Source organism: Plecotus auritus (genome assembly GCF_963455305.1).
Source record: "Plecotus auritus genome assembly, chromosome: 2".
Classification (NCBI taxonomy): Eukaryota; Metazoa; Chordata; class Mammalia; order Chiroptera; family Vespertilionidae; genus Plecotus; species Plecotus auritus.
This window is the reverse complement of record NC_137771.1, coordinates 230,113,776-230,245,523: the sequence shown is the minus strand read 5'-3', so window position 1 is coordinate 230,245,523 and position 131,748 is coordinate 230,113,776. Positions and strand designations below refer to the sequence as shown.

General features: G+C 47.4%; 3 protein-coding genes across 3 annotated transcripts; 1 reads left to right on the top strand and 2 right to left on the bottom strand.

Moving 5' to 3' along the window:
- Positions 1 to 40,972: 40,972 nt before the first annotated feature.
- Positions 40,973 to 44,752, bottom strand: LOC308241355 (beta-defensin 12-like; the record flags this gene model as incomplete). The annotated part of the gene is made up of 3 exons (XM_080654735.1): positions 40,973 to 41,100; positions 44,298 to 44,339; positions 44,683 to 44,752. 3 exons carry the CDS (start codon positions 44,750 to 44,752, stop codon positions 40,973 to 40,975), a joined length of 240 nt encoding a protein of 79 aa, XP_080510861.1.
- Positions 44,753 to 65,924: 21,172 nt separating this feature from the next.
- Positions 65,925 to 73,129, top strand: HEMK2 (HemK methyltransferase 2, ETF1 glutamine and histone H4 lysine). Its single transcript, XM_080655627.1, has 6 exons — positions 65,925 to 66,084; positions 67,864 to 67,950; positions 69,079 to 69,169; positions 70,050 to 70,133; positions 71,778 to 71,919; positions 72,758 to 73,129. Exons 1-6 carry the CDS (start codon positions 65,951 to 65,953, stop codon positions 72,886 to 72,888), a joined length of 669 nt encoding a protein of 222 aa, XP_080511753.1. The 5' UTR covers positions 65,925 to 65,950; the 3' UTR covers positions 72,889 to 73,129.
- Positions 73,130 to 76,855: 3,726 nt separating this feature from the next.
- LTN1 (listerin E3 ubiquitin protein ligase 1) lies at positions 76,856 to 129,644 on the bottom strand. Its single transcript, XM_080657685.1, has 30 exons — positions 129,588 to 129,644; positions 124,830 to 125,033; positions 124,266 to 124,364; positions 122,858 to 123,088; positions 116,667 to 116,719; positions 115,357 to 115,537; positions 113,626 to 113,799; positions 112,912 to 113,102; positions 112,180 to 112,315; positions 109,829 to 110,638; positions 109,487 to 109,528; positions 105,929 to 106,118; positions 105,026 to 105,265; positions 103,649 to 103,802; positions 102,778 to 102,922; positions 102,217 to 102,403; positions 100,500 to 100,659; positions 99,639 to 99,743; positions 96,179 to 96,321; positions 92,565 to 92,700; positions 92,204 to 92,348; positions 91,181 to 91,394; positions 90,284 to 90,521; positions 89,875 to 89,949; positions 88,420 to 88,606; positions 84,005 to 84,176; positions 82,493 to 82,713; positions 80,730 to 80,924; positions 79,730 to 79,897; positions 76,856 to 79,006 (listed from the first exon to the last, which is right to left on the bottom strand). Exons 1-30 carry the CDS (start codon positions 129,627 to 129,629, stop codon positions 78,944 to 78,946), a joined length of 5,301 nt encoding a protein of 1,766 aa, XP_080513811.1. The 5' UTR covers positions 129,630 to 129,644; the 3' UTR covers positions 76,856 to 78,943.
- Between the last annotated feature and the right edge of the window lie 2,104 nt (positions 129,645 to 131,748).

Below are 131,748 nucleotides of genomic sequence, written 5' to 3'. Positions count from 1 at the left end.
GCAGCATAAGCCTCTCCCACCTCCACAGCAGCGCGCTACAAAGTGGCTGCAGCAGTGGCAGGCGCAGCGGGGCCGGAATGAGCGGGAGTGGCACCCGGCTCCAGCTAGGGCTCATCCCCAGCCGCCTGCCACTTCACACACTGCTACATCCCTCAGGGGATGTCAGACTGCCGGTTTAGGCCCAATCCCCACAGGCCAGCAATCCGACATCCCCTGAGGGGTCCCGGATTGCGAGGGGGTGCAGGCCAGGCTGAGGGACCCCAACGGTGCACGAATCCGTGCACCGGGCCTCTGATTCTTAATAATACTTGTAGGTGTACAGGCCTTGTCAGTGCCTCAGGATGGCTGGCTATTTTTGATATCTGTCCTTTTTCTCCTTGAAAAGCCTTTGATTTCCACTGTAGATGGCGGTGTCACAGACAGGGCAGATGTCCATTAGCGGTTAGGAGCCTGATAAGGTTCATTGCAACACTGTTGGAGAGTCTTTAATTAATGTTTCTTTAAATGCACAAAAATGTCCGGGTTAAGTCGTGGTCATTGACCTCTTTGTCTCTGGGAGAATATTGTGACATTAATGTTGTAAATTTATCAGCCCCTATACCCTGGTTAATGAGCCCTTGATAATAATGTGGAATGTCTCCTTTTGTTTTTTCTTAGATTTGAAAATTAATAAGATATAACAATTAAAATGTTTAAAACAGTAATAAGAATAATCATTTTTATTTTATTCAGCCTATAATCAATTTTTATTGATTTTGATTTGCCAGCATTTTTATGAATTCAGGTATTTCTTAGAGTGTTATAAATATTTACTTAAATATATGGCTTGTTTAGAAATTTGTAATTTAAAGAAACCACTCCTTCTCATGAATTTTATAAAAGATGTAATTTATTTGAAACTGTACTAGAGTAAAACAATGATTCTATAAATGACAAAAAGTACAGTAGCATGGTTATAGATTTGTTAATAAAGTAACTGATAAAAACTTTGCTTTCTAATGATTATTGTACAATGACGTTGAGAATAATATAAAGTCCATATATTTTTTCAGATTTAATATATAACTTCAATCAATATCTACGATTTTAAAACATTGCCCATGGCCTATCAGAAGTGCATGTTGAGCCTTAGAAACAATTCATAACCTGCCAGTGTGTGGACCACAGAGACCTGGAGTGTTACTGCCGAGTGGCCTCACAGGGAGCCCTTGCTCTTGGCTGCCCAGGGTCACTGGCAGGACACGAGCTACCCTGGGAGTTCCCTGTTTAAATCTGGCTTTCAAATTCTGCAATGCTTTTCTTAGTGCAGGATGAAATTTTCACATCCATTTTAATAAAAAATAAATGTATATAAATAGAACATAGATTTTACTATTTTTATTATTAATACTAAAGGCCCAATGCATGAAATTCATGCAAAGGCCTTGGCCCCGGCCCCTGCCCAACGCCGCCACAGCCAGGGGCCTCTGCTGGCTTTGTCCGAATGAAGGACGTCTGGTCTAATTAGCATATTACACCTTTATTTTTATAGATTATTATGACTTTATTATGTTATTTTAAGTATGTTAAACATGTTTAATTACTTTGTTTTTGTTGTTAATCCTCACCTGAGGATATTTTTCCATTAATTTTTAGAGGAGCAGAAGAGATGGGGAGAGAGAGGAGAGAAACATCGATGTGACAGACACACATTGATTGGTTGCCTCCTGCATGCTCCCCAACCAAGGCTTGGGGCTTGGGATCGAGACTGCAACCCAGGTAACAAATGCCCTTGACTGGAATTGAGCCTGCAACCCAGATCTATGCCTTTCACTGGAATCGAAGTTGGGACCCTTCATTTGGCTGGCTGAAGCTCTAGCCACTGGGCCACACCGACTAGGGCTAGTCCTAATGACTTTTAAAAGTTTTTTCATAAAGACAGGGATTACATTGTTGAGGTATTTCAGGCCTCATTGGAATAAATTAGTCATTTTTTGGTCAATAATAACGTTTCTTACAATTTAAACTTTGGAAAGATTGTAAATTAAGGATAATTCAATATTAAGACATAAATTTTGTAAAAACTGGGTAAGTCTGGGTAAAAATAGTGTTAGTATTAAATATTTTGTCCAGACTACAAGATTTTGTTTAATTTACAAGTATTTAATTTTTTAGGCCCATAAAAGATTATATCCTAGTAATGCCATATGGAGGGAGAAAATGCACAGCACATAACACAAAGATGTATATGTATCATACAAATGCCATATACTTACAGATCATATACATAATTCAAGAATAACTCAACTTTTTTTCATAAATATGTATTTTCACATTTTTTTAATCCTCACCAGGAGAGAGAATATTTTTTGCATTGATTTTTAGAGTGGAAGGGAGGAGGGAGAGAGGGAGGGGGGAGAGAGAGAGAAAGAGGCAGGAGAGAGGGAAACATTGATGTGACAGAGACAGATCTGTTGGTTGCCTCCCACATGTGCACTGACTGGGGATGGGATCAGACCTGCAGCCTAGGTAAGTGCCCTTGACTGTGAATCAAACCCACAACCCTCTGGTGCATAGGACTATGCTCTAACCACTAAGCAATGCCGGCCAGGGATGTATATCCATATTTTATATTTTTTTATTTAAAGTAATTTAGCGTATGAGAATCTTCAGTGTTTGGAAACCTGAATTTTCAATGATAATGTAAAATTAAGCAACCATTATTGCCTACATGGACTTGTATTAATATATTTTATGTTAATTTTAGGCACCCAAAGACCCCTGCACTATGGCCATTTGAAGATGAGATTTCCAGTGAAATCATCTTATTTCTGTACAGCACTTGCCAGTAATTGGATTCCTATCAGGAGTATTATTGAGGTCTGGGGTCTGGGAGTTTCCGGCCTTGGAGGCACAATTTCCCATGTAAATTGTAGTGGGGCTTTCTGAACATTGGCAGTCTGAGCAAATTCTCTAGGGAGGCTATGTAGTGGGTCGAAGTGTGCTGCTTATGGGTTGAGCTCTTCGAGGCTCTCAGCCATTGAGTGGCATTCAACCCTCTTACATGCCTCGGTTTCTCTCCTCAGCTGTCCAATACAGCCGAGAGGACTGGGAGCGCTAGGTGACCAACCTTTATATGTGCGTCCCTGGATGAATCAATTCCTTAATTACAGTTGAGTTGGAGGTTCCCTGTGGGGTCCTGACAGGTCATGAGGAATGACCTCTGACACCTCCACAAAGATTTTTAGTCGCCTAAGAGCACCTGAGACTTGGATTGGAGGGAGGACATGCCCCTTATCTTCGGAGATGAACTAGTTCAGCTCTCATTTATTTGCTCAAACTCTCAGAAAACAATTCAAATTGAAAAGCCAAATTTAAAAACCAGCCACCCATTTTCCTCCTGTCTCACCTTATAGCCTGGGTTCTGTCAACCCTTAACCTGGTCAGGTTAGCATGTGGCCGGTTTTCATCCACAGAGTGAAACAAACGAAGGGATTACACAGAAGAGACAAGATCAAGGAGGCCCCTGGAGACAGGTTCAGGGGGTTAGCCTGGACGAACTGCCACTGCCCACTGCTCCCCTGGTCGCAAGTCTCGCGGGGACCTTTAGAGTTTAGGAGAAACAAAGTAAAAATAGGAAATGACAGAAGGGAAGACACAGGAGTGAGGAACAACACACACCTTTGTCTTAAGGGTTTCACCTGTTTTATTTATTTGTGTTTTTAAATACATTTTTATTGATTTCAGAGAGAGAGGAAAACAGAGGGAAAAAGAGAGAAACATCGATGTGAGAAGTATATCAATCACTTGCCTCTTGTTGAACCTGCAACCTGGGCATGTGTCCAGACCTGGAACTGAACAGGTGACCTTTTGATGCATGGGACAACACTCAACCAAGTTAGTCACAATGGGTAAGGCAAAGGTTTTACCTGTTTTTTGTTTGTTTGTTTGTTTGTTTGTTTGTTTGTTTGTTTAATCCTCACCAGAGGATATTTTTTCATTGCTTTTTAGAGAGAATGGAAGAGAGAAGAGAAGACAGAGAGAAATATCAATGTGAGAGAAACACATTGATTGGTTGCCTCCTGCACAAGCCCCAACAAGGGCCGGGGACAGGGAGCAGCCTGCAACTAAAGTACATGCCTTTGACCGGAATTGAACCCAGGTCCCTTCAGTTCACAGGCTGATGCTCTATCCACTGAGCCAAACAGGCTAGGGCTTACCTGGTATTTAAAGGTGGCACTTTTTGCCCTAACTGGTTTGGCTCAGTGGATAGAGCGTCGGCCTGCAGACTCAAGGGTCCCAGGTTCGATTCCGGTCAGGGGCATGTACCTTGGTTGCGGGCACATACCCAGTAGGGAGTGTGCAGGAGGCAGCTGATCGATGTTTCTCTCTCATCGATGTTTCTAGCTTTCTATCCCTCTCCCTTCCTCTCTGTAAAAAATCAATAAAATATGTTAAAAAAAAAAATAAATAAAGGTGGCACTTTTAGGAGAGGTGTCAATGGAATATATCGATAGAATATTCATCAACTCTCCAGGTGTGTGCTTTGATATGCTGATGCATTACAAAGAGCATAAAGAGTGATCAGGGTCATTCTCTGATCAGTTTCACATTTTTAAAAAAATGTCACTGGAAAGGGATTTGAACCAAGGTGGATCTGCCAGGAGAATGGTCTGGAATGTGTAACCCATTTGCTCCCAAGCACCCTAGGTTAGGGAAGATACGTTCTTGTGATTTGTTAGTTGTGCCTGTAAATCACTAGGCCCTGATAGAGTCTCAGATTTCCCACTCCACTTGCCAAGGACTTTCCTAGCTTTTTCATAACCTACCACAACTCTATACACTTGGGGACTCTTATTAGTGTTGAATTCAACGCAATGACCATCCGTGGACAGACACCAGATGCCAGAGCCATAATCAGGACCCCAGACACATACGCTGGACTCCAGAACCTGGACCCTACAGCGGACCACAGACCAAAACCTGGACCCCGGCCCTGGGACTCAAACTCAAAGTGATTCCCCTAACTCAAGCATACTATGCAGCACAAAAGCCAGAAACCGGATGCCAGAGACTGACAGCTGAATCCTAAAACCAGATTCCACACACGGAATCTGAATCTATAGCTGCACTTGGACCCCACACAGAACCAGGACACAAAGCCACACCCAAAGAGACCCAAGACCTCAGGCACACACCCGAATAGATATTTGACCCGAAACCACAGACCATGGACATATAGCAGGGATCTATGACTAAGATGCCACAGCCACAATCTGGAGTTGGAGACAGACACCAGACCTCAGGTGCCAGATCCCAGATGAATGAACTGAACCAGATCCTCATGTTGCATACAAACCCGTGATTCAATAAAGAGAACCCATGTCACTCTAAGTCCAAGCAACTAGTTTCACAAATACTTTTTTTCATGCCAATGTCAATGTATGAGAGAAAAAAATAATTCCAGAACTTCAAAATTCTACCAAACCCTGCAGTGTCACACACATAAGACTGACAGAATGAAAGAGTAATGACAATGCTTACCTTTGCTGGCAGGTGTCCATGATCTCTCGGCTGCAGCAGTGTGAGAAGTTAGCCGTGTCCCAGCCAGATAATTTCACAAGGCTGGCTCTTCACAGCTGTGGGAGATTTTAAAAGTAATTATTTGCTGTAGGAGCGGCTATAGGGTTAAGCCTTGGACTGACCTGTGGCAGGGCCACAAACAAATCCCAGCTTGGAGGGCAGAGCTCTCTTAGCAGAATTAAGCTGGACCTTATAGCCCTCCCTAGTTCCTTCCTGGGTAGCTAATGGGCTGTGGGCAGTGCAGCAAGTGCTGCCAAAACAAAGTGAAACTCACAAGAACATTGTGACTATGTGACCACCACCTTGTTTTTCTCTGACTATGAAATAAAGCCTCAGCTTGCGGCTGGATCTCTTTTTGTGTCATCATCCAGGCATGGGAGATCCACCGAGCCCCGGCTATATTCTCTTGTCTGTCTTTTGTTTAATCCTTCACTGCCCCTCCTCGGGCTCACCGAACCCTTGGCTGTGCTGGCAAGGCATAATTTGCCTCATACCTTGTAAATTCTAACAGCTGGGCTAATAAACAAATTAACATGATCAAATTAACAAGAGATGTACCACATTTAATACATGCACAAGGAAAACTCACATACAAATGAATGCCAAAGACAATCCTATATAATAAAAGCCTAATATGCAAATTATCCCCTCGACCAGGAGTTCAACCGGGAGTTTGACCATGGGACGGGGCCGCCAGTGGCAGCCGGCCGGGAGAAGGGAGGCCCCCCCAGCCGGTGGCGGCGGTAGGTGGCTGACCAGATATAAAAATGTATTGTCTTATAAAGCTATAGTAATTTAAAAATTTGGGTAATGTATTGTGAATAGAAAATTGGTGGAATGGAATACAAAGTCCAGTAATAGACTAAAACACATATGGAAGTTTGGTATAATAAAAATATCTCCTTAGACCAGTGGAAAATGGTACTGGAACAACTGAATGAGAAAAAAATATTGAAACAAAATCAATTCATTTCACTCATAACTAGTATAAAAAACTGAAAGCTACCTAAAACATAAGGGTACAAAGAGATCAAAAGTGAAAGAATGGAAACAGATACATGAAGCAAACATAAACCAAATAAAATTATATTATAACACACAAATCTTGAAGGCAAAAAGCATGAATATAAATAAAGAAGAGGACTTCAGATCAATAACTTCATTTTACCAGGAAGATGCACATTCACAAGCACTTCATCACATGAAATCAAAGTACACAGAACAGTGCTACAAGGGAAACTAGACAAATTTATAACCATAATACATTTATCCCACCTCTCTCACTCAGAGACAGAGCACCTCTTTCAGAGCCAATAGCCTCCCACCAAGACCTCAGTGAAGATGTAAAAAACTTCAACAACCTGAGCAGCAAATTATTCAACGTTCAGAGAACCCACTGTACCCACCAACCTTTCCTGCTGAAAGACACGAAGGTGTTATTCCCAAGTTGCACACGAGGTGGCAGCAGAGGAGCACACTTCAATTATAGTTTATGAGAACACGCAGTACCATGAAGCAAGTTTCAACAAACTGCCAAGAATCGAAATTATATACAGCATGTTTCTTGTTGTCATTTCAGTTAATCTAGAAGTCAGGACCAGAAGGCACCTAGAAACTCCTAATATTTAAAAGTTATGAAATACACTTCTAAATAACCCCAAAATACATCACAATTCGAGTTAGAAAATAATTTGAAATGAATGATAGTAGCACATACCAAAACTTATGATGAAAACATGTGCACTCATATATGCACATATTAGGAATAAAAGCTGAAATTTACATGCTTTGTATCCGTATCAGGAACCTAGCCTGTCCAGTGTAGCTCAGTGGTTGAGCATTGACCTGTGAACCAGGAGGTCACAGTTTGATCCCAGGGCACATGCCAGGGTTGTGGGCTCCATCCCCAGTGGGGGGCATGCAGGAGGCAGCCGATCCATCATTCTCTCTCATCATTGATGTTCCTATCTCTCTCTCTTTCTCCCTTCTTATCTGAAGTCAATATATGTATATCCCTTAAACAGTAAAATACTATGGAGAGAAAACAGAACAAAGGAAATGTGTGCATGTATAGATGTCTGAAGGGGGATATACTTAAAACCATAGCAGGTGTGTTTTTTTACTCTTGGGATAGAATTTTGAATTAATTTTATTTTTTCTGCATTATTTAAATAAACTGCAACAAACAATCCATTTTCATTTTAGGGAAATATGTTCTAGAGGAAAACATGGAATAATCTATAATAATAAAAGCATAATATGCAAATCTACCGAACGACAGAACAGCAGAACGACCATCCGGACGACCTTCCGGATAACCACTCTATGACATGCTCTGGCGCCAGGCCAGGCAAGGCGGGTGCGATGTGATTCATGGGGGAGCCCCATCATCGCCCCATGATCGCCATGCAGAGGGAGGCCCAGGCCACAGACCAGCAGGGTGATTGATGGGACGGGGGGGTGGGGGGGAAGGGGGGGCTCCATAATCGCCCCAAAGAGGGAGGCCTAGGCTACCCGGTGGGAGGCGACACTGTGGCAGGTGGGCGGGGCCTCCAACTGCACAGCAATCAATCTGGGCCCACCCCCCCACACACACCCCACAATCCATTGCCCCACAGAGGGAACCCCAGGCCACCGGCCAGCGACTCTGTGGCAGGTGTGCGGGCCCGGCCAGTGATGGCCCCTCAGAGGGAGGCCCAGGCCAGCCAAGCCACCGCATCCCACGCCTGTCGCCTGCAGAGAGTGGCGACCAGTGGGGGGCGGCGGGGTGGGCAGTGCCACACAGATGGTAAGCAGTGGCAGCGGCAGGGGGCAGGGCCAGCTGACGGCAACTGGGAGAAGGAAAGCCCTAATCCCTGGCCAGGCCTAGGGACCCTACCCAAGGGGTCCCAGATTGCAAGAGGGCGTGGACTGGGCTGAGGGACACCCCCCACCCCCCACCCCCATGCAAGAATTTCGTGCACCAGGCCTCTAGTTTATAAAGAATAAGCTAGACTGTTGTGGTGACAACACAAGTCTTCCCTTTGCTCCCCAAGCCTGGCCTCTTAGTCCAAAGAGAACAGAAGCTCTTCCTAATTGTTTAGCCCAAAGTGGCTCCTTTCATAATTTGCACTTTTTCGTGTGCAACCCCAGCAGGTCTGAGAGGAATGGCTAAGCTTTGGGTCCCTGGAATTCACCTGAGCCTGGTTCTAACATTTACAAGCGATGTTCTTTTGACCACTGAACAGACCTCTCGGGGTCTCCATTCTGTAAATTCTAAAAGTCACACACACACCCCTTTTTTTCTTAATACTCAACCAAGGATATTTTCCTCATTGATCTTTCAGAGAGGGAGACAGGGAGAGAAAGAGGGAGACAGGGAGAGAAAGAGGGAGGGAGGGAGGGAGGGAGGGAGGGAGGCGGAGAGAGAAACATCCATGTGAGGGAGACACATCGATGGGTTGCCTCCTGTACTCGCAGGGAATCAAACCTGCAGCCCAGACACATGCCCTTGACTGGGAATCAAACCCGGGACCCTTCGGGGTGCGGGCCAACGCTCTAACCACTGACCTACACCAGCCAGGCCGAACCCCCGTTTTATAGCTTTAACATTCGTTGCTGACAGACGGAGCCTCAGCGCCTGGGCTCTGCCTCCGGACAGACTGCAGGGTGGACCGCGCAGCTCATAGACCGACGGGAGGCGGCGCTCCAGAAGCTGGTGTTCAGCTGCAGGACGTACCGGTGAAAAGTGGTCCCACAGGAAAGGCTCCCTGACGTCCACCCGCCTCTGAGTCAGGAAAAACCCTGATGGTCGTCTTTTATCTGCGACCCACTGTTTGCCCCGTGACCCACTGTTTGCCCCGTGACCCACTGTTTGCCCCGTGTCCCACTGTTTGCCCCGTGACCCACTGTTTGCCCCGTGTCCCACTGTTTGCCCCGTGACCCACTGTTTGTCCCGTGTCCCACTGTTTGTCCCGTGACCCACTGTCTGTCCCGTGTCCCCAAACCAGTGATTTTACGAGGCATGTTGACACAACTGATCTAAGGAGACATCTGTATCGTACACAATTTATTGGTGGTTTGGGGTCATTTACTAACTTTTCTGTGCTGCTCCATTAATTTACATACACGTTAATGCGGAAAGCAATGAGGTAATACTTGGAATACAAAGGTTTTGGGAAATGGTGAGGGTTAGGGTGATATTTAGGAAAAGCGCAGCGCACTGGGCAGGTTACGTTTGTAAGAAAACCCCAACCAATGGGGCGTGGACGGAGGGGTGGCCGCAGGCTCCTGTTTGCACCTTAAGGTCTGAAGCGGAGCCATAACGTTCCCTCCTGACCCCAGGCATCGCCATGGAAACCGCTGAGGAAGAAATGGGGACCACAGGTTCTTTCCTACCTTCCTGCCAGTCTAACACCAACCCGCACAGCCACCGCCGTGTCCTCTGCTCCCCCTCCGGACGGTGAGTGACAGCTCCACACCCAGAAGCTAAACCGCAGTCTGTGCGACCTTCCGAGCTCACACCGTCTGCGTGTTCCCCCGTGACCGTCACTGACCTCGGAGGACGCGGGGAGATGGGGAAACCGGACACCACGGACCTGGGGTCAAAGCCCAACATGGTTGGCTACGGGCCAACCGGTCACGGGGCCATGTTGTTGCGGCTGAAACACAACTCCGTTCCTCAGAGAACGTCCATCACAGCTGCGGGCAGGGACACGCAGGAGCAGCGGTCGGCAAACTCCTTAGTCACAGAGCCCAACACCAACAGGACAACGACTGACATTTCTCTGAGCCGAACACCGACTGCCGCGCACGGACCACGAAGTCTCAGTCGCACTGTACGTGGGCGCCCGCACGTGGTGTTTTGTGGGAGAGCCGCACTCAAGGGGCCAAAGAGCCGCATGTGGCTCGCGAGCCGCAGTTTGCCGACCGCTGCACAAGAGGCAGCCACAGGAGAGCCTGAGCGGGGACTGTGGCTCCTGAGAAATAAAAGTCACAGCGACAACGGGGAGCCGAGCCCGAGCAGCCTCACCTGTGGGCCCGGCCCCTGCGCCACCTCCCGCCTCACACCCCTCTGCACCCCTCACCTCGCACCTCACACCTCACACCCCTCGGCCCCCCTCACCTCACGCCTCACACCCCTCTGCCCCCCTCACCTCACACCTCACACCTGGCAGCCTCTCCTCACCTCACACCTCACACCCCTGGCCTCTCCTCACGGCCTCCACGCAGCTCACCTCAGCCTCAGCCTCAGCCTGGCGCCCGCCGGCCTCTCCTTGGGCCGCGCCTCACACCTCAGGCCCCGGCCACCCTGCTCCCAGGCCACCACTCCCTCAGGCCCGCCTGTGCCCGCCTCGTACCTGAACCCCGTGTGGCTCCACTTGGGACACCGTCCTCTCCTCAGGTCCACACTCCGCTCCCTCAGGCTCAGCAGCCTCTCGCCTCAGTTCCCGCTCTGCCCGCACGTCACCGCAGCTCCATGCACAGCAAGGCCCCGCCCCTAAGCCCCAGACCAGCTCCCGCCTCCAGTCCGCCCCGCCCCCATTCCAACCTGGCCCCGCCCCTAAGCCCCAGACCAGCTCCCGCCTCCAGTCCGCCCCGCCCCCATTCCGACCTGGCCCCGCCCCTCCATCAGGAAAAAGCTTGGTGGCTTAGCCGTTTTTCAGTTGTTAATCCTCACGGGAGGATATTTGTATTGATTTTTTTAAAAATAGTGGGAGGGAGAGGAGACAAGCACATCCATGGGTGCCTCCCACCTGCAGCCCACCAGGCGGGGAATGGCGCCCTTGAACAGAACTGAACCAGCGACCCTTCAGTCCCGGGGCCGACGCTCTAACCACTGAGCAAAACGCTAGGGCTGCAGCTGGACTTGTGTCTGTGACCTGCTGCTGGCCTCAGGTCCCAACACCATTTATTATGTAACGCACATTTTTCCTATTGACCTGAGGAGACATGTTTATCATACAAAATGTATCTTTGTATTTAAGTCTATTACTACACCTTCTCTTCTGTTTCATTAATTTGTCTATTTAGTCCAGCTGGTGTGGCTCAGTGGTTGAGCATCGCCCTATGAACCAGGAGGTCACCATTCGATTCCCGGTCAGGGCACGAGCCCAGGTTGCGGGCTCAATCCCCAGTAGGGGTTGTGCATGAGGCAGCTGATCGATGACCCTCTCTCATTGATGCTTCTGTCTCTCTATCCCTCTCCCTTCCTCTCTCCCTAGAAATCAATAACTCATACATATTTTGAAATGTGTCTGTTGGGAAGCAGTGCACTCCTGAACCCTGTCTGGAGGAGGTGGACCAGGAAGGCCTCTCCCCAGGAAACTGGTCCTGAGGAAGCGCTGACTTGGAAACAGCGGGAGAAACTGCTCACAGACTCCAGCTGGCTGCAGGGCACCCCACCCCAGGCACCCCCTCTGGTTCTCAAACACTCGCTGGAACTCGACCCTTATCTCAGGCACCCCCTCTACCCCCCACACTGCCTGCACCAGGACGGAGACATCGCATCCAGGTCTCTCCTCGCCCGTTTCTGCAGGTGCCAGCTGCCCATTAGAGCTGGGCTGGAGTCGGGACACATAATTCATCTCAAGGTCTCTACTGGCCCTCATGTCCCCTGGCCCCTTTCCTCATGTCCTCTTTCCCGTCACATCCTGGCGAAAGCAGGGATGGAAATTCAGCTCCAGGTCTTTCTCCTTTTGTCAGCCAAGCGCTGTGACCACACAGGATGGCTAGAGCCGTGATACAGAGTTCTGCTCAAGGTCTTTCCGGGCCGCGTACCCAACAACCACTGTGCTCTTCACAGAGGGCTGAAGCAGGGAGGGAGAATGTGCCTGCAGGTCTCTCCTTGCCCCCTGACCCATGACCCCCTTAAAGGTGTGTGGAAAGGGGATAAATAATTCGTCTCCTGTTCTATCCTCACCCCTTAGCCAAACACCTGCTCTGACCCTCACATGCTGCACCTCAAGGCAGAATGGAAATGTTGTCCCAGGTCTACCACATTCTTCCCCAGACCCCTCATCTCCTTCATAGCTGGTTGGAGCCAGGATAGAAAATCTGCCTCCAGCTCGCTCCTCGTCCCTTACCCCAGGACTCTCTGTGCAACTCACACAGCAGACGACAGATATATGGATGGATGATAAGAATAAAGATCCCACTATAAAGGGCTCCTGATGAATAACTGAGCTCAAATTTAGCAACAATAATAAAAAAACAAAACAGCCTCGTGTTCATTTCTACACGGGGCTTCTCATACAAACCTCAATTCAGGGGGTGACTGCATATGTCCTACCACATTACACTGACTGATAAAGTCATCTGAACAGAGCGAAGAGATGCCAGGACCAGAGCAGATCACACAGACTGGAGCAGAGCAGAGCTGAATTGTATAGTTTGAAAGGGAATTCACTAGGGGCAGCCTGACCCCAGGGCTCCTCAGGGCATGACAAGGACTCCAGTTGGCGTTGAGCTAAAGACAAGGACCATCATTAACAGACACCAGACAGCACAACCAGGCTCGGGGCCCCAGAAACAGACCCCAGTCCCCACAGCTGACCACGAACCAAACGCTAAACCTCAGACATAAAGCCAGACCTTGAACCATGAATGCCAGACACCAGATGGCAGAGAATGACACAGGACACCTTCCATCAGGCCCTGATGTCATAGCTGCACGTGGACCCCACACAGGAACGCAGGAAACCAGCCACACCCAAACAGAACCCAGACAAAGAGCTACACACAACGCACCCCGAGACCACAGACACTGCAGTCGGAACTCAGATCTGTGTTTAGGAACCCAGGCCCCTAAGCAGGCACTGGACACCAGACACCAGTTACCGGATGCCAGACACAGGAGCTGAACCACAGGCCCCAGGCCTCACACTGTCAGCAGGGATCCAGAACAGGGGCCCAAGGGTTAGGAAATAATTAGAACTTGAGGACAAAAGGGGCCACATGCTGACCTGACAGCTCAGGGGAGGCCTGCATGGCAGTATTACAAATTCAGAGACCTAAAGGAACCACAAAGGATGGTCTGAAATTAAACTTTAACTAAATGCAGTGATGGTGAGCAGTTACATCCTAGGCCGGTATCTTCCCTGACAAGGTCAATCTTTACCCTAACTGAGCCTATCTGTCTTTTTGCATCTATGGTAACACACTCTTGAAATGTCTGGGTAACTTGTAACTTCCCTTTTTCTGGAGCCCCTGGGGCACAACCAAATGTGGTGGGCACCAGGACAGATGCCACAAATTCCTTCATTATCATGTTAATTGTTCCTGCACCCACCTAAGTATGTGTCCATCATTTTACTTTTTATCCAATCCCAGGGGTTTCCTCAGCTTTGCTTTATCCCACCTCCTTAATCCATCACCAATGAATTTCATGTAACCCACCTACGTCCCTCCTTTAATGGCAATGTATAAATCAGGTGTCCTCAAACTTTTTAAACAGGGGGCCAGTTCACTGTCCCTCAGATCGTTGGAGGGCTGGACTATAGTTTAAAAAAAAAAAAAAAAAAAAACTATGAACAAATTCCTATGCGCACTGCAGGCCCGGGACGAGTCGCTAAGCAAGACAGGCAGCAGCACCCGGGGGGCCGGATAAATGTCCTCAGGGGACCGCATGTGGTCCGTGGGCCGTAGTTTGAGGACCCCTGGTATAAATACTCCGGAGTATTATCTTAATTCGTTGAGGTTCTGCTTCCCAGCATATGTTGACAGTTTGGCTCAAATAAACTCACAAAAATTCTTTACAGGTTTCAATGGTTTTTTTATGTTAACAAACTGAACGATAATAAAAATACTACAAGACTTACAAAAAATTGTGCAGTCTTATGTGCACATATTAGAAAAAGAGACAAGCTGAATATTTACAAGTTTTACCCCCTTCTTAGAACCTAGAATAGTAAATTAAATCCACAGAAAGTAGAAGAAAGGAACTGTGCGCATGTAGAGTTGTCTGGAAAGGCATGCACTTAAAAATAAAGCAGTTTTTTACTCTCTTGGTAGGATTTTGAATTAACTATTATTCTGAATAGTTTAAGTAAGCTGCAACAAACAAAGCCATTTTATGTGTGTGTGTGTGTGTGTGTGTGTTTATTGATGTCAGAGAGGAAGGAAGAGGGAGAGAGAGATAGAAACATCCATGATGAGAGAGAATAATGGATTGGCTGCCTCCTCCAAGTGCCCCACTGGGGATCAAGCCCACAACCAGGGCATGTGCCCTTGACTGGAATCAAACCTGGGACCTTTCAGTTCACAGGCCGACGCTCTAGCCAAGGATGTGCTCACGGAAAGGTAGTCCCACAGGAATTCCTCACTGAAATTGGCCACCTGAGACTTGTACCCCAGAAACAGTCCAGGCACACACTCTGGTCCTCACAGACTGGCTGTACGTGCTCCCCCGCCCCAGCTCACCTCATGTTTGGTCTCACAATCAGGCCCCTCTATTTGCATGGACGCACTTCACCTTATGTCCACCTCATTGCTCTCCTGATGTGTGGACTGAGGACTGTGCGTCCTGGCCCAGCTTCTCATCTCAGGTCCCGGTTGCTGTTGGTGACAATTGGCAAGAAGCAGAATCTCAATGAATTGATAGAGAATGGCGGTTTTCCACCAAGTTCTATAAATTACGAATGAGGGAGTAGATAAAAGTGGGTTACATGAAATCCATTGGTGATAGATTAGGAAAGGGGGAGAAAGCAAAGAGGGGAAATCTCTGGGATTGGGTAAAAGTAAAATGATAGACACATGCTCTTTTACTTAGGTGGTGCAGGAGAGTTAACAGCCAACAATTAACATGATAACAATAACAATGAGGGAAATTGTGGTCTCCGCCCTGATGCATTGGTTGTGCCCTGAGGGGTCTGGAAAAGGGGAAGTTACAAGTTACCCTGATGAGCCAAAGGTATGTTATCAGATGCAAAATAGACAATAGGCTCAGTTAAGACCAAAGTTGATCTCTGTCAGGGAATATACCGGCCTAGGACGTGTATACCCACCATAGACTGCTTTTTAATATAAAAAGCTTAATTTCAGACCATCCTTGTGGTTACTTTATTTCTCTGAAATTGCAAGGCCCCCACACAGACCTTCCCTCATTAGTCAGGTTAGCATGTGGCCCCTTTTCATCACAACTCGAATGTGTCATGTGATGACAAGTCGTTTGGCCCAAAGGAAATAGCCCGGAGAAGCCGGCTAGTTCTCACATCAGCACCGTGTCGTCCAGTGTGAACTGTCTTGTGGTTGAGGTCGGCTTGGGTGGCTTCCAGGGGAAGTGCAAGTGGCTCTGGCTCAGGAGATGCGCTCAGGCCTCTGTGCGTGTGCACCTGCGCACGTGTGGTGTGAACATGTGTGTGCGTTGCTCTTTATGTCTCAGAATAAAGGACAGGTTCTGACTCCACTGCCCTCACCAACATGGGCCTGCCGTTCCCATTAGAATAGCAGTGCCTGCCTGTCTTCACGTTGATGCCCTCACCTGCGTGTCCCAACCCCCAGGAGGTGGGCACTGTGACAGGTTCATAGAGGAGCAAACAGCAGCTCACAGAGGCACAGGGTCCCTCCAGGGCACAGTCTGGGCCGTGGTGGCCAGGACTTGTATGCAGCCTCTAGGGTCCGAGCCCTCTGCTCTTTCCTCCACATGCTGCAGGGACGTCCTGCCAGGCGCTCCGCTCAGAAATAAGAGGGTACCTGTGCGAGAAGAAAAGAGGATGCATGAGCTACAATTTAGCTTTGTAGGGAATACTGGTACACAGACCGAAGCATGGAAAGGACATGGGATGGAACATACAGAGAAAGAACATTAGAGAAATGGGAGGCACTGTGTAAATGTGTAACATATGTAAGATTACGGTCTTAGGAGGAGAGGATAAAGCAGAAGTGATACCTGAAGAAATCATGGCTGAGAATTTCCAAAACACATCAAGCCACAGACAGATTCAAGGAGCTCTAAGAACCCCTGAGTGCTCACTACCAAACTGATGAAAAATGAAGTTAAAGAGAAGTTTTTAAAAGTAGCCAGCAGGAAAGACACAATTATGTTAAATGGAGCAAGAAGCACTAGGCTACAAGATCCTTCAGAAGGGAACAGGAAATAAAGATGTTTTTGGATCACTAAGCGGTTGTCAGGGTTTCTCACCAGCTTACCCACACTCAAAATAAACATTAAATGTTCACCAGGCAGAGGGAAAATGATCCCAGATGAAGGGAGTAAATAAAGTAAAAAGAGTGCCAAAGTAAAATAAAACTAAATAAATATTGACTGTTTTAAATACTCTCTTGTGGGATTTAAAACATATATAGGGCCCCGGCAGTTTTGGTTCAGTGGATAGAGCGTCGGCCTGCGGACTGAAAGTCCCAGGTTCGATTCCAGTCAAGGGCCTGGGTCGCACGCTCGATCCCCACTATGGGGCGTGCAGAAGGCAGCTGATCCATGATTCTCATCAATGATGTTTCTATCTCTCCCTCTCCCTCTCTGAAATCAATAAAAATATATTTTAAAAAAACAAGTGTATATCAAAAATAAAATAAAATAAAACATACATATGATATACATAATTAACAAAACAAAAATGTTGTCAATGAAAATTACAAATCTGGAATCCAAAGTCTTATCTGAGACCTGGGGGGCGGAAGGCGGGGGTGGGAGGGAAGCACCTCCCAAAATACTGCTGTGCCTACTGCCACCTAGTGGCAGCATACCATAATTGCAGGGAAACCTAGGAGAAAATATTTACAAGGTGTATTAACCAAAAACCTACAGTTATCAGTAAGTATGGCAATCTGGCACCAAGTTGTTCAATAAATATTTGCTGAATGAATAGGTCATTGCTATATTTTCTTCCTCTGTTTCTTTTTAAGGAAAAATTCAGACCAAAATAAAAACTTGCATCTGTGCATTATAAAGAATTCAGTCAAACATGCTGACATCCCAAAAATGGAAGTGAAAACACAACCCCAGTCCCACCAGCCACAATAACCAATCACATTAGGTGAACATCATTTTGGACAACTTCATATGCAAATACAAAAAGAGAAACCTGGGTAAGAAACAGATGGGTAGACATACTTTTATAAAACCATAACAATCACATTTCAGATAAATCTTAAATTTAATTTTACTTTAATTTCACAAAAGAAAAAAAAAGAGAAGTTGATGGAATTGCTGAATTCATATAAATATTTCCTCTCTAGACAAGAGACACTTCCCCTAAAATATCCTTTCAAGATTAAAAAAAAAAAAAAGAAACTGTGAGAACGTTAAAGGTTGAAGTCATTATGATTTTCTCCAAGGACATATTTTCATTTGTGTGTGTATAGACTGACTTCTTGCTGTGAAAGATGAGTTCGTTGGCCCAGCCACCCAGGCATGAACACACAGTTCTGAGGATACTGAAGCCCTTCTGTACCAGTGAGTAAATATCAGCCCTGGACTCTCCCCAGGGCTCCACCTCTCTCCTGGCTGCCCCCTCCCACCACCAGGACCAACCCCAACCCCCATCTCCCAAGACCCAGAGCTACAGGCGAAAGGGGACTCTGGTCCCGTCTCCCAGCGCCTTCAACACCCACCCCTTCATCCCAAGCAGCTTAGCTTCCACCTGTTTTATCTAATGGCTTTCAGTAAGGCTTTGTTTGCAGAAAGTATTCAGTGGGAAAACCGTTTGAAAACCCTCAAGCCCTTGCAGAGTCTGGGATTTCAGGATTTCTGAGAATGGAGGCCTTTCTCCCTAACACTAGCTTCTTATGAAGTCAAGTGCCCGTATGCCTCCTGGTGTCATTACCTCACATCCAAATGGGCAACAGACACAGGCCTGCAGATATGGAGACGACCCCTGAGCCAGCACCAAATCGGATGAGGCAGAAGGTGCTGGAGCCCAGGCTCCTGTGGAGGCGGCGGGAAGGGAGTGGGCTTGCTTCGTCCCCATCCCTGTGCCAGGTGCTCCCGATCCAGATCCACTCCAAACCCATGAGAGGTGTTTCATTGCTCCCTCCCCTCCCTCCTTCCCTTCTGTCCGGATTTACTGACCACCTGTCTGTGCCAGGGGCTGGGGCACAAAGGCAAAGATCACACCCTAAGACCTCACCTCCTGTGAGAGCAACATCCAGAAAATGGCTGTGACTGTGGGGGGGGGGGGGGGGTGCAGGATGCGGGGGAGCCCCGAGGGACACAGGGAGGTTCTCCAGCAGAGTTAAAGCCGAGCTGGGCCCTGAAGGATGAGGAAAGGCATTCGAAGTGCAGGGAACTGCATGTGTGAAGGCAGGGAGGCAGGAAACAGCCCAACTGATCTGGGAACTGTGGGAGGGCCATGGAGCCCAGGCCCAGAAAATCTGCTGGGTGAGGTTGGGGTGCCAGAACCCACCACCCAGACCCTCTGCCTCTTTGACCTCCTTTGCTCCCAGCTGCCTGGCCAGGAAGAGACCTCACCTACCTGCACAAAAAGAGGCTTTGAAACTGGAGAGGGATGAGGAAGGAGGGCCAGCTGGTATGTATTTTTGGATGGTTTCTCAGAAATCTCCCCCTCCTCCTCCTCCTCCTCCTCCTCCTCCTCCTCCTCCTTCTCCTCCTCCTCCTCCTCCTCCTCCTCTTCCTCTTCTGACACCACGCAACCAGGCGGCAGCTACCTGTGAGCTGGGCTGCGTTGAGGTGGGAGGTGGGCTGGGGGTAGGGCCCTCTGCTCCCCTCTCTGAGCCTCAGTTTTGGCATCTAGAATATAGGCACCACAACCCAGTTGCTGGCTCCTGTCAACCCAGATGCTCCAGGAAACGGAGGCCCAGGCTGGACTCATGAGGGGGAAGGCCGGGAGGTGAGGGCGGGGCTGGGGGGGGGGGGGCCTGCACCATCCTGCAGCTAGGGGCTCAGCCAGGCAGCGGGAGTCCCTGAGCCACGTGGCCTGCGCTTCCCACCAAGCAGCCTGCCTCCCGCACCCACTGCACTGTCACTGCCCAGGAGCCCAGGGAGTGGGAGACAGGGCTCAGGCACAGACACAGGGATGAATCTCCCTGTGAGCCCTGCAGTGAGAGGTCTCGGGGGTCCCCCTGCAGGGCACAGGGCTCAGCTGTTCCCAGAACCCAGTCAAAGCCCCAGAAGGAGGGGACCATTTCCTGGGGCTGCTGCTCCCATGTCGACAGCCTGGCCTCAACCAACAGGAACATGTGCTCTCCCCGTTCTGGGGCCAGAACCTGAAATCAGGGTGTCTGGGGTTCCCATGGAGGGCTCCAGGGGAGGGTCCTTCCGGCCTCTTCAGCTTCTGGGGGCTCCTGACTGCACCCCTTCAATCTTCACATGGCCCCGCCCCCATGTTGACATGCCCAATTCTGGTTGATTACATGGACCCGCCCCCTTGTTCACGTGCCCACTATCATGTGATCACGTGGCCCCTACACCCTTATTCACCTGCCCACTCTCCCGTGTTCACGTGGCCCCACCCCCTTGAGACCTGGATGGTCTCTGTTTTCAGGCGCCACCTCCCTGGTTGGCTGTCTGCCCCTGCTCTCACACCTGTCAACAGTCCCTTTGCCAAAGTCCTTCCATCTCTTTCCTGCTGGGACTGTGACAATGGGATTAAAGAGGAGACAGGAGAGCAGTGCCCCATCCAGAGTCCATGCAAGAGGTCCAGGCTGCGGGAGGGAAGGTGAGGGAAGGTGGTGCGGCAGGGGTGCTGATTAGGGAGCAGCAAGCCCTCAGGGCAAGTGGGGCACACACACAATCACCCCACACTCCCCTGTGAGGAGCAGCTGTGGCCCACTGTACAGGTGAGGCTACTGCAGCACAGAGAGGGCAAGTGACTTTCTCGAGGGCACACAGCAGTAAAAGGGTAGAGCTAAAATATCCTTGGGTGAGGAGTAACAAAAAGGTAATAATCATGATGATGAGCAACAGCAGCAGGGGTAGGGTGATGACAATGACTTGAACCCTAACAGCCAATGTAGAGATAAAAGACTAGAGTACAGGCTCCCCCAAGCAAGAACAGGGCACCCATGCCACCCTCATAGGCTGTTCCTAACTTAGAGCCCTAGATTTTCACAAAGAAAATGTTCCCATAAAGCAAAAACCAGCAGCCTGATCACCTGAAAGGCACCCAGGTCAAGGTCTGGGGTGACCTTGGGAACTCCTGTGCACCTCCCAGGACGGTGGCCTAAGGAACAGGGGTGGAGGGACCTGGCCTGTGGGCTGCCAACCACATGACAACTATCCAGTTTCAGGAGTTTGGCCTGCAGGCTCTCGGCATAGGTGCCTTGGGAAGAAGGCAGGTGTGGATCCACACGTCGCGTCCAGCAGCTGTGCCTGCGGCTTACACTAAGCCCCCAGCATTTTCTCAACTGTTGTCATCCAGTTGCCTTCTGCCTTCTCTCCCATCAGAACCTGGGGGCCAGATAGCTTCATTTGCATATCAAGGCTTAAGGCTGTTGAAGCATGACATCCTCTCTGTCTGCCAGACATGCAGTGGCCTTTTGGGAGGACCCAGAAGATGCTGAGGTTGCTGGTCCTGGCCAACCCTTGCCATCTGTCTTCCAGTGCAGCCCAACCTTTCCTGGAATATGGAGAGGACTTTTCACATTTCCAGGGACGCAGACCGGCTGCAAACCCCCAATGGTGATTCCCAGTTCTGAGTGAGGGAGAAAATTCTAAGGATAAGTCTAAGGAGCTGTTCCCTGGATCCCTAGTCGACTTGGAAAATATTTTGGTGACTCTCGCCATCCAAGGAAACACTCCCTGTGTCTTCCAGGGGTCGTGAGATTTCTCTAGATCTTGGAAGGAAATTGAAAATTTGCCTGGCAGCTGTCGCTTAGTGGTTGGAGCATAAGACCATGAACTGAAGGGTCTCAGGTTCAGTTCCTGGTCAAGGGCATGTACCTGGTTGCAGGTTCCATCCCTGGCCCCGGCTGGGGTGCGTGCTGGAGGCATCAGATTGAAGTTTCTCTTTCACATCCATGTTTCTCTCTCCCTCTCTCTCCCTCCCTTCCTCCCACTCTCCCTAAAAAGAAATCAATGGAAAAATATCAGGTGAGGATTAACAAAACAAAACAAAACAAAACAAAAATTTATTAGAAGCTCGGTCAGATCACAGGAATTCTGGTTGTGTCTCCATTTTTGTCAAAGTTGGTTCTCAGGTTGTGAGCTGAGGTGGGAAATTCTCCATCACTTCCAGGGAGTCTAGAGGGTCCCTAGGCTCCCAAGGACACATGGGAAGCTTTGTAGTGGTTCTGGTCAACCAAGGTTGCCTTGGAATTGCCCAGCTTGCTATCCAGAGAATGTTGCTAGGATGGGGTTCAGAGAGGGGAAAATTAGGTGGAGCCCATGAAACTCCTAGAATTGAGGAGAGGGAGTCTGGGTAGAGCAGATTCCCAGGGCACATAGAGCTGGGTGGAGAAAGAACTAGAGATTTGGGCATAGGGCCCCCTGACCCTAGCTCTCAGGGTACATATACAAGGACCCCTCCCATTCTCACCCCTCAATCTCTGAGCACAGGTCAGTCTTCAGAGCTGACATTATAATGACTATGATACTGTTCAGAGCTGTGCCTCATAGTTCCTTTCCTATCCAACTTCATCTTCTCCCTGGGGTTAATTATTTTCTTGTGTCCTTTCTTTCTTTCTTTCTTTCTTTCTTTCTTTCTTTCTTTCTTTCTTCCTTCCTTCCTTCCTTCCTTCCTTCCTTCCTTCCTTCCTTCCTTCTTTCTTTCTTTCTTTCTTTCTTTCTTTCTTTCTTTCTTTCTTTCTTTCTTTCTTTCTTCCTTTCTTTCTTTCTTTCTTTCTTTCGTCCCAGAGGTAGAAGTGAGTTGTGGAAGAAGTGAGCCACTGGGGCTGTTTGGGCTCAGGAAACAAGGTACAGAGGCAGAAAAAAAAGGGGGGGGGCAGGGAGCTTGGGAAAAAGAAAGGTGTAGAAAATGCACCTGGAGGGAGAGAAGGCAAGGTGTGGGTGTGCCTGAGAGAGAGAGAGTGTGGGCCCTGGGGAGAGAAGGGGTGGGTAAAGGCATGGACAAGGAAGGGAGGATGGAATGTGTGTGTGTGTGTGTGTGTGTGTGTGTCTCTGTGTGTGTGTATGTGTGTGTGTGTGTGGAGAGAGAGAGAGAATCTATTTTCTTGTTTGTAATATACCTGATTGTATATGTCCTTATTTCTAGTTCAACCCTACACACCCTGCCCAGTGTCTGAATCTCCTAACAGCACATTCTCAGCAGGTGTATCCATCCATTTCATCTCCTCACAAAACTAGTTCCTGGAGGTTTCTGAGTGTCACACCCATAACTGCCATCTCTGGGTGTTCTCCACTGTCACATTGGGATGTCACTTCACTCTCAGCCTGGGATCCTGTGGCTCCTGATCTCCTGTCCCCACATTGTATAGTTTCCTATGGCTGCTGTGACCGCTGACCATACACTCTCTTCAAACAGCAGAATTCTGTTTTATGGTTTTTAAGGCCAGAAGTCCACATCGAGTCCTATGGGGCTAACGTCCAGGTGTCAGCAGGGACCAGCTCCTCCTGGGCACTCCAGCTCCTCCTGGGCGCTCCAGGATCACCTGTTTTCTTGCCGTTAAAAAGTGTCTACATTCCCTCCCCTGGAATCATCTATTGTTTCTTAAGGTTTTTGTCTTACGTGATGGCAGTACTTTCCCGCAGTTTTCACAACTGACCCAAGTTCTTCTGTCCTTTATAAACCCAATAATTTTGATGAGTAAAATAATATGTGGATAAAATGTAGATGAAATTTCTACAGAATTGTCTGAGTCGTCTTCTTCAGAACAGGGACTGACTGGTTTATCTGTATGTCTGCAGACTCACTATTATCATCATCACCACCATTCTCATTCTCCTCTCCTTTTAATTGACTGCCATGAATAATTAGTTACTAGTGCCCTGGCCAGTGTAACTCAGTGGTTGGAACATCAGTCTGAGCACTGAAGGGTCTCGTGTTCAATTCTCTGTCAAGAGCATGTACTTGGGTTGCAGGTTCCATCCCTGGCCCCAGTCAGGGTGCATGTGGGAAGTAACCAATTGCTGTGTCTCTCTCAAATTGATGTTTCTCTCTCTCTCCCCCCCTCCCTTCCACTCTCTCTAAATATCAATGGGAAACATCTTCAGGTGAGGATTAACAAAATACTGCTACTACTACTACTACTACTAATAATAATAATAATAATAATGCACTATTGTTACCTCTATGTCCACTACCTACATTTTACTAAACCCTAAGGCCCTGCTCATGGGGAAAACAAACAGGTACAGTGATATTATTTCCAGATAGTACCACTGCTTATTCCCCCTTGAACACACTTGGCCAGAAGTTTTAGATATTGACCTGTTCTCTTGTTTGGGCAGGATGGTCCTTGCTTCTACCTTGCATGTAAAGGGCACACTTGGTGTCACACAGCTTGAAATGTCTGTGTAGGTTCTATGTGGGAAGCCCAAGGGTTGAAAGGCAGCACAGAGAGCCAAATGCCAAAATAAACCCACAGGGACAGAGTCAAGCTCTGGAAGATCAGCAACCTTGGCAGAGTTTTCTTAACTCAGAATGATCCTGACGACTAGGTCCCTGCCATTTCCATTTGAGTGCAGGAGCTTGCTCATGCCTCTCTCTTATCAGATCTTGGCATCACTAACTCTTGGAGAACATAAGCAGAGGAGTTTTAGAGATAAAGAATTATTAGGAAAATGCCCCATTTTCCAATACCTGGATCCTGTTCAGGTTCAGAGGTGAAGCGGAGATGGTTGCAGGCACCTGGAAAGCCTCTGACTGCATCTTAGCTTAGTCGGTGTCTCCCTGGTTTAGTGTGTGGTTCACACACCAGAGAGATCGTTCAGGGATCAGGCGACGGCCGCTTCCGTCACTGACTTTGCCACGGGGCCCTTCTTGGCATGTAGGTCCTGGGCATCGTGTCTTGTGTGTAGAATTCTCTCAAGCTCTCACATTTTCTGAACTTACCAAGGCTGATATAAACTTGTTTTTGTCACCTGAGACTTGGTTCAAAAAGAAGAAAGTGGCAAAGGAGAGAGACTGTTGTGGAGCAAACGCGAGTGAACGACCACTGGAGTCCAGACCAAATTAAAATTTAGGGAGCCTTTATTAGCCAGCCGGCCAGCCAGCCAGCTGGCCAGTGCCTGCTCTGCCTTTCTCCACGCAGGGAGGTCAGAGAGCAGCCCCGACCCTTTGTGCAGGACCACTTTTAAGCACATGAACCACATCCTGTTTTTGCAGAGCAAGCAACCCAAGACAAAACAGTTTTTCCTAAGCAACATCAGGATCATGCCATTGACAACCATGTTATTCACAAGGTCATCCTGTTCTTCAGAAAGCTGACAGTGATCTATGAAAGAAGGCCTACATGCGGGGAAGGGGCCATGAGACCGTATCTCAAGGCCTGGCCTGGTGTCAGCACTGACAACTCTGTCTGGGGCATAGTCCATGGTCTCTCTGGAATGGGCAAAAATTCCCACTCTCCAACAAGACAACAGTTCTCATGGGCGATGGTGCCCATAGAGATAGGCAACCGTGGGCACCTCCTACGGCCTGTGGGATGCCTTTGTTGCTTAATGAGGACATCTTAGTACCTCATTCGGGACATCCAGGGACAGAGGGTCCCAAAGGACCAGAATGGCCTTCCAGGGAGGACAGAGTCCTCATTGTCTTAGAAGTTCAATTCTCTAGAATCATGGAAGCGGCCGTTTTAAATGAAAATAATGTCAAGTGGGAACATAAGCTACCGATATATCAGCAGTAAAGTGGACATTTATCAGTGACAACCCTTTGGTTTCACTTACCATGATTCAGGGTGGGTTGATAGAGCAATTGGCTTAAACAAGAACAGAACATTGTGTCTGTGCACTCTCTGCATGCTCCAATAACGCCAGTCAAAATCCATCACCCCCACACCTGCTCTGAATTCCACAGTTCTCTCAGCACGTTCTAAAACTTGCCAGATTGGCCAGTAGGCGTGGCTCGGTGGTTGAGCGTGGACCTATGAACCAGGAGGTCACGGTTCGGTTCCTGTTGGAGCATAAGCCCAGGTTGGGGACTCAGTCCCCATTGTGGGGCACGCAGGAGGCAGCCAATCAATGATTCTCCATCATCGTTGATATTTCTCTCTCTCTCTCATTCCTTTCCTCTCTGAAATCAATAATATATATATATTTAAAACTTGCCACATTGTATATTGCTGGACACACATCTGTCTTTCCCACGAAACTCTGAGTTTCTGTACCTGGAGCAAGAAGGTGAGCCATTTTGTTCATTTCCCCTCAACGTGTCCTTCTCAAACGGACAAGTGAACACAGTGAAGCACCACTGGCCGCAGAAGGCAGAAGGGCTGGTTTGGAGTTCTACATCGCCACCTCTGCTCCTCACTGGAAAGGTGCGTCATCTTTGAGTCTCAGATGCACCTCTGTTCAGTGGTCGAGAGTTCTCAAACATGGCTGCATAAGTTGTTTCAAAAATCAGGATTCTTAGTTTAAGAGTTCCCATAAAGCAAGTGCTAGAGTGTAGCCCAGGCCAGTTTGGGTCAGTGGATAGAGGGTCAGCCCTTGAACTGAAGGGTTGCAAGTTTGATTGTGGTCAAGGACACATACCTCGGTTGCAGGCTCAATCACCATGCAGGAGGCAACCAATCTGTGTGTCTCTCTCACATCCATGTGTCTCTCTGTCTCTCCCCCTCCCTTCCACTCTCACTAAAAATGAATGGAAAAATATGCTCAGGTGATGATTAACAACAACAAAAAACAGGCACTCAGAGCACAGATTTGTAGAAAATTCTGTCAGTACAATCCACTTTGTTCTGGAAACATTGACTTGGAGTAACTCCACGGCTATTTCTCGCTCTGACATTTCAGAGTTCTAGATATTCTTATACATCTGAGTACGAATCTGATATTTAGTTGTTATGGTTGAAATGCTGACATGGTGAGTGTGTAGGGGGGTGTATGCATGTGTTCACGCATACACACACGTGAAACATGAGAAGGTGGAAACATTCCTTATTCCTTGTAATATCCAATCCCAGAATCCTAAGTAAAGCTTGCAGTGAGTAAAGGGCAATGAGGATGAACTACTTTAACAGAGCGACCAGCAGTGGGGGCTGCAGCTGCTGAGCTAGAACAATGTCAGTGAGGACGGAGGGGGAGGGGAACATTACCACACAATTTGCGAATATTGATAAAGCACTTTCGTAGATTTATTTATTGAGTGAATTGTGTGATTTAGGAGGGAATGTGAGCATCCCTGAGTAAGCCATTTTTAACCCGTGTCTGAGTAAAGACAACACTATTTACTAAGACCTAGAATGTTAAATGAAGATCGTTTGAGAAAGAAAGTGATGGATTGCAATGAATGCGCCTAATAAGCTTCAGCAGAAAGTTAGAGTTAGAAGCGAGTGTGAAATTTTTATCAGACCAGTGCCCTTCCAGTACACAGAAGCCACGCTGCGTATTTGAAACGGAGGGGATTTCATGCAAGGAACTGCTCACACGGAGCCTGGACGGCTGAAAGGGCACAGAGTTTAACAAGCATCGACACAGTCCCCACTGTAGGCCTGGGGAGAGAATGGGAATGCCTCTTGGAGGCTGGTGTTCAAGGTGCTGCAGGTGGTGGGTGCAGCTGGGCTGCTGCTGTGAGCCTGGGGCACCATGCAGGGGGCTCAGACCTCAGAGCAGGGGGATCAGACCTCGGAGTTGGGGGCTCAGACCTCGGAGCTGGGGGCTCAGACCTCGGAGCTGGGGGACCCGTGAGCGGAAGGGGTGCTCCATGACCAGAGCCCAGACAGAGGAGTGGGGCACCTGCGGCCAGCACTCAGCCTGCAGAGGAGACCTGGGCCAGGAGGGCAGGGGTGCAAAGCCAGTGCACAGCAAAGCAGGGCCCAGCTTGGAGGCCCCTTGTTGCCCAGGGGGTAGAGCGTGGGGCTGCCAGTCCCTCTGAGGGTCCTGGGGGTTCACTGAGAATGCAGAGAGAGCAGGAGCCTAGAGCCAACCCCCACTGCCCTGGGAGCACAGCCCACCAGAATTGGAAATAGAAACAGCTGCCCAGCCCTGGCTGGTGTGGCTCAGTGACTAGAACACCAGCCTGAGGACTGAAGGGTCCTAGGTTTGATTCAGCTCCAGGGCACATGCCTGGGTTGCCGGCTTGATCCCCAGTAGGGGGCGTGCAGGAGGCAGCCGATCCATGATTCTCTCTCATCATTGATGTCTCTATCTCTCTCCCCCTCTCCCTTCCTCTCTCTGAAATCCTATATAATAAAAGGCTAATATGCAAATTGTCCCCACGGGCAGGAGTTCAACCAACCAGGAGTTAGACATGCGCTAACGACCAGGGGCCGGTGCAGAACATGGCGGGCGTCGGCAACACGGGGCTGGCAGTGGCTGGCAGTGGAGGCACTGCCGGCCCTGATGGGCCCTGACAAGAGTGGGACCGTGGCAGGATGGTGGAGCAGATGAGCAGGTGGCACCAGGCCCCACCGGTAGCCCCACAGATCAGCCCGATTGCCAGCCAGGCCTAGGGACCCTATCTGTGCATGAATTTTGTGCACCGGGCCTCTAGTATATAAGTATATATATGTGAAACAGCCGCCCTCCGGACTGCAAATGCCTGGCATGCAGGGCACTGCAGGCACTAGCAGGCCAGGGAGGGAGTTTGGCAGAGGCAGGCGGGAGGCTGCACAACACACAACGTGGGGTAGGAAGGGGGCTTGGAGCCAGAGAAGTGGGGAGTTGGATCACTGGGTGAGACTGAAGCCATGGGAGTGGGAGAAGGCACACAGGAGTCTGAGGAGTGACGAGAAGGAAGATGAGGATGACGAGGAGGAAGAGAATATCCAGAAGACAGTCCTCAAGGCAAAGGGGGAATGAGGCGATGGATGACACCGTAACGAGGTTCAGAAACAGCCAGAGGTGAATGCTGCCCAGGTCGGGGCTGGTCCTGGGATCGCTATTAAGAGATCAGGGCTGAGAGCTCGGCGCTGGCATCCGAGAGGCTCTCGCCACAGGGGCCGTAACGGAGGTGCTGTCCGTCTGGGGGCAGGTGAGTGGTGACAGGACCCGTTTTCTTGTGGAAGGTGACACTCTACGCCAGTGGGGAGGGGAAGGCATTCTGGGCACTGCTGCCGAGGAAGGAGAGGAGGAGGAGGAGGAGGAGGCCTGGCAGCACAAGGCTGAGGCCGCCAAACCATGTCCAGAGGGTGGTCCACTCACCATGCAGTCTCCTCAGTTACAGGAGCCAGAACCTTGGGAGAGAAGGTCGAGCTCACACCAGCATTCGAAGCCGGGACGGTCACTACAACTCAGTTCATGTGGGTCTCAGCCCAACATCTCCAACTTACCTATTTAGTCTGTTAATTCACTAACGCACCCAATCAATCAGTCAAATAAGCCATAGGCCCCATACCAGAACTGTGGATGCACAGGTGAGCTGGGCGCAGCGTCACCCCTCCAGAAGCTCATGGCCTAGAAACGGTATTTCCTTGCAGCATCGGGCACTGGACAGACTGCTTCAGCGAATCCAAAATGTGCAAAGATCCAGAGAGCACCGGGGCACTGAGCTCACAGCCGCCAGTGTCTCCACCGTTTTCATTTCTGTAGCTGCTGCTTAGTGTTCAATTCCTTTTCCTCCTTTTGCAGCAAAATGGAGTTAGTTCAGCTCTACAGGCCCCAATCTTATCTTCAAAGGAAAGGCACTCGATCTCACAGCGACCAGCCATCTTTGCACAACGGATATGCCTTCGAGATCCTCCCCTGGCTAGGTGAAGACAGAAATTGGTCTGCAGTTACCCAGTAATTAATTCCTGGAAGACAAACTTACATCACCCGGGCCAAGTACAGAATTCCGCATTAGGAACCTCCTGGAGTCAGAGCAGAAATCTCTGACAGACCATGTCACCGAGAGCTGTGTCTGAGCTCAGGTCCCTGAAAGTCGGTGCAGAGTCCTGACTTGATCTTCATTTAGGAAAACCAACCAACAAACAAGAGTTCCCTCTGTCCTAATCACGTCTGGGGAATAAGCAACAGAATTTTTGTTCCTGGGAGGGAAACAATAGATTTTCTAGTTTCAATAAACAGTTCTTTCCAATAAATGATTTTTTCATGTCTCCAAATTAATAGTCTCTGATATGTAGCAAACAGTGAAGTCTGTGCTATTTACATTACAAGCAGGTGGGCACAGGATTGTGGAGTTTCACCGCTTGGGATTCAAGCATAAAAGGGTCGTGGTAGCGGCCGGCTCTGTAAAGAGGGGCAGCAGAGTGGTGTCTTTAGCCCAGCAAGCAAGTTTAGAGCAACATAAGCAACGTGTACTCATCCAGAAGGAAGAGACGAGGCTGAAGAGAATGAAAACATTTCAAGGAGGAGTGACGCGGGGAAATGGGGATTATGTGTCCTCAGGAGAAAGAGTCAGAACACTGGAAGTTACCCTCCAAAGGAGCCATGCTTCTTCTTGGAAAGAGCAGCTCTGGGAGGACAAGGGTGCGTTTTAGCTGTGACACAAACGAGATATTAGGCTTGTTCATGCCCAAGTGAGGGCTCAAGCCAACGGGAAGAAACTGCAAAGACTTAGATGTCTGCTCAAAGTAAGGGGAAATGTGTAAACAGTCCAAAGTTGAACTGGGGACCTGGGAGCTGTAGATCACTGAAGTCTATCAGGCATCTAACTGGCAGACCCTGAGCAACGGATGAACAGATGCTCTGACACACGTTTCTGTGAAAGAGAGGCTAAGGCACTGCTTGGCTATCGCCACCAAGTACCCTGTTCGCCTGCCTCGCTGGCTTTTCTTGTCATAACAGCTTGAACTAAAATTAGCCTCTAGATACAATCAGCAGGTGAGCATCCTTGAGAAAGTGTATGCTTCTACAAGGTCAGGTCTTTAAAGACTAAACATAGAGACTCCAGCAAAACACCCCGGGGGTCGGACTTGTTTGGAAAAGTTGAGGTAGGGGCTGCCGCCTTCTGCAAGGTCCCCTCAGAGGCCCCGGACCTTTCAGAGAATCTTCCTCACAGAGGTTCCAACCAAGTCCCGTGCTTCCCCACTTCGCCCGACATGAAACATGCATAACGTGTTTACATAGTGAATTGGGGCAGATAATTAGAACAAGAATGACAGCACAATGAAAAGAAGACAATAATAACAGGTGACCCTATCAGAGCACAGAGTGTGAAAGCAGTTTACGGAAACACACAGGATGTGAGTTATTTCCCTTTCAGACTTTCAGTAACAGGACCCCTGGGTTTTAGGACAAGTGGAAACATAGCTAAAGACATCAGTTCCTGTATGGATCAATGATACAGAAGTGGACAGATGTTTCTAGGTCATCTTTTTCATCGTGTTCTTGACTTACCTTTTAGCTTTTCCTGATAGGGCATCTTTAAAACCAGATACAATAGTCACAGGTTTAGGATGGCGAGTTGACCTTCCTCTCTAGTGCCAATTTGACTTAATGGGCGAGAGCCTTCTACCCAGCCTAGTCAGCTTATTTGTTTTTAGACTTTGACATGAAAGGGAAAATAACTGTTTTTTTTTAGTCACTCTATTTTAAATTTTCTTTAGTAAAACAAGTTGGCCTTAAGCAGGTGCCTTCGTCTTATAAACAGCCTTGTTGTCATTACTATTTATAGAAAGGAAATGGAAGCACAGAGTTCATACAGCTCGTGAGGACTGCAGTGAGGTCAACCTCCAACATCTTGGCATAATCGTCGGTGTCTATTGCCTCTTGTATTGATCATCAAGCTCCCTTCTGACTCTGAGATTCTCCGGGGCGGTGGTCCTAATTTGTGCCCGCTCTGTGCTTATTGGGAATTCAAATGTGCCTGAGCTGAGTGAGGGGTAGGGAGCACTTGAGGAATTGGAGTCCTGATGAAAGGAGGTGGAGAGGACAGCTTAAAATTTGATTCCCTGGCCTGGGTGCACAGTGTGAGCCCCAGGGCAAGAGCTAAGTAACTTGACTCTGCAAGCGAGACTGTGAAATATGAGGGCATTAGTCTTGGCTCTGGTCTTTACTTTTAGTCCTGGCTGCTTTCAAAGAGCAATGGAAATACCACCTCCCAGGAAGCCCTTCCTATCCCGGAGCGAGGACCAAGCTCCCACATCTATTACAGTATTTTGTGCATCTTCCTATCTTGGACATTTACTTCACCCATTTTAAATTTATCAAATGCTATTTACTGTTACAGGCAACCTATTTTTGACCAACACAGAAACAATAAGCCAATAAAACATCAAGCAAATTAAGGGCAAAGGCCATGCTCTAATTATATTTTTACTTCCATTCTACCTGTCTTTATTATAGTTCTCAGAAGAATCTCTCATGAGCGGTGAACGCACATTCAGTATCTCTTGGTTCATTAGGCCTACCAAGGCCCAACTGTGTGATAAACAAGTGCAGGAATTCAGGACCCATGCATGGAGCGGCGTCATAACAGGGGTGATAGACAGTTGTGGAGTCGGGGGCGGGGGGGGGGGGGATGGACAAAAAGGGTTCTTAGGGTGTTGAGCAAATAGAGGCCATTTCAAAGGACTCAGAACTTAAAAGTGAACTAATCAAGATATCAGTGGTTTAAATGATGTAATTTCCATGGGTGTGTGAGAGCTAGAAAGAAAGTCCAAAATAATCCAAGATTAGGAGATTTAGACAATTTAGGGAGACATGGAAAAATAGACTGTTAAGAACCTGTTGCCATATGTTCGGTTCCATCGAGGCAACAAAGGCTGTACTTCCCTAAAAGAACAAGCATGTCTGGAATTTGCCTCTGAGATTTTCCTCTCATTTCCCAGCAGTCACTTTAATATAACCTGAGGCTGGTGGGAGATTGCGGAGGAGAAAATGGCTTTAAAAGGAAAGAAGTCTGGACCCCCTGTAGAGCTTTTAGGACAATTAACTGCATGCTCTCCGGTTAGAGACTCTGGGTCCGTGGGGCCCCATTGTCCTGTGTCTGAGCTCAGGTAAGGATTTCCAGTAACTCGTTCATCTTGGGTTCTTTTTAAACTATGGGTGAGTTGTGCACTTTCCTAAAAGCCCGGCTTTCTTCTCAAAAGACAGATCCTGAACAGACTGCCATCCTTCCATCTGTAAGGCTTTCCCTCTTACCTGAGAAGATCTGAGCAAGAACGAGGACAGCAACAATTAAGAGAAAGACTCTCATGGCCCCAGGCATCTGTGGAGAGAGGGTGAACCCAACTCTTCTAACAGGAAAGTTAGAACGAGTGCTAAGGCTCTGAAAGGGCGAGGAGTCAACTTGGGTTTGCAATGTTCATTGAGAATCGACTGTTCTCCATGCCTCATTAAACAAGGTGTGGGCTGACAAGTCAGACTTTACCTACGTCACGTTTATGGGAGAGGAAGGCCGGGAACCCTGTCTTCCTGCCTGGAATGCTCGCCTACATCTCTGCCTAGGCATCTCCTGCTTCTCCTTCAAGCCACATTTCAAGGTCCACCACCTCCATGAGATCTACAGCCACCATTGCCTTTCTTCTTACCTAAGAATTTACAAGCACCGTACCCTCTCTGCTTTAAGGGCAAACATACAGCATGGGTTAAACTAAAGTCAGGCTGGGGCAAGGAGACATTTAACACTGTTACTAGAGATGACCAGTCTGGAAATAGGTTCTTCCCTGGTGTCACAGAAAAGGAATTTCAGGGACACACACATAGGAGGGTTTTAAGCAATAGTGGCAGGATTTACTAGAGTACCCTTGAAAATCTACTCAGCAGGTAGATTGTGTTTACTGCCCCAGGTGCCCACGCTTGATGCCTCTTCCACCGCCAGGTGGCTTAGCTCCCTCTTGCTACAGAAGAAGTCCAGCTGCCGGGGAAGCAGCCCCCACGTGGGGCCACCAGGCCCAGGAGGGTCAACAGGGCCCAGAGCTGCTCACCCTGGCACAGGGTGACCGTGGGCATTACTTCACTTCCCGGGGCCTCATTCCCTATTTGCACAGACACCGCCAGGGCTCAGCAGTGCCCGGGCCCCTCGGCATTGCCCTCGGGCCCTGCTGCTAAAGAGACCTTGGTGTTTCCTGTTTCCTTGGGCTTAGGAGAGGCAGGCTTTCTCTTACACGATCCAGTTTCTTTCCTGGCTTTTCCTGGGCTTGCACCCTTATCGTATCCAATCTCTCCTTCCAGAGTTTTTCCAGGTTTGTCTCCTCCCCTTTTTGATCGCCATCTGGCTTCCACTGCACATGCACACGGTGAAGGAATTTCCCTCTCACTGTTTCTCCTTCCCCCACTATTTGGGGGAACTGACTGGTTGTTCCTGGGGTGATAGGAAAGCCTGTCTTTCCTGCCCACTAAAACTTGACCCATTTGGCAGAGCTATTCCCTGCAATGTCTGTGAATTTGTGGTTTACTGACAGGCTCGGGCAGTTTTCTCCCTTCTCTTTTGTTAATAACTATCTACCTCCTGTAACAAAACCACAATAACGACAACACTTCTATCCTTGGAAAAGAAAGTCATTCATAGAGGGGCCTAGTAGCCACTGGGCATGGGGAAGATCACTGAGAAGAAGTGAAGCAAACGTCTGGTCTAAAAAAAAATATGCAAGCCAGAAGAAAACGGAGTGTCATTTTTAGAATTCACCAGAAAAGCCATCAGGTCTGGGTTTTACTGGTACTCGGTGAGCTTTTTCTTATTGCCAGTTCATTCTCTTCACGTGTTAAAGGTCTTTCCAGATTTTCGATTTACTTTTCAGTCCGTTTTGGCATTTATGTTGAAGGGTCCCACATTCTGCCATCCTGAAGTTGCCTTTTTGGAATATTGGTTTTAAGCTGTTTCTCAAGAAACCGTCTCATAAGGAACCGTTGACCCTCCCCACTTCCCTGCCCAAGAAGTTCAGACAGAAACACCTGCTTTCGAAAGAGAACCTTCAGACTTCCTACCTAAGTCGGGGATTAAGTGTGGAAACAGGGCTGTGGGCCAGAGGTGCTGGCTAGATACCCAGATCCCTGTTTCTGGGTCACCCAGGGGGGATTTCCTGCCGTGTGTTCAGCTCTTCCTCAGACGCCTGTAAATCATCATTCTCACTTCTGAAATCCAACACTCTGTTTCCCCGCTTTTCTCCTTTGTCCAAAATGTCTTACACTCAGTGGGGCCTCACTGTCTTTGGAATTTTCATGCTTATAGGAATTCTCCATGTGCATGTATGAAAACTTCGATTTTCTCCTGTTACTCCTTCTCTTTAATTTCATTATTGGCCCAGCTAGAAGAACTTAGAAGGCTGGAGGAACAGTATTAATATTTTTTTAGTCCCCACAATGTCTTCCTAGAAATATATGCATTTCATTCACGTTACCTGAAATGTCATCATACAATTGTCTGTAGTATTCCCTGATAATACGTTGTGGGTGTTTTTAGGATTTAAAAAAAATTTCATTAATGTACAATTGGCATATAATAGTATATATGTTTCAAGTGTATAACACTGTGATTCAGCATTTATCTGATACCTTACGATGTGATTACCACACTAAGTCTAGTAATCATCTGTCACTATGAAAGTTGTCACAAGATTACTGACTATATTGATTTATTCTTGCATAGATTCAAGCGCTGTGTTTTATTCTTGCATAGATTCAAGCGCTTCTTTTCATTCTTTTCCATATATAATATATTTGTGATCTAAATCTATATTTATAAGTATATAATATATAAATATAGGAATAACATATTTAGAATATAAAATAACATAAATTATATAACATATGCATTTTCAAGAAAACTACAAACTTTCTTCAGATTTCACTAGTTTTCCCACTCAGGTCCTCATTCTGTTCCTGGATCCCACTTTCCATGGTTTTCACATCTCCTGAATCTCCTCAGGTCTGTGACAGTTTCTCAGAAGTTTTTCTTTAAATATGTATGTATGTATTTATTTATTTATTTATTTATTTATTTTTGAGAGAGAGAAAGAGGAAGGGAGGGGAGAAGGAGAGACATCAATGTGAGAGAGAAACATCAACTACTTGCCTCCTGTATGCACCCCAACCAGGGATCAAACCCACGACCTGGGAATGTGCCCTGACCGGGAATCAAATCAACAACCTTCTGGCAACGTTGCTCAACCAATTGAGTCACACCAGCCAGAGCGACTTTCTTCATTTTGCATGACCTTAATAATTTCAAGGAGTACTGGTCAGGTATTTTGCAGGCTCTCTAGCCCTCCGTTGGGTTTGTCTGATGTTTTTCTCAGGTGAGACTGGTATTATGAGTTTTTAAGATCAAAGTGGTGGCCTTCTCATCATATCCTGACCATACTTTTTATTTTGGTAAGGACAGTAGCCATGTTCTCTCTCTCTTTCATTTCTGATTTTAGCAATTTCGGTATTCACACTTCTTTTTTCTTGGTCAGCTAGCTATAAGCTTGCCTATCTTGTTGGTCATTTCAAAAAAACACACCGACTTTTGGTTTTGTTCACTTTTGTTTGGTTTTATCATTTTCTTAGTCTCTAGTTCATTAATTTCTACTCTAGTCTTTATTATTTCCTTTCTTCTGCTTGCTTGTGGTTTGTTTATTTATTTATTTATTTATTTATTTATTTATTTATTTATTTTGCTTTGGGTTTAGTTGGCTCTTAAATTTGTAGCCTCTAAAGTTTATTGATTTGAGATTTTTTTTCATACAGGCATTTGCAACTATAAATTTCCCCTGAGCATTTGGTTTAGTTGCATCCCATAAGTTTTGGGATTTACTTTTTTGTTCTCATTCACCTTGAACTATTTTCTACGTCTCTTGTGATTTCTCCTTTGACTCATTATTTATTGCGGGGGGGGGGGGGTGTTTAATCACCACACATTTGTGACTTTCCCAAATTCCCTTCTTTTACTCCTTTGTGGTTAGAGAACAAATTTTCAATTCTTTTAAATTTATTGTGGCCTAACATATGGCCCATCCTGGAAAATATTTTATGTAAACTTGATTGAGAAGAATATGTACTTTGCTATTGTGTGGAGTATGCTGCAGATGTCTCTGAGGCCTAATCAGTTTACAGTGTTGTTCAAATTTTATTATTCCTTACTGATCTTCTTTCTAGTTGTTCTATCCATTATTGAAAGTGGGAGATTGAAGTCTCCTACTGTTGTTGTTGAATGATCTATTTTTCCCTTCAGTTCTGTCAGTTTTCACTTCACATATGTTAAGGTTCTGTTGTTAGGTGCATATCTATATACTAGAGGCCCAGTGCACAAAATTTGTGCATGAGTAGGGTCCCTAGCGGCTGCTGGCTGCTGGCCGAGACCTCCCTTCCCTGGCTGCCAGCTGCCAACTGGGACCTTCCTTCATTCCATGCCGCCCACTGGTGGTCAGCACATATCATAGCAAGCGATCAAACTCCCAGTTGGTCAAACTCCTGAGGGAACACTTTGCATATTAGGCTTTTATATATCCTATATAATAAAAACCTACTATGCAAATCAACCGAACAGTGGAATGACCGGTCGCTATGATGTGCACTGACCACCAGGGGGCAAACACTCAATGCAGGAGCTTCCCCGTGCTGGTCAGTGCACTCCCACAGGGGGAGTGCCGCTCAGCCAGAAGTGGGGAGTGGGCCTAAACCAGCAGGCAGACATCCCCCAAGGTGTCCTGGACTGCAAGAGGGCACAGGCTGGGCTGAGAGACCTCCCCCCCAGTGCACAAATGCAGTGCACTGGGCCTCTAGTATGGATATAAAAGCCTAAGCGACCGAATGACTGGTCACTATGATGTGCACTGACCACCAGGGGGCTAACCCCTGGTGGTCAGTGCATCCCACAGCGGGAGCATCGCTCAGCTGACTGACCCATCCCGGTGGCCCACCAGCCCAGAGGCAGCCACTCACTCCACAGTAGTCCTGCAGGTTCAGTCTCTGGAGAATGGGCCAGGCACTGATGGACCGATGCCGCCGGTACGATCCCGACAGTGCTGCTGGCCTCCTGGAAGTCGGCCTCGGGCACCACGGCTACTTCCCCTTCCTAGATGCTCTGCAAAGAAGAAACTATATAAAACTGACTGCCAGTGGCTCCCTACAACCGGCGCGAACATCAGTGGGATGGATCCAGATCCCAGGCCCACAAGGGCGTCCCACCGCCTACCCAGAGGGCCAATCGCGTCCCGCCGCACACACCCCCCCCCCCCTTCGGGATGGGCACCAGATGCAGGACTCAGGGCTGGAGAGCGCTGCTGTGAGCCTCTCCAATTGGGACTGACTGGGCGTGAGCCTGCGGCAGGCACAGAGGGGCCGGGATGAGCGGGAGCGGCAGGCAGGAGCAGCAGGTGGTGTTGGACTGCCGGTTTTGGCCAGGTCCCCACAGGCCACCCCGAGGAACCCAACCCATGCGTGAATTCGTGTACCAGGCCTCTAATATCTTTATAATTACTGTTTTCTTGATGGATTTATTACTGTTTTCTTGATGGATTCAATCATTATTATAAAAAGTTCCTCTTGTCTCTGGTAATGATTTTCTCTTAGAGCTGTGGTCGGCAAACTCATTAGTCAACAGAGCCAAATATCAACAGTAAAACGATTGAAATTTCTTTTGAGAGCCAAATTTTTTAAACTTAAACTTCTTCTAACGCCACTTCTTCAAAATAGACTCTCCCAGGCCGTGGTATTTTGTGGAAGAGCCACCCTCAAGGGGCCAAAGAGCCACAGTTTGCCGACCACTGTCTTAGAGTATATTTTGTTTGTTATTAGTAAAGCCACCAAATCAAAAGTGTGCCTCTGTGCACAGCATATAGTTGGATATTTTTTTAAAGATTTTTTTCTGACAGTTGCTAATTGGAGAGTTTAACTACTTTTGCATTTAATGTCATAATTGATAAGGTGGGGTTTACATCTGCTTTGCTCTTTGTTTTCTAAATATCATATCTTTTGGGTTCTTTTGTTACTCCGTTATTGCCTTCTTTTGTGTTTAATAGATGCTGTCTGGTTTACCATTTAATTCCTTTGTTTTTTTATTTTTTATTAATCCTCACCCGAGGATATTTTTTCTATTGATTTTTTTAGACAGAATTGTAGGGAGGGGGAGAGACAGAGAAAGAAAAATCCATGTGAGGGAGACACATCAATTGGTTGCCTCCCACACACATCCCAACCCGGCAATTGAGCCTGCAATGGAAGTATGTGCCCTTGACTGGAATCGAACCCTCAAACCTGGGACCATTCAGTTCACAGACCAACTTTGTCACCCCCCCCCCCCGACCCCACATTTGTGCTGTTAAAAAAAAGTTGAATCGTTTTGAAGTCTGAGAGTGATGATCTGGCCTTGGCCTAGAAGGAGAAACGCTGCCACTTTATGGAGCAAGAGCCACAGGGCCTGGCGTCCTGCTCTCGGTGGTGGTGGCTGCGGCAGACGGCAAGGAGCAGTCACCTGCATGCGACTGAGTCTCCCAACGGCCACAGGGGCTCAGAAAAGGGTCTCTTGCCTCCGATGACATCAATGTCCCAGCAAAGACCGCAATTTTAGCCTTGAGACCCTGAGCTGCACAGGCCCAGGCCTCTGACACACAGAGTGTGAGGTGCATGTGCTGCTTTCCTTTGCTGACTTGGTGGTGCTCTGCAGCCCAGTGAGAGAAAGGCAAGTAGTGTTTGGCTGGGGAAGCACACGTGTGTGTTCGTTCGAGGACCCTGTATGATGCATGACATTGCTCAGTTCCTGAAGAATGAGAACTCTTGCTGGTTGATCTCTTATGAAGTTACTTCCACTCCTCTCTCCCAGGACTACATCCTACAATCACTTCCTGCTGGGTCCCTTTGCCTAGTGAGTCACATTCCTGGGGATTGTCCGCTTAGGAAGGTTTCAGTCCAGTGACCCTGAATAGCATTCACTTGGTCCACGGGAATCACACCCTTGCCCTGCCTAATAGACTCTGTTGTTGATTTTCTTTTTCTTGTTCTGCCAACCTCAGACAGACCTCCTGGCCTGCTTATACTTTCAGGTGTGAGTCAGGCATGAACACCAGAGGGCGTCGAGTTCCCCAAGTAGCCTCCTTGAAGCCCATCTCGTCAGGATTGGTGTAAAACTGCTAGTTTTCACACCCTTGAGGGGCAGTGAAGTCACAATCACAGGGCACCAGCACATTTTCCAGAGAAACCCTGAGCCTGCCTTCTTTTGCTCTCTGTCGTGCCCTGAGGTGTGTGCACAAGATTGTGTGCTCCAAACACAGCTCCTCTGCTGTTCTTACATTTGTGGTCCAGTACCTCGATCGGGCACGTGGGTTAGTGATGCCTAATGTTTTATCTGCTGCCTCTTGAGAACTCAGCCTGACCTGATCAATCCTGCTTTATAGGCACCTTCATTCCCTTCCAGTTATTGAGAGGGGCTTGGAAACGCAACCCAGAACCGAGAGGGGTAACAGGGATTAGCATAATAAGATCATTGACACGATTTCAGCATTCTGGTACATTCCACGCTGAATATTGTAAATTGATCTCTAACATTGTCATTCACTGGCAAGAAGTGAAAAGGCCAAGTTGGGGCATGGTCATTAACTGAGTTGGTTTGAGTTGTTTTATAGATACACCGTAAGCACTACAATCAAGAAAGGACAATATGTTGGCCGACCAGGAGCTGGTGTGGGTAAAATGCATTTATTGGATTCTGCAGAACTGGAACTCCACAGATGTTTTCCTGTTCTGTGAGAATTAGTGCACGTAGGCAGATGCGCAGAACGTGCAGTGGTGTGCACGTCCTCCCCCGGTCTGGCTATCACCCTGAGGAAAGGACCACCTCTCTGGGCCTCCATTTCTTCCAATATAAATGGAGATGATGAAATACACCTCATGTAGTGATCTTGAGTCATAGGAGGAAGAGCTTCATCCGTTATTAGACACTCTACTAATATATAGTGGTGGTATCTGATTGAAATCCGGAGCCACTTATGTCTTCAAGCTATCAGGTACCCACTTTTTTCAAGATTATCTTTAAAAATAAGTGAAGATGTGGTGCATTTACACAATGGAATACTATGCAGCTATAAAAAGAGATCTCTTGCCCTTTGAGACAGCATGTAAGGACCTGGAGAGTATTATGCTAAGTGAAGTAAGTCAGTCAGAGAAAGACAGGTATCACATGATCTCACTCATATGTGGAATCTAAGGAACAAAATAAACTGATGAGCAAAATAGATCCAGAGACAGAAGCATGGAACAGAGTGACAAATCTCAAAGGGAAGGTGGGAGGTGCGGGTGAGATGAAAGTAACTAAAGAACTTGTATTCGTCGATGCACAACCCACAGACACAGACAATAGTGTGGGGAAGGCCGGCGGAGGGATGGGTGCAGGGCGGACAAGGGTCCGTGGGGGAAATGAGGACACTTGTAATACTTTCAACAGCAAAGGTAAATTTAAAACAAAAGCAAAGAAACAAAACAAGGAGGAAATACACGCTAAGGGCCCTGACACGCGCTGCATGACTGTTACCATATCACTTCCTGCCCGTCTCTGAGCAGCCAGGGCAGCTGCAGAGGTCGGGTGAGCGCCGGTCTGCCTTACTGGACCCTCCGTCGGCAGCAGAAGAAGTTCAGCTTGCAGCTCCCGACCACCTTCTCATCCTCAGTGCACATCCGCCTGCACTTGCCCCGCCCCAGCTTGCATGGCTCACAAGCAGCAAACTCACCTGCACAGAGAAGGAGCTGCTCACGTCCCTCTCCCGGACCCTGGAGGAGGAGAGGTCCGAGGCTACAAAAGGGGAGGCTTGTGTTTACGACGATAAAGGGTGTTTTCAAGAACCAGTGGAGGTTTTCCTAAGAGCTCTGCTTTTTCCAAGATGGAGTTGGAGAGAGTTCATTTCTAAGCCACAGGGAGGTGCTATCCTGGTCCTCCCCATGTTTCTGACCTGCCTGGTCAAAAGGGAGCACCATCAACGCGTGCATGTCTCAGGACTATCCCCATGCACGCCTGGCACTGCCATGCAGGCTGCGTGACGATAATGGGAGGGACACCATGGAGTTTTAAAGATTCTCGGTGGAGGAGTTAAAGACGTAGGTTCAGTTCTACTTTGGGTCTTGTAATGGTCATGTGTCCTCAGGGAACTGCTGAACCTCACTCAGCCTTCTCAGTTGTCAAGTGGACGTGCTACAAATACCGGTCTACGTCTTCATTGTTTAAGTGGTGAAATGGAACAAGTTATGTGAGAATATTTTGCCAGCACTATTCGCTCAATTAGCTCTTTTTGTTGGTACTTTAAGCAGGTTTCTTTTTTTTCTTAATCTTCACCTGAGGATATTTTTCCCATTGATTTTTAGAGAGAGTTGGAGGGAGGGAGAGAGAGAGAGAGACATTGACTGGTTGCCCCCCATGTGCCCCAACCAGGGCTGAAGATTGAACCTGCAACCCAGGTATATGCCCTTGACCAGGAACCAAACCCGAGACCCTCTGGTCCATGGGCTGATGCCTAACCACTGGGCACACTGGCCAGAGCTAAGCAGAAGGTCCCTTCCATAAACGGTCAGGCTGCCTCGCATGGCCCAGGGAAGCCGTGTCTTTGCCACAGAAGGGACATTCCTGTGCTCATCTGGCTCTCAGGGGCCCCATTGTGCTGTGACCCCTTGTTTTCTTTCCTAATCGCCACCCGCCTCCCAGTAACCTCAGAGCACCGAGCCTCACGGGTCAACGTCACTGCTACAGTGCCTCCCCCTGCTCCTACACAGCTCCGTTTCCACCCTCAGGCTCTTCCACCTCCACGCCCCTCGTGACCCTGCCTCATCGCCTGCTCCTCACTCGAGGACTGCTCAGCAGCACACCAGCTAGCGTGGCTCCATGCCTGGGGCTGCGGCCTATTCCTTTCCCTCTGGGTCTCCTGAACACTAAGCCAGCGGTTATATTCGTGCTACGTGTCCCTTACGCGTACCGCAACTCTCTGTGCTCACTGGCGAAGACCTCATCTGTCCACTTGTGGGTCCACAGTCAAATGCCCAGCCTTTGCTCCGGCAAGCCCAGACTCACCTCCCCACGCTTCGCCCTGAGGTGCACTCATCACACCGGTGATAAGAACTCCAGTCGCCTCTAAAACCAAGTCCCTGTCACTCGGCTTCTAACCTCCTCCGACTGGAAGTGAGGGAAGACAAACACCAAAGTTCTACAGGAGAGGCCGTCTGCCACGAGCAGGTGCCACCGAAAGCCTCCTGAGAACAAGTGAAGAAAGGACCAGTGTCTTCCTTCCCTGCATGGACCTGCTCCATGCCACTCTGGCTCCGAGGGCCCTCCACTCAACAGCTGGATCTCAGCTCTCAATTCCTGGCTCACTTCTAGATCCTGATGGCATTATTTCCTCCTCCTAAATCTCCTTCCTCACTGCGGTCTCTTGGATTAGCTGCTGTCGTCCGTCCCGCGGTCTCTTGGATTAGCTGCTGTCGTCCGTCCCGCTTCTGGACGCCCCCTCTCTCCCCCCGGATTGGCTGATGGCTGTGTGTTGGTCCTCCACCTGTTCTACTTCCCAAGGCAGGAAAGAAGCAGCACCCTCAGCCTTGGAATCAGAAGAGACAGGAGACGAGGTGGCTTTCCTCATCTGACCTGCTCTTTGCCGGGATTCTCTCCAGGAGCCCGTTCGCTGCAGAGCTAGAGGCCCCTTCTTCGCCATCACCTGGGAGCCCTCTCTGGGTGTTTGCAGGCAGAGCTTGGATGCCCTCGGTACCCACAGGCACCAGCACAGATTCTAGACAACAGCCTCTGCGCTTCTCAGGCAACAGGTGGTCTGATTGCCTGAGCTGCGGCGCCACCCCTGCGTAACAGTACGTTGGGCGCTTTCTACCTGGTTGAGAATCACAGAGTTAAAACTCGACTTTGGTGTCCTCCACCGGAAGCCTAACTTAGCGCTTGTGACCCTCCCCCGCTCCCCGGGGGCAGAGTTACGTAACATCCCATCGCTGTCTCTGCTCCGTTATCTGTAAAATGGTGCTTGTAATAGTACCTACCATCTAGGGATGTTTCTATTTAATGTGTTTTTATTGATTTTTAGAGAGAGAGGAAGGGAGAGGGAGAGAGATAGAAACACCGATGAGAGAGAAACATTGTCAATCGGCTGCCTCCTGCACCCCTCCCCCCCCCCCCCCCCGGGGATCATCCCCCCTACTGAGCCTGCAAACCCAGGCATGTGCCCTGACTGGAAATGGAACCGGTGACCTCTTGGTAGCTGGATTGGAGCTCAACTCCTGTTTTGAAGATGAAATGAGATAATCCACAGAGATTACGTAATAGACTGCCCAGTGCACAGTGAGTACTCAATGACTAGAATCCACCTTAATGTCCTCACTCTGACATTCTGTCTAAACACTTTTAAGTTCTGTTTGCAATTACCCAAGAACGTTTCTTTCTGCTCTGTGTATAATATGCTGTCTTCCTGTAAAGTACACACACACACACACACACACACACATCAGTGGGCTATTTGTTAAGAAGAGCTCTCTGTCATGGGTGTTCACGGAACGATCCTCGCTCCCTCTTAGACCAGTGACATGCATTTGGGACACGCTTTACTGAATTCAGGAAAGAGCCTTGAAGTGAGGGATAAGCATGTCCCCAGAGCAATGCTCATCGGCGGGTTCCAGCTTAATCCTGTGACCTTGGTTTAGGGGTCACCGCGAGTGTAGCCCCCAGGTCCAAACCAAAAGTATGACCCAGTCACAGAGATCTCTCTGAAATAGAAAGTCCAAATACGGTGCTGGGACCGAGAGGAAGAAAAGAGAAGAGTGAGTGGGAGTTCAGGCAATTCTGTTTTTACTGCTCTCTCCTTCCCCCCCTTGTGTCCAGGAGTCAGAGATAGCGGACAGGCCAGTGTTCCTCCAAGTAAAACTACACACAAAGGGTTTAACTCACCTCCAGGGAAGGGCTGGGAATACTCGAGTCCTGCCCGGGACCCTAAATTCAAAGCAAAGCACATTTTGGTCATTAAAATCAATGCAGGGAACAGGGCTGTAGGAAGCAGTACTCCAACCCCACAGATCTCCTGTCAGGGACAGAGGTCACAGGGATGCAGATTTATTCTACTTCTGAAGCCTAGCCCTCCTGGTAACCAGGAAGAAGTTAAAAAAAAAAAAAAAGACTAGCTGTTCCCTCTTACACAATTCCACAGAAAGTTCAAGAAATTCCTGTGAGACGCACAGTGGGGAGCTGGCCATTACTCTCAATTTTAGGGTGGTGCATAGAAGAATCATCCCATTTTATGCTCTGCCCCATCGAAACCCCACCCATTCTCCTTTACCTGATGGACACTGAGCCAAAATGAAGAAAAAGACAAAGACAAAATACAGCATCTTCCTGCTCGGGGCCATTGCTGGCAGAAGACGTGTCTCCGCATCTCTGAGGGGACAGGAGGCTCACTTATATTTGAGAACCATGCGCCCTGCTCTTGGGCAGTGAGGTGAATCAACAAAGAGAGCACATGGACATGCTCCATTTCCCAGGTTCAAGAGCAGACAGGACGGGGGACAGCCCTCAGCCTCCGTCAAGCAGTCACTCGGGGGACCTTCCTCAGGTCATGGAAAGAACAGCAGGCGGGAGTTGAAGCCCAGGGCCTCACACAGCTGTGCCCAGGAAGGGGGAGTCAGTTCCTCCTCCATCAAATGGGAACCGGCCACGTTAGGAGCGAGAACATGGGTCTCCCACCGGCCTCTCCAGGTGCTGTGAGGCTCTGTGTGGTGATGTCTGGACACCGGGGTGCTCAGAGGAGGCCTGGTCCGAGCTCAGCAAGGTGGGCCACCACAGCCCTGGCTCCCATGGTATTGTCTGCAAATGACCCAGGAGGAAGGATCAGGCCAGCACCCAACCCCTGAGCCTGTAACAATGTCACCCAGCAGGTCCGAGTCATGTCACCACGTCCTGGGAATTCATGAAGGAGGTGGGAGTCAGAAGTCATCTTCATGTCGCTGCAGCCAAGTCCGCCCACCCTGTTGCCTCTGCCCACGCGATGCTCTGTCCTCCGTTTCTGGAACAGACAACAGGACCACCCGCCAGTGCAGACTCTGAGGACAGACAGACTGAGTTTTTAAGGAGATGACCTTGAACAGGTCACTTAATTATTTTGAACTTCACATTCCTTATCCTTAACATGAGGATGTAGTTGTGGTGGGTCCTCACAGGACACGGGAGAGAGTGACCTGAAAGAAGGGATGGAAAGTCTGACCTGAGTGCCTGGCTGTGGTGACTGGTACGACCTTCACTCTTCGCTCCATCCAGCTCGAAACCAGCTTCTCCGGAAGCGCTTTTTCAGGGCCACCGTTCATGAGGGACTGCCCTGGCTGGAGAACACGCCGGCACTGATGGCTACATGCTTGTCCCATGCCTTGGTAGGTCACCTTCAGGAACACAAGCTCATGTGTGTGGGGACAGAGCTTAATTTTTTTAAGTGACGTTTGGAAGAGAATAGAGAAAATTTGCATTTTCAATCTATCATTCTTAACTGGGTTATTCATAATTTATAATGAACATGCACAAAAAAATACCTAAAAATGTCATAGTGACCAACGCTGAGAATGGATGGGACATCCCCTAATAGTCTTTTTAAGTAAGAATCTTCAGTTACTGAAAAGTTTCAAAGATAGTACAGTACCCTTCCCACCCACCCCTAATGTAATATCCACGTTAGTAATTACTAATGTTAATAACCATGGCACCTGTTCTTACATAAGATTTGGAAGGCTATTTATATACATCCTAGAGGCCTGGTGCATGAAATTCGTGCATGGGTGGGGCGTGTCCCTCAGCCCAGCCTGCACCCTCTCCAATCTGGGACCCCTCGAGAGATGTCCAACTGCCCGTTTAGGCCCGATCCCTGCTGGCTCCCAACTGCTCGCCTGCTTGCCTTCCTGATTGCCCCTAACCGCTTCTGCCTGCCAGCCTGATCACCCCCTAACCACTCCCCTGCCAGCCTGATTGATGTCTAACTGCTCCCCTGCCAGCCTGTTTGCCGCTACCTGCCTTCCCCTGCAGGCCTGGTCACCCCTAACTGCCCTCCCTTGCAAGCCTGGTCACCCCTAACTGCCGTCCCCTGCAGGCCTGGTACCCCCTAACTGCTCTCCCCTAAAGGCCTGGGTTCCCCCTGCAACTGCCCTTCCCTGAAGGCCTGGTCACCCCCAACTTCCTTCCTCTGTGCCCGGGTCACCCCTAACTTCCCTCCCCAGCAGGCTTGGTCACCCCCAACTGCCCTCCCTTGCAGGCCTGGTTCCTCCCAACTGCCCTCCCCTGCTGGCCATCTTGTGGTGGCCATCTTGTGTCCACATGGGGGCAGGATCTTTGACCACATGGGGGCAGCCATCTTGTGTGTTGAAGTGATGGTCATTTTGCATATTATCTTTTTATTAGATAGGATAGAGGCCTGGTGCACAGGTGGGGGCCAGCTGGTTTTCCCTGAAGGGTGTCCCGGATCAGGGTGGGGGTTCCCTTGGGGAGTGGGGCAGCCTGGGCAAGGGGCCTGTGGTGGTTTTCAGGCTGGCCATGCCCCCCGGCGACCCAAGCAGAGGCCCTGGTATCTGGGATTTATTTATCTTCTACAATTGAAACTTTGTAGCCTGGAGTGGAGCCAAGCCTTCTGTTCGCTCTGTGGTGGCAGCCATTTCTGTTGGGATTTATGTATCTTCTATAATTGAAACTTTGTAGCCTTAAGCAGAGGCCAAAGCAGGCCAGGGCTGCAGAAGCTTGGCTTCCTCCATCGCCGGGGGCAACCCTAGCCTCCTGCTCTCTCCAGCTCCGTGGCTGCCGCCATTTCTGTTTGGTTTTATGTATCTTCTATCATTGAAACTTTGTAGCATTGAGTGGAGGCCTGGGCCGGCAAGGGCAGGCGGAAAGCTTGGCTTCCTCCATTGCCGGGGAAACCCAAGCCTCCCTCCTGCTCTCTGTGGCTGTAGCCATCTTGGTTGGGTTTATTTGCATATTCCCTCCTGATTGGATGGTGGGTGTGGCTTGTGGGTGTAGTGGAGGTACAGTCAATTTGCATATTACTCTTTTATTTATTAGGTAGGATTTAACCATTAAATTACTGCACGCGCGCACGCACACGCACACACACACACACACACACACACACACACGAAATGTCAATCAAGCACCCTATAAGCTCACAACTATCCAGGGAGCTGTTTGAGAATTTACTCTGATGCATGTGGCACTTAAAGTGTGCGGCATACAGGAAGAGTCGCATTTTTTTTTTATTGATTTCAGAGAGGAAAGAAGAGGGAGAGAGAGAAACATCGATGATAACAGAATCATTGATTAGCTGCCTCTTGCATGCCCCAAACTGAGAATTGAGCCCACAACCCAAGCATGTGTCCTGACCAGGAATCAAACCATGACCTCCTAGTTCATAGGTTGATGCTCAACCACTGAGCCACCCAACCAGGCAGGAAGAGAGAGTCATGTCCTATCTCATAAAAGAGTAATATGCAAATTGACAGTCACTCCACACAAGATGGCCGCCCCCGTGTGGTCAAAGATGGCCACCCCCATGTGGACACAAGATGGCTGCCACAAGATGGCCAGCAGGGGAGGGCAGTTGGGAGCAACAAGGCCTGCAGGGGAGGACAGTTGGGGGGGACCAGGCCTGCAGGGAAGGGCAGTTGGGCGCAATCAAGCCTGCTGGGGAGGGCAGTTAGGGGTGACCTGGCCGGCAGAGGAGGGAAGTTGGGGGTGACTGGTCTGCAGGGAAGGGCAGTTGGGGGGGACCCAGGCCTGTAGGGGAGAGCAGTTGGGGGGAACCAGGCCTGTAGGGGAGGGCAGTTGGGGGGGACCAGGCCTGCAGGGGAGAGCAGTTGGGGGGAACCAGGCCTGTAGGGGAGGGCAGTTGTGGGGGACCAGGCCTGTAGGGGAGGGCAGTTGTGGGGGACCAGGCCTGTAGGGGAGGGCAGTTGTGGGGGACCAAGCCTGCAGGGGAGAGCAGTTGGGGGGAACCAGGCCTGTAGGGGAGGGCTATTGGGTGTGACCAGGCAGGCAGGGGAGGGAAGTTAGGGGTTACTGGGCCAGCAGGGGAGGGCAGTTGGGGGCAACCAGGCCTATAGGGGAGGGCAGTTAAGGGTGACCAAGCTGGCAGGGGAGGGAAGTTAGGGGCAATTGGGCTGGCAGGGGAGTGGTTAGGGGGTGATCAGCCTGGCAGGCAGAAGAGGTTAGGGGCAATCAGGCAGGCAAGCAGGCGAGTGGTTGGGAGCCAGCAGTCCTGGATTGTGAGAGGGATGTCCGACTGCCCGTTTAGGCCCGGGCCTAAATGGGCAGTTGGACATCCCTTGAGGGGTCCCAGATTGGAGAGGGTGCAGGCTGGGCTGAGGGACACACACACACACACACACACCATACACGAATTTCGTGCACCGGGCCTTTAGTTTTAAAATAAATGGTGAGACCAGGGGTTGAGCACCAACCTATGAATCACGAGGCCACGATTCAATGCCTGGGTTTCAGGCTCAATCCCCACTGTGGGGCATGCAGGAGGCAGCCGATCAATGATTCACATCATTGATGTTTCTCTCTCTCTCTCTCTCTCTCTCTGAAGTCAATAAAAATGTACTTAAAAAGATAAATGGTGATGGGTGTGCCCCGTGAAGCAATGTGCCGAGTGTGTGCGGCTCATAGATACGGAGCGGGAACACAGTCGCCCCTGGGCTTGACACATTGGGACATCACCCAGGTCCTGTCGGTGTGCGGGGAGTGGACCCAGGCTGTCAGGGAGCATCAGCAGGGTTAGAAATCTCAGCTGCCAGACCGTAGCTCTTTCGTCCCTGCTGACACGTATGTCTGTGCTGGGTCCTCAGTGCACACCTGCTCTCTCCTCCCGACATCCCCACGTTCTTTCTTGGGAACTTTCCAGAATAAAAACAACACCCGGACGAGCTGCAGGCTGACACCCACTGAGGTATGTGGGCTCGGTGCAGCGAGTGCAGAGACAGTTCTGCATGCCTCAGCGATCAAGATGGGGTTGGGTCTGGGAAAACGCATAAATGCGGTATTTGCTTCAATTTTCATGGACACCGAGCTGGTCTCTCCAGACCCCGCAAGTCATGAAGACGATCCTCTTTCTCCTCGCTGTTTTCCTCCTTCTAGCCCCAGGTAACATGAGCCCCTTTGCAGGATGGGCATCTTGGGTGGTGGACTGGAGACAGGGCCTGCCTCGGGGAGGAGGTGGCCAAGGTCAACTCCAGAATACAAGGGTGCCCTGGGCCCCGTGGCCCTGCAGGGGACCACTGGCTCCAGGATGTGACATTCCCCTCGTGCCTCTTCTACAGTGCTTTGGGTTTTCCATTATTATCCGGGACGGGTGTCTCAGGTTTGCAGAAACACAGATAAGCCAGGAAAGGTGCCCCTGGACCCCTAGTTTCATGCTCACTAGCCAAAAGAAAAATTTGCAAGAAGAAAGAAAAGCAAGGGTAACCATCTCTGGGTCTTTTAAAACATAGTTGTGATAGAGAGGAAAACAGGTGAGAAAGGGAGAGCTGGAAATCCAAAAGACTGGAGCTTAGAGATGCCATTCGTGCCAGTGGGTGACAGTAAAACCCGCCGCCATGCCCGGAACACAGCTGTGCAGCTGGAGAGTGTGACAGCAGCACCACATGCTGACATGCATATTTAGCTCTGCGATGCCATTGCCTTCTGGGAAGTCTGCCTGCCCTAACTCAGGGACATTCCGGGCATCTCTTTGGTTGGGAAGGAACATTTGACATCCTTTGGCAGGTGCGGACAGTGAAGTTCAGGGCGGCTAAGCAGGTGCTGAGTCCTGCAGGTGCACAGGGGTGAGCCAGGCTCCGAGACCAGCTCTGTCTGTCCACAGTGAGAGGACTTTTCCTTCACAACCAGAACTCTCGGCACTTTTTCCTGCTCCTGGAACCTCCAGTGGCTCTAGTCCGATCCTCCCCAAAATTCAAGTCCAAGATTAGACTCACCGCGGGTTCCAGAGACCAAAGGAGGGGCTTTGCAGAATTCACAGTGAGCGCAGGTACACCCCAGATGCCAGTGAGCTCTGTGCTGGGCTCACAGTGTCCATGCCCATCATGCACGCCCCTGTGCCAGGAGATTTGCAATAAGCCTGGGGAAATAGATTCTGGGTCAAGGACATGGGGATCGGGGCCTCCAATGAGCCGTTCATTCCACTGGCTTTGACGCACACATCAGACACAGACCAAGGTATCATTTTCAGATCACTCGTGAAGATTTGTGATATAATTTGATCTGAGTACATGAACGTTTGCTATAGATGTGTATTGGGTGCTCACACCTGCACAGACCCTCAGGGCACTAGTTGGTGAAGATTCTGTCCGAGTCGGCCTGGTGCCTCTCCTGCCACGAGGGGGCAGGGGAAATGGTTTCCATCTGGTCTCAGAACAGGAAGGACACATGTGGCTCCCAGTGCTCGGGGGGCTTTGGGAAACAGACACTATTGTTCTCTTATCAAAATCTGTGGGGTTTTTTTAAGTTTTTTAAGAATATATTTTTATTGATTTCAGAGAGGAAGGGAGAGGGAGGCCCTGAGCCTCTAGATGGGCGTCTCTGAATTCACAGGAGCCTGTGGGCACCAACGCTCTTCCTCTTCCCAGAAGCCTCTCTTCCTAGACCATCACTGGGAGTTGAACCCAATGCAAGAGCTGTTGTCAGAGTGGGGTCCTAGTCTGAGCACCCTAGTCTGAGACGTTTTACAAATTAGGAGGACAGAGAGTACAGACTCATTCTGTGGGAGCCACAGTTCCCTGGTCCTTCAAATGTGGGGTGTTTATCCATATGAGCTGATATGCTGAGAGGCAGGACCAGAGCACATGGAGCACCCATTCCTCTGGGTTAGTGCATGTCCATGCTGTATGCTGACATTAATTGCAATCTGTGTCCATCTGACTCTTTCATTGCAAATATCCAAATGAGGCAACTCTACAATGTGGATTCTGATGTGCTGTCTGTCCTTAACGTGAAGCTGGCTGCTCTTATGGTTGCTACTGATGCAGGCTTCAGGCCAGGACCGGACCCCTGTGCAGACTAGTGAAGAGAAGGTGTGGGGCACCCCACCCAGCTCCCCTTCCTGCTCTCGAACGCAGGGGTGGACGTGGAGAAGAAATCAGACTGACTCTTTCTAATCAGTCTCTTCACCTCAGCACACTTCTTTCTTCTACATATTTATTCGGTTTTCACCCCAGTCTCGGCCATCCACCAAACTCAGGCTGGGCTCTCCTCTCTCCTCTCCTAGCCCTTTGAGTGTGTGTGAGAAGTTACTGACTGCAGGTGTTTATAAGAACAAGCTGATAATGGCTGGCGTGGCTCAGTGAGGTCACTATTCGAAACCTGGTCAGGGCACATGCCCGGGTTGCGGGCTCAATCTCCAGTGTGGGGCGTGCAGGAGGCAGCTGATCTATGATTCACTCTCATCACTGATGTTTCTTTCTTTTTTTTTTTTTTTTATAATATATTTTATTGATATTTTACAGAGAGGAAGGGAGAGGGATAGAGAGCCAGAAACATCGATGAGAGAGAAACATCGATCAGCTGCCTCCTGCACACCTCCCACCGGGGATGTGCCCGCAACCAAGGTACATGCCCTTGACCAGAATCGAACCCGGGACCCTTCAGTCCACAGGCCGACGCTCTATCCACTGAGCCAAACCGGTTTTCGGCATCACTGATGTTTCTATCTCTCTCTCCCTCTCCCTTCCTCTCTGAAATCAATAAAAATATATTCTTAAAAAACTTAAAAAAAAAACCCACAGATTTTGATAAGAGAACAATAGTGTCTGTTTCCCAAAAGCCCCCCCGAACACTGGGAGCCACATGTGTCCTTCCTGTTCTGAGACCAGATGGAAACCATTTCCCCTGCCCCCTCGTGGCAGGAGAGGCACCAGGCCGACTCGGACAGAATCTTCACCAACTAGTGCCCTCCCTGGCTGTGTCTGGTAACCAGACGTGGCTGAGACGAGAACTAATCCCGGTGGCCCTTCCCTTGTGTAGCCAGGAATGCGTTTTTTGATGAGAAATGCTTCAAGCTGAAAGGGAGATGTGTGAAATCTTGTCAGAAAAATGAAGAGCTCGTTGCTCTCTGCCAGAGGGCTCTGAAATGCTGCCTCGCCCTCCAGCCCTGTTCCAACAGTGACAAGAAGGAGTACATCAAGAAGAAGCCTCCCAGGACCACCGTGCCGGGCCTAACCACACCTTTTTTCACGTCTTCCTCGCCTTTGCCACCTTTCCCACCGCCTCTCCCACCTCTCCCATCGCCTCTCCCTTGAGACGCTGCAATAAACATGAGTGGCTGGCTTTCAGCAACGTGTCACGTGCTTCGCCTGGATGGGGAACATGCGTCGCTAACCTTGACTGTCCCTGGATTCTTTTCTGGGGTTTTGTTGCTGTTGTTGTTGTTTTGTTTTGGTGAGGGAACTGTCCCGAAGCCATCTGATATTTCTTTTAGAGGGGGACTCCTGGAGTCTATAAATCAACAGACCTCTAGCTTCCTCTCAGGCAGTCAGCCCCAAGCAACCTGCTGAGATAGATAGACTATGATGATAGAGAGACAAAGATAGATATAGAGACAGAGAGAAGTAGAGATAGAGATAGAGAGAGATGTAGATGTAGACATAGTCATAGAGGTAGACAAAGACATAGACATAGACATAAATACAGACATAGATGGATAGTTAAAAAAAATAAATACACACCAGCATGGATAGTTATAATAATAATAAATAGATGGATAGATTACCTACTTACCAAAAGCTCTCATGTGTCACTCACCCGTGGAGATTAATTTCTTGACTCCATGCCTTTAATTGGAGGCATTGAATTACTGCCTAGGCATTTGTTCTGTATCCATACATCTGGATTCAAATTTGCTGATGGGCAAATAGCTAAAATAAAACACTTTATTTTTTTTCTCCCTGTCTTATCCTTCCAGAATTAGGAAACTATTATTTATTCTTATTTTTATGTCAACATAATTATTTGGGTAAGATCAATAAGAATGCTATCCTTGTAACAAGACACAATTGGGAACACTGGTTCTATCACCAAGGCTGTGATTGGAATGTCATCCTTGCACCTAGAATTAGGTGCCTAGAATTCAGCTTAAGGAACTGAGCTGACTTTATGGAGCCCAGTTCCTGGCTAGCAGGTTTCCCAGCCTTCCCTTCCTGGCAAGCCAGGCACCCAGGGGTATCATGGGGACCTCAAACATTCTCTATGTCATTTCAGTCTTTCCCCACAAAAACCTGCTGCCAATGTCTTGCCTCTTATCCTCGGGTGCAATTGATCACACTGACTTACTTTGTTATTTCAGTGAGAGGTGACCTTGATGCAGACAAGATATGTGGCTATGGGACTGCTCGCTGCCGGAGGAATTGTAAGAGACAGGAATTCAAAATTGGAGTCTGCCCCAACACTAACCCGTGCGGTTTGAAAGGACGCATGGCACCTCATTGAATTCTGTGAAATACCCAAGCCCAGTGGGGCCTGGTCCCTAGACACACCGACAGCTGGACCTCAGAGCCTCCCCTTTTTGAGAGCTGACAGCCAGAAAGTCCAGGTGCAGCCCCTGAGCTGGGTATGAAAGGAGGGTTTGCTGAGAGGCAGAGCGGGGGCGGCAGAGTTGGGGCAGCAGAGCAGCAGATGGCAGGGCCTGGGCCTCCGGGCCCCCGACAGCCCATCTCTCTGTGAAAGGAAGTGTAGCGGTGCAGGTTAACTGAGTCTCAGCACTGTAAAGCCTAACTAACATACATCCAATCAGCCACAGCCTCAGTGAGCATCCTGTGTTTTTGGCCTGAGTTATAGCAAATGATCTTGATAACATTGTTGTTGTTTTTCTGATCAGCACTTCTGCTCAACAGTCATGTATGACTTTTGTTCTTTAATTTAGAAAACAACTCAATATTAAGGGCAATTTGTTTGGTATACACTGTAATGCAAAACATCAACTCCCGGGGAGGAAAACAGTGTATGATGAGAAGGGTGCAAACTAAGGGGTTGACCCACGTGGATGTCTGTAAGCATCACAGCCAAAAGGTGGCAGCAGAGAGCACGTGCCCTGGGCAGTGTTAGGGGGTTGCATCCACTCACTGTCTCTAAGGAAAGGGAGTAATAGAACCTTTCTCCTGGCTGATGAATGAAGTAAGGATAGAATGAGAATGTCACTATTTTGCAGACACCCAGGGGACTAATGATTTAGCCCGTAAATGTCAGCGGCCACTACAGTGAACAAGAACCATGACTGGTACTGCGTGCCTCCTAGTAGACGCTACCACCTGTTAAGCCCACCTGCGCTCTCCCTGGAGCCACCTCACCCACCCAGCTTCATCCCTGGACAAGCCCCCTCCTAAATTATTTCCAAGAACTAGCACTCGCTTCTTAATATAACTCAACAGCCAGCGAGTGTTCCAAATGCCCTCGGATTTCGTAAGCGCTCTCATCAGTCGGGTTCTGAGAATCAGGACCCTAAAGGCCCGGAGAACGAATGCCGTTGGCCGTGTGTCTGAAAGAGCCCCTCCCCCTCAGGTATAATTTACATAGCCATGTTCATTATGACCGCTCCCCTTGGCCCAGACAAAGTCACGCTATTTTACAAAGTTGCACTCTTTTAATTTTCGTGGCTTAATAGCAAAAGAACAAAGGCAGATTGTTCTAGTTTATTGTTTCCAGAATTAGCAAGACATAGTTGACACGCTGCGTACACATTCGGGAACTCGACAGCATTGCGACGTCTCTTCTTTCTCCGAAGGGTGGGCTGGATCTGAAGGCTGCAGTTCGAAATGGAAGGCCAATAAGCCTTTGAAATTAGCCTCATGGAAATCGACAGAAAGAAGAATGGAGTTTGGACATGCTCCACTTTTGTATTATTTGAAGGAGAGAGAGAAAGAGAGAGAGAGAGAGAGAGAGAGAGAGAGAGAGAGAGAGAGAGAGAGAGAAGCAGACTTACACCATGGTCCTTCCTGGGAAGAGGAACCAGGCAGGGGCGAGAAAGTCAGCACCTCCTCTTCCTGGCCTCCAGGTGGAGCTCATCACCTCCCGGAAAACGCGAGTGTGAGATGCAGGGACACCACCTCAAGCATCCTCCTTGGCCGCACAGCCTCTGCAGTCTTACTCCCCCTCTCCTTGGTTCAAATGACCTGAGATCTCACACCCTGAGAGGTTAGAGGAGAACCATGCTATGCATTAGGTGCATGAACAACATCCTTTTAGGAAGAGCTAGAAGCAAGGATGAGCTATTCTGCAAGGGTCCTGCTGCCCTCCCCATCAGGATGGAGGTGGCTTTCCGCAGGCAAAGGGCTTGATCGTTTTTCTGGGACACAGAGTGTTGGCGGACGAGAACCGGAGCTCAGAACATCGTTCCTTTAGGGCAGGTGTGACGCCAGCTGCCTCCTAACAATCTCCTGGGCTTTGCCCATCAAAGCACAGAACCAGCTCCTTGTGGGCAAATCGTTCTTTTCAGAAATGCCGGGGAAGTTTGTTTTCCCTTCAGATCCAGACAGGATGTGAGAGGTGACTATTCGGGGCTCAGTGTCTTCATCTCATTGGAGCAAATGATGTTAATGAATCAGAACAACCCTTTAGCTGAGGGGTGGTCATGGAAACACTGCTATATTTTGATTCATAATTCATCACTATTGATACCTGAGTATTTCCCCTTTCTGAGATGCTTCTCTTACCCTGCTCTTCCTTCTTCACAGCCCACACAGGCGTTCCGGCAGGTACTTACTTCCTGAGAAGACGGCTTCGTGTTCCTCCAGCCAGCAGGGGAGGACAACGTGTCCCCGTGAGCCCTCTGTGACCGGGACATTACTCCGGAACGCAGCCCTTCCTGGGTACAGGCCACTCCCCTGGCTCAACAATAAAGGGCGCCTCTGCCTGCCAGCCCACCAGGCCCTGGGGCTCACTGTCCCACTGCCACTTGGAGCGACTCCTCTGGCCACGGGCTCTACTCCAGGTGGCCCTGCTGTTTCCAGGTAAACTGGAGCTGTGACCTGGACCAGGGGGCCAGGGTCTCCCCCCCTGGTCATTCAGGGATGGGCGTCCAGGCTGAGTGGAGAGACCCCAAGCCCTGGGAGCCCATTTTCTGGTGGGGATTTTAGGTGAGAGTCTCCTGGCTGGCGTCCCAGTGGCACTGGCTGTACCGATGGCCCAGGCTTCCCAGGAGGGAGGCTTCAACCCCGACTCCTCTGTCTTCCTTCTCCCATGTCCTCCTCTCACAGAGGAGGACTATCTCTCTTCTGTATCTGGGAGAACCTTACACTCTAGGGGTCGGCTGCACAGAGACCAAACACCCTCTGCTGTGTCCACACAGGGCTGTGGGGGGCCAGGTATGTGAGCCAGGGAGGCGCCGAGGGCCCCAGGGCACCCAGGGATGAGGTTCAGACCAGGAACCAACGACTCTCCAGGGCTTCACCACCCAGGAAAGCGCTACCTTGTGTCACTCACCCTCCCGGTGGCGGGTAACAAGCCGCCTGCACCCAGTTCACCCGCCCTCCTTGTGTCTCCTGAGTCACTGGGACAACCCCAGGACCTCCCCTGAGTCATGATGATGTCCATGCACAGCTCTTCACGCTGGCTGCTCTAAATGTTTGGGTATGGACTTCAGCAATGCAAGATGAATAGATTCCAGAGTTCGGCTTACAGCACAGGCCTCCAAGTTAACAATGCGGTGTTTCCCGTTTATAAAAATTGGTTAAGATGGTAGGTCTTATGTTGAATGCTCTGATCACAAGGGGCAGGGGGGGTGGAGCGGGAAGCAAAGGACACAAGGAAACTTTGGGAGGTGATGTTCGTGTATCACCTGGATTGTGGGTATCACGGAGGAATGGTTATGTCCACACCCATCACATTGTGTATATTCAACAGTACAGGGTTTTGTATTAAAAAAAAAAAAAAAAAAAAAAAGACTGCTGGTAAGAAAATGAAGTGATAAGAAAATAGTTTTGATTGACCAATTGATTCATTGGTCTAGCCAAATAATTATACTGCATCTGGCAAAAGAAGTTAGAACAGGAAGAGGGTAACTCCCCTTCACCTTGGATGGGAGTGAGGGTCAAATCCCAAATCGGTGGCGGAGCCTCTGATGAGATGGGGGCACCATTAGGGTACAGTCTTCCCCGCGGACATGTACCCTGATCTCTGGTCCTGGGCCTCTGCTTTCATTGCATTCTATTTTTTTAACACTCACCCCTTGCTCTTGCCTATCAGTTATCCTCAAAATATGCCATTGATGAGAAAAACTAACGTTTAATCATTTCAATCCTTGAACTCTGGAGTGAAATATCAAGTCCACATTACTCAAGTCACTCGGCACATGTTCGAGGGACCAAGTAGTCACCCAGGCACTCCCTCATAATGAGGGGAAATTTTTTCCAATTTTTTAAAACTCTACCCGCTGTCTCCCCTTTTCACCTGGCCTGGCCTAGATGGCCCACCTCCCGCACATGGGGGGCTCAATCTCCCTCCCAGGGGACCACTGCATCTGTACACGTTTGATGGGGCCGTACCACTTCCCAGTTTGCCTCAGAGAGTCCTTATCTGTCCCCTTGCACAACCTTCTAAGTCAAGGAGTCATATTTGCTCTGTAACACATCCACCACCATTAGCCTTCCCAGTTGCCTCTGATTTGGCCATTCATTTTCCAGGGATCAGGAAGGTGACATATAAGCCCAAATCAAGGATCTGCTTTTCTACTCTCAGAATGGTTGCATGGAAATGTGCGAGAGCATATGCAAAGACATCTCTTTCCTATCCGTCACCATCCTCCCCGCAGCCCTTGGGGCTAATGTTATTTTTGAGATGGTCTTAAGAGACTAATGTTGGCTATTTCTTTGTACAGACTATGTAACAGGTTTCAAAGTTGTCAACTGCAGGAAAAGCGAAGGCTGCTGTCAAGAATATTGTAATTATACTAGAGACCTGGTGCATGAAATTCATGCATGGGGGTGGGGGGGGCGTGTCCCTCAGCCCAGCCTGCACCCTCTCCAATCCGGGACCCCTCATATATCCCTCTTGCAATCTGGGACTGCTGGCCCCTAACCACTCACCTGCCTGCCTGCCTGATCACCCCTAACCACTCTATCTGCCTCCCTCATTGCCCCTAACCACTCACCTGCCTGCCTCATTGCCCCTGCCTCTGCTTGCTGGCCTGATCACCCCCTAACTGGTCCCATGCTGGCCTGGTTGCCTCCTAACTGCCCCCCTGCTGGCCTGGTTGCCCCCTAACTGCCCCCCTACTGGCCTGGAAGATGTCTGGTCGACCGGTCTAATTAGCATATTACCCTCTTATTAGTATAGATCAGGGGTGGGCAAACTTTTTGACTCGAGGGCCACAATGGATTCTTAAACTGGACTGGAGGGCCGGAACAAAAGCATGGATGGAGTGTTTGTGTGAACTAATATAAATTCAAAGTAAAGGAGCGGAGGGGAGAGCAAGAGAACCGGATAGAACAGCCAGATCCAGCCCGTGGGCCGTAGTTTGCCCAAGGCTGGTATAGATGGAGTACAAGTGGGCTACTGCTCTGAAAGAAGGGATGCCTGCTGTTTACCTCAGAACTGAGGCTGCTGACCCAGAAGCCGGAGGGTCGTCCACCTGCTGTCCTCCTGGGCTGTGGCACAGACCCAGGTGCAGGTCGACCTGAGCAGAGAGGAGTGAGCTTGTCACCTGGGCCAGGAAGTCTAAACATATTGTAGAAAAATAAAGATAAAAATGGGCTGCACATAATCTTATAGACATGATCTTAGAGAAAGTGACTTGGCTAGAGATGAACAAAATCTTCAAAATCACACAATTTTTGCTGGTGATGTGGATGTAATAAACTTTAAAAGCAAGCATTCAAGGAATTCCTTCTTTTATGTTAAAAATATGTTTTTAGGGCTCTTAACGTAAAAAAACAACAACATTAAAACCTGTAAAGAATTTTTATGAGTTTATTTGAGCCAAACTATCGACATATGCCAGGAAGCAGAACCTCAACAAATTGAGATAATGCTCTGGAGAATGGCAGATTACATCTGTATTTATATATTACAAGCAAAGGAAAGGGACGTGGGTGGGTTACATGAAATCCATTGGTGATAGACTAGAGAGGCAGGAGAAAGCAAAGCAGGGGTGGGGGTGGGGGTGGGGGGGCTGGGATTGGATAAAAAGTAAAATGATAGACACATACTTAGGTGGAACAATTAATATAACAATGAAGGAATTTGTGGTATCTGTCCTGGCTCCCAGGCACATTAGGCTGTGCTCCAAGGGGTACAAGTTACCCAGATATTTCAAGGGTATGTTACCATAGCTGCAAAAAGACAGATAGGCTCAGTTAAGGTAAAGGTTGACTTTGTCAGTGAAGATACCGGCCTAGGACATAACTGCCCACCATCACTGCTTTTAAAGTTTAATTTCAGACCATCCTTTGTGGTGACTTTAGATCTCTGAGTTTGTAAGACTGCCATGCAGGCCTCCCCTGAGCTGTCAGGTCAGCATGTGGCCCCTTTCGTCCACAGGGTCTACCTTTGTTCTAGTCACTGACAAATATAATGAATTGAGAACATGGATATGTGGGGAGAAAAGCACTAACTAAATAGAAACAATGAAATGTTACATATTCCACCATGTGGATCTATCCCACGTGATGTGTGGAGAAGATCAGTCGAAAAGCATTAAGAAGGTTCTTGGAGAAATGTGAGTGGGGTTTTGGAAGATGATCAGGAGTTTGTTGAGTGAAGAGAGAGGCTGGTGTTTCCAGGCAACAGGTAGAGCTTGTAGGAAGGTGTGGAGACATGGAGCATGGTTTGCTAAGGAAATGCAAAAGGAGGGACTAATCACAAGGATCACATGAGGCTGGTGTAGGAATGCTGTGTGAAGTTCTCAAAGAAAAGTATTATGCTGAAGACCTTAGAATATTAAACAAGAAGGTTGTCAGGTGCTCTGAGGCAGTGACATCCACATAGTCTCCAGTTTAGAATGTTTATCCTGACAAAAGAAGGGGTGTGGACTGGAAATGTGTGAGACTAGAGGCAGGAACAGGGCAAGAGATGAGGGCAATGGGTGGAGCTCCCACTTGCTGGCTCAGAGGACACAGTGGCTGTGAAGAGGGAACAGTGGGGGGGAGGGATAACTGAAGAGACTGACTCCCAGGTTTTGTGACAGAGGAAAAAGGACATCGGGTGGGGAAGAGTTGTGTTAACCGAGGCAGCACACAGAGGAGGGGAGCGGGAGGAGCAGGGGAGATGAGATTGGCTCTGGACACATTGAATTTGAAGCCCTGAGACATTCACCCGTGGATCCCAGGAGAGAGGAGGAGACAAGACATAAAAGAGTTAGTCTTTTACTTAGCCCGGTGGCTCAGTGGTTGACCACTGACCTAGGAACCAGGAGGTCACGGTTCGATTCCCAGTCAGGGCACATACCAGGGTTGAAGGCTGGATATCCAGTAGGGGGCGTGCAGGAGGCAGCTGATCCATGATTCTCTCTCAACATTGATGTTTCCATCTCTCTCTCCACCTCTGAAATCAATTAAAATATAGCTATTTTAAAATGTCATTTACTTATAGTTGGAAATGGATATCTTGAAAAAGTTTTAGAATGTATCTATCACCCAGGGATAGGTTTCTGGGGGCAGAGGGACAATGGTGAAGAACACTAAGTCTAAGGGAGGCACAGGAATGAGGAGTCGCTGAGGGACATGAAGAGGGCTCTGAAAGGGGAGGCGGGAGAAAGTTCAGTGGAATGGAAGGTGGTCCAGGAAAGAAAGTGGTGTCTGAGACAACAGGGGAGATCTGGAGAAAAGTGAAGGATGCCATTGAAAAGGGAAATGGGGGGCTTGCAACCTAGTTCAGGATCTGGTTAAAACTGTAGTCTTCCTTCCCCACTCTGACTGACTTGGCCGGAGCTGCAGAGCCTAACCCCAGGGCCCCACCACAGCTGACTTGGCCGGAGCTGCAGGGACCCTCAGGGCCGCCACAGGAGGAGATATATAGGTCAGAGCCTCCCCACAAGTTCAGTTCAGGTTTTGGACCCGGAATCCCCTGGACTAGCAGGTCTGCGAAATAAAGGTCACACTTTCTTCCCTCAAAGCTGGCTGATCCTGCTCCCGTGCATTCTGCCACACCACCATCTCTCTCCACGTTTTCCTGGCTGCACCTGGTTGCGAGATTGGGCATCAGGGCACCCTGGTCCTAGGTCAAGGTCCATCAGCAATGCAGCCTTGGATAGTAAGCCTGAGGATGTCAGTATCTCCTTCTAAGTGACAAGAACAAAAATGTACTAAAGGGAGTTTCTGTTTATTTGTGTGTGTTTTTTTTGTGTGTAAGGGTTAAAATAGTGATTAAGTATAGCTCCAAAGTGGGGATTAGTGTGTATGGGAGGGGAACTTTGAAAGAAAGCATAAAGCTGAGATGATTGAGAAAGAGATGGAGAAAACTAGAGTCCTCTCTGCAGAAGTGTATCTAAGTACGTCCTTCTCCTCCCAGGTCTCTCTAGTTCTGCCTGTTATCACTCCCTCCCTCACTCATTCTTTCAACAAACATGCAGTAAGCATGCACAATGCTCCAGGTACTGTTCTAGATTCAGGAGGTCCAGTAATGAACAAAACCCCCCACACTCATGTAGCTCACATTCAAATTGGGCAGAGATGATAAGCAATATGTCAGTAAAAATACGATACTGTATATTAGAAAGTGAGCAATGATACGGAAAAAAATATTGGGCGGGGAATACAAACTGTCAGGCAGGTGGCGGCATTCTGGAGGCAGGAGGGAGAGGTCTCACCAAGAGGTAGGCTGGAGTGAAGACCTAAAGGAGGTGAGGGAGGGTCCTCTGTGGTCTGTGATTGGTGGGCGTGGGCATCCCAGCAAGAACCCACAGGCCAGTGCCCAGGAGGAGCAGGTGGGGTACTTGAGGAACGGCAAGAGGGGCCAGTGTGGCTGCAGCAGAGGGAACCGGGGCGGGGGGCGGTGAAGACATTCCACCCAGATTTAAGTCGCATCAGGAAAGTCATACATTTAACAGAAGAAAGAACTTCCTGGCATTAAGTTTACAAAACAGGAACGCCTGTTACCCAGAGAGATTCCGGGTCCTGCTTCAGGCTTCCCAAGAAGTAAAATCTGGTTTCCCATCGTTCCGAGTAATTTCTGCCTGGACGGCCTCAGGGCTCTCCGTCCGGGCCAGTGACTCAGCTGGTTGCACTGCGGGGTTCTCTGCAAGAGCGCAGGGCGCAGGGCAAGCGGCAGGCTTGATGGCACCAGCTGGGCCCCTGGTGGGAAGAGAGCCTTCAGCCGGCAGGTGGCTTTCCCCTCATCACAGAGCCAGTCCCAGCAGCCAGGCTGCCCGCTCTCCAGGCCCACCATCCTCACTCAGTGTGCTGCCTCCCACGGCACCTGGAGCCTTCGGGTGCGTTGATCCCTCTGACCCATCCACCCCCGAGCCCTACTCCCTCCTCGGTGCCCAAGACCTGCTGGGGGCCGGCTCAGTCACTCATACCCAACTTGGCTCCTGTGGCTTCAATGGCCACACCTGACCTTTCCTCCCTGTGCACATGGGTGGTGGTCCCTACGACCCTGCAGGCGTGGCTTGCTCTGGCTCACTCTTGCCTCTCAGGTCATAGGAAGAGACCTTGCTGGACCCCAGGTTGCCTTGGCAACAAGAACAAAAATAAAAGGAGTCTGTCCAAACGAAGAGACTGTATTTATTAACACACTGTATGCGTGTTTCTTGGTAGATCCTGGAGTGAGAAGAGTAACGTTAGGATGTCAGGGACGGGATCGGGCCTGGCTGGGGGGCACCAAGCCCAGCCCTGTTGTGAGGCCGGGTCTGATTTCTGGTGAATGCACGGTGGGTGCTGCGGTGAAGCACGTGCCAGTCTCACGCTTTCGGGAGCAGGCACCGGCCAGAGCTCCGTGCTCGCTCCTCCATCTGCCTCCTGTGGTCTCCTCTTCCTAACTGTTTAGCCCAAAGGGGCTCCTTTCATAATCTGCACTTCTTCATGTGCAATCCCAGCGGTTCGGAGAGAGGGGACCCCTAAGCTGCGCTCCCTGGAATTTCCCTGAGCCTGGTTCTAACGTTTACAACGTGTGTTCGATTGAACACAGAACAAATTCTTTTCTAGAAATAAACTTTCTCAAAGTACAATTTTTTAATGTCCCACAGGACATGTTTGCTAATAGTCCCAAATGTCTTTAGCTCCTCTATAAGATGAAGCAAAGCATGAATACATAAATCTATGTTCAGTAACCCTAATCCTCACCCAAACTCTCACTACATTACAACACACAAACTAAAACACACACCGTTTCCCACACCAGCCATCCCCTGCTGGTCCTCTGTAGGCGGACACTCTCTCTGCCTCATCTTCCTCAGGGTTTGTGGAGACGCCCCGGTCTGTGGGATGCCCCTAAGTGTCTGCGGGGTACATGGGCCGGCCTCAGCAACATGGTGCCACCTTGTTGAGCAGCGGGAAGTGTCTTGGGCTCGCTTCCTGGCGGGCTGAGCTGCGGGGCAGTCACTGGACGCCAGCACCACAGGCTGACGGCACAAGCGCCACGTGGGTCAGAGAGGAGGCTCAGGCGCTCCCTGCAAAGAAAACGACCCCCTGGGAGACTGAATCCCGTGATGAACCTCCGCAGGCGCGTGATACCGTTGTTTGTCTTTTCATTGCTCATACATCACTCTTTAAAAACTGTTCCACGCTGTAACTAAGACTCAATCATCTTGACCTTCTGGTTTCCAGGATTCACCTTGTACAGTTTCCTCTTTGAAATGGTAACAGTTGTCAGACAGTCCCTCCAGGGACACACTTCACGTACATGACACTTCTGATTCTAGGACACCACGTGTCCACACCCTCAGCTCACTGTAAATGCTAGGAATGCTGTTACTATTTCACTTTAATCATCAATAAACTTAGAACTCACACAAATATTTTTCTACCCCCTCACATTACATTTCTTCACGTTTTTTCAAGTTTAATCTATAAACATGTTTTTTCCCCTTTCATCTTCACTGACGTTAGAGAGGATGGGGAAGAGATGGAGAAACCCCAGACACGCTCTGACCTAGGACCAAAGCCACAACATTGATGATGCTCCAATCAACTGAGCCGCACGGCCAAGTTCTATGCACGTTTTATAGCTAAACACCTCATCCTTTCTTAGAAAACGTGCATTAAAGCTGGGGACAGAGAAACAAAAACAGGGTCAGCACAGAAGCCACAGGAGAGCCTGCGGGGGGCTGAGGCTCCTGAGGAAGAAGTCTCAGCGACAAGGGGAGCCGCATGGGAGTTGCCTCACCTGTGGCTCCGCCACTGCCCACACCTCGCACCTGGCGGCCTCTCTCGCCACCGCTGGCCTCACACGTCCGGACCTGCTGCACTGCTCCCAGGCCACCACTCGCCTCAAGTCCACCAACCACCTGCCTCGTATGCTGAACCCCATGTGGCTCCAGTTGGGCCACCTTCCTCCCCTCAGGTCCCCACCTCCCTCCGCTCAGGTTCAAGGGCCTCTCGCCTCCATTTCCCACTCTGCCTGCACATCTGGCTGGTCTTGGGGCTCCGGGTGCACAGCAAGGCCACGCCCCTAAGTTCCAGCCCAGCTCCAGCCTCAAGCCTGGCTCGCCACCCCCCCCAACCTGACCCCACCCCTCCACTCTGGGGGAAAAGCCTGTCGCTGGCCTTTTTTTGTTGTTGTTAATCCTCACCCAAGTTTTTTTCCCCATTGATATTTGTTAGAGAGAGTGGAAGGGAGGAGAAGAGACAGGGAGACAGATGCATCAATGTGAGAGACACACGTCACAACCTGTGTGCCCTTGACTGGAACTGAGCCCTCCAATCCCAGGGCTGGTACTCTGCTCCACCACCGTCTCCGATGGGTCCCTATGCTGAGACCGTACCACTGAGCCAAACGCGCTAGGGCTGCAGCTAGACTTCTATCTGTGACCTGCTGCTGGCCTCATACACACCACCATTTATTATTTAATGCGCTTTTTTTCCTATTGACCTGAAGAGACATGTTTATCGGACAAAATTTATCTTTGGATTTGGGTCTATTACTACACCTTCTATTCTGTTCCATTAATTTATCTATTTGGCCTGGACAGTGTGGGTCAGTGGTTGAGTGTCGACCTCTGAACCAGGAGGTCACAGTTCAATTGCTAGTCGGGGCACAGGCCGGGGTTGCAGGCGCAGGAGGCAGCTGATCAGTGACTCTCAACATTGATGCTTCTATCCCTCTCTTACTCTCCCTCTCTGAAATCAACGAAAACATTTTTTTAAAAAGTAAAATTTTGTAACCACGTATTTTTCAATACTTTTGCTAACTAGGAATAGGAAATTTGTAAATGTACAATAAACATTCCGCTTAGTCAAAAACGATTAAGGATGACTGTCAGGTGATCATCTACAAAATGAAATAAACTTACATGTTCAAAGAATAAAGCAAATGTCAGGAATTGCAGATTAAGCAACTGTTCACTTGGAAGTTCCAAGAGCATTTTTTACTCAGTTATCAGCCCGGCGTCACCTGCCCGCCCCAACACCCGCTTTGCGCCTGCGCCGGGGACGCTCTGGAGAAAGATGGCGGCGCCCAGCCTCCCCACTCCTGAGCACGGGCACGTGGGCCGGGGCGCCTTCCGCGACGTGTACGCGCCCGCGGAGGACACCTTCCTGCTCCTGGACGCTCTGGAGGCGGCGGCGGCCGAGCTCAGGCGGTGCGAGTAGGCGAGAGTCCCCCTGGGACCGCGGTCGGGCGTCCTGGAGGCGGCGGCACAGGGCCCAGAAAGGGACCGGAGGCGAGGTCCACCCGGGCAGGTCGACACCGGAAGCCGTCACCAGGTTCCCCCCAGAAGCAGTAGCGAGGGCGCGGGGGTTCCCTCGGTGTCGGTGTCGGTGTGGGTGTCGGAGCTACGAGCGCTCCGGCGGCCTTTCCGCACCTTCCCAGCCACACCCGCCCCCGCGCGGCTCTTTAACGCGAACAAGGAGGGCGGGGCCCGGCGCCGCTGAGTTTACACGGAAGCCCCGCGGGGCACAAACAGGAAGTGAGGTTGAGATCCCGGATGGGAAGTGTTTGTGTTCATTCTCACGGGAGGATGTTTTTCTAGTTGATTTTTAGAGAGAGAGAGAGAGAGATTGTAAAAACTTAGTTACCTGCAGCCTCCATGTTAGCACCTTACAAATAACAACACTGACCTGTTGAAATGCTCACTATAAACTTTAAATTTAATGACCGAAAAGAATGAATACCTACATTGTCAATTTTTTAAATGAAAGGAATTTGGGTATTTAGATGTATTTAAAAATTAAGCCTTGAAGTGGCTTTTCTCAGGATGAAACAACTATGTGTTCATTCCTCTTAAACTTGGTTGGGTTTTTCCATGTATAAAATGGCACAACTATTATTATAAACTAGTTTTCATTGTAAACGATGGAACTTTCGGATTCACTGAAATCTAGACTAAAACGGTGCTGTTTTCTAAGTCATGGCATATCAATGATTTATAAGCACAAATTGGGACCCGCAGTATGCTGTGCAAGGATCTAATTTTGTTTTAAAGTTTTGGATATTTCTGGTCTTGGAATTTTAATTGTTTATGAGACCATGACAGTTTATTTCCAATACAAGCTGCCTGGTGAGACCCAGTAGACCTTCCCATAGCATCATAAAGGTTTGCCAGCTATGGGGCTGGTTCCTAAAGTTAGGAACCCCGAGTTTTGTTGTTGGGTAATTGGGGAGTTGGGTATTAGTGAGACCCCCTAAATCCCGCCAAACCTATTTCTGAAGTGGGGATACTTGGTGCTTTTGACGCCAGATATGTATGTAGTTATAGGTAAGGAAATAAATTTAATTGAAGGACAAAATACAGTAGATATTCAGTGGCAGCCTTAAGATTATTATTAATATTCTAAGATCAAATACTTCAGTATTTTCCCAATTTAGTATAGAGTACAAATATGGGATTTCTTTGCTGCTCTAAATCTGTTATCTGTAGAATGGGTAACTTTCCTCCCCTAGGATATGCTGACGGATTTATGAATGTTAAATACGTTTAAATGATAGAGAAATGTCTTTCAGAAATAAATATTATAATAATCTAACTATCATTTCAGGAAATACTAAACTAGGAACTTCTCCTGGAAAGAATTGATGTCTTTCATATTAAAATGTCTAACCCTAAATTAACATTATTTTATAGTTTTTATGTAATGTGCTGTAGAAATGAATTGAAAGCCACCTATTACTATTTTATGGACTTAGAATTAACTACATACCCAGAATTTTAACAATTTTGAGCTATACAATATTAAATGAGGACAAAGCAGTTGTCAGAAATTAACTCATTTATAAATTTATTTTATATTTGTATATTTTTGTGACACCCTGTACCTCAGGTGGGTGGTAATAGGGGAGAAATGGATTAAAAGTAGCGTGAGGGTTCTTTTCTGTGATGTGTGTTTACTGCAGCTGTAGTAACGGACTTCGTTTTGTTTAGAGTGGAGCTATGCCTGGAAGTAGGATCGGGGTCTGGAGTGGTATCCACATTCCTAGCCTCCATGATAGGCCCTCAGGCTCTGTACATGTAAGTGTAAGGATGTCAAAGGCATCCACATCTTCCACTAAGAGATTCTTTGTAAATACTATTGTGTTGCTTGAATGAAATCATTTTTGTAATTAGATAATATGTATCTGATGGTGTCTGTTTAAGTAAGGACTCAGATTTCACATGAACTTCCCTAAAAATTATAACTGCGTGTTTTATTCCATCAGAATGGATAATTATAGAAGCTGCATAAGAATTTTAGGTCATCTCTAAATTTGAAGTTTTTGAGATAGTTTATCACAAATGAATTGAAAGTTACCAGAATTTCTTTTGAGGAAATTTCAGAATATAGAAATTATAAAGATAAAAATCACCTATATATGTTACCACATGGTTGCTTCAGTTTTTTTTTCCTGTTTCCTGTTTTTCAGTTAATATGGTATCATGATCATTTTCCTTCCAAAAATTCTTTAACACGTTAAGCGCCTAGTCAGTCACTGGTGACTGACACTATACTTTCCGTCCGGAAGACGAAACAGGCTGGGCGTTTAATGGGTTAAATTTCATTTTTGATGGCTGTATAGTATTCCTTCATTGGATTCATAATTTAATAAATTCCTTCAGATGTGCGTGTGGTTATGTGTATTCTACTTTTGCACATTATCCTATATGATAAAAGGCTAATATGCAAATCAACCGAACAGTGATGTGCACTGACCCCCTGGGGGCAGACGCTCAATGCAGGAGCTGCCCCCCGTTGGTCAGTGCGCCAGAAGCTGGGGTCACAGCTGGCGAGTGCAGCGGCGGTGGCAGGAGCCTCTCCTGCCTCCACAGCAGCGCTAAGGCCCACCGGGGAGCGGGCCTAAGCCATCAGTTGGACATTTCCTGAGGGCTCCCAGACTGCACTGCAAGAGGGCACAGGCTGGGCTGAGAGACCCCCCCACCCCCCAAAGTGCACGAATTTTGTGTACTGGGCCTCTAGTATCAATATAATAGCCTTTTTAAAAAAAAATCAATGTAATAAATCTTTATTCTTTTCCTACCATTATTAAAGTATTCAATTTTTTAAAAATCTGCTTCACGAAAAAGGAATGGAATTCCTTGACTTTTTCAGAAACCGATCTGTCCCCTGGGCATAGGATATCGTTCTTCCTTTTCTGTTTGCAGGTGCACTGACATCAACCCCAAAGCAGCAGCTTGTACCCTGGAGACCGCACGCTGTAACCAAGTCCATGTGCATCCCGTCATTACCGATTTGGTGAGATGTTACTCCTTGCCCAATAATAATTAATTTCCTTTTCAGATAAGTTAAGGTCAACAGGATTTAAGTCAAAGATACTTGAGTGATTAATTTTTAACCCACTAAGCAATATATCTCACAGTTTATAAATTCCTGACTGATACAATAAATACTCTTTGTCCACAGTTCACGGGGGATTTCTATTGACTGTGTACATCAGGCTCTGTCACAACGACAGAATCCAGTTCAAACTGGCTTCGCTCGAGTGGGTGGCTTCAGGCACAGCTGACTCCAGGAACTCAACTGCCGCTACAGGCATCCTTTTCTTGGGTCTGAACTTCTCTCTAGCGGCTCTGTTCCTAGGAAGTCCTCCTTGATGGTAGCAGGATACTTACCTGTCTGCATCTTATTCTCCAGCAACCCCCATAGAAAGAAACCCTGTCTCCCAGCAAAAGCCCCAGAAGGAGTCTAGCTTGGATCGGTTGGGGTCATGCGTCTTTCTCTCAATCTGAGGTCCTCATAAAACAGTTCTCCTGGTTGTAGACAGTGAATGCTTAGCTCAGAGGCTACAGTTTGAAGCTGTGCAGTCTGTACAGGACAAATGTACCGATTAGACCTTTCTCCTCACTTCTCTTAAACGTGCAACCACGTGTCAACACGTGGGCTGAAGGGCTGAGACTCCTGAACATCATCTTCCTTCTGATAAAGTCTTATTTCCTTATTTTTAGGGAAATTCATATAATCTTTATCCAAGTAAAAATGTAAAAACATTCATCTCCATTTCTGTTAATTAGTGTGGCTTGACACATTTTTTTTTTCTAAAAATATGAGATATTTTTAAAGATGGTTGATTTAATTTATACTCTGGTTTAAAGTCTGACAGTTGTTGAACATTTAGGTCAAAGGCTTGCTACCAAGACTGAAGGAGAAGGTTGATCTTCTGGTGTTTAATCCCCCATATGTAGTGACTCCGCCTGAGGAGGTAAGACATAACAGAATTTAATCGTTAATGCTGTCTGCTGCTTCCTTTCTAAACGCTAGCGAATTTCATCATTTGATGTCAGCTGTGGATTAACACAAACTGCTCTGATTAAACCGACCCATCTCCATCCTTTAAAATTCCATTCAAATCGGGCCATGGTATTTAAATTCGTGTGTGTGTGTGTGTGTGTGTGTGTGTGTGTGTGTGTGCCTGTGTGTGTGCGCGCCTATGTGTGTGCCTGTGTGTGTGCCTGTGTGTGTGTGCCCTTTAATCCCCCTTAAACTCTCATAGGAATTCTTTCTGAAAGTTTCCGGTTTCCTTCTCTCAAGGGTATTATGAGGCAGTGGGGGCGGGAAAAGAAGGAAATTATGAAGGTAAAAGGTAACTTAGAGGTTAGGTCCAGGAGAGATAATATACAGGTAATAGATGTGCATACAGAAAGTTGTGGCTGTACTTACTAGTGTATCTGACACACACATGGGAGCTGTTGGCTGTGCCCCTGATCTGTACAGGATCAAGGTCTGGTCCAGCTCAGAGGTGGGCCCAGGCTGCAGGCTTGACTCCTCCCTCCTGAGGGACACCTCCCTCCTCTGGGTGTAAGAATGTGGTTGGTGCCAGCTGGTCTTCCCAAGGGGCCCCTCCAGTGCAGCCACCGACACCTGGCTGAGCATCCCTGGGGGGCAGATCAACAGGGTCCAGCCCAGAGGGCACCTGTCCGCAGACGCCGTACTTGGTGCAACATCCAGAAAGGGGTCCCACCGAAATCGGGGAGGAAGGCATTAACCCGGAAAAGGAAGGAACCCTAGGAATGCCAAAATGGACGTCTCTAGGAGGAAAGGCGGAACAAAAAACAGAGGAATGCATGAATTTCCTCATATGATTAACTTTGTGGAAAGTTGTATATTGAGGTAGATATGGGAATAACTTAAATACCAATGAAATTAAGCAAGTGGACACGTTGAATGTTCATCAATAACTATATATGATTATTTTCATCATAAAATGTTATCCAGTCATTAAAAGCAAGTTAGAACTCGACTAGATCACATGAAGAGATTTCATAAGGAATTGCGTAAGAAAAGAAAAATATACATAAAATAGATGGCTGGACTATTGCCTCATTTTTCCCCCAACAGCGGGAAAATTAATTTTTTATCATTATTTTCTAACTTTATAATTGGAAACTATTGTTTTCCTAATTTTACAGATAAGGGAGGAAATGAATTCACAAAGACTACAAATTTATACAAGGTCACAAAGGCTAAGAAATGGTGGGGCTCAGATTAAATTTCACTGCCTTTTGTATGGCAGTAAAATACAAAATACATACTTGTTTGATGACTGTTACTTGTCAAAAAGATTAAGTTTGAGCCTAGCTGGTGTGGATCAGTGGTTGAGCGTCGACCTATGAACCAGGAAGTCATGGTTCGGTTCCCGGTCAGGGCATGTGCATGGGTTTCGGGCTTGATCCCCAGAAGGGGGTGTGCAGGTGGCAGCCAATCCATGATTCTCTCTCATCATTGATATTTCTATCTCTCCCTCTCCCCTCGTCTCTGAAATAAATATATATATATATTAAAAAAAAGATTAAGTTTGTGATTCTAAACGTAACTTGAGTCAAAACAATCTTTCCACTGGTCACAGGTAGGAAGTCACGGAATAGAAGCAGCTTGGGCTGGTGGCAGAAACGGTCGCGAAGTCATGGACAGGTTCTTCCCACTGGTTCCAGATCTCCTTTCACCAAGAGGGGTATTCTATTTAGTCACCATTAAGGAGAACAATCCAGGTATGCAGACCACTGTCAAAGACTTTGCTCTATAAAGTCACCTGGAATGTTAGTATAATCGTTAGTATAATTCAGTGAAAAAAAACAAGTTACAGAACAGTATTGTCCTGCATGTATATTTTTTAAAAATCTACAGAGAGGGTAGATTTGTGCATATAGTCTTCATGCCCTTGAAAATTCTGCTGTGCACATTTAGCTCATCTGAAGTTTTATCCTGAAAGCTAGCTCCTGGTATGGGTGTTTATGCCTTAGCTTTCGGATTACTTTGTAACTAAATTGACCAGGTACACCTCAGAGTTTGATTTTTATGGTATACCTTGTATCCTCAGCCCTTCAAATCACATTGATTACTAGGTTTTTGTTTCTTGTAACTCCATTTTCTGTTCAGTCTTCAGTGTTGTTTGTGAAAGGGAAGGCTTTGCTTTTTCCAGTGCGCCTAAAAGAAATAAGCTATTTTATTTACTACCATTGTCCCATGTTACTGTACACTTGGCCCAAATCTTCATTGATACTTTTTATCTGAAGGGAAGGATTTGAGCAGAGAATGGCGCTAAACAACTAAAACTCTAATTATTGCTGTGATAACAAGCAGGCTCCACTGCTGCACAGCCCATTCAGTCTGGTCAGAACGCTCAGGATCACCTGGAGGGTACGAGGGCTCCCACCTGTGTCAAGTCCAAGTTCACTGTAGTAGACTCCTGCTTGGGGTGCACTGTTTTCTCAGATGAATATAATTTGTGAATAGTCTGTATATTGTTTATTAAACCGTTTAGCAATCATACACACGTCACCAAATGATTCAGTTGAATTTTACCTTTTGTTTCACTTTCCATTTCAGAAGACATCGTGGAAACGATGAAGGGGAGAGGTCTGCAGGGGACCACCGCACTGTCCAGGCGGGCGGGCCAGGAAACCCTTTCAGTCCTGAGGTTCACCAGGTCCTCACACAGTGTCTGCTCCCCGTTATAGTGAACTGGTAGCCCACTGCCCGATACCGCGCGCAGTAGGCCGCCCCCCGCCCCCCCACTTCCGCGGGAGCCGGGAGGGAGCTGCGCTGCTTCCGCGTGAGGCGGGCCACCGTCTCCTCTCTGGGCCTGCGCTCGGCTGTGGGCCAGCCACCCTGTCCCTGTCCGTGTCCGCTCTGGCTCCGGGGGACCGGCCCCCCCCGTCTCTGTCTCCATCTCCGTTATGGGCCTCACCTGCGTGCACAACCTCCTCCTGTCTGGTTGTGACCCAATACGGCGTCCTGGCCTAATTTGCATATTTCTTTATATATATATATATATATATATATATATATATATATATGTAGATAGATAGAATGTATTACATTGAATATACATATGGATATACTAGTATATACTGTGTGTGTGTGTGTATATAGATAGGCTGAATGTATTCACCATATTTTGAAACTGAAGTCATTTTTTTGGTTAACAAGTAAAACTGTCAGAAATTTGTCAAATAGAAAGGTGAGAGGGCTGGGCATTATCTTTTACCTATGAATCGAGCCTACAGACATACTTGCAGGAAGTGCAAGGAAATATGTACGTTATGTATAATTTGTATTTATATATAAAAGATAGTTATATTATGTATATTTGAAAGGACATTCATTTCAGCATTGCCTAAAATAGCAAAGCAAGGAAGTCAACCATTGTGTCATCATAAAAGGGGTTGGTGCCCTGACTGGTTTGGCTCAGTGGATAGAGCGTCGGCCTGCGGACTGAAGGATCCCAGGTTCGATTCCGGTCAAGGGCATGTACCTTGGTTGCTGGCACATCCCCAGTAGGGAGTGTGCAGGAGGCAGCTGATCGATGTTTCTCTCTCATCAATGTTTCCAACTCTCTATCCCTTTCCCTTCCTCTCTGTAAAAAATCAATAAAATATATTTAAAAAAAAAAAAAGGGGGGGGTTGGTAAAGGAAGTTACAATATGCCCAGGACCCTGAATATGAGTGACATTGGGCCATCAAACGACTCGGATCTGTATGGCCTGAACCAGAAGGGGTTCATGATGTACTATTAGTGAAAAAAAACAAGTTACAGAACAGTATTGTCCTGCATGTATATTTTTTAAAGACCCACAGAGAGGGTAGATTTGTGCATATGAGAGTCTCAGAAGACATCAGGTGGGAATGGAGGAACTTTTGCTTTTTTGTAGTAGCATTTGTACAAGGATAATTATATAATTTTTTTAACTTTTTAATTAAAAATTTTTAAAATTTACTTTCACTTGTGTATTGTCTTCATTCTATTATTTATAACTAGTGGCCCAGTGCACGAAATTCATGCACATTAAAAGGGAATTAGAGGAAATATATTGCTATTTGCCCTTTATAATAGAAGTGTCAGAGATGAAAGAAAATTAGTAAAACGTATATGAAAATCTTCCTCTTGTCAGAGTCTGGGGCGTGCCGCGGGACCCAGAGTCAAGTCCCCAACCACCAGCACGTGCCTCGAAATCGCGAGACCCAGACCTGGCTGGACCTGCCCCTATTGGACGAGATCCAGACCCAGCCAGCCCCACCCCTGTCAAGCTCCACAGCGGGGGGGGGGGGTGGGGGGGGCGCAGCCTCAGGTCCCCTGGCCTGGCACTGGGCAGGGGGCACAGCCTCGGGCCCCATCAAGCTCTGCCAGGCGGGGGGTGCAGCCTCAGGTCTCCCGGTGAACACTGGGACAGGGGGCGCAGCCTGAGGTCCCCCAGCCTGGCGCCGGGGTGGGGGGCGCACCTTGAGGTCCCATCAAGCCTCATAGGGTGGGAGACACAGCCTGAGGTACCCCATCAAGTCCCGCTGGGTGGGGGGGTGCACCCTGAGGTCCCCTGTCAAGCCCTGCTGGGCTGGAGACATGGCCTGAGGTCCCCCAGCCTGGTGCCAGGACGGGGGCGTGGGGTGCAGCCTGCAGTCCCATCAAGCCCTGCCGGGGCGGGGGCGCTGCCTGAAGTCTACTAGCCCAGCACCGGGGCGGGGAGCGCGCCTTGAAGTCCCTCGTCAAGCCCTGCCGGGTGGGGGGCACAGCCTGAGTTCCCTGCTGATTGCTTGTTATGGGAACCTCGCCTCTGCTGTGGGTGCAGCCATCTTGTGTTATGGGAACCCCCCCCCCTCCTCTGTGGGTGCAGCCATCTTGTGATGGTGTGAGGGTTTATTTGCATATTATAGCTTTATTATATAGGATGCCTTGCTTTCATTCTCCTCCCTGGCAAGATTTTCCCTATCTTTTATCCTTTACCATGTATTTGTTTTCTTATTGCATATATATTGCAAATTGCTATACATTTTTTCTTAGACCAAGGAGAATTATATGTAAACTAGAGGCCCGATGCACGAAGATTCATATAAGAATAGGCCTTCCTTCCCATGGCTGCCGGCACTGCCTTTGCTCTGGCTGGAGCCGCCTTTCCGCCTTCCCACGCTGCCCAGAGGCTTGGAGCGGTTGGGGCGGTGCGGAACGCCTGCTGGGTTAATTAACCCTGTTGGGTTAATTTGCATACTCACTCCTGATTGCCTGGTGGGCGTTGCGAAGGTATGGTCAATTTGCATCTTTTTTATTAGTGTAGATAAACCGACCACTCAAGTGCAGTGGAGGAGATGCCTACCCAAGGAAAGTCAGAAGAACAAGGGTTGAGGACTCTACTCTTCAAGATTAATTACAAACCTTTTTTAAAGAAAAATAAAACGTGTAGAATTAACACAGATAGCAACGGGCTACTCGTTCAATATAAGGCGGAGCACAGAGTTCAATATAACGTGGAGCAGATAGATAAGTGGAACAGAACACACCCGGGGATCTGGTGGCACGGGAAGGTGCAGGAACCTGGGGATGAGATACCGCTTCATACGTGATGCTGTGAGAACTAGCTATCAATATGGCTCAGGAGTTCCATGGTCCAGCAATCACAACATTTAATTCCAGGTGAATTAGGCATAAAGGTTTTTTTTAAGCTCCGGGGAATGAACAAAACTTTAAAGATTGACAAATCTGACTAAATCTAACTGGAAAATTCTGTACAATTAAAGACAGCCACAGACCACATTCTAGCCAAGCCCTACAGCCCCGGCCAGTGTGGCTCAGTTGGCTGAGCCTTGTCCCATGCACCAAGTCACCTGTTCAATGCCAGTCAGAACGCATGCCCTGGCTGTGGGCTCAATCTCTGGTAGGGGGTGTGCCGGAGGCAGCTGATCGATGTCTCTCTCTCTCCCTCTCCCTTCTCTCTCTGAAAATCAATGAAAATCTTTTAAAAGTCAAGCCCTGTACTTGAAGAAGCCCTGTAATAGATAAACATTATGACCAATAAGATAATAAACACAAAATAATGACCAACAAATACATGAAATGAAGTTAAGACTCTTGGCAGCCAGGTAAATAGAAGTGAAAACAAAGACATCTCACAGCTGATCAGAGGAGGAAGCGTCTTGTGAGACTGAGTGCTGGAGAGGAGGAGGGAGAGCACAGGCCCGTGTTCACACCCCCTGGGAGAGCAGTCTGACCCCATCGGAAGCCACAGAGCAGGCAGCCACCAGCTGCCGGTCCATTCGGGGCATTTACCCAGAACATGCAGCACATTCGCACGAGAAAACACATCAGGAACGCACACAGGCAGCTCTGTTAAAAATGGCAACCAATACCAATCGGAATGACCGGTAGTGGGGGAACTGGTGAGTGAACTAATGTAATCTGACCCTAAAACGTAGTTATATTGTTAAAAAGCAAGTTACAAACGATAACGTACAAAAGGATATCACAAATAGGAATTTTTAAAAAACCACTGTATATTATTTATGAACTCAAACACGTGATAAAGTATAAACTCTCATATAGGAAGGAGTCCCACCAATTTCAGTTTAGCTCCGGGGAAGAAGAGAGGAGAGGCCTCAGGAGTACAAGAGAGTAACATTTTATTTCTTTAAAAATTAGAAGCAAATGTGGCAAAATAGTCTGTGAAGAGCACAAGGGCTTTATATTATTACTCTGTATATTGGACATACTTTGTAATTAAAAAGAATTTTAATGGGCACATATGGCATAACAATGAAATAATAAATTAATTATTCACAGCACAAACTAATTTACTACTAACATTAATTATTTAAGCTACGGAAACTTATGTACATACAGTAGAGCATGTGCTACAAAGAGTTAAAAATAAATCCTAAAATTTGCAATTTACATTAGGGTTTTAAGTTAATAATTTTGCTAATGGACTTTGAATCTCATGCAAGTTAAAATGTCCTTATGCTATAATGTAAGTGGTGTTCTCTAGTTGCCAAAGCTATAGAAATAGAACTTTAATTAGCGTGGTGCTCTGAATGCCAGTCTTCTTTGGAAAGCGCTCTCCTCAGCAGGGAACGGGAACAGCACTGGTTACCGGTGTTTACAGCTCTTGGAGACGTGAGGCGTCTGTGTGAGGAGGGGGCCCACTGGTCCAGGCTTCACAGCAGCAGGGCCCGAGTCCCGCTGGGAACACTGCTCCCCCTCCCTCCACTTCCTGCCTGGGGTTTGGGCCAGAGGCCGAGAAGTACCAATACTGGAAAAGTCGTGAACAAACTCTCATTGTAAAACCATCTTTAAAGGAAAAGTGTATCTTTGAAAGAGAAGTAACACAGTCCTTGGGGAATACCATGTCAGAGAGCGGCCTGGGAAGAAAGGGGTTAAGAAGAGGTAGTAGGGCTTTGCTATCTGCACTTCACTTACTGACTCGGAGCCTCAAGGCGGCAGGATAATAAACACTAAGAAGAAATTCAGGAGACAGACAGAACTGGGTAGAACTCTGCACCTACAAACACAACTCCAGAGATCTGAAATGCACGTAATACGTCATTCTCGACTACAATACTCTGATCACATTCATACTATTTCAACAATAACCATTTTACCCATTTGATGGTGAGCAGTTGTTTTATTATCATGAATTGCTTTTGCCAATTAAACATTTGCAAGAGATGATTAGCTGATCTTTCAAGTGACCTGGCTGCTAGATATGCTAAGATTCCCCAGGGATGAAAGATTGCAAAGAAATTATTCCAAGTTCCAATCCTCACACTTTCTGTTTCGGGCACAATTTTTAGGGTAATACTGCTGTGACAAAGGCAGGTTTCACCTACTCCACGTCAGCCTGTCATAGTCCATTGTACTTGGTACTAAAATCCTTAACTTGACTGGAAAATTTAGCTTCCTCAAATCTAATTTAATGTAACTTTGGCAGATGATTAGCAAAATTCGCTTACAAAATTGAAAGCCATCTACAGCATTTAATTTTTTTTTAATTTCCCCCATCACCAATCTTAAGTTTCAGAACCACTCATTAATTTCCTTCCTCCCTCTCACAGAGGGCTAAATGCCACTCTGCTTCATGAATAAAGTAATCTGATTCCTGTTCTCTCAAATTCTCACGTAACTGAGTAATAATTCACAGACAAGTCTACAGTTTGAATGTCACTGGCACACAGAACATCTTCCACAGCAAAGCTCCGTGTCATGAGTTCATCCTCTGGATTTCATAGGCCCTAACAATGAAGGCCGTGAAGGCCCGCTGCAGAGCATGCTTCAAACAGCTCAAGATAAACTATATTGGTAGCTTAGTCATTTTTATCATTAAATTAATCTACAAATAGCAGAATGCTAATTAATTTTGTCATAACTAATAAATAAGTCTTAAAATATTGCTAGGTATAAATCATCCCTCTCAATTCATTTGCCTCACTGGACTGTTCTAGAACATAGATCAATGCAATGCTTTCACAAATTCCAAATCTGTAATTTAGGGGTTTTCCATATTTACTTTTAAATATACAAAGAGATTAAACTGTTTTATAAATATTTTCTCTCAAAGATGTAACATTCGTGTGTAAAAGAAACTGTTACAAACCAACGTAAAGGTAAGTAGACCCGACTGCAGGGCCATCACATTAGCAAGGGCCCCCGAGCAGGTCCGTCTAAGAGCGCTCACGGCCTCCGCACCAGCGCTTCCGGCGGCCCGGGCCACTGCCTTTGCTTTCCTTCAGGGTCGCTTCCAGGGGAAAATCTCAGAAAAAGGTCTCACGACAGAGTGGACAAGTGGATTTGTTGCTAGATGTAAACCATTTGTACTGAAAAAGAAAAGGTTTTAAATGTTCAAAGAACTTTTCAGAGTTGTCATTTTACATCTACATCTAAAGTCACCTTGAAATGATTCAGTGAAAAAGGGAGACCACAGGTTCACGCACACACCGCTGAGACCGGCCAGGAAGACCTCCAAGCGGCTAAATGTCCACGTGACCTTTAGAGAGAGCCAAGAGTGCCCGGCCGGGTGGCTCAGGGGTTGAGCATCAACCTATGAACCAGGAGGTCACGGTTCAATTCCCGGTCAGGGCACATACCCCGGTTCTGGGCTCGATCCCCAGTGTGGGGCGTGCAGGAGGCAGTCAATGATTCTCTCTCATCACTGATGTCGCTGTCTCTCTCTCCATCTCCCTTCCTCTCTGAAATCAATGAAAATATATTTTTTTTAAAAATAAAAAGAGCCAAGTGCTCTGACGCCAGACGGCCCTCAGTTCCAAATTCCTCAGTCTACTTTATGGTCTAGATCTTAAAAGACCACCTGTTTTTTAGTACTGAGACCTGTATTAGAAACACCCAATGGTTAAAACGCTTTCATGCTACCGTTCTCACTAATTTACTATTTACTTTGTACAGATTTTGAAAAACCGTCTTCGTATGTCTCCCATTAACTACAATTAAGAGTTTATTTTTCATTGTTTCCTTTTCCAAAGTTAGATAGCATATATATTATACATAAAGTAGTAAATAAGTTAATTTCTTTTTAGACTCACCAAACAGGCTGAGTGGAACTTCTTTTTGCATGTTCTACAGGCTTTTTTGGGAAGAGAATAGTTGAACCCATGGATGACTGAAAAGCAGATCATGCAATCTTCAACACCCTCAAAGCGTTTGTCTACATTATTTTTCCATAACGCTAAGCCTTCCATAATACTTCCATTCTGTTAACAAGAAGAAAAAAAACAGGAATATACAATGAAGACAACCAATCAGTTATTCAACTTCAAAAATTTTAAAGTTGAGTTTTAACTTGGAGAGAAGAAAATCTGTTTTGCCATATTCACTTCTTTTAAGTTTTATGAATATTGGTTTTCAAAATGACCACCGAAATTTTGGAACAGATAAATCTTTCTCCAGTAAAGACAGGATTTAAAAAAACGTTTTGCACCAATACTTCAAGGCTCAGTCTCAGCTTGTTGCTTTATGAAACTCTTAATAAGTCAATCATTTAGATTTTTTCCGAATTTTAAACTAAAACAATTAATCACTTTATCTTCCCAGCTGCTGCTTTGTTCCAGCTCTAAAAATTGATGAGTATATTTATTTTTTAAAAAGTTTTCTTTACTGTGCAATGTTCACAATGTGTAAACAAAGCTGAAAGACTTACAGGTGTTTAAAGGTCAAAGGTCTTTAAAAGTGCTGGGATTTCTATAACCACAGGAGAGTTGAAATGTTAGACTAAGAGTAGCTTGGACGACATTCATCTGTCTGGCATCTTACAAAACAATTCCATCTCTAGCCATTTCCTTAATTACCACGTATTGTTCTGGGTCGTTAATAACGTCAATGAAGCCCAATCCATTCCTCTCGACCACCAGAGATCACCGTGAAACCTTGGCAGGTGCAAGTCACTCAGGCACATATCTGTGCCCACCCGAGGAGCCAGGCGGCCCATTTCCACCTCAAGCAGGAGATGGGCGTCAGTCTCACTGCCAGGGGCAGGAACCGACGAGGGGGCCTCGGTGTGGAGGCCAAGTGCGTGCGGGAACCGACCTGATGGGTGAGGTAGGTGCTCAGCTGCAGCATCCAGTTCCGCCACTGCTGCACGGCCACCCCCACGCGCCGCCCGCTCTCCACGGTGATGGAGCCCAGCGGGTAATTGGAAGGCAGCTGTATTATGAGCTCAATGACGATGTCCTCGATGCTGTACGTAGCCATCACTTCGCGAGTAGTAGCGCGAGCCTTAACCTGCAACACATGAACAGTGATATTTGTTTTGTCAAATGTCTTTCCTTTTTTCACTCAAAAAGCATTTCAGTAGGTTGACTATTAGCAGCCAAAGTTTTCATTCAAACAAAATGCAGGTAAACACATTCACTCATGGGACATCTGTATTTCCTAAGTCCCTGACACAGTCGTCCCTCGGTACCCGCAGGGGAACGCAGCAGGACACCCCTGCCCCCACGAGTGGGTCCCCGTCCGTAGGTCCACATCCCTGGAAACCAACTCTGATTTTGGACCCAAGGCTGCTGAGCCGCGGACGGAGAACCCACCGGTGAGGAGAGCTGAGTGTATTTCGTGGTGGTTTAGGACATTCCGAGAGTATTTTACTGGGAACTCACTCTCACGGACCGTTTGCTTTATTATGCTGGCTTTACCATAAACACTACTTTCTGACCGGACGAACCACAGCGTAGGTGACTCGTCACCGCTTGCCCTCCAGGGCGTCAGAGGCCACCTGTCAGCCAGGCCTCCCTCTGCTGCCGGTTCTGAATCTCACAGCACGACACTCGCCCTGGCTCCGGTTCCGTTCAGCATTGCAAACACAGCGTGAGACACCAGTGACCACCTTCACAGCTCCACTCCTCTGACGCCCGAATTTCCAGGCTAACACCTTGCATCACCTTGAATGTCTCCTCCTGCTCCTCCCAGCTCTTCAAGCTTGGATAAATTTCCACAAAACTCCCACCCCGTTTACATCCCCTTCAGCGCTGCCCAGCCAGGCCTGCTCCTGCTCACAGCCCTGAGGCCAGCCCTCCCCACATGCCTCGACCCAGCGCTACCCAACAGCCCAGGGTTCCTATCACGGTCAGAGCGACTGCACAGAGCAGTCCAGCCGTCACCACCTCCACAGGAATCTGTCAGCGGCTGCACAGGACCGAACGCTTCGGTGTTCTGTGAGGCCTTTCCCCGCGTGGCCTGGCCCAGCGCAGAGCTGGCCGCTCCGACAGCCGCCCGCAGGAGCCTCCCTCCGTGAACACGGCTCCTCGTCCTTCCGCGGCAACTGCGGAAACTCCCTCCCAGCCTTTGGCTTCTGCCACCGGTTCCCTGCAGCGAATGCCCTTCCACACGTCCCCCAAACTCCTGCCTCTACAGCACCACCCCCCATCGTCTCCCCTCCCGCAGCCAGTGGTCCTCCCCTGTGACCACACTCTTCCCCTCCGCGTGCCACTTTCTAGTCTCGAACACAAACCGTGGTCGGTGTCTCCCCTCCCCTGACCAATGGCACGTCCCGCAGGCCAGGTCCCGGCTACTGCCCAGCCTGCTCGCACCCAAGCCTGGACCTGGAGGCGTCCAGTATACACTTTACCGGACTGATGGGTGTTCAGAACTCCTTGGTGGGGCTAATGAAATTGTATCACTGCTTCGATCTATGCTTTAATGTGAGACGTGATGCACAGAGTCAGAAAATACAGTAGGCAATTTCTGTAAATTCTGAACCAACCGTCACAATTGTGATACTTAACTCACTACAAATGTCAGGCACAATCCATATTTAAATCAGCTTTCTAGAAAAAATGCAAGATCATACTAACCGTCATGCCATTAAATAGCTGTGTGCTTGTTTGCACCGAAGTTATTTCCTGCAAAGAAAGCACACTGCTGACGTACTTGCTGGTGAACCTATCGACAATGTTGAAGACGCGCTTCTCGCTGCTGTTCCACCACAGCCGGACCATGGCGGGCAGGTCCTTCAGCGTCATGTGGTAGACGGAACAGGCCAAGTGCGGGATGTGGTACGGCAGGGTTGTCATTTCTGAGGGGAAAGCCAAGTCTTAGTTAGCAACATGTATCGCATACACAGAAGAGCAGACTAATTCGAGTACTTTCCTAAGAAAATCCCCATTACTCACATGAGGACTAGCGCTGCTAAAACAAACATATCAAAGAAGCTGGGACTGTACCATAGTAGCTTGTTCTACATATTCAAAATGAACATTACCACGGCAAAAAGAAGAAAAAGAAGATTCCAACTGACACTGGAAAATCTGCCCAGGAACAGCATTCTGTATTTCACACGAAGAGCCACGATAATCTGAAGCACTGCTTTAAAAGGGGAATAACGGTGGAAGGAGTCCTGCCTCCTGTACTCCCAGCGTCACGGATGTATTTATGCCAAGTCCCAGAACACCCACCTCAGCCTCACAGTCCCGCCCCGGTGCTCTAAGGCAGCGGTCCCCAACCTTTCGGACCTCACGGACACCAGTGGTCCACGGAGGTCTCCTGAGTCTAAGGCATTTCACACATTATTCCGAGGAATCCATTACAGGGGTACAACAGTCTGAGCCCCTGGCTGAAATCTGAGCCTCCCAGTGAAGGAAACAACTTTACTCATCTTTGTTTCCCCAACGGCAGACTCCTGACTTACAGGCTACAAACCATCGTCACGTGACACACACTTGTTCACAGAGTAAAATGTAAGTCTCAACAATCTAGGTTTCAAAAATGTGTTAAATTCTTAACAACGTTATCCACAAGGTCACACTGAATGTCCTACTGAGAGAAACATGGAAGGCCTGGCACTCAGGCTCCGTCTGGGGCTGAGCTGCACCCTCAGGTCTGAACCTGTCTCCAGGGAGCGCACATGTGTGTGCGCACACACATGCACATGCACACATACCACACGCACACGCACACACACCACACATACACATGCCACACACACCACACACACATATGCACCCACGCACATGCACACACCACACATGCGCACACACACCACAGACGTGCACCCACCACACATGCGCACACACACCACAGACGTGCACACACACACATGCACCACACATACACATGCCACATACACACCACACGCGCATACGCACACACACATGCACACACCCCACACATGCACACACACACCACATGCATATACCACACGCACGCACACACCACACGTGTGCGCACAGGCACACTACACATACACATGCACACATACCATGCACATCACACACACACCACACATACATGCACATAACACACACACACACATGCACGCGCACACACACAACACACACACAGGCATAGGCACACACACCATCACTGACCTCTGATACTCAGCTGGACCTCCTCCGTGAAGAAGGTCTTGGGCTCCTTGCTCGAGAGCTCAGCGGCTGCCTCGGTGCAGGCCGGGTTTTCGGGCATGAGCCTGAACAGGTGACAGAGCAGTTTGTTTAAACTCCTTGTTTTCCGGAGGTGCATGGAATACAGAGCCCGAAGCTGGTGGAAAGCAAAAATGTGTTAGTAAACCCAGGTTAGCCAAGATCAGTCGGTAAGAACAAATGGAAGTAAAATACATTGCACAAGAACAGTAAGAAAATCGTTAGGGGACACGTGTAATACTGTCAACAATACGACTTTTAAAAGCCATTCACCTGAGGACTCAGAATCACACAGAGGAGTCCCGCGGAATAGATGCCACACCCTTCCTTCCCGATGGGCCATGTGACGGCCCTGCCTCCTTTCCTCATCGACCCGCAGCCGCTGTCGCTCCCTCGTCATGCGACGCGTGCTCTAAGGTCTCCCCCCAACAGTCTCCCGGGAGGCTCACCTGCACTCGGAGTCCCTGAGCGTGGAAATCTACTCGCCACTCCCCACGCCTTCCACACATTCCTGCCACACCACAGGCCCTCGTCACTGGAAACCTTGCTTAGAACCAATTCCATTTCCTGGCGGACCGGCCCCACCAAGACCCTGCAGCGTCCCCACAGGACAGCACCGCCCGCAGTCTGCCTGTCGCTTTAGGGCCGGGAGCTTCCGTAAAACCAGGGGTGCTGGGTTCTTCTGTGACACAGGAGAGCCTGGCCCCCGGGGCACTGCGGGCTCCTGTGAATCCATCTGAGAACTCCTTGTCCCTCAAGGTCGCAGCACTGTCACGGCTCACATGGCGTTAACATGACTTCCTCATGCACCCGCACAGCTCCTCCCAGCACAGATGCCGAGGGCTCAAACGCGGGGATCAAGCCACAGGGTTTCAAACCGATTCTTAAAATACGTTGATCCAAGTGCCTTTACCATGAAGCATTCTGGGGGCACTGCTTTGACCAAGTACCACACTCAGTGTCACCGACAGGAGGCCCGGCCATGCTGAGCCTCTCGGGGACACGGTGAGACACATCACCCTGGGCCGGAGTCCTCCTGCTGAAAACCCACCGGCATCTAACCACCAGGGAAGTCAGAGCCGAAGAGTCTACACATAACTGACCTGTGAGCGCCCAGAGAAGAAAGGGGGCGGGGGGTTACCGGGTAAAGAAACAGGACAAACCAACACAAACAAGATCCTTGATTGAATCCCGACAGAGAAGGAGATTCAGCTACAAAGGACATTTACTGAGAAATGTGGGTACAAATTAGACAGTATCACTGCATGAAATTCATTTGAGTGTAATAGCTACATTGCACTTAGGTATGAACATGTCCTTGTTCTTAGGAGATACATGTTTATTTACTTACTTATTTTTAAATATATTTTTATTGATTTCAGAGAGGAAGGAAGAGAGACAGAGAGAAACATCAACGATAAGAGAGAAGCATTGATTGGCTGTCTCCTGCAAACCCCCTTCTGGGGATCAAAGCCACAACCTGGGCATGTGCCCTTGACTGGGAATCGAACCTGGGACCCTCCAGTCCGCAGGCCGATGCTCTATCCACTGAGCCAAACCAGCCAGGGCAGGAGATACATGTTGAAATACTTTTGGTAAAGCATCATGATGTCTACAACTGACTTTCAAGTAGATCATCAGGAAGAAAGTGAATACAGAGCAAGTGTGAAAGTGTAGCGACACGTGTTGGAAAAGGGCATGAATTATTCTTTCTACTTCTAACTTTAAAATTTTTCAAAATACAAAGTAGAAAGGAAATTTTTTTAAACTTTGTACAAATATACTTTTTACTACATGGAGGTGTAATAATACATTTGTGTTGTTTTTTAAAACTATATTTTTATTGATTTCAGAGAGGAAGGAAGAGGGCGAGAGATAGAAACATCCATGATGAGAGAGAATCATGGTGGATCGGCTGCCTCCTGCAAGTCCCCCACTGGGGATTGAGCCCACAACCCGGCATGTGCCTTTGACCGGAATCGAACCTGGGACCTTTCAGTTCACAGGCCGACGCTCTATCCACTGAGCAAAACTGGCCAGGGCAGAAAGGAAATTTTAAAATATTAATCATACATATCAATGGACTTTTAGAACCACATACATCTTACCTAACAAGCCCAGTCCTAGGTCAACAACACCAGAAATAAAAACATATCCACACCATGTCCATATGGACGCTCACAGCGCGCTAGTCACAACAGCCCCAAGGTGGAACCACCTGAATTCACCAGCAGGTGTGTGTGCTACGCTCGCATGTGGTGTGTAAACACGATGTGGTGGGTTCCTCAGCCGAAGAGACTCAGCCGCAGAAAGGCCTCCAGCCCTGACACCTGCTGCTACCGATGGCTCCTGAGACTCGAGCCCAGGGAAGAGGCAGACGCAAGAGGCCCCATAGAGGCTGTCCCCCAAAATGTACACACACTGTGAGTAACTGTTATTTCCAACGGGTTAAATCTGAAAAGGAAGATCATCAACTGAGCTACCAGCTGCTGAGTGTGTAACACAGCCTTTGGGACACCCTGTATGTAAAATGTCCATAATTGGCAAATCCAGACACGGAACACAGGTGAGTGGCTGCCAGGGGCTGAAGGGTTTGAGAGGAAATGGGAACTGATGACAAATGAGTGAGGGTTTTTTTTGCAACCGCACACCCACAATTTCTCACACACACACACACACACACACACACACACACACACACTCATACACAATCTCACACACATACATACACACTCACAATCACACACACATACATACACAATCTCACAAACACACAATCTCACACACACACACATACACTCACACACACATACACTCACACTCACACATACACTCACACACACACTCACACATACACAATCTCACACACATACGCACACACAATCATACACAATCTCACACATACACACTCACACACACAATCTCATACACTCAATCTCACACACACTCACACAATCTCACACACACAATCTCACACACACATACACACACACACAAAAATCTCACACACATTCACACACACAATCTGACACACATATACACACAATCTCACACACACACACTCACACAGCTTTGGTTACAGTTCAATCTGATTCACTAGTCGTTTTTTGAGAAAAAGGTAAAAATAACCCAGATTTAGGGCTGATTAAGGCTTTTGTGGGTTTTAAATTCTGTTGCAGGGTTCACCTAGTTGTGTTGTTTGGTGGATTACAGTGGTTTATCTGCCCACAGATCAGTTCAGTCCCAGGCTTAGCAAAGCTGCTGGGCAAGTCTCTGTACCCCTCCCACACTCTGGTTTAATGAAAAAGATGGTGCGCGGCCATTTTCCAAATTTCTGAATATATGACGACAAGACCAAAATCCCTACACACAGGCCTCCATTTAGGGCCGTTTCTGAGATGAGTGACATTTAAGAAACAAATGTAAAGGCCCAACGATGAGCTCTTGAGGTTTGTCACCAGCAAAAAACACGGGAGGCTCAGGCCACGGGAGGCTCCGGCCACAGGGAGGCTCAGGCCACGGGAGGCTCAGGCCCCGGGGAGGGAGGCTCAGGCCACGGGAGGCTCAGGCCCCGGGGAGGGAGGCTCAGGCCACGGGAGGCTCCGGCCACGGGGAGGCTCAGGCCCCGGGAGGCTCCGGCCATGAGGAGGCTCAGGCCACGGGGAGGCTCAGGCCACGGGAGGCTCCGGCCACGGGAGGCTCCGGCCATGAGGAGGCTCAGGCCCCGGGGAGGGAGGCTCAGGCCACGGGAGGCTCAGGCCACGGGAGGCTCAGGCCCCGGGGAGACTCAGGCCACAGGGAGGCTCAGGCCACGGGAGGCTCAGGCCCCGGGGAGGGAGGCTCAGGCCACGGGAGGCTCAGGCCACGGGGAGGGAGTGATTCTGACACCGAGGTCAGTGCTGCCCTGTAACCCGATTCCCGAGATACAAAGGCAACTCGTGACCTACTGCACCAAGATGCGGGTCGTGCGCAACAGCAGACCCATAATGGGAGCGTTCTGAAAACGCGCATCGGCAAGGAGTGCCTACACGTTCTCTCTGAGGAGGTAAACCAAGTCTTCTAGGAGGACTTGCCCAGGAAGCCATCCTCCGCTAGACTGACTTGCAGCCCACAGGAATTCTCCAAGTCGGTATCTGCCTAAGAGATGTTAAAAATAAATAAATAAACTAGAGTACATTTTCCAAGTAGACGTGGGGCTGCAGAATAACTTGGGCAAAATTCCTGCTATAGGACATGTTCCCACTTAGAGAGAACAGCTGGGATAACGTGGGTCGTGTGCACACGTCTTCCTCTGAACAATGGTTTTAAATAAGGCGGTTGGCTGAGGACAGACTTGTCCGAGCTGCCCCACGGGTACTGACCTGAGAGGAAGAGGCTTTGAAGAAAGTGAGTATCAGCTTCCAGGTGAGGAGGTACCCCAGCACCGAGCAGAAGTCCTCGCTCAGCGGCGGGATCGCCGCAATCTGCCCCACAGGGACACCGCCGAGGATGCCTTCCACCAGGTCCTCGAGCGTGTGGAGAAGGGACATGAGTGCTGCCGGCGGGGACCTGGGGGAGGAAACCCCCTCACAATGCACTCTCAGCGACCGTCAGCATGCTTACACTGCAAACGCTTCCGGAAAGCCTTTCTCTAGCCCCAAAACCATTTTAAATCTCCTTTTATAGATTCACCTAGAACTCCGGATCTCACATAACGGCAATTATAGAAAATGAAAGACATAAAATATACATAATTTATACATGAAAATATATGTATTGTACATTATAATTTCATATTCATAAAGATGTAAATATGATATATATTACATGTAAAATGTTTTTAAATATGTAAACTTTTAAAGTACGTATTTTAAAAATGTTACTGCTATAAAAATATGGACTCTCGAAGTTACCACTTAGTAATCACCTATTTCAACCTTCTGTTTTATAGATGGAAAAAGCACACCCTTGGCCAAGCTGAAATGCCTCCAGCCCCTCAGCGACGGGAAGAACAAGGCTACCAAGTCCTGCCAGGCCCGTCCCCCCGCAGTGGGCACCGAGACACAGGCTCGGGAAGTTTAACAGTCACGGCAACAAGGCCCCCTGTGCTCCTCTCTCAACTTCCAGGGCACCTGGGAGGCTCTCTGCAGGGGAACCTGGGAGGCCCTGGGACCCTGTCCTCCACCTGTGTCCTCCGTGGCTCCCTCCCCTGCCCACCCCCACGGGTCTTCCAGCTTCTGCATGTTTTCCTCCACCACCACCACCTCCCACACTGGCCTTTCTCTACTCCAGGCTCAGCGGATAGAGTGTTGGCCTGCGGACTGAAGGGTCCCGGGTTTGATTCCAGTCAAGGGCACATGCCCGGGTTGCGGGCTCGATCCCCAGAAGGGGGTGTGCAGGAGGCAGCCGCTCCATGATTCTCTCTCATCATTGATGTTTCTATCTCCCTCTCCTCTCCTCTCTGAGATAAAAATATATATATATATATATATATATATATATATATATATATATATATATATATATATAACATTTACTCAACACTGTATCCGCCCCTCAGCATTTAATCAATACTTTGCACTAAATGGGCGCTCAAGTGATGTTTGGCCACAAAAGCTACCATGTGGCCTAAGAAATTTTACTAAACAGTAGCAAACTAAAATATGATTAAGGAGCAATTAAGATGAGAAACAATCTTTTTGGGTGAACTCCAGATTTCATTTCCATCTCACAGATGGCTGAGAACACCTGCTGAATGAATATACGCTCTACACTGCGAAGTCACTCTGAGGGAGATCGGTTATGACCCTGCAATAAACACGTCATTAAAACCTTACAGGGCTGGTTCTTCCTCTTCGTCTCCGTATGACTTTAGATTATCCTGATCATATTGGGGCAATTCTGGCATCAACCTGCAAATCAGAACATTCCTTTAAATTATTTTATTGTTAATTGGTTATTGTTAAAAATCCTGTTTAAGAGCGGAAAGACCAATACTTATTTTGTAATGAATATATTTTTCAAATGTTTCCTGAAATAACTACCCACGGCCAGGATTATCTAAAGGTAAACTGTGTAAGGAGAACACAGTGAAAGATCAAAAACCAGCATCCCTTAACAAATGCATGGTCAAGTTTACTTCATTTTTCTGTTGTTGGTTTTTGACTTTAAATGACTTTAAAAGCATTAAAAATGAATATATAGTCTATTATTTTAGAGCGCCATGACATCCATTCAGACTCTTACTTGTACAGCATCTGATAGACAGCAATCTGCACGGGCCGAGCTCTGAAGAGGAGTAACGGGGCCAGTGTGTTCAGCAGAGTCTGGAGATGTTCGGGCAAGTTCGTTTTCTGGCCAGCAATCAATCTTGCAGGGAGCTTGTGACTCAAAAGCTGATCCTTCGGGATATATGTTAATGTTTCACACATGGGCTTTAGCACTGCATTCTGAAAGGATGTTTCAGACGTATCTCTGCTTTCTCCTGATGACAAAAAGAAAAACACGCACATGCATAGCCCAAAACAAAATGGCAAGTACAGCCTGACTGATTCTCAGATGATCAATGTCATTGAAGAAAATGCACCTGGAAAACAAGAGCCCTGGCCGGTGTGGCTCAGGGGCTGGGCGTTGTCCCAGGCACCAGGAGGTCACTGGGTAGATTCCCAGGCAAGGCACATGCCCAGTTGTGGGTTCGGTCCCCAGGAGATTCGTGTAGGAGGCAGCCGATCAGGATTTCTCTCTCATCAATGTTTCTCTCTCTCTCTTTAAAATCAATTAAGAAAACTATATTAAAACTTAACATTAAACCAACGATAACTCTAGAACTATGAACTGAATACAAAGAACATTAAATAATCTCAACTGTTCGATGACTTCTATTGTCATTCTTAAAAAAGGCAGGTTTGAGTTGTAAATCTATCAGTGTTATCTGGTTACTCCCACTTTAATCTGCAATGGCCTTCGATGCCATTTTCACATTCTCATCATGACTGAGCACATGTCGCTCGGAGATGCCTCGATCCTCTGGCTCTGGTCTTCTCTTCTGCTGGACTGCTTGACTTAAAAACCCACAGATGCTATTTGGAATTTTCTGACAAGTTGTTTTTAATGAATCTCATGATTACGCCCCTTTTTACTTGCCTGTAACCGTCACCAGGAGAGGTAAAAGCAAACTGTGGATGCCTTGGGAAAAAAACTCTTTCCATTCACTGATTAGGTTTGCAGGAAGCTGGCCGGCAGGGTCCAGGGCTGTGGAGTCGAAGAAAGCACTGAGCTCACAGGCCAGAGCACAGCTGACGCAGGCCAGCAGCTGCACCAGGGGCACCGAGCGCAGGGCGTAGTTCTCACGCGTCGTCTGGGAAACAGAATGAGTCGGTCAGCGGACCTCTCCCAGAACACCCCAGCAAGGCCACACAGCGAAGCCCCTTTCAGCTCCCAGGGGACCTTCCAGAGTTTATATCCAAACAACGTTTTCAAAATTAAATACTAGAAATTACATCAACCCGTTTATTCCGAAATGTTCATTTCTAAAACTGCAAAACAAAATGGCATCAATGACCATTTAGCAAGTGGAATACATTAAAGACACATTTATAATCTTCTCAGGAGCCCTGCTAACTGAGCATTATTAAATTATGTTACAATAAGGACACCGAGGCTCAACGAGGTCACGTTTAAAGCCCCAGGCCACAGCACACGGCCAACAGCGGGCGAGGCAGAGACTCCGACCAGGTCCACCCTGACCCCCTGCACGCTGGCGCCCATGATGATGGCGCACCCGGCCGCTCCGGGTCTCAGGAAGACGCCGACCCCCCTGGGTCAGTGACCTCTGAGGCATCAGTTACTCTGGCAATACTGACAGTATGTTTGAAGAATAACTTAATTAGAACCAAAAGTCCAAAATCTTGTCATGGAGAGATAAAACCAGAAAGCCTGTGCAGCAGATACATTAAAATGAGTGAACGAGGAGACCAGCTCAACAGCGGCTGGGAGATGGTCACGGAATGATCATGAACCTGTCCTTGTACTGTCCCGTGAAATGGGAGGCGGCGAGCAGTCCGTCCCCAAAGGAGCTAGTCACCACCATTACGTAAACAACACGACTGGCGGCAGTTCGGTCTGTAGATGACCCGGCAGAGGACAGGAGACACCAGGGGCGCTTACCTCCAGCCAGGCCAGCATGGAGCACATGATGAAGTCCCACTCCCTCTCGGCCAGCGGAGGGGAGCAGCACCTCAGAAAGAGGGAGAGGAACCGCACGATCTCCACGTTCACGCCCAGGACCTCTGGGCTCACTCCCGACAGGTCGCTGTGACGAGGACAAAGCAGAGCAGACAGAAAGCATTAAACCATTCCACAGACCACATTCCCTTTAACCTCACACCCTGTCAACGAGGGACTGAAATGTCCACCGTCCTACTACTCTGCAGAGTCGCCCTATTACTCTGCAGAGTTGTGACTATAAAATACACATTCTGGGTCCAGATTGTATATACGGAGGAAGACTGTATAAAGAACCACCCACCAACTGAAAAGAAAGATATCTTCATGGTCTTTCTTCCAGCACATTAGGATGTTCAGTATACCATGCAATAGCTCTCCATCGTCTATGCTTCTGGTTTGCAGACAAGAATTTACAATGGCAAGATGTCCAAAACCTCCTAAAGGGAAATTCAAAATGAATATCAACAAAATGTAAGTTATATTGCTACTATAATAAAGACTGCTTTGAGCTAGACCAGAACTTTCTTGGACAGAGGGGGTGTTAGAGGCGACATGAAAATCTGCATGAAACTTTCGACTCCCCCCAAACTTCCTCCGCCCCTGTACCGTGAAGAATTGGTTCCAGGACCCCGCCCCCCCCCCCCCCTCAGGCCCTAATTCCTCGGGTGCTCAGGTCCCCTGTAGAAATCCGCTGGGAACACGCCCTGCCGGCCTCTGCCCCGCAGGTCCCACCACAGGTCGCACCCTTACTGAAAAGAGACGAGGACCACCGCTCCACCCATGCATTCCCAGGGCCAACTGTGAATGCATCTCCTCTTCCTCCACAGGCAGAGCTTTTTTTTTTTTTAATCTTCCTGGCAAAACAGAAGAGACTCGAGGTACAGGGTGAACAAAAGTAGGTTTACAGTTGTTCGTGTGGAAAATAACAATGAATAAAATAACTCAAGAATAAACTCTGTTTAGCATACTCACAACTGAAAACCTGCTTCTGTATAACCAGAAATAACTGATCTTCTAAGAACTAAAAGTCTTTGTCAGCTAATTCTGTCTCATCAGTTTGGCTAAAAGAACAAAACTGGTTGTCAAATATCAACACATCGCCCTAACCGGTGTGGCTCAGTGGACAGAGCGTCGGCCTGCGGACTCAAGGGTCCCAGGTTCGATTCCGGTCAAGGGCATGTACCTTGGTTGCGGGCACATCCCCAGTGGGGGGTGTGCAGGAGGCAGCTGATCGATGTTTCTAACTCTCTCCCTTCCTCTCTGTAAAAAATCAATAAAATATATTTAAAAAATACATCAACACGTGTGTCCTCCTCCGCTGTCCCCCGTCGGGCCTCTGCAGGCCGCGTGCCTTCTGTCTGGGACAGCGCCGCAGTCCCTGCCCCTCCTCGGTACAGCCCGTGTGGAGAAATCACCTGCTCCCATTAGGAGCTCCTCTCCTCTACGGGGCTGGGTCACCTGCTTCCCCTCCAGAATGCAAATCCCACCCACCCGTGAGCCCTACGTGCACACAGCAGGGAAGGCCAAGCCACCACGTCCTCTGCATCAGCCGCTCCAGGTGCCAGGCGGGCGACTCCTCTCGTGTTTGTTGACAGGCCCCTCTCCTGCTATTTCAGACGCTCACTGCCCCTCGGGAAGTCTACAATGTAGCTTCCACTCGTTACGTGACCCGGCCCGGAGAGGCCTGAGCCTGACGGTAGGCACACAGGAGGTTCCCCTCCACACGCGCCCCACACGGCGCCGCCAAGGCTCCCATCTTCTGACTCGTGTTGAGGTCGCACCCTCTCGCCTTTCCTCACCTGCTCAGTGGGAATTTCCACCAATGATTTCGTCTCAACTTTCTACCCCTTCTCCTCCCTGTGACCTTGTGTTCCTCTCCAGCTCCCACTGTCTTGCTACCACCCTTTCACCTAACACCTAGAACAGACCGTCCGCCCCACCTTCTCAGCACAAGGTCCTCCAACAACGCCAATGCCAGCGGACCCTTCAGTCCCTAGCTTTATCTGACCTGCTGTGGCCCTAACACAGGTGACGGATACCACCTACAAGTCCTCGTTGCTTCTCTTTATCTTTAGTCCTTAGTCTCAAGTCCCTCCACCCACACCCCTTTATTCTGTGCTGTGCTCCCCTGATCCCGTGTCTGAACAGGCTCCCTCCCTGATGGCTCTGAGGCCACCTGCCCGGCATGGACGCCCACAGCAGCATCTCCACCCAGTCGGCAGCCTGCTGCTCCCTGAAATCTCCATGACCCCCATTCCACAGGCACCGTCATCTCACAGGCTCAGAACGTAGCACCGGCTCCCGTACGATCCGCCCCGTCCTAACCCTCGGGCGTCCTATGGGGTTTCCCTCAGGGCTACTGGTGCTCCCGCCTCCCCCACAGGGAGCCCTTCAATTCTGAGTCTGAATCTCCTTCACGTCCACATCCTCCTCCACCTCTGCCCTGACTGCAGCTCTGCTTCTCTCTCATTAAGACTATCCTAGTAACGTCCCATCTCGTCTCTCCCCCAGTCCCCCCTCTCTCGCCCGCCTTCCCACCGCGGTCAACATGCTTCCTAAGGGAATGTGCTCTCTCCTCCCAGATGTGGGCCAACAGCTCCTGCAGCTTCAAGTCCAAGCTCCACCTACACACCAGGCTCAGGACCTGCTCCCTCCCCTGCACGGAGCCCACCTTCCTGTGCAGCCCAACCTTCCACCTGCGACGCCAGCTGAACTCAACGCCCAGCACTCGTCCCGTTCTGTGTTCCGGAGAGCCCTTCCCAAACATGGCCACAGAGACAAGCTTCAGCACTCGGTGACTATCTCTCTGTGAAATCGTCACTGACACTCAGGGCGAAAACCCCTTTTCTGCCACTTCCACACATGGACTATGTCGGTTATCACATGATGGAATTTATGTCTATCTTCTCAACACACAGCCAGTGTTCAACAGGGTTTATGAAGTTAATAACAGATGGCAAAGTGTCCAAAGAAGTTTAAAACCTTTCTCTATTTCCCAAAAACCATTTAAAAAGTCTCCTTTTAGCCCTAGCCAGCTTGGCTCAGTGGATGGCGCGTCAGCCTGTGGACTGAAGGGTCCCAGGTTCGATTCCGGCCAAAGGCACATGCCTGCGTTGCAGGTTCAATCCCCAGTGGGGGGCGTGCAGGAGGCAGCCGATCCATGATTCTCTCTCACCATTGATGCTTCTATCTCTCTCTCCTTCTCCCTTCCTCTCTGAAAAAAAAAAAAAAAAAAAAAAAAAAAAAAAAAAAAATTAAAATATAGTGAAATAAAATAAAAAGTCTCCTTTTATAGATTCATCAGGACTTTTAAGAGCTGCCCAGCCAGTGTGGCTCAGTGGTTGAGCCTTCACCTATGAACCAGGAGATTGTGGTTCAATTCCCAGTTAGGTCACATGCCCAGGTTGCGGGCTCCATCCCTGGTGCAGGAGGCAGCCAATCAATGATTCTCTCATCACTGATGTTTCCCTCTCTCTCTCCCTCCCTTCCTCTCTGAAATCAATAAATATGTATTTTTAAAAAAAGAACTTTTAAAAAAATAAACTACAAAAAAAAGAAAAAGAAATGAAAAAATAAACAAAACAACAAAAAATAAACTACAACGAAGGCTGTTCCCTCTTTGCCTTTCTGTGCTCCCGCCCCGGCTGACGAGGGAGACAAGGCGCAGCGTACAGAGCTCGGACAACCAGAGGGTCTTCCCTGAAGACGGCAGCACTTCCGTCCCGCACACTGTGACCGACACCCCCCCACGGACACCACTCCTACTGCCCATCAACTTGTCTGTAGCAGAAGCGTAAACTAGGCGTCAACCAGCCAGAGTGTGTCTCTGCTAGACGTGGCTTCAGACATTGAGAGACACTTGCTTCAACTCAAGCAATAACTAAATAACAGGATATTCACTCTCAGGAAACTGACCATTCGTACTGCAAAGGTCTTCCCTGGCCCAGGCCAGAAGGGCAGGCACACACTGAGCAATGAATTCTTTCTTGTCGTCCTCGGGCAGAAACGGACAGAGGCTTTGGATGGTGTGCATCTTGCCTTCCGTTAGGGGGAAAAACCTGTGTACAGAAAAGGTGTGAATTATATTTGCCGTAAGTATGAGTTGTTTCAGAAATGCCTTACTCAGACTCTTCCAACGCGCTAGTCATTCCCCTGTATAAAGTAACTAGTCATTCACCTGTATAAAGTAACTAGTCGTTCCCCTGTATAAAGTAACTAGTAGTTCCCCTGTATAAAGTAACTAATCATTCCCCTGTATAAAGTAACTAATCATTCCCCTGTATAAAGTAACTAGTAATTCCCCCGTATAAAGTAACTAGTCATTCCCCTGTATAAAGTAACTAGTCATTCCCCTGTATAAAGTAACTAGTCATTCACCTGTATAAAGTAACTAGTCATTCCCCTGTATAAAGTAACTAGTCATTCACCTGTATAAAGTAACTAGTAGTTCCCCTGTATAAAGTAACTAATCATTCCCCTGTATAAAGTAACTAATCATTCCCCTGTATAAAGTAACTAGTAATTCCCCCGTATAAAGTAACTAGTCATGCCCCTGTATAAAGTAACTAGTAATGCCCCCGTATAAATTAACTAGTCATTCCCCCGTATAAAGTAACTAGTCATGCCCCCATATAAAGTAACTAGTAATTCCCCCGTATAAAGTAACTAGTCATGCCCCTGTATAAAGTAACTAGTCATTCCCCCGTATAAAGTAACTAGTCATTCCCCTGTATAAAGTAACTAGTCATGCCCCTGTATAAAGTAACTAGTCATGCCCCCGTATAAAGTAACTAGTCATGCCCCTGTATAAAGTAACTAGTCATGCCCCTGTATAAAGTAACTAGTCATTCCCCTGTATAAAGTAACTAGTAATGCCCCCATATAAAGTAACTAGTCATGCCCCTGTATAAAGTAACTAGTTATGCCCCTGTATAAAGTAACTGCATTAAGAGAAGGAAACTCCAAGAGAGACTGGCAATCACTGATTCTGGATGACGAGAACGCACACAGCTGTGATGTGCTGCTTCTTCCTCCTTTAACGTGTTCCTAATTTTTAGAACGAGCATGTCCCGTCCCCCGGATGTGTGGCTGCTCTGAACTGCACACACAGTGCGTGGGTAACTCTCTGAGAGAGCCCCCGAGGCCATCCACACAGGGAACTGATATTCACACATGTGTGCAGAGCTGCGCTCACTTACATAACGAGGTCACACGGAACATACTATTTCCTTATTTGCCACTTTCATACTTGAACACAAAGTATATAAGCTGTTATCTGTCTGAACACAGAGGTACAAAGAGTTCTATTTTAAAACAACATAACTTCAAAAATTAGACACAAAAACATCCCATGCTATGCATGTGTCACAATCTCACTATGTCTCTGTCAGTGGACACTGAGGGTTCACTCCCCACACTTTTGCTCTTATTTAAATAGTGGATGTTCTGAGCACACATGCAAACACCCGTTCTGGCGAGATTCCTGGAAATGGGATTAGATCAAATGATCAGAATGTATTGCCCTCTGGTCATTTCAAATTGCTTTCCAACACACACACACACACACACGTACTCCATTGTGCTTTCACCAGAAATGTACACATGAGTGTCTTGCTATGCTCTCAATGAACCTTTTACATTCCTGGCAACATGGCAGGTAAAATAGGCTTCTCTTACTCTGTACTGCCATCATTGCTAATAAGGCAAATCCTTTTACTTTACATTTTAATTTACTTGTGAATTACCTTCGACTGTTCTATCTGTGAATTACCTGCTCAAGTCCTTGACATATTTTTCAATTTGGATTGTTTTACTAATGAATAGAAACTATTATATATTATGGACATTAATTCTTTATTAATTTGCAAATGTTTTCTCCCATTTTGTCACTTGGCCTTTAACTTTGCTGTATTTTTGTCATACAGAAGTTTGTTTTAAAAATAGATTTTATTGATTTTTTACAGAGAGGAAGGGAGAGGGAGAGAGAGAGCCAGAAACATCAATGAGAGAGAAACATCAATCAGCTGCCTCCTGCACACCCCCTACTGGTGATGTGCCCGCAACCAAGATACATGCCCTTGACCGGAATCGAACCTGGGACCCTTGAGTCTGCAGGCCGACGCTCTATCCACTGAGCCAAACCGGTTATGGCAGAAGTTTGTTTTTTTTAAAAAATTTTAACTCTGGAGTGTGAATACAGGGTATATGCAATGCGACCAAACTATACACTTAAGAATACATGTCAGTACTAATTAGTTCTAATAGTTTGTTAGTTAATTCCCTACACTTTTATAAGCAGAAAAAAACTAAATTATGCTGAATAAAATAGCCAGTATCAAAAGATCATAAACTGCATTCACTTACATCACAATCCTAAGTGATGTAATTAGGGAGGGAGGACAGAGGACTGGTTGAGGGATGAGGAAATGGGAGGGGCTGTGGCTATCAAAGGTAACACAAGGGACCCTTATGATCCAAACTGTCCTGTGTCTCCTCTTGAGACTTTGGTGGCTGGTGGTCACACATGTGATCTACACAGAACACATGGAAGCAGATGACCACATGCAGCCGGGTCGACAGATCGCATCAATGCCATTTTCTTATTGGGAAATTGCACTAAAGTTACGCAAAATGGTGCCAATGGGGGAAACTGAACTATGGAATCTCTTTGTATTATTTCTTATAATTTTCATGTGCATCTTGAATTATCTCAAAATAATAAACCTATAATTATCTCCAAGTACTAAGGTTTAACAATTTTTAAATAAGATTTAAAACATTGACCTTCAGTTCACAATCCTGCTGTGCCAGGACGTATACACATCACCCTTGAGTACGTTTAGGAAGCCAGTCGATTCCAAGCCCTCGGAGAGCCTCAGCCAGGGCTTCCTCAGGTGCCCGGCCTCTCTCTCTAGCAGATGGAGCTACATCTCTCGTACGTCCAACCACAGTTTAGTTCTCTGTCTTAGGGACGTACTTACTGCATTTCTAGAATAAGCTCCCACAGGATGACCCTATGCAGAGAAGAGTAAGGAACTTTCCATAGAGCAAATGATGTCATGGGAAAGGATGCAGGAGATAGACAAAGGAATGCCATCAACAGAGACTTTGGGGGAAGAGAACAAGTTTATGAAATGCTACTCGTGTAAAACAAGGATGAAATTCCACCACAAAGTGTTATAAAGTTAAAACTGCTTTTTATAAAAAAGTGTGTTCCAAACCTAAAACGATCGAAATTGTTTTGTCTTTCTCATTCCCTTTAACTTAATTTCTTCATCTCCTAGACCTTGTTTTCCCGATTCCTTAGAGACCAGTAGTTGGAGGGAGCCAAGGTGGTCACACAACACATTACAAAGAAAAAAGTAAGCAAGCATACCCTTCTTTCCTCCTGTAAAGCTGTTTTACGTCCTCAGGTGGAACACTTCCGGAAAGGATCAACTTAGCAATAATAAGAGACCACAGCGTGCCATGTTCCATGGATCTGAAAAAGGAGGGAACACCTATTTAGAAAGGGCACGTAAGATTTTTAAACTGTTACAGAGTTCAATCAATTCTGGATTTCTGTTACAGAATTAAAGCCCCTTACGAGGGCGTCCACTACCCAGGACTCCTGCACTAAACAACTGCCGTGACTGGAGGGGTGGGAGCCGAGGCTCGTGACCGAACTTCCCAACACAGGGTAGCCCTCAGCCCCCGGTGTCCCCACAGGGGGGCGCCCTCACACAGCAGGCCTGTGGCGACGCCAGGCTGCACTGGGAAAGGACACATCCCGGGGACACGGAGGCGAGTGCCGAGTGTCCAGCCCGTCAGCCCAGCAATTTCAGCCACTGGACACCTGACTGCTGCGACCTCTGCGATGACTTGTTCCCACCCTACTCCTCATCCCGGGAGGCTCAGGGTTCTAAGATGAAGATGCAACTGCAAGAACACGCAGCAACAGGCCGAGTCCCCAGCAGCAGGAGCGCGGGGCACAGGAGACAAGCTGAAGACACGCCACAGGCTGTTCCTTCATCGCCTGCCCCTTGACTTGTCTTTACATTTAGTAACACCAGCAAAGTCCAAACATCTCCCCAGAAAAATAAGGAGTACCTAGTGTCCATAAGTTTTTATCATTAAAAATTCGGATTAATTTAGATCAACCTGACTGAAAAATTAGTATGAAGAGGGCTTAATTTTATAGAAACAAGCCATAAAGTAGTAAAATGGTCGTTTAAAAAATGGAAATAGCGATTTTTACCTGTTGAACAGCAGGTGCAAAAGGCCAGACGTATTACCAAGTGCACGTAAGTTATCGTATGTAATGTCCATTGTCCCCAGCATTTCACAAAACCCGGTGAGGGAGGCGGGTGGGTCGTCCAGCTCCTCACACCACTGCAGCGCGTACAGCAGCTCTGCGGCTGAGAAGGGGCGCACGTCAGCAGATGCCCACAACCTCCGTCCGGTCACCCCGCGCCCCACTTCCTACCACTGGTTTCTGTCCACTAGTCTCCGATCTGTGAACTGACTCAAATCCGCTTTGAGGTTTTCGAGATAATGAGCACTGAGAACACGTGTTTGATACAACGTACCACTCCTCTCCCAAATCTTATTTCGTCCCCGTGGACAGTTAGGAATGTGACAGGAACCTCAGTTACCAGATAAACAACTGAGGGGTCCAAGGCCTAAGTGAGACGTTCCGTTACGGCCAATGGTTAGGAATGGGACAGCAGGACACAGCCCAGGGCGGGGCCTCGGTGACTGACGGGGCTGCCTTCCAATGGGCTGTCCACAAAGCTATCAACTAGGAAACTCCAACCTCCCTCACGGGACTGTTGAGAGAATTACATGACCAAGCATCGTTCACAAAACCTGGATGTCAGAGATCTTTAATGTACATATAGTCACAACTCTCTTTCATAAATCCACGCATGATGTGGATTCTGTAGTCAGAAGGCTAGAGACCTGGCTAAATCTCATCCTCCCCTTTGCAAGCTAAGCAATTCTAAGCAAGTCAAGATGAGAAAAACGGCCCGGCCAGCGTGGCTCAGGGGTTGAGTGTCGACCTATGAACCAGGAGGTCACAGTTCTACTTCTGGTCAGGGCCGAGGCCCGGGTTGTGGGCTACACCCCCAGTGGGGGGCATGCAGGAGGCAGCTAATCAAGGATTCTCTCTCATCATTGATGTTTCTCTCTCTCTCTTCCCTTCTAAAATCAATAAAAATGTATTTTTAAAAATTAGGAAAGAAAAGATAAGTAGTAACATCTAACTGAAAGGATTGATGAGGAGATTGAACACATGATGCTGTCAGTTTGGAATTAGTGATCCAGCTAACAACAAAAAGGATGCTCTCCTTTCCAGGTCTGCTGTGGGACAGAGTCCCGCTGAGCAACGTCCTGGGTGTGCATCTCCTTGCTTCCCAGCACGTGGAGTGGGCCAGGCCCAGCGCCCCGCCGCCTCCTCAGGCACAGCCTCCGCCCAGCGAGCTCCCGGCTGAGGGCTTGCCCACGAGCCGACACAGGAACCGGAAAGGCCCTCCACTTCCAGCGCCACCCTGCACGGGTCACACGGACCGCGACTCCACACCATCTGAGCCCACTTGCAGGAAGAAGATTCAGCCGATGGAGACCGAGGGACAGTGGTCCACACATTACGTTAGATCAAGGCCCTCGATGAGCCACCAGACTCGCTGGCATGCTCTCTCGGCTACAGGACACAGGGTCGCTGCTGATGCTGACGTCCTGCTGGCCTGCAAAGTGTTCTGACACCAAATTCCGCTCAACACCTGACACGACGAGAGCCAGGATTTCGCTGTTTCCACCCGACCTGCAACTTAACATTCATCACTTAACTGACCTCAACTTTCTCATTCCGAAAAGAATTAATTAGGAGCTGAAGATTCTTGATTTTTAAAGATTTAAATCGCAGTATAATCAAAAGTATTTCAACATTCGTATTTATGCTCACATATACTTACTTATCTTCTCAAGCTCATTGTTTTCTAGGACTATTTCCTTTTTCAGTGCAACTAATACCATTTTGCTCAATAATGCCGAAGTACACAAATGGCTAGGAAGTTTCTTTGTATCTTGTTCTTTAAAATCTGCTTTGAAACACTCGTAATTCAAACTCAGTCGTCCTTCTAAAAGAGGTCTACGCAACCACTGCAAAAATACAAATTATATGCAAAATCATTACACGTTCTGTTGGCCACCAAGTGTACAACTTTGACAGGGAACAAAATCAGCTCTCAGAACACCCAGCTGCCATCAAAGTAACATTGGAAACGAGGCTGCATCCGTTTCTGTCAGTGTGTGAGCCCCCCAAGCCTGGGCTTTTGTTTCTGCTGCAGGAGCCGCTCACAGGCAGGTCCCTGCGGACCCTGCGGACATCACAGAGGACACAGAGCGTTCAGAGGCATCGGAGCCAAGTGAGCTCTCATCTCACTTCCTGGCTTTTCTTCGCCAGAAATGAATACATTTACGCTCGCACGAAATCCAACCTCAGAACGAAAAGTGCTCTCCAGCCTCAGACATACCTGCTTAGGCAGCGACTGTCTCATCTCCTCCCACTCACTGTGCTCTGGCATCACACTCGCAATGTAGACGCCCGGAAGGGCCAAGTCTTCACTCTCCAAGAGCTTCTTCAGCAAATCGTCAACAGCCGACAAGAGTCCCTGGAGACTGAGAACAACGCAGAGAGCTCAGCCGCTGCAGTTATGCTGTGACTGACCTCAACGCCCTGGCACGTGGCACATGGCACATGGCACGCAGGCAACAGCGTCCCTGAACAAAACGACAGAGCAAGCACACGCAGGCGGCCTTTCCACGCCACTCCTCCCAACACACACAGGCCACTGGGGACGCAGGCCCATGTTTATGATTTTAAACTGAGTGAACTTCCACCTCAGCGTGAAGGGGACCTGACCTATTTCCGACCCGATCTTTCTGAAACACAGCTCCCTTAGTCCACAAAGAGCACGGTGACCAGAAAAGTGTCTGCCTCACCCCAAAGGCCTCCGGATGCATTTGCTCAGTTTTCACTTTTACAAGTGGATTTAGGTGAGAGCTGTGAAATACACTGCAATTCAAATGCCTCAAAACAGTGGCTATCAGACCAGCCAGTAACCAGGCGAGAACGATCACAGTGACCAGCCAGGAGAGCTGTGGTTACACCCACCCAGGTGAGACAGAGGGCAGCACCAGCACCCACCACCGGCTGCAGCCAGGAGTGGCAGGTCTGTCACGCCATCATTCTTCCTTCAGTGAGCTAATGATCCATGTGGATAAATCCTCTGGGAGTCCTATCAATTTCTTACGTAACAAGTCATTTTTCATAGGCACCCACACGAGTTATGGAGCCTGATTTAAGGTCAGTGATCAAGTAATAAGGGATGCTGGAATGGTCACCTCGTAATGTCCAGAAACGGAGACTGAGCCTGGTTCTTCAGCCACAGCGCCGACGCCCGCAAGAAGGCCCTCTGCTGAGCTGGACGGCCAGGGTGGTGGACCAAGAGATTCACGCCAGAGAGCCAGGTATTTTTCAGTTTACAGATAAGGAAGTCTAAAATCAAAATGTCAACAGCAACTGGTAATCATTATAAAACATCTGAAAGAACGCATGCAGATCTCAGGTTTCTAAGGTGCCGTTTAAAAAAGAAAACAGCCCTGGCCGGTGTGGCTCAGTGGATAGAGCGTTGGCCTGCGGACTGAAGGGTCCTGGGTTCCATTCCCGCTCAGGGCACATGCCTGGGTTTCAGCCTCGATCCCCAGTGGGGGGCGTGCAGGAGGCAGCCGATCCATGATTCTCTCTCATCATTGATGTTTCTATCTTTCTCTCCCTCTCCCTTCTTCTCTGAAATCAATAAAAATCTATTTTAAGATAATAATAAAAAAATGAAAAAGAAAACCAAATTACTATCCAATGTCAAACAAAATGTGTCATAAATATGCAATAATAAAGCTGGCTCATGCCACCACGTAAGGTAAAAAATGGTAAGATTTTTAAAGTTAGCTTTTCTCTGCTCTGAAAGTCTTTAGATGTGAAAAACAGTGTACCTTTTCCAAGTAGAGAGGTTAGCACTGAAGAAGGGCTGGAGAGGAGGGCTTCCTATCACTAGTATTGTTTAATATTCCTTTTATAAGTAAGTCTAAATTAACACAAGGCAGGATATAATCCTTAAAAAAGGCAATCTAAATTTCATTTTGACATACATCAAGATTGAAATTTTATTAACATTGTGGACGGATCACGAGAATTCTTGCTTCATATTACATAGTGTTTTACAAAGTATACTTTCAAAAGGTATTTGCTTGTAAGAACATGTAATAAATAACTTCAAAATGTAATGGGTATTTAATTTTAAAGCGTGCCTTTAACATTTATGTAAAACATTTTTTGTAGTTGTTCAATAGAAACTTAACTGGCCACTGGGTAAAGCTGGCAATAAGACTACTGGTCCGCAGTGTGTTAAGAGAAGGAAAGAGGTATTAATAAATGTGGAAACTGAGGCATGAAGAAATTAAGCAAACTACCAGAGCTCCTGAGTAAAGGGGCTAACATTCTAACCATGGCCCCTTGCAAACTGATGTCACGTAAGACCTTTAGACATCCTGTCTATGTACGTCTTTAACGTGGTTTCAAAGCTGAAAGTGTTTAAGACTTGTAGTCCTTTCCTCAAAAGAGTCTGAACTGTCACGCAGTACGACTCAGCTAACGAAGCCTCGCACTGACATGAGAAGGTCAGGGCCAGAGTCCAGCAGAACCTGTGAGCAGCGGGCTGTTACCTGGCAGGCGGACGTCTGCTCTGCTCTGAGCACACAGCTGAAAGAGAGTGAGCAGTAAGTCTTCCGAGGACGGCACCAGCAAGCACCCTGTCGCTGAGCTGAAATAGTCATAGGCCACATCGCAGGTAAAAGACACTGAAGAGTCGATATTGTCAGCTTCTGACCATTTCTTTATGTTGGATAAGGTTTCATGAAGTTTAACAATAATTCTTTCAACATATACCTCTCCAATCAAGTAATCTAGAGAAAAATAATCACAAATAGAAAATATTAGCAGTATAATTTTGAGTAACTTCCACTTGAGTCTACATGTTAAAAAAAAAAAAAAAAAAAGGTGCTAGTGTATTAGACAAAGTAAAATCCTATCAGCCAGTCAATCTGTTCTCACACAGAAAAGCCCTCACGTAAAACAGCAGCTCTAGCCCGGCCGGCGTGGCTCAGTGGTTGAGCATCGACCAGGAGGTCACGGTTCGATTCCTGGTCAGGGCACATGTCCCGGTTGTGGGCTCGATCTCCAGTGCGGGGCGTGCAGGAGGCAGCCAATCAATAATTCTCACTCATCATGGATGTCTCTAATTCTCTCCCTCTCCCTTCATCTCTGAAATCAATAAAAATACACTTTTAAAAAAAGCATCTTTACATTAGATTTAAAAACAATGCTCTACAAAATTAGAGCGAAGAACTTTGCTAAATTCAAAACCCTTGAGAAGTAGTAAGCTAAAGGTATTAAATGTCATCCAAGTCAGGCTACAAAGATTAGCAAACAGTTAGGGCACTTACAAAATTAAGGTATTTTAACAAAGTATGTCGTGTTATTCTCAACCAATAATGTGCCAACTTAGGAGCATGAAGCCCACGTGACAGGACTATCCTACTGGAAGACGAAGCCGTAGTGCTGCCTACCATTGTCAACATGCTGGGATAGCACCACGCTTAAGAGCGCCCATCTCTCCGAGAAGTCAGCTTCCGACGTCACTGTGGGTTCCAAGTCCTTGTCGCAAAGATGACTTGCCAAGGTCACCAACTTCTCTCCCAGGATATCTCCTTTCAGCCACGAAATCACCAACGCATGTTTGTCTGAACTAGAACATGCCTAAAAGCACCATTAGAGCAACCGTCAGAGATAAGACCAAAACGTTTGTCTGCCTAAAGGAGTACTCGTACCAGACCGTATGCCTCCCCTTGTCACGTGGCCCGGCACCACGCCCCTCCTCCTCAGGTCCAAGGCTGGGTCTCCTGCTCCCACTAGGCCTTGCTCACTGCACTCCATGCTTTCCTCATCCATCTCCCCACCATGAGTAGCCCGTTCCCCACTCATCACAATCCCGCCTGCTTTATGAACCCCCCATCCTCTGCAGCCCGTGCTCATCGCTAACGGTCTCAGATTGTCTAAGGCACTTACTGGACTGTATTATTATTTACACTGTTTCATCTGCGTGTGTCTTGTTTCCAATGAGACTGTCAGTTCCTTGAGAGCAGAGACTGTCTTAAACTTCTTTGACACCTATCAACACTGCAGACATGCTCAGCAACAGAGGGCTCAACTTTGAGGACACTTTTTAAAAAATGCTCTATAGGTATTCAATTTTGTTGATCAATTTTTAAAATTAAAGAACAATTAACATGTAATAATGGTAAATTACTTCAATATGAGTAATGGGACTTATTATTTCCACAAATTCTTTGAAATAGTTACCAGGGCCAGATATCTGACAGCAACTGGTTTATTTTCATGGGGTGGGGAAGCAAGGAAAAAAGGTGTAAATCCACCCCCAAAAGCATGCTGATCCATGTTCCCAGAGCTTCTTTTGCTTTAAGGGCTGCGAAGAAAGGAATTTGCAACTTGGTTCATTTCAAAGCAATCTATGGAGAAAAAAAAAATCCAAGTGTGGATTGGGTAGTGCCTGAAAAACTGTTTATCCTTTTACTTAAAAAATTGTAGGTAAAGGGGGGACATCTGTGATATTCTCAATAAAAATGAAAAAAAAATGTAGATAATCAGTGCTTCTATTTTAGCCCAGGCTTTACCACTTTTCTGGCTTTATAACTTTGGGCAAATCTCTTTTTTAAAAAAATCCTCACCTGAGTATACGTTTTCATTGATTTTCAGAGAGAGAGGAAGGGAAGGGGTGGTGGGGAAAGGAGGGGGGAGGGAGGGAGGGAGGGAGAGATCGAGAGAGAAAGAGATCGAGTGCCTCCCACATAGGTCTGGACCAGGGATCCAACTAGCAACCTACGTGCCCTGATGGGAAATCAAACCCGAAACCTCTTGGTATGGGATGGAATTCCGAACAACTGAACTACCAACTGGGCTAGGGCATCGGACAAATCTCTCTCTCTCTTTAATATTTTTATTGATTTCAGAGAGGGAGAGGGAGAGAGAGATAGAAACAATGAGAGAGAATCATGGATCGGCTGCCTCCTGCACGCCCCACACTGGGGATTGTGCCTGCAACCCAGGCATGTGCCCTTAACCGAAATCGAACCCAGGACCCTTCAGTCCACAGGCCAATGCTCTATCCACGAAGCCAAACCAGCTAGGGCTGGCAAATCTCTTAAATCAACCTGGACCTATTTCCCAATTGAAAAATGAAGATTAAACTAGAAAATCTCTAAGGTCACTTTCTAGATACAAAATTCAGGTTGTTTTTAAAAAGGATGACTATAGGACTCTGCTCAGAGTATGAGGTTGCATAAAAAACAAGGGAAACAAAATAGGCTTTCCTAATACAGTTTACCAAATAAACCAATCTGTTTTACAGGATCCAGAAAATCATCTTCTGAATAAAATGTGTCTCAGGTTAGCAAGATGTGAAGTTCAACTTCTCACCGTTGTAACGAAGCTACAGAAAGAACGGAACCGGCTCTGAGGAGAGGGACTGCCTCCTAGCATGCACATGAGGGAGGCACACCTTGCCCAGGACGATCTCCCAACACGTCTGGACGGCATGCAGGCCCTTTCCTAAGCTGGCAGAGAGTGCACCGCTCTCATCAGTCCCGGCTGCCCCTGCTCTGCTTCCAGACCCGCAGGAGCTCTGTAGTGTGGCTCTCCATGCCTCCCCTGTGGGGAGAGAAGGCACTGGACAAGCTAATGCAAAGCCGTGCCTGGTCAGTCCCATTTCTTGTTGAAAAACAGTAGCGTTCTGTTTCCTTTTGTAAAAATAAACGACTGGGGGAAATGGGAAGTGACTGGCTAATTGGCAGAGCTTCCGTTTTGCAAGAAGAAAAAGCTCTGGAAACTGGCTGCACAATAATGTGAGTACATGTAACACTATTGCACTGCACACTGAGAACGGTTAAGGTGGTAAGTTTTACTTATGTTATACCATAACTTCACTTTATTTTTAGTTATTTTTTATTGATGGGAGAGAGGGAGAGGGGGAGGGGAAGGGAGGGAGGGAGGGAGGGGGGAGAGGGGGAGAGGGAGAGGCAGAGAGAGAGAGAGAGAGAGAGAGAGAGAGAGAGAGAGAGAGAGAGAGAGACAGAAACACTGATTTGTTGCCCCACTTATCTATGCATGCATTGGTTGATTCTTGTATGTGCCCTGACCAGGAATCAAACCCCCAACTTCGGTCTATTAGGAAAACGCTCTAACTGAGCCACGCGGTCAGAGCTGTAACATACTTTTAAAAGAGAGAAAAGCCCTAGTCGGTTTGGCTCAGTGGATAGTGCCTCAGCCTGCGGACTGAAGGGTTCCCGGTTCAATTCCAGTCAAGGGCACATGCCCGAGTTTCGGGCTCGATCCTCAGTGTGGGGCCTCCAGGAGGCAGCCAATCAATGATTCTCTCTCATCACTGATGTTTCTATCTCTCTCTCTCTCCCCCTTCCTCTCTTAAAAAAAATTTTTTTAAAGATAGAAAAACACTTGTAAATTAAAGAGTTATCTGTGTAAAACTTAAAAATAATCTAAAAATGCTTTAAAAATTTAGGTACCTAGTCATAAAATTTCTAGGGGCAGAAATGTGTTAAGTTACATTTGTACCTTCGATAGGAAATACTGAAGCTATTAACTTTCGGAATTGTTTATGTTCCTTGATTTAGTTTCATTATTCTCATCACCAATGTCTTATTTAGTCCAGAGGCCATCAAAGGCTGAAAGCGGGGCCAACAACTTCCTGATGTTCTAGCCAAAGCTAGAGCCACTCAGTCCATTTGTGTAGAAGGAAAAGTGACTAGGGTAAGAGTAGAAATTGCAGCCTTGGTTTGAAAAATAAACTTTTAGCTCTGCCTTTGTTACCTCTAAGAAGAAACCCTGGATTTCCCAGAGCCTGTTCCTCCGTCCCCGATATTCCTAACCAGAAAAACAAGCACCAACGTCTTCCCAGCTATAGGAAGTTACAGTGACGAGGAAGTCCTCCGACACAGACACCTGACCAGATGCCAGGGTGTGACTGTGACCGTGGCGTTCATGTCTCTATACTCATAAACACAAAGAGAAAAAGGAAATCATCCCTGGGATACCTTTTCAATGACCTGAAGAACCGAATTCCATTTCAGATCCACCTGAAAGAAGGAAAGGAGTCAGAAACAATCTCTGAAGGGACAGTAAACATATGTAAGTACGTTAAGTAACCACATAATCACTGAAAAACAAGACTCTTTTAACGCGTCCAACTGTGCCGTACGGAGGGAAAGCACTCTCCCCTTATTTCCCAGCTCTTGTCTCACACACTTCCCAAGTCACAGTCAATACACGCTTGTCCTCAGAAACAATCCACACATCACCCCTCAGGACCCACTTTACTTGTCTGTGATCACAGGGTGGGTAAAGCATTCCTTTGAAAAGATACACAGCAGTAATACCTCAGTGAGATCATCCAAGACGTCTTTCCTCTCCTTCTCATCCTCACAGCAACAGAGGGCACTGTACAGAATGTCCACCACGAAGCCAGCCTCCTTCCTAGTGTCTTCATTGAGCCAACAGACCACTTTCTGGTATAGGAACTGCACTGCCGGGTTTTCCTGTATAAGTGTGGCTATTTGCAGAGGTTTGGATTTGGCGACACTCGGCTTTTCGTCACCGAGTAGCATCTTGAACACTTGGGTTGAAGAGAAGGAACTGAGCAGAGTGGAAAGAAACCTTAGGTGCTGCTCTGACTTCTGTTCGTTGACATAATTAATACTTATCTCTGCTAGTCTGCAGACTAAGTCCTCCAGCGGTTTCTTCCGCCGCAGAGATATCAAGTCTGAGCCGGGATAGGGGGGAGGAGGCTTAGCCACTAATTCACAGCCCTGACTGTGCTCCCCTTCTGAGGAGACACGCTTCTCACTCTCTTTGTTACTTTCAGGCATCTCATCAGCAAATCTAACCTTACCCACTTTTTTGTTATTTGACTTCAATGAGCTCTTCGGCTTCTGAAGGACCTGCAGCAGGCTCGATACACCTGAAACAGACTTCACATCAGCTTCTGGCTCATTGATCCTCTTGTAACAGATCTCGGAGAGTCTTTCCCAGAAATTCAGCAGCACTTTCTCCAAGTTCTGAGCCGCTTTATCCTTTTTCTCCATGTCTGCTTTGGCTTCCCAAGAACTTAAAGTTTCTGCTAAATAGTCAAAGAGTTGCCCATCTTGCAATCTCGGGTCTTTGAGAACTGTGTCAATCACAGGGATCAACTGAAAAACAAGGTGAAACAGAAAAGTTCAGTTTTCAGGAGAAGTAAAATTTAAACAAGGTATCTGTAAAACATTATAAATATTCATATTTAATGAATGAAAAACATGGATTTCCCCCCCGAACTCTGAAAAGAGTTAACTTGAAAATCATTTTCATATCATAGAAAGAGCATAATGATTTCACGCTATTCCCCCTGCATTACTTTGTTTTTATGATATGATTAACCAAGATTACTGTCATTAACAGATAATACAGTTTTCTCTTCATCTTCTGAAGTTATTCAAGTTTTCTTATTTTCTAAGCCATTATGAAAGACACAGAAGACCTACAGAAATCAGAACCCTTTTTATTAAATTACAAAAATAAGAGAAGTTAACTACCTGAGAAAGCAAGGAGGATCTGGGCTTATATTACATCAATTGATTTTCCACCGGAAGAGCCATATTCCAAAACCTGCTTGCCTCCCTGGTTCTAAAAGCCAAGCACAGCTGTTCACAAGAGGGTACAAGGCCCGGCCGGGTGGCTCAGAGGCTGAGTGCCAACCCGGGAACCAGGAGGTCACAGTTCAATTCCCGGTCAGGGCACATGCCCAGGTTTCAGGCTCAATACCCAAGAGGGGGTGTGCAGGAGGCAGCCAATCAATGATTCTCTCATCATTGATGTTTCTCTCTCCCCCCTCCCTTCCTCTCTGAAATCAATAAAAATGTATATATTTTAAAAAGGATACACGTATGTAAATATCCTATAATAATAGAGGTAATATGCAAAGTGACCATCACTCCAAAACACAAGATGGCCGCCCCCATGTGGACACAAGACGGCCTGCAGGGGAGGGCAGTTGGGGGCAACCAGGCCTGCAAGGGAGAGCAGTTAGGGGGGACCAGGCCTGCAGAGAAGGGCAGTTGAGGGGGGACCAGGCCGGCACGGGAGGGCAGTTGGGGGGGACCAGGCTGGCAAGGGAAGGCGGTTAGGGGCGACCAGGCCAGCAGGGGAGGGTGGTTAGGGGCAATCAGGCCGGCAGGGGAGCAGTTAGGTATCAATGATGCTGGCAGGGGAGTGGTTAGGGGGTGGTCAGGCTGGCAGGGAGAAGCAGTTAGAGGCAATCAGGCAGGCAGGCAGGCAGGTGAGCGGTTGGGAGCCAGCAGTCCCGGGATCAGGCCTAAACAGGCAGTTGGATATCCCTCGAGGGGTCCCAGATTGGAGAGGGTGCAGGCTGGGCTGAGGGACACCCCTCCCCATGCACAAATTTCGTGCACCAGGCCTCTAGTTTTAAAATAAGATAACTGTTTGCATTATTTAAGCTTAATACCAAAGGTCACAAATAGCATCTTCTAAATTCCACTTTGCATTTCAACTCTTAAAACAGGCAGGGTTTGTACATCTGGAGACCAGTCCCCAGGCACGACAGTATGAGACTATTCTACTAGCAGCTGTGAAACCCTTAGGAGGAAGGCTAATCAACAGAACTGGCAACAAGACACATGAGCTGGCCTCCCATGGGCAGCGTGAGAGGCACGGGTGGTTTCCACACTATGTGTACCTGGTCGTTGACGAGCATCTCCTCCATCTCCTCCTCACCTAAGCTTTGCTGCATTATAAAACGCAGGCATTCAAAAAAAGCAGACAGCACTGCTGAGCACTCCGAGAAGCTGGCTTTGATTCTCTCTGTTGACAGCCTAAAATAACAAATAACTGTGGCTTACTCTTTCATAAAAAAGAATATAAGCAATGCAGAAACACCAAAATAAAGCCATGGAAAAGGCATCATACCAAAAGAAGAGGAATTTTTACAAATAAAATTCTTAAACTGAAAACTAAGAACAAATACAGCCAGATTTGAATGTAAACTTGAAGAACTGTGAAAAAAGTCTCAAGTACCCAAGAAAATTTTCAATTTAATTCTCTAAAAACTTGAAAAGTGTTTAATGAACAGTAAAGCAATTTTGGGGAAATTTAAATAAGACACTAATGTATATGTCTTCTACCCATCTGTGAAAATAACAGAAATCTCCTTCACTTTAAAGATCAAGACTAGCCCGGCCAGTGTGGCTCAGTGGCTGAGCTTCAACCTATGAACCAGGAGGTCACAGTTTGATTCCAAATTAGGGCACATGCCCGGGTTGCAGGCTTGATCCCCAGTATGGGGGCATGCAGGAGGCAGCCGATCAATGATCCTCTCCCATCACTGAAGTTTCTCTCTCTTTCATTCTCTCCCTTCCTCTCTGATAACAATAAAAAATATTTTTAAAGATCAAGACTTTAAATTCCTTACCCTGCAACTAGAGACGTGAGGAAGTTTCTGAAGAAGTCCAGCCTTGGGTCTGTGATGGACTGAGGGAGTTTGCTGATGAACGGCAGAAGATAAGGATATATGACAGTGGCCAGACCCCGACCACCTTCACGAACCACAGCCGACAGTTTGGGAAAAACACTTTTTTTTGCATTTACATGAAGCCAACAGTCCTAACCCAAGAAAGATTATAATAATAAAGATTATAAACATACTTTTCCCAATTAACAGAGAAGATACATAGGTCTCAAAAATAAAAATCAAGCATTCTATCTAAAAAAGCTAGTATCTCCCACTGCCATTATAAACTAAAACTCTGGAATTATAAGAAATTTATTACATTAGTATCATGTATCCCACATGCTTCCAGAAAAATATTCATCAGAAATAATTACTTACAATTAAAATATTTCTATAAAAGCTGCATTCTCAAAATAACAGCAATATTTAGTCTTAAATATAAGATTCAGATATGCTTGCTTCAATGAGCCACATAAGAATGAGTGATACTGGCTAAACTGAAAGTAAATAAAATATCTTTGCCATTTTATAATCAGTTTATGATTCACACAAGTTTTGGATTAAATATTTTATTTCCAAGAAGCTTTTTTCCAATAACTTTCAGATATTACAACCTAGTAAGCTTTCTCCAAGACAAGTGTTCCCGGATGTACTGAACGTGGTTCTCTTACGTACCTCGACAGTTGTGAGTGTATAAAGGACAGCTTCCCAGAGGTTGGGGCAGACAATGGGGTCGCTGTCATCGATGCTAAGCAGAACAGACGAGCTCACTTTTGATGCTTCCTTTTTCATCAACTGGGGAATACGCTGGCACAACGCAGAAACTAACTCAAAATAAGCTGAGCGGATCTGAAAGAAAACACAGAAGCTGAATTAAATTCAAGCAGAATGAAACTAGGATAGGCTTTTATTCATGGTGAAGGACAGACAGGTTACTTATAACCCTCCCATTAATAAAACTAAAACAACTAGAAAAATACGTCAAAGAATATTTTAAGAGTGTCGAATGGATGAGAAGCCACTAGGAATCAGCAAGCCAAAAGTGAAGGCGGAAGGAATTCCACTCCCCGTTTCTGTGGCTGAAGTAAAACAGAGCTAAGTACAGAACCCTTCACGGGGGCCGTGGGTTATTCCTACAGACACGCTAGCAGCACAACGTTACACAGAGCCAGACAAAAACAAGATACCTCGAGCCACTATCATTAGAAACCAAAGATCACACAGAGATCTGAGACTTTAAATCTTAAAATTATCAGTTACAAACTCCGTGTCCACAATCCTTATTACAGTTAACAAAAGTTTAAAGAAATTTGAGAGGAAGGACTCTTAGAAAAGGCCCGTGTTTATTAACAGATCTGGAAAATAAGCAAACACAATTCCTAATCTAAAAGTAAATAAATACATAATTATTTAAAGCTCAGTTAAAAAAAAAATTATCCAAGTAGCTTGAAAAGACAAAAAGAAAAACACCAACGAGAGCGTAAGGGACACAAAGGGGATGAAAATGTCAGCACATCCCAAGCAGGAAAAGATGTCAACAAGCAATTAGAACCCCACACACACCACCATCAATAGCGTATGAAGAGATGCTAAAGGTCACTTAGCAGAGGAACTGACGTTCGAGGTCACTTTAACTGCTGTTACTCCGGTGACAACTAGGAGGCTGCGTGGCTAGACCAGAAGACCGTGCAGGACTCCATGCACAGATGGTCCAGGCGAGAGTAACAGCCGTGCAAGTGAGCAATCCAGCACGACTTCAGAAAGTTAGTCGGGATGCATTTACTCTCGACTCAGCAAAGGAGGTTTTCAGAAAAATAAACTCTCACAGTCTGAGGGTACAGGAATGAAGAACTGTGAGGGTGAGGAACTAGAGGAACTGGTGTCTATCATGGGGGGAATGGGCAGGTAAATGGAGTGGAGGCCCCCTTCTGAACACTACGCAGCAGTTAGAAGCCATGGGCCACATACACATATGGGAACATGGTGAGTTTAAAGTATTTTAGCACTTTTTTAAAAGTACTAAGTAAAAAGCAGTAAATGGAACGGAATGTAACACAATGCCACCTGAGCACGTTTAGGAGGGTCAGCTGGTGGAGGTGGAGGATGGAGACAGAAGGAGAGGGAAGAATAAACACGTGCCATGCGAACAGCCTTGTGCACCCCACAACGTTAAGGTGCCAGGAGTGAGGAGGGTGACAGTCCACTCTGACGCTGAAGCCCAAATAGGAAATGACAAAGAGGAAATACAGTAACATCTGCTAAGAGAGGTGATTCAGTGCCACCACAGAGATGCATTTGTAGAGTTTTAAACATAAACAATAAACATAAAGCATCAACATAAACTAGCAAGATCAGAGGGGAAAAATAAATCAGAGAAATGTCTTAAGATAAAAAAGATTAAGATACCTGAGGTATACTGTGTTTTCCATACTTCCAAAATTTATTCTGTGATAGAAGAGACTTAAATTTCTCCTCCAGAGAATCAACTTCATTATCAGGTAAGAGGCAAAGCAATTTCTTTAATGCCAATAAGGAGCAAGTTATAACCCGGTAGAATTTAGCTTCTCTCTCTTCCTCTGGAACAGTTCTTATTGGAAAAAGGAAATAAATATGTTTAAGGATTGAGTGTAAGCCAAACGACATACTTGGCACTTCTATTTTAAATGCCTACCAAAGTTGCTTTATTTCTATATTCTATTCTTCCTATGCCAACCCCTCCTCAAAATACAAACATCCACAGAATTCCAATCAGTCTTCACCTAACAACAGGTGACAGTGATGAGAGCCACGGCTGGGAACGTGCGCAAGTCCACTGCTCCCGGCAGCAGGTAACGGGATGAGCCTCGGAGCGGGTGTCACTGCGTCTAAGGTTACTTTCCCGACAGACTCTTAACAGTGTGATCACGACGTGAGAAAAGTAAAGGGAACATTTGACTACTGTTTCAGTAAAACCATTCATAGTTCTTCAACTATTTTCAACCGGACCACAGAATGGTTCCTGCTATGACGGTCAGAAGGTGAATGTGGCCTGGCCAGTGTAGCTCAGTGACTGAGCATCTGGCCATGAACCAGGGGGTCTTGGTTCAATTCCCAGCCAGGGCACATGCCTGGGTTTTGGGCTCGATCCCCAATAGGGGACGTGCAGGAGGCAGCCAATCGATGATTCTATCTCTCCATCCCTATCCCTTCCTCTCTCTAAAATCAATAATACATATTTTTTCGCCCTAGTCAGTTTGGCTCAGTGGATAGAGCATCAGCCTCCAGACTGAAGGGTCCCGGGTTTGATTCCGGTCAGGGGTACATGCCCAGACTGCAGGCTTGATTCTCTAGTGGGGGGCGTGCAGGAGGCAGCCGATCCATGATTCTCTCTCACCATTGATGTTTCTATCTCCCTCTCCCTTTCTCTGTGAAATAAATAAAAAAATATATACTTTAAAAAAATAAAATCAATAATCTATTATTTCTAAAAAGAAGTGATGTGGGAAAAACCTAAAAGCATCTCTTTGTAAACAAACCAAGTATGTGGCTCCCAGATCATCCACCTCACCCAGCAGGACGGACCACAGGGGGCAGCACTTAGGACAGCCCCTGCCAACAGCACTCCAGTACGTTCTCATCTCTGCATGTAGCACCCCCTTTACACACGTCACATTACAATCACCTTATAACCCAGGAGTGAGACAAGTCCTCAACGCGAGTTACACCGTACAACTTACTGTGGGTCACTGAGCGAGTCAGGTGTCTCCTTCAGCAGGTGGTCCTGCAGCACCTGCAGGGGGACAACCCAAGCCTTGAGATTCCATTGAAGGTGACAGGGAGAGCACAAACCTCACCCTGCCTCAACCTGCTACCCCCGCCCCACAAGAGAAGCTACGTTAAGCAGCAAAGCTAAAAGGTTTGAATCGTCCTTATTTTCTTTCCCTGTCATCCCCAAGACTGGCTGCTACTGGGGTTACTTCTCCAAACACCTGCCGTTCCCATCAGGAGGAAGCGTCCCCGAGACACTCCTGCCCTGGCTTCTCGGTCCGGCTTGCCCAGAGCGGCGCAGCGCGTGGATCTGTCAGTACGTAGGAGATTCAGGCGCTGCTCCCCTTCCCCCTGAGTGCCTCCCTGCTCAGAGAAGAACACAGCTGTGCTCTGCCCGTCACGGCAAGTCCAGCTTTTGTCGGAGATGCTGGGTGTCTGCCTCCTTCTGGGCCCCCCACAGCGAGGACCCGGCTCCAGTGTCAGCTTCACCAGCACGAACAGGCGCTGACATTTGCTGCGCGTTGCACATGCCAGACAATGCTCGGAGCACACTTCCTACCTCACCTCCGTCCGTCCTCACAACTTCTCAATGGAGGACAATTCCCACGGTGACAGACTGGGAAACGGAGGGACAGCCAGTTGCCGGGGGTCACACACCTCGCTGATGGGAGAGGGGCCCTGAACCAATGGTATCCCCAGGCCCTCCCTCTTACAGACAGAAAATACAGTATCTCCGAGACCTGAACTGGGGAACTAGAATGCACATCATATACCGTCTAAGTCTGGCATTTTGATCTTCATTTGTCTAACTCCCCTCTAATAAGTTGGCTTTGTCTTTCGAAAAGTTCAAACCTAGTACCTGCAATGAACTGTGACAGAAGCTGAAGGGAAAGTAACCTGGAGGAAATCATCCACAGGTTCCACAAAAAGCCAGAACACACACACACAACTATGAACAGCCGAATCAGTTATCTCAAAATCCATTTTCTAAAACTCTTATTCTTAAACATTTTTTATATTTTTTAAATTTATTTTTATTTTATAAATTTTTAGTGAATTCAGAGAGAAGGGAAAGGAAGAGAGAGATAGAAACATCAATGATGAGGGAAAGCCCTAGCCATTTTGGCTCAGTGGATAGAGTGTCAGCCTGCGGACTGAAGGGTCCCAGGTTCGATTCCCAGTCAGGGCACAGGCCCAGGTTGTGGGCTCAATCCCCAGTGTGGGGCGTGCAGGAGGCAGCCGATCAATAATTCTCTGTCATCATTGATGTTTCTTTTATTTTTTTTAAATAAATCTTTATTGTTCCGATTATTATAATTGTTCCTCTTTTTTCCCCCCATAGCTTCCCTCCACCCGGTTCCCACCCCACCCTCTGCCCTTACCCCTCCCCCCACTGTCCTCATCCATAGGTGTACGATTTTTGTCCAGTCTCTTCCCGCACCCCCCCACACACCTTTTCCTCCCAAGAATTGTCAGTCCACTCCCTTTCTATGCCCGATTCTATTATATTCACCAGTTTATTCTGTTCCTCAGATTTTTTATTCACTTGATTTTTAGATTCACTTGTTGATAGATATGTATTTGTTGTTCATAATTTTTATCTTTACCTTTTTCTTCTTCTTCCTCTTCTTAAAGAATACCTTTCAGCATTTCATATAATATTGGTTTGGCAGTGATGAACTCCTTTAGCTTTTTCTTATCTGTGAAGCTCTTTATCTGACCTTCCATTCTGAATGATAGCTTTATTGGGTAGAGTAATCTTGGTTGTAGGTTCTTGCTATTCATCACTTTGAATATTTCTTGCCAATCCCGTCTGGCCTGCATAGTTTCTGTTGAGAAATCAGTTGACAATCATATGGGTGCTCCCTTGTAGGTAATTAACTGTTTTTCTCTTGCTGCTTTTAATATTCTCTTTGTCTTTTGCTCTTGGCATTTTAATTATGATGTGTCTTGGTGTGGTCCTCTTTGGATTCCTTTTGTTTGGGGTTCTGTGCGCTTCCTGGACTTGTAAGTCTATTTCTTTCACCAGGTGGGGGAAGTTTTCAGTCATTATTTCTTCAAATAGGTTTTCAGTATCTTGCTCTCTCTCTTCTTCTGGCACCCCCATAATTCTGATGTTGGTACGCTTGAAGTTGCCCAGAGGCTTCTTACACTGTCTTCAACTTTTTGGATTCTTTTTTCTTTTTGCTTTTCCGGTTGAGTGTTTCTTGCTTCTTCGTATTTCAAATCTTTGACTTGATTCTTGTGATCCTCTAGTCTGCTGTTGGATCTCTGTATATTATTTTTTATTTCAGTCAGTGTATGTTTAATTTCTAGTTGGTCCTTTTTCATATCCTCGAGGGTCTCGCTAAATTTATCAGCCTTTTCTAGAAAATTCTTGAAAAACCTTATAACCGTGGTTTTGAATTCTATATCCAGTTGTTTGCTTTCCTCCATTTCTTTCATTTCTGACCTGTTTCTTTGTCTCTGCATTTTGGCTGCTTCCCTGAGTTGATAGAGTGGCTTTGTGTGCAAGGTGTCCTCTAGGGCCCAGTGGCTCAACCTTCCCAGTTACCTGAGGTGGACACTCTTGGTGCACCCCTTTGTGGGCTGTGTGCACAGTCTTGTTGTAGTTAAGCCTTGATTGTTGTTGGTATCACTGGGAGGAATTAACCTACAGGCCAAGTGGCTGTGAGGATCAGCTGTGTCTACGATGGGAGAACTTCTGTGCTGGAGACACCCTTATGAGACAAGACTTGCTTCAGTGGGGCTTTGGTGCTCACTGAGTCTGCCCCCTGAGTGTATCCCTTATGGATCTGAGGAGTTGTAATCTGGATGGTCCCACTCTGACTCCTGGGTACACTGGCTCTTGGATCTCCAAGGAGGTGCTAATTTAGCCTCTGCCTGAGGCCACCCAGCAGGAGCTACGGAGAGACCTGCAGATTCCTCTTCTTTGTTTGGGTTTTGGAGGTGCCTAGATGAGGCCCAGCTGTGAAGCAATGCCAGCTGCTGCGGGGCCTTGGGCCTTCTTTTGGATGTTCTGGGTCTCACTGACTCAGATGCAGTTTGTTAGGTAAGTTTATAATTCAAAGGACCAGACCATTCATATGCAAAAGCATCTGCACTCAGCTTGGATGGGGCGGAGTCTCAGGGCAGAGCAAACAGCAATGGCTTCGTGGGGCGGGATCTCAGGGCGGAGCAGACAGCAATGGCTTCCCGTCAGCCCTGTCCTAAGAGGCTCCCCCGGGTCTCAGTGTTCCGTGGTAATCGCTGCAAGCACCTCTGAGAGAAAGCCACCCTCGAGTTTCGCCCACTGCCAGACAGTTCAGTTTCTCCCTGAATGAGTCTGGGTCCCCAGAGTCTCGCCCAGAACTGGAGTTCAGAGCAGTTGGGAGCTTTTGTCTCCCTCCCGATTGAGAAAGCCAGCCGCGTACTCAGTTGCCAGCCCTCTCAATGCGCACCTCCGTACCTCTGCCTTCCACAGTTCCTCTGAGTTTCAGTGTGCTTCTCTCTTTCCTGACAGTCCAGTTTCACCCCGTATGTGTCTGGGTCCCCAGTCTCGCCTGGAACTGGAGTTCAGAGCTGTCGGGAGCTTTTGTCTCCCTCCCGCTTAAGAAAGCCAGCCACGCACTCAGTTGCCAGTCCTCTCTGAGTGTGTCTCAGTACCTCTGCCTCCTGCAGCTCCTCTGAGTCTCAGTGTGCTTTTCTCTTTCCTTCCAGTTGTAGAATTTCCATTCAGCCAGCCTTCCTGTGGTTCTGGATGATGTCTGTTCTGTCTTTTAGTTGTAGTTTTGAAATTGTTGTGCGAGGCAGCAGTTTAGGTGTTTACCTATGCCGCCATCTTGGTTTCTCTCTCCCTCTCATCATTGATGTTTCTATCTCTCTCTCCCTCTCCCTTCCTCTCTGAAGTCGATAAAAATATATTTTAAAAAAATGATGAGAGAGAATCATTGACTGACTGCCTCCTGCACGCCTCTCACTGGGAATCAAGCCCACTGGGGATGCATGTACCCTTGACCGGAATCGAACCCGGGACCCTTCAGTCCACAGACCGATGCTCTATCCACTGAGCCAAACCAGCGAGGGTGCATTTTCTAAAACTCGTAGTGTCCAGACTCATGACACTTCACTTTCCTAACAGTCACCACTTGATATTTACATAAACAAGTGACTCTTGCCTTGTGGTTGGGTTAGAGAACTCTGTTTGAGAAGATGCTTGAAGGTACAAATCCTCCCCCTAGAAAGACAACTTGGCACACCTGAGAAATGGCGCCTGGAAGGACCAAGACCCTCCTGGGGAAGGAGGTTGCAGATGTGTGCCTGTGGGAGAGGTGTCGGGGGAACGGCCAGCCATGAAGAGCCCTGGAGTCCACGGTTGTAGCGAGGAGGGGAAACCACAGGAAGGCTGACTGACTGACAGGAGGAGGGAGGCAGGGAGGGAGGGACAGACACGGGCTCTTAAGCCCCAGGAGCACTGCATAAGGGAATGAACGGAAGTACACATTTTTTAGATCCTCAACTCTCTCTCACTCACAGTCCATCTACTTCTATTTCATGTAATATTGAGAAGGTTGGTCATCTGTTTTTCCAGTCCATATCTTAAGAATAGCAAAAAAGAGGGACAAAGGAAAATAGTACTAGATGCAGACAAATTGAAAGCCACAGAAGTTATGGCTGACACCAGTTTGTAAAGTGTGGGCCAGGAGTTGAAAAAACTTTCAGATGTGTTAATAGGAGTCTAGATGTGTATGGCAATGTGAAGGGTAATTTGTCAGTATCTATAGAAATTTCACATGTTCCTATCTTTTGACCCAACAAATGATGACTCAAAGTGCTGACAATTATCACTCCCACAGGTAGGAAGAGATCTACTCATGAATGTTCACTAAAGCAGGGTTATATTAAAAATAGTGGAGTAAAACTATACATGTGTATTTTAAAAGTTACCTAGACTGCCATATATCCATACAAAGGAATACCAGAGAGCCGGAAAAAAGAGTGAAGTAGATCTGTAAACATGTGTTAATATAGAAATACAGGGGGAAATAAGTTTAGATTGAATCTTAGATGCACTCTTTTTTATATTATACTAGAGGCATGAACACGTGCACGGGTGGGGTCCCTCAGCCTGGCCGGCGATCGGGCCGATCAGGGCCATCTCACCCAGTCCCAATAGGAGTCGATTGGGCCAGCCAGCCAGGGGGAGGGACCGCGGGAGGTTGGTCAGCCGCGGAGGTTGGCTGTGGGAGTATACTGACCACTGGGGGCAGCTCCTGCATTGAACATCTGCCCCCTGGTGGTCAGTGTGCGTCATAGCCACCGGCCGTTTGGTTGAGGGGTTGTAACGGTTGTTTAGGCTTTCATCTATCTATATAAAAGGCTAATATACAAAGTGTCCCCTCGGGAATTTGACCGGGAGACCCAGAGTTCGATCGCTTGCTATGATGTGCACTGACCACATGAAACAAAGGAAGGCCCCGGCCGGCAGCTGGCAGCTGGAGAAAGAAGGCCCCGGCCGACAGATGGGAAGCCTCGATCGGCCCTCAATGCCAGCCAGGCCTAAGGACCCTATCTGTGCACAAATTTCATGCACCAGGCCTCTAGTGTTAATCATATTTAAAATGCAACATGAATAGTTGTGTTAAACACTATTTTAAAAAGACAATCTTCTGGCCCGGCCGCTGTGGCCCAGTGGCTGAACCAAGAGGTTCCCAGTTTGATTCTGGGCAGGATACATGCACGGGTGTTTCAGGCTGGATCCTCAGCAGGGAGCATGCAGGAGGCAGTGATCAACGTTTCTCTCTCATCAATGTTTCTGTCTCTTATCCCTCTTCCTTCCTGTCTCTAAAAAAAAAATCAGTAAGAACATATACGTGTGTGTGTGTGTGTGTGTATACACATACATATATATACATATACACACACACACATATATATATACACACACATATATACAAATATATATATACATATACACATATATACATATATACATATATACATATATATATATATATATATATATATATATATATATTTTTTTTTTTTTTTTTTTTTTTCTGTTGGAAAGACTCCACACACTTACTCCCTCATAAAGCCAGGTAAGAAAGCTGTCATTGTAATATGCCTGCTACCCCTTAAATACTTAAGGAAAAAGAAGAGAAGAGTGGCAAGAACTTACACTTATGATCTCATCCTTACAGAATGCTATGGCTTCAGGCTGTTTGCTGGGAGGGAAGGCTGCTTCGAAGGCATCTTTTGCTGCAGACGCGGCTGGTGCGTATGTGTCACACTGAGCTATGAGCCAATAGCCCATTAAACTTTTTAAATAAGGAGCCAAGTGTTTCTTAACTTTGAGGATAAGTTTTTCAAAAGCTTGCTGTGTGGCTTCTCGAACCCGTCGGTCATGGTCCTATTGAAAACATAAGATGGTTTAAAATAGCTCTAGCTCATTAAAACAAATATACATAATTCTGTACATGCTATGATGACCCCTTAATAAGAATTCAACTATATACAGAGCTAAACAATAGTAACTATGTTAAGTAATTAATTTATTTCCCTTCTCCCAATAAGATAAGAACTATATTCAAGACTGAGTCAAGGCTAGGCCTTAACCCAAGAGTGGGGAACCTTTTTCCTGACAAGGGCCGTTTGGATATTTATGACATCATTGGAGGGCCATACAAAATTATCAACTTAAAAATTAGCCTGCTATATTTGGTCAAACGTTTAATTAACTCACCACTAATGCTTTGGCAGGGCCAGACCAAAGGATTTTGCGGGCCTTATACGACCCGTGGGTCGGATGTTCCCCACCCCTGCCTTCAAAACAATGAAGAAATTGATTCTCATTCTTCTGCATCAAATATACAAAGAAATTAAACTACCCAAATTTATTGTGACTGGAAAGCATTTGGGTAATTTTGACCTAACTTTTGAAAACACAGACTCCCTATACACATCATACAATGTGTAATTATGATCCAATCTGTGTAACATTTCATAATCCTCACCAAAAATGTCCTATAAACCTGACAGTCTCTATAATTTAGATTAAAAAAATATACAACAGCCCTGGCTGGATAGTTCAGTTGGCTAGAGTTGTCCTGAAAGACCAAAGTTGTGGGTTCAATCCCCAGTCAGGGCACACGTCTGAATCAACCAATCTGCCTATATGTATAAAACCTAAGCAACCATTACGACCAGTGGACCCGACCAGTCACTATATTGCTCACTGACCATCAGGGGGCAGACGCTCAATGCAGGAGCTGGCCCCTGGTGGTCACTGTGCTCCCACAGCCAACCTCCCGCAGCCAGACAACCTCCTGCAGTCCCTCCCCCCAGCTGGCCGCCCCGATCGCCCCAATTGCCAGCCAGGTCGAGGGACAACCCCCCACCCCGTGCACGAATTTGTGCACTGGTCCTCTAGTAAACAGATAAATAAATGGAACAACAAATTGATCTATCTCTCTCTCTCTTCCTCCCTCCCTCTGCACCTCCCTCCCTCCCTTCAAGGCCTTCCTCTCTCTAAAAGTCAATTTAAAAAAAGTACAACAGAAATAAGCCAGTAAAGTCTGGATACTTACAAGTGAAATTTTGCAAAAAATTCTTGGCCAGTATGGAAGAACTCCTTTTACAATTTCTGTGTCTCTCTCTGTACACATAGTTCCAAATTCTTGCATAGCCTAAAGTAAATTATTAGCATTGTTAAGGATCAACAGCCATAATATTGGCTTTTGATTACATTTATTCTGTTCTAGAAGCTTCATCTGTTTTATTTATTGGGAGAATACATTGTTTCTATTTGTGCTTATATATAGGACTAATTTGAAGAGTTCCTTTACAAGCTAGTATGGTAGAAAATTTTAGGTTGTTTTAAAAAAGATAAATACACAGGGTTAAATTACATTCTCTAATGGGACAAAAAGAATACAGCGAGAAATCCAAAGTGGCTCCAAAAAGTGCGGAGCAGCACACTAACTCATAACCTAGAAGGTAAGTGCGAACTACGCTTAAGTCTGTGTGTCAGAGAAAAGTGCAACTGTGAAAGAAATTACTAGCGATTATTCATCTCTCTCTACAGGAAACATGCCAATGATATCTTAATACAAGGATTATCTTCATCATTTTCATGAAAACAAAAATCTTACTTTTAATTTCGTGGTGACATCTTTCTTAGACAGTTTCCGCAGCACCATTCGGAAATCAGAATCCACAAGGTTGTCTATTTCCTCAGCTCCCTGAACGGCAGGAACGTAGCCCAGGTCACTCTGAAATGTTCCAAAACCAATGAATCCAGGCACAGTTCCCTGTTCTTTGGCTAGAAGTTCTGCAGCTCGGCCACTGTTTGAAGGCTGATAAGAAAGGAGAGAAAAAAATGTCAGAGTCCAGGAAGAGTTCAAAATTTAACTTTGAGTTCTTGAGAGTCATCCTTGGTAATTCCCATGGGAGAACAAGCTTTTACTTGAGAACTTCTTCTTTTTAGCCTAAGATTTCAGTGCAATGTTCCCCAAGGGTGAATGTTTCTGTCACCAAGAGGTTCTCAGTAATGATCTCAGCGCATTGCGGACGGATCACGAGAATTCTCATGTTTTCATATTATACAGTGCTTTACAAAGTATCATACTTTAAAAAGATATTAGCTTGGAAGAACATTTAATAAATAACTTCAAAATGCAATGGGCATTTAATTTCAAGGCGTGCCTTTAACATTTATGTAAAATGTTTTTTGTACTCGTTCAATAAACTTATCTGGCCACTGGGTAACGCTAGCAATAAAACTACTGGTCCACAATGTGTTAGGAGCTATTTCCTGGTTTCCTAAACATTAGAAAAATGTTCTTTAAACTGGGTACATGATATCAAGTTAATGAGTCATGACATCATTTTAAAGACATACATTAAAATATTTAAAATCAGAGAATGCATCACGAATGGTAAGCCCAAGTATTGTTTTATCAAATGTTTTACTTCCAATATTTGTATAAATAATATGTATATACACTTGTATACTGTGTAATAATGTAAAATTAACTCAAAATGGTTGCAAAGTACATTATTATGGACATAAAAATCAATACGATTATAAGACACATTACTTTGTTTTGAACCATAATCAGTGGTCTGCTTGACTGACACACAAAGTGGTAGTCTCTTAGCACTAAAAGTTAAGGGATTGGTTGTGACAGAAAGAAAATATTTGAACTGTTGGAAGAAATTCACACAGTGTCATCAAATAGGAAAATGCCTCAGTTCAAAGCCCAGGATGACATTAAAATCCCTCTAAACTTATCTGCTTCTTATTTCTCTATAAGAATGTTCAAAAAGGGCTATCAAATGTGTGATTCAGGTTGCTCGTACCTAACAAAATTGTGTATGGAAAACTTTTTTGTCAAGGAATAATCTGGGTTACTTTCTAAACGGAAATGAGTGACCAGAAATGGAAATGATGGCCTGAATTACATTTTTTCAAAACAGCAGCATTTAAGACTAATTGCAACAAAGGTTCTCTATTTTAAAACCTTATTAAAATGAATGTTATTCAATTTGTCTTTCTCAATATTGACACATGAACAAAAAGCTACAAAGAAAGTTAGTGAACTAAAATACAATTCTGAAAACTAAATATGATGTCCATCAGAATTTTATCTATAACCCCATTTGTAAACAGCTTTATGGTAAAACAGAATGAAGTAGTATAAAAAACTAATTATTGCTAAAAGCTAAAGGAGTCAAGGCTGAATTCTGAACTGACCTGAATTATCAGAGCTGGACAGTGATAACTGGGCGTAGGATAAAAGGTATCCCATTTCTAGTTTCCAATTTAAAAGTAACAAGTTAGTTCAATGTTCTGATTGTATCTTTTACTCAATGTCTATGTTGAATTTAAAATATAGTTACTGTTTCTTTTTACTTACTCTATTGTATGTTAGATGTTTATACCCACAGCTCAAAAACCAAGAACCTTGCCGAAACCGGTTTGGCTCAGTGGATAGAGCGTCGGCCTGCGGACTGAAAGGTCCCAGGTTTGATTCCGGTCAAGGGCATGTACCTTGGTTGCGGGCACATCCTCAGTGGGAGGTGTGCAGGAGGCAGCTGATCGATGTTTCTCTCTCATCGATGTTTCTAGCTCTCTATCTCTCTCCCTTCCTCTCTGTGAAATATCAATAAAATATATTAAAAAAAACAAACAAAAAAACCCCCAAAAACCAAGAACCTTGATTTTCTTTCTGGCAGTTAATTTTCTTATACACCTAATTCACTCTTTTGTGTCTATCTTTCAGTTTTTAGACCACCATAGCAATAACTGATCCTAGCAATTATTATCAAAGAACGCTAAAACTAACAGATGAAAGTTTGTGGGAGAGAACAAGGTATTTGAAGTGGTGACCTTGTGTCTACAGTTTAAACACCAAACTCAGAACTTATCTTTCCCCAGCCGGTCTCGACCGTTTCAGGAATGTTCTGCACTCTTTCCTTTCTTTGCCTCCACTGAGCTGCCACAATTTATGTTCCAGTCCCAAAATGAATGTAAGGGTCCCTGAATATACTATGCCCTCTCACAAATCACACTTCCGTCTTTGCATAATCTTTTCTCTCCACCTGAAAACCTCTCCGTTTTAATTGTCTGACACACTCTTACTCATCCTTCAAAACACACTCAGGTTTTCAACATTTGCCTCCCTCAGGTCAATCCCCATTCTTTTCTATTCCCCCACTTCCTTTCTACTCATACCTCTATCATAATTCTCTAATATATTACCATTATTTATGTACTTATCGGTGTCTATCATCAAAAAAATGGGCCCTAGACAGTTTCCCCAATGGTTAGAGCATTGGCCCGCAAACTAAAGGATCTTGGATTCAATTTCAGTGAATGGCATGTACCTGGGTTGCAGGATCCATCCCCAGCCCTGGTCAGGGCGCATGCAGGAGGCAACCAACCACATCCATGTTTCTCTCTCTGTCTCTCCCCCTCTTTTCCACTCTCTAAAAATCCATGGGAAAAATATCCTCGGGTGAGGATTAACCAAAGAGAAGGGGACATTTGTCTATCACTTTTGAATACTTGGCAATCAGGATTCAAGGTCTTCTGCTGAATCAGTGACTGCCACTCAAATCCCAATTCCACAACTCCTGGTTACATGAACTTAGGTAAATTCATTTCTTAAGCCTCAGTACCATCATTTTAAAATGAGATAACTGTAGCTAACTTGTTATTTGGATTGTTGTCAAGATTAAACGTAAGTTTTTAGACCACCATAGCAATAACTGATTTCAGCAATTACTAACAAAGAATGCTAAAACTATCAGATGAAAGTTTGTGGGAGAGAACAAGGTATTCCCAGTCTCAAACTACCACTTAATACATTTTTAACTAGAGGCCCGGTGCACGAAATCTGTACGGGGGGGTGGGGAGGGGTCCCCTCAGGCCGGCCTGTGCCCTCTCGCAATCTGGGACCCCTCAGGGGATGTCCAACTGCCGGTTTAGGCCCGATCAGATATCCCTCTCGCAATGCGGGACCCTTCGCTCCTAACCACCTGCCTGCTCACTCCTTACCACTTGGCTCGCCACTCCTTAGCGCTGCCGCGGAGGCAGGAGAAGCTCCCGCCACCGCGCCACCATTGCACTCACCAGCCGCCACTGCACTCACCAGCCGTGAGCCCAGCTCCTGGCTGAGCAGCACTCCCACTGTGGGAGCACACTGACCACCAGAGGGCAACTCCTGGTTGAGCATTTGCCCCCTGGTGGTCAGTGCGGGTCATAGCGACCAGTCGTTCTGGTTCCGCCATTAACAGTCGCTGGGCTTTTATATATATAGATAATCAATGGAAAAAGCTCTCTTCATCGAGTGAAGAAACAAACACCACCAGTGATGAGACAAACAGGCTATGGCACAGGGAGAAAGTCAGAGATTCATCTAGGAAGCATTCCTGTCAAAATGGTTTAACCTGAATGGAATCATAAGAACAAGGAGACAATTCTAAGTTAAGCAAAACAATTGGCCTAGATCTTCCAAACTGTCCATGTCATAAAAGAACACCCCTCCCACCATGGGAAAAAGCTGGGAAACTGTCAAGATCTAAATAACAAAAGGTTATGAGTGGTCTCTAGGCTGTTTTTTTACTTTTATTTCTTAAATTCTTTAAAATGTGTTTTTATTGATTTGAGACAGAGAGAGAGAGAGAGAGAGAGAGAGAGAGAGAAGAACATTGAGATGACTACAGAAATCTGAATACAATGCTGTGTTCTATTAGCTAAAATACCTAAGTTACATTTTTCTGCGTGTTATAATTGTTTGCGGTTATGTAGAATGGCATTATTCTTATAATACACATGAAGTACTCAGGAGTTGAATTTCTGCAAGTAATTTTCATATGGTTCAACAAAATACATATACTTAGACCGAGGAAGCAAATAGGACCAATTATTGACACCTGGTAAGTCTAGGTGACGAATATATTGGTTGTCGTTACAATAATCTTGCATATTATTCCCTAGTACTCTTTCACTTACATTTGGAACATTTAAAAAACAGAACATTGAGGACATTTTTACAATAAAAAGGCCCGGGCTCCGTGAGGGGTCCGTGCGGCTGCAGAAGGGATGGGGAGGAGGCGGGAGGGCGAGAGCCTGTCCTGGACCCCGGCCGCAGGCTCCGTCTGGCAGCCTCCAACCCACCCCAGTCCGCGGCCCCGGCTCGCCCCGCAGGTGCCCTCCCGTCCCGCTGCCACCGACGCATTTGCTCAAGAAAGTGTGTGCGCGGAGGCAGCTCGGCGTGGACACCCCTCACTCCGCCACCTGCTCAGCCGGCCCCGCCGGCAGGGACGCACGCGGGAGGTCACACTCCCCGCGCACCTCGCCGCCCCGCTGCGATGCCCCGCTCGGCTGGCCACCCCGCTCTCACCCGCAGGTTCCCTTTGGTCCGCTGCTTGTTCTTCCCGCCCATGGTCGCGATCTCCGCCACACTCCGCCCGCAGCCCCCGGGTTGACACAGCCGGGCCACAACTTCCGGCCCTGCCTCCGGAAGCGGTCACAGAACAACTTCCCGGCCCTCCCCTTCCGCCACCCACCCCGGTCCTCCCGCCGCCCCACTTCTGCTCCCGCCGCCCGCCGCCCGCCTCCCGCCTCCCGCCTCCCGCCTCCCGCCGCGGCCTGGACTGCCTACCGCGTCACCTCACAATTAGAGCCACGTCTCTCTGAGTGACGTCACCCCTGTCCAATGGGAAGCCGAGCCTGGGACCACAGCGCTGAAGCTCCCCTTCCTCGGCCGCAGGAGGCGAGATTGGTTCCGGTGGAGCGGAGGTGGGCAGGTGTTTTCCCACAAGGGTTGCAGTAGGACGACTGGCTAGGGCAGTGTGAGACCTTTTGAAATGCAATCATCAGCATCATCTGAGTGTTTGTTAGCAACGCAGCCTATTAAATCAGATTCTGCATTTTAAACAAGATTCCCAGGCCATGTTAAATTTGAGAAGTAGTGCTCTAGGCAATAGTCCCTCTAAATTCCCCCCTTTTCGTATAACTGTAACGTGCAGTTTTAGAAAAGGGGGCGACTGTGGCAGTATGTTATATTTGAAATGTACAGATCTCGTAGTTCGTGACTTTGCATCTGAAAATAACGAGAGAAAAAGCACCTGTTGCTGGTTATGGCCTCATGTCCACCTCACCCTTTTGTACTCAAGGGCATGATACTGAGCTCGGCAAACTCTCCTTTATTCGACTGCCCCTCAGCAGGCACTGGGAGACTGGACCAGAACGCATCAGGGACAGCTCCACTGGGTCAGCCTCCTGCCCTGTAAACTATCGGACCAGCCTCATTGCGCCCTTGGGAGCCAGATGCAGCCAGGCACCACCCTATCCTCAGGGTCTTGAACTAAGCCCTGTCAGTGCCTCCTCTAAACTACTCTGATCGCCCCCCTTCCTTCCTTCCTTCCCTTGCTCTGTTACAGTATATGAGAGGGGTTCATCTCCCCCAGTTGCTCGTGGAAGTGGGGTTCTTGGGGTACCTCTGGAATAAGCATTTCCAGAGACCCCCACGAGAGGATGAGGTATAGTGGAAAGCTTTATTTTCGCAAAATTACACCTCTGTGTTTCCAAAGTCCCATTTCCCTTAGCCCAGTCATAGGAAAAGGGTAGGTTGGGCTTCACGAGGTCTAAATCAGAGCCAGTGTCCAGTTTCTTTTCCATGTTGGAGCCGGTCCAACCCAGCATCAGGCGAGGTGCAGTCCATTAGTCCACATGGCTACAGAGGAAACATGGGCAAGAGCAAAACAAGAGAGCCCCATAAACCAGTGGCGAGGAGCAACACGTCTGAAGAGGGCCTGTTTAGGGGGTTATACATTTCCAAATGTCCACACATTTGCAGCAGCCATGCTCATTCTGGCCAACCATCTCTGTCTCCAGGTGTGATTGGCAGGTAAGTACCTTCCCTCGGTCCCCACAACTTTATTGGGCTTGTGTCTGTTTTCCCTTTGTTGGATCCCTTCCCCCAATGTTTTCCAGGAATGGGCAGGTGCTCCCTGGGCAGTGTGACATTGCAGCTTCCTGGTGAAGCTGCCCAAATGACATGCCTGTAACATCTGACTTCCCTTCCTCCTTTCCTGTTGTTAACAACTGGCTGGTTACAATGGTGTCACAAGGGTTGTAGCTGCTGCTTCAGTGATGACCTCTGTTACCTCTTTTGGCTTTTAAAATCTCTTTTAGCCAATCTCCCACATTAATTCTTTAATATATTCTTATTGCTTTCTGAGAGGGAGAGAGAGAATCACTGATTGCCCCTCCCGCACGCCCCACTCCAGGGACCAAGCACAACCCAGGCATATTTATTTATTATTAAATAAGTAGTGAAGTTTGTTTTCTGGACCAGATGGCATCAGGTTTGCCAGATTGTGCTTCAGTGGGAGGCTCGTGGTGCCCCTTGACAGAATTTCCATGGGCTCAGTTTATCCTAGGTGGTGTAATCAATGTGGGGGGGGGGTTGTTAACTACCAGCACCTATCCTTAACTCTAAGCTGCCTTGCAGTTTTACAGAAACTGTTGGACTCCCCGATAACCTGAAACATAGATTT

What these genes read in the sequence shown, in the direction of transcription:
- LTN1 (XM_080657685.1), bottom strand. Translation starts at nt 129,629, where the DNA reads ATGGGCGGGAAGAACAAGCAGCGGACCAAAGGGAACCTGCGG. An exon ending in ATGTCACCACGAAATTAAAA is followed by an intron (nt 124,365 to 124,829) that starts GTAAGATTTTTG and finishes AATTTACTTTAG; the next exon opens with GCTATGCAAGAATTTGGAAC. An exon ending in CCATGCTGGCCTGGCTGGAG is followed by an intron (nt 91,395 to 92,203) that starts GTAAGCGCCCCT and finishes TCTGTTTCCCAG; the next exon opens with ACGACGCGTGAGAACTACGC.
- HEMK2 (XM_080655627.1), top strand. Translation starts at nt 65,951, where the DNA reads ATGGCGGCGCCCAGCCTCCCCACTCCTGAGCACGGGCACGTGGGCCGG. An exon ending in ATCCCGTCATTACCGATTTG is followed by an intron (nt 69,170 to 70,049) that starts GTGAGATGTTAC and finishes TTGAACATTTAG; the next exon opens with GTCAAAGGCTTGCTACCAAG. An exon ending in CATTAAGGAGAACAATCCAG is followed by an intron (nt 71,920 to 72,757) that starts GTATGCAGACCA and finishes TTTCCATTTCAG; the next exon opens with AAGACATCGTGGAAACGATG.